Here is a 144,179-nt window from a genome sequence, read left to right as displayed (position 1 = left end):
CGTGAAATTGCATCGATCATGTTATGAAGTTTTTGTTGGAAAAAAAAAAAAGAAGTTTCCAACTATCACAGGAATTCTGGGTCCTAATTAAGCAATCAGATTCGACAAAGTGTGTATTAGCGTAAGATCACATACCTCAGGGGCACTGAAAAGCTGAAATCTGTTCTCTGAAAGTCAATTACAATTTGTAGTGTCACCATGTCACTGTAAAATGTCCTAAATTATAACTGAAATTATCTCCAGAGGTAAGTACAGAAAGTTTAATCCTTTCACTGTAGGTCACTCAGTATGAAGACATTTACTTTTTGGTCCATATATAATTTCATTGTAGAATAGTTCTGTCTGTTTTTACCTAACAATAAAGTGTTTCATTGTTTTCTGATGTCCCTCCGTATTATAATAGGTCATGTCACTTGTCAGTTATGTTGATGAAATACAAAAAATTATGATATTTAGAAAAGAACATCACATTTATTAAAGGAACGTGTGTCTCAACAGGAGCAATAATGTTCTTTGAGGGTCTTTGGAAATTTGTGGGGGCATGTTTGGTTGTCTCAATTATTTGAAGGCATTATGGCACTTAGTGGGCAGTGTCCAGGGATGCTAGATGTCCTGCGATGTGCAGAACGGTTCCATGCAATGAAGAATGGTCCAGCAGTTCAGAAATCTTATGTCCCTCTAGGCATTCTTGAAGACGAAATACCTTCATTACCTAAGCCCAGAAGCTAGCTCTGTTTTACATATTAACACAAGTATATTTTGCATATAATTTTTTAGATTCATGGATCTTTCCAGAAATATAACTATCATGTAAATTGATGGAAGATTTTTTTTGTTTGTTTTGCTTTGTTCAGAACTTTACAACGAGTTGTTCAACATTTCAAAAAATTATGTTCCTAACTGCAATGCTGGTTGTGCATTTGAATCGCCATTACCAGACAGTCAGCATTGTAGCCTCCCATTTGCATGGGTTCTAATTTTAAGTAAACCTATTAACTACTTTTTTATGTTTTCTTATACAGTCTATGCCAAAATTTCATAATTCTTTCCTTATATACTACTTTCTTTTTATCTGTCATTTATTTGTAGTTAGGTTTTTTGGAATTTTTGTCACCTATGAATGTCAAGAGGCTTACAAAATCTTTGTAGTATTAAGTCTGAGAAGATTGAGAACCCCTGTCAGGGCAGTGTAGGTTTTTATGATTGCAATGAGATCATAATTATAACAATATCTACAATTTATTAGTTGCTTATCATGTGCCAATAAGTGTGCTAATCACTTTACAAATATCTTCTCCTTTGATTCTCATAACAAACCTATCAGATAAGTACTATTGTCATCTCTATTTTACAAGTGAGGCAGACAAAGTTTAAGTGATTTACCGGATACAGAGTTAGTAAATAATACAGCAGACTTTGAATCCAAGTCTACCTGACCTCAAAGCCAGGGTGCTTGACTACCAGCTTAAACCACCACTCTGGAAAAGATTGATGATTAGCAAAAGAACGACCAAAAGCAGGTAATAAATGTATGGATGAATCAACATTGCTTCCAACACAGCAAAAGCAGTCTCCTAATTTCAGGAGATGGGAGATACTACCTAAAAAGTGCTTCTCAAACTTTAGTGTACATACTCACCTAGGGATCTTATTAAAATGCAGATTCTGGTTCAGTAGGTTGCTGCTGGTCTACAAACCACTCTTTAATAAGCATATACCTAAAGATAAGTTTCAAATATTAATGTATTCCAGATATAAAAAGTTGTTAATCTTCATATAATAGAAGGAATTTTAAAAATGCAAATAGAAAAGAGAGATATGCAACATTTTCAACTTTTCCATAAATAAAAATCTACATTACTGTGATTTAAAATACCAAAAGCAACATATGTAACCTAAACATTTGTACCCCTGTAATACACGGAAATTAAAAAAAAAATACTAAAACAAATAAGCTAGTGAACATAAAATTCATATATACAACTAGGAACCTCACCAAACCCCAAAACATAATAAGCCCCAGAAATTAGTATATATTTTATGGAAAAACATAAATAATCAAATATGAAACTGATATAGTCTATAATAACATAGAAAATGAGATTATAAAATTATCAATTATTTAAATATAAAGATATTAAACATTATAGTATATATTTTATGGAAAAATATAAATAATCAAATATGAAACTGATATAGTCTATAATAACATAGAAAATGAGATTATAAAATTATCAATTATTTAAATATAAAGATATTAAACATTATTTATTGAAAAAATCATACTAGAGTTAGATGCAATGGTGCATGCCTGCAGTCCCAGCTAATAAGGAGTCTGAAGCAGGAGGATCACTTGAGCCCAAGAGTTCCAGGCTGTAGTGCACTATCATCACACCTGTGAATAGCCACTGCACTCCAGCCTGGGCAACACAAAGAAACCTTGTCTCTAATTAAATATATATATATTATTCTGTGTTATTTCCTAAAAATTTCTGAAAAAAATCATGCTAAAACAAGTAATTAGTTATAATTTTGCTCCCAGTATGCTGGCCTATATGTGTGTGTATATATATGTGTGTATACATAACCTAAAGCTTGTTAGGCTGTGGAATATGTACATTGGTCCATTTCTGGTTGTAATACGAACAAATGTGATCAGTTTGTAGGATCATTTGGCAATTATTATTAAAAACCATGAAAAAGTTCCCTCTTACGGTATATGATCAAAATTCCCTCTTACGGTAAGCTATTTATATAGTACCCAAGAATTTACCCTAGGAAAACAATTCACAAAAGCAAAAATGTATAGAATCAATTATTAACAAATATTTATCCAATGCCTACTGTGGCATATACTTGGGGCAATATTGCCAGTACCTAGGGTACATTGGTGAATGAAAAAGGTAAAGGCTTCTGCCTAGCAAGAAGAAACAGGCAATAAATAATAAATATAACAAGGAAATTTTATAGTATGTTAGAATATGATAGGTGCTATAAAAAAAAAAGAAAGAAAAAACAGAGAAGGGTAAGGAGGATCGGAGATTAAGATGAGGGGTAGGAGGAGGTGGGCAGGGGTCATCTCAGGTTTTTGTTCTGCATGTAACAAGGAGCCATTACAGCATAGGAAGAGTAATTATAGTTATAATATTGAAAAAGTAAAAACAACTTACAATGTTCAATGAGAGAAGAGTTGAAGACTTTCAAGTTAATAAACTCCATGAAACAATACAAAGTATTTACAATAAAATATAAAATAAAAAGTAAAACATCATTTCTGTATTAAAATCATGGGACATGGAAAAGATAAAGCAAAATTAAATATTAACAATTTTTGATGATCACCATATAGGAAAAAGAAAACTTTTACATATATATAGTATATGTGTATTTACATATTTATAGTATATGTGTTTATACTTTCCCTTTGACCAAGTGGTAAAATAAAGAAAAAAAGAAAGAAAAAAAAGAAAATCTTTAGATCAATGAAGTAGTCCTTAAACTAGTACAGCACTATACACGTGAGAGCATGTATATCAAGGTTACCAGAGCATATGTTCCTGTCTTCTTTATAGAGACTAAAGGTAGATACATTCAAGTCAAATACACAACAGAAATTAAATCTTTCTTAAGGTCTTCAGAATTCCTTTCTCCTTGGACTCGTTTTTTTTTTTTTTCACCTTTATATTTTACAGTGGTAGGTAATTTAAGATTCCTTCTAACTAAAAATCTGTAATTCTTTGGTATTTTATAATTAATTTAGATGCAAACCTCTGACCTCTATTGCTGTGGCACCTACAGCAAGGCTCAAACACATCAGGAGAGGCAGGAAGAAGAGCTACAGGTATACAGAATTAACAAGAAACTTCAAATATAGCTGCTTTTCCTCTCATTTTAAAAGTAAAAATGTGACAGAAGTCTTCAAGGTCAAAGTCTCCTCTGTTCCTCTCTTCTCCATGAACAACTTCTTTATATACTTATGCAAAACCTCTGACCCCTAAGAAGACAACAGCCTTCATAATTATGTCTCAAAAACAACTCTTTATATGGTATCCACGCTATAATGGATTCAGAGACACGAATAAAACATCTTAATTTTCAAGTATTTCTTTTTAAATTAATTTTTGAAAGAAAAATGTCTTGTAAAGAAAGGTTTTTTTTTTTTAAGGCATGCAGCTCTTGCATAGAAGGATATAGTTTTCATGGCCTGTCTTGTTAAAAATGTTCTAGTACCCATCTGATGCACACTTATTTATGGATTTTAGACTAAAAGCTCTTTTTTGCTGGTTTCCTTCACAAGCACTTATCTTGACATCCTCATTAGGTGATTTTTTTCCTTTTCTTTTTTGTTGAGGCCTAGCCATGCCCTTGGTACTCTCTTTTGTTCCATGCTGCAAAAGGAATGGTTTTAAAGGCTCCCTCTCCACCAGTCCCACCTTTTTTTTCTTTGTAATTAGCCTTATTTGAGGACCAGAAAAGCAAAAGACTGGAAAAAAATACAAAAACTGTTGAACAAAAGATACGATGTTCTTTACCCCAACCATATGCTGTACAGCTCATGTACAACCTGGGTCAGATGACTTGCATATATGCCTTTAAAATGAAAAGAGAAAGAAAAAAGAAAGAAAAAGCACTGACTTACACCGCAGCTGCATTGATATAAACAGGCTTGGAGTAAATGTCACAGTGAAAGGAGAATAATACATTTTATCCTTATTGCAAAAGTAATTCACTTTAAAACCAAAGAATGTGATGAAACTAGGTACCTGATGACAATGCTTGCATAAAGCCATCTGAAATACCTTAATATTAATTTCCTTTAATTGGAATGAGAGAAACACTTTTCTTTTTTCAAACTCAAATATTTAATACGTTGTCATTAGAGCCACACACAACCGGAATTGTTCAGCTATTTCTTTTAAAATGGGTTTATTAGAATGGTTTTGATGCAGTGATGATTAATGAAATATTTTTTGTGCCTTCTCTTAGTTCATCAGTTAAAAGCCTATGTCAAAGAAAAGAGCTGAGGGATTCGTGCTATTCTTTTCTCTAGAAACAAAAGTCTGGCTTTCAAAATATTAAAATTCATAAATACCAACTGGACTATTGGGACTAGAATAGTGTTCCTTACTTCTCAAAAACAAAATCCCATTTTTTCTGTACCAATATAATTCCACGAAAATGATCATCAAAAGCAGCTTCAATGAGGCAAATGTTACAGAGTATGAAGACTGAGGATTCCAGAAATACGGCTGTCAAGAAGCCAACCTCAGTCTTCTTCCCTACTGTGACCCATGAAGTAAAACATTTTAAGTTTATCAGAATGTGAGTTTTGTTTGTTGTTGTTTGTTCGTGTGTTTTCCATGTTCTTTAGGCAACTATGAGTCAATGACCCAGCAGGAAACGTAGTGCATACTCTCTACCTGGGTAACTTAAGGAGAGTTCAATAGGCTATGAAAGTGGGTTAGAGAAACCAACAAGGGGCAGTGCTGGTAGCTATTACCAACCGTAGGCCCGAAGGAGCAAAAGGAAGAAACCATTATTGAATCAGGAGAGTTAGCTCTATGAAACATCTATGGCTTTTGGAAGAGACTTGTAGGCAACCCACACGACCTGGCAACGCAGAATGTGGAGGAACACATACCCCAACCCTTCTCTCTTCCGTGCCTGTGGTTTTCCACAGATGTTTCCCATCAGAGAAACCCAGGTGGAAACCAAAAAGCAAGGAAAGCTACTGGTACCCTCCACATAGATCAATCTCCTAGGCACAGAGCAGGGGGAGAGGGAATCAGGAGGAGGAAATGGAAGTTACCCATTTTCTTAAGTAGCAGATAAGTGCCTCTTTCTCTGTCTGCTTTTTATTATACATACAGCCATCTATTCCCCTTAAGCTTTCTTTTCCTTTTGTGTAAAGCCAGTTTAATAAAATTCTTTTAGGAAGCAATTTTGAACAGTGAGCTTGTGTCATCTTAACTATGTTACTAGATCAAAGAGCTCAAGATACCTAAGAAAACATTAATGCCCCCTTTGTACCCGCTATGGGTAGAAAGTGATTAATGGATATAGTTATTTCACTCAGCAATTATTTATTGATTACTTACCATGTGCAAGGCACCATCCAAGTACCATGGGGGTACTGAAAGGTAAAGCAAGTGAGGATATCGTCACCAGCGTGCATCTCTCCTTTTCCCTGTCCTGCCTCCCTTCTGCTTTTTTCTAGTGCCTGTGATCAGGCATGGGATTGGGCACATGACTCAGGCTGGCCAATCAGTATACTCCTTCCTCCTGGCCAAAGCCATAGGCTCAGGACGGACAAATTGACTGAGATAGACAAATAAGGGTTTTACTTGGAACTTTCCTACCATATTTATCAAGAAAGAGGAACTTTTTAAAAAGGAATCGTTCAGTGAGAAGGATGAAGCCAAGTCAAGATAAGCAGAACTGAGACGGAGACAGAGACTGAGGCTGTGGGCCATGCCTGAGGCCCATTAGACTTGTCAATATTCTGAGACAATAAATTATCTTGTCTTATATAAGTTATGATTTTATCCTTTGCAACCAGATGAGCCTTGACTAATATACTATCCTCAAGAAGTTTATATTTAATAGCGAAAATATGTGCATAAGCAAAACACAAAATATAAAGTTACAAATGGTTTTTTAAGAAGATAGTTATAGGCAGGGCAGAGTGGCTCGCACCTGTAATCCCCAACACTTTGGAAGGCTGAAGCAGGAGGACAGCTTAAGGCCAGGAGTATGAGACCAGCCTGGGCAATATAGTGAGACCCCCTCCATCTCTACAAAAAATAAGAACAAGGAGTTGTGGCACATGCCTGTAGTCCCAGCTACTGGGGAGGCTAACCTGGGAGGATCATTTGAGCCCTGGAGTTCAAGCCCAGTGAGCTGTGATCATGCCACTGCCTTTCAGCCTGGGCAACAGAGCAAGATCTTGTCCCTATGAAAAAAAGAAAATTTAAAAAATTAAAAGATAGAGTTCAGGGAGGCTAGGTTTACTTATAGAGGTAATTACCCAAACAATCAAGGCAATTAAGATGCCATTTGAACTAAGCCCTATATCACGGATAAAATTGTGGATATGTTGATCCCTGGGGAGGGGGAACATCAAGAAAGCAGATGTAGTATTTGTGTATTTGTATTTCAGAAAGAAAGAGAGGTGAATGATACAGTGGTGAACATATTACAATTTATTACTAGTGAGAACACAAACATTTAAACAACATATGTAACTACAAGCATATACAGAAAATTATTTAACAATCGTTGATTTCTGACATTAGGACTACAAATAATTTTTTTTCTTGGTGCTTTTCTATTTGTCAAACTGCATTTTGGTGTAAGGAGAAAACAGAATCTTTTAAAAAGTGAGAAAATGCCAAAATCTATCCAAAAAGGGAAAGGGGGAGTCAAAATTAATGTTGAGTTTTTAAGATTGTTCATACTTAAGTCCATTTAGTTTTGAATTGTTTGAAGACTGATGATGCATTTATTGGTCAACAACAGTATTTAATTACATGGCCATAAATCCAAGGCTAGAACTCACTCAGGCCATTGCAGCTCTAGGCTTCATGCCACTTACTCTTCTTAGAGGTTGCCTGAGATCAATGTATGTGTCAGAGAACTTCTTATAACACTTTTTTGTCACTCTAAGAAACTAGAATTTAGTACACGGTTTTATCAAAGAGAGCCCAAAATTCAAGCAACATAATGGCATGAACCTAACAAAACCATCAAAACCTGAAAAATTCAAGTAGGTTATATAAATGTCAGAGCTTCATCAAGAACTAGGAAGAGTTTGAAGCATTTCCTTTACGTGAGGGAGAAATTGCTTTTATTTGTGTAAAACTAAATGGGGCTAAATGTGAACATACCAGCCTCCATCCATTTGAACTAACAAAGTAAAAACAAAATGCTTTTAAAAATTAATTAAGGTATTTTAAAGACTATACCCAGTTTAGATTCAGGAGAAGTTGGCAATCGTGTCACTTCTGTCACTCCTAAAAAATACAGAAAAGGCCTCCAGTACATCTTAGGCTGTTATAGACACCATCATTTTACCAATTAACCTAAAAAGGTTTATAATCAGAATTTGGATGACACATTTTTAGCATCTTTCCTCCCTGCTTTTATCTTCTCAACACTCTTCCTTTTCCTCTAGTTCTATGTGGCATTCATTAGCTTTTAAGGGCTGGGAGTTTGGGAAAACAGGAAGAGAAGGATTTGGAAACCTCAGAATATGAAATTTCAGAATATTTTATGTTATATCACAAAAATACTTTCCTAGGTTAACCTTTAGATCTATTATTGGTTTCAGGTATTGCTTGTTTTGCTATTAGAGCTTCTCCTTATGTTTTCAAAATGAAATATAATTTGTATATTTTTCTTTTACAAAATTTCTAAGCATGTATTACTCAATTAGATAGGTATATATAAGTCTACTCTTTAACACATAGAATTTACTTGTTTCAAAGTTTGGAGTGCACTGAACAATTAACTTCACTATGCTAAAAAAAAAACTTGTGATAATTTTAAGAACCATGCTACTGTATGAGTCAAAAAAATTAATAGGAAAATAGTATCTAGAAACAAATCCAGGTACATTTAGGAAGTTAACAGCATTTTAAGTAAGCAATGGAAGGGCAAATTATTCAATAAATAGTTTAGGGACAACTGGTTATCCACTTGTAAAAAAATAATATTATGACTTTACTTCACACTATCTACAAAAACAAGTTCCAGGTAAATAAATATTTAAACCTATTTTTTTTGAACTGTAAATTTTGTAGAAGACACTATAGTAAAATACTTTTATAATCCTACTATGGGGAATATCACTAAAAAGTATACTATGAAACATAGAAACCATGAAGGAAAACTTTAAGCCCTGACTACATAAAATTTCATTACTTTGTAAATTGAAAGACACCATAAACAAATGTAGTTTATATCAATAAATTGGAATAAAATATTTTGAACACTTATCTCAAAAGACTAACATCCTTAATACATACATGGTTCTTACAAATCAACAATTAGAAAAGAAAACAACTCAATTAAAAATGGTCCCAGAAGAGACAAAAGTAGATGTTAAACTCACATAACGGTGCTTAATACCACTAATAAAGAAATGCTCAGTAAAATAACATTTAAAATGTAGCTTCTACAAATCTAATAGCTTAATAATAGAGTATTAGCTAGGTTGTAGAGAAACAGGAAATTTAATTAACTATTGGTAAAATTGTAAATTGATATGGCCTTTAGGAAAGGACACCATGACACTACCGATATGTTAAATCCATATACTCAATTACCCAGGAATATCACCAAAAGAAATCTATTTTACAGAAATACTGGTATAAGTGTACAAACATCTATGAAACAATGATTACTGAACTTTGTTTAAAATAGCAAAAAAGAAAAAGTACTAATCTATATTGTTCTTAATAGGACACTAAAAAAATTAATTATAGTGTATCTATGTGTTTCAGTCGTCTATTACTGTCTGATAAACCACCCCAAAACTTACAGCTTAACACAATATAATTTACTATTTCTCACAATTTTATGGGTTGGGAATATAGGCTGTTCTTCCTTTCTACACAGTATTGACTGTGACAGATCACATGCTCTAACAGGTGTCTGGCCCAGGGTGAAAATCCCAAAAGCCTTCACTTACGTCCAGTGCCTTTACACTCCTCCATACGACCTGTCTCTTTTCACATTGTTGGTTGGAACACCACACATCATCTCACGGTAGTCAGACTTCTTACATGGCAGATGGCTTTCAAGAGAGAGCATTCCAAGAGGACAAGCCCCAGTGTGGAAGTTCTTATCAAAGTTTTGCTGTCCCATAGATCAAAGCAAGTCACACAGCCAACCTCAGCATCAGTGTGGGAGAGGACTACACCAAGGCATGGATACCAGGAGATGTGGTTCTTTAGGGACCGCTAATGTAACAGTTTCCTAAACATGCAGTAGGAAATAACAGAGCCATTTAAAAAAAATGCATGAGTCATTTTTATATTTGTTGATACCTAAAAAATTTCCTAGGATGGATTTTTAAGTGAAAAAAGTAAGTTATAGAACAGTATTCATAGTCTGATCACATTTGGTTTTTAAAAGGCAAAAATATCCTGCATGTTATATCATACATATGATATATATGTGTATATATGTATGCATATGCATGTGTATACACACACAGATAGATATGGTAGATACGAGGAGAGAGAGAGAGATCTAAAAGAATATGCTCCAATATACTCCCAACTGTTATCAGTGGTGATTACTAAGGATTAGGATTGAAATGAACAAAGTTTTTTCTTAATTTTTGTTTGACTTGGATTATGATTTTCATTTTCTCTTTGATATTCTTTAAATTTGTTACAACTAGCATGCAATGTTTCTGTGGTTTTCTAAAAAAGAAAAGTATTCAGAAAACCTTCTTTAGTTAATTGTAAAGACCTATGAGCAGTTGCAATAAATTGTGTGTTGATTGTGGTCTGCCAGAGCAGTGTACTAAGGAAGGGCGACAGGTAAGCAAAATAATACAGGCTCACGAACTAGGGCAGGACAGTCTACTGTAAGGACTTTTTAAATAGCTTTAAAGCATGAAAAGTTACTTTAATAATTTCTCCCTTTTCTGAAAGTGATTTGTGCTAGACAAAATGCAAATGTGATTTTGGTAGCAATCAAAATTTGATTTGTTTTACCACATGCACAAAGAAATCTACCAGATGGAATTTTAATTTCTCTTCCTAAGTTAACTGGGTAAAAACCGGAATGAAATGGTGATAAGAAAGAGGTAGAGGAGGAGGATAATGATGATAACAGAAGCAGCGCTTAGTAGCTGTCAAGCTCTGTACTAAGTATGTCACTTGTGCAAAACCCCATAAGGTATCTGCTACTATATTATCTGCATTTTGCAACCAAGGAAACCGACACTTAACCTGCATCATACAACCAGCATTGTGGAAGCTGAAATTTGACCTCATGCAGTCCTGGTCCAGAGCTCTTTTTATAGTTTCGCCATGGGAATGATGATAGATGGTCTCTGTGTATGGATGTATTAATAAATATCCTTAAAGAATTAGAAGGCTTATCCTTAATACAAATCAAATAAAGGATGATAGTTAAAAGTTTTCACTATTTAAAACCCATTTCCCATTATGATTTGGGCTACAGCTAGCTGAAGTTAAGAGTTCACTTATGCCCATGCTCTTGGTTTTGGCATCACACTAATCAGAGGTAGTCAAGTTGTCCATGTTGCTTCTAGAACCATACATCGGTCTCTCCGTGCCATAAGAATTCTCTGTGCCAGGCAGAATTTGATCTACCACTATTCTAATGCTGAAATTAGAGAGCTCAAACAACAGCTGATTGCACACCATGAGATCCACTAAAATCTGACAGCAGGTGTATTCACCAATTTTGACCATAATGACAGCAATAAGGAGACTTTCTGTTAAAGGGACAAGAGAACAGATATCTGGCACCGGGCACTGGAAAAAGCAAGACAGTTTTAAACAAGTACCACATGTGGTGACTCATTAGATGTTGAGAGCTAATAAGAGGCTGAAGATTTTTAACTTAGCACTGATGCTGCGGACAGCAGGGTATCCTAACATCCAGAAATTGAGAATGAATCAGGAGGTGGTGATAAATCCTGTGCTGATGCCTGGTGTGTGGAACTGTTATATTTTTAGGAGAAAGGCAAAGATGTAAAAATCCAAAAGAGTGCCAGAGTGAAGCAAATATATTGAGAGATCTGCACGTCTGTGTATTCATTCATTCACCAAGTGAGTACTACATGGTGGGTAGCATCCTAGGTTTCAGAAGTGGAGAAAAGAGACATGGTAGTCTAAGCAAAAAGGAACAACTAGCTAGATAATGATTACAATGTGTAATGGGTGTTATGATACTAGAAATAAAAAGGCTATCGTGGGGGCCACTGTATAGAGAAGTGAAGAAATCCAAATGGAGGTGCAGGCCCAGGACCAGTACCAGGAATAACAAAGAGGGAGGAAAACCCCATAAGTAGGGACAGCAGCATACAAGGAGGTCAGAGAGGGCAGGAGATAGGGGTGATTCGTGGTGAGAAATGAGGATAGGGAGGTGGAAAACAGCCAGATACTAATGCTCTGTGCAAAAACATCTCTGTTTTTATAGACATGAAAGTTATTTTAATAGACACTGTCTTTAAAATCAGCCGGCAAACCAAAATTTGTATTTTGAGAAACTGCAATCTGCCACCCAGTGGACAAGATAAAGTCTCTGTCCTCAAGGAGCTTACCTATTGGTAGAGGGACCCAAATTTAAAAAAATAAAATAAAAAAATATCTACCAACTGGTAGGAAAAGATGAAATAGAGTGCTACGAAAGAGAACAAGTAAAGGGGCAGGGGTACTTTACCTCTGGTGGTCAAGAATGAACTCTCTTGTGGAGCGAATATACGAACCGAGGTCTGAACAAATAAAAAAGAAGAAGGAGGCATGTAAAGGTCTGGGGAGAACATTCCAGGCAGAAGGAACAGCAAGGACTAACATCTTGAGGCAGAGAAGGTAAGTATGTGTTCAAGGCCTAGAAATTAGGCCAGGGTGACCAAAGAGAGTGAATGAAGGGAGGTATAAGGGAGATGATGTCAGAAAGAGAAATAAAGGGTAGATCAGGTACATGACCCAACATCCAGCTTGGCCCAAGATAATGCCAGTTACCACTCTTTAGCCCAGGGTAATTATTAATAAAACCCTTCTTTATTTTCAGAAGCTTATAGGGTGTGGCAAGGAGCTTAGATGTGGCAATTCTGATGAAAGCCACTGGGGAGTTTTAAGGAAAGGAATGATATGATATGATTCACACCTTAGAAAAGTTGCTTTGGCTACAATTTGAAGATGTTCTATAAGGGGGCAAGAATAAGGCTGAGAGCTCACAGTCCTATTAATTCTGTTTAAGGCCTGAATACCAAAGAACTTTTTTGATTTCTCACAGTACTCCAGAATCTTGGAATTTGGAAATAATTTTAGAGTTTATTTTGTCTGTTTTCCTATATGATGTAAGAATGCCTCCTACAATAGTTGATGCCTATTACTGGCTTTAATGAAACTGAAATTCAAGTCAGATTTAAGAAAAGAAGGTTGTCATTGCATACAGAGTCAGGAGACTTAGAATAAAAAGTCACTTTACAATCTTTGGAGCAAAAGAGAACCAGATATGAGTACTGATTCTTTGTAAGCTCTGTGACATTAGGCAAATTATATAACCTTCCTGAGTCTCCAATTTGCCATTTGCAAAATCAGAGACACAAAAGGAAATTTTGTACAGTTTTATAATAAGGAAAAAAGAAAATTATTGAAGGTCTCCAGCAATCACTACAGCAATGTTTTTTAGTTCAAGTTATTTTTTGTCCAGAAAAATCTAGACGGGTCTAACTGGTCCTGAAATATACATTCATGTGGTCACCTTCACTTTTGCTACTAGGATAAGGTGACTTAAATCTATGTGATTTATCACTGGTGCTAAGAGACCAGGACCACAAACACTCATCAACAGCTAAAGGGGCCTCTTTTCTTAGAAAGCTCAACTAGTAATTATACTAGCTCTAGGAAGTTATTTGACAGACACTTGTATTAGTTTTGTAGAAGTGCAATAACAAAGTCTCACAAACTGAGTGGCTTAAACAACATAAATTTATTGTGTCATACTTCTGGAGTCTGGAAGTCTAAGATCAAGGTATTGGCGAGTTGCTTCCTTCTGAGGGCTGTGAGAAAGAATCCATCCCTTGCCTCTCTCCCAGCTCCTGGTGGTTTGCTGGCAATGTCTGGCATTCCTTGGCTTATAGATACATTACCCGACCTTTGTCTTCAGATTCACGTGGTATTCTCCCTGTGTGTGTGTCGGTCTCTTCACATGGCATTCTTTTCATAAGGACACCAGTCATATTGGATTAGGGGCCCACCCGACTCCCCATGACCTCAACTTACTTAAAAAATTACATCTACAATGACTCTATTTCCAAATAAGGTCACATGTTATTCTGAAATACTGGGGGTTTGGAATTCAATATATAGATTAGGGGGCAGCAAGAGACAATTTGATCCATAACAAAATTGAAACGAATTACCTGTATTTTACACTTATTTATGTCCTCTCCCCCCAAAAGAGATTTCATCTGGACTTTTCTAGTTAAAAATAAAACAGTGATTATTTTAATAGATCTTCAGAGTTACTTAGGATATTCTGTTTTAAAAAAGATATTTCTTTGGAAAATATTCTACCTTGTTAAAAAAAAGATACAGCATTATAAAAAGGAATTTAAAATAGAGACGCATTTGATGCAGACCTCCCCACAGGGCCACCGCTGCCACCACTTGTTCTCAAAGTTGACATCTGAGTCTCAAGGGTAATCATAAACATGGAATTCATTCTGAAAATCTCTACTGCCCGGCTGGAACAACTGTTAGTGTTTATAAGGCACATGGTATGATGAAGATTACATTTATTTTAGATTAGTCTGGGGGCCAGAATTGTTGTTCTAAAAGTCTGAAGATGAAATTACAAATTTAAACAGTTCCTGTTGGTAGCAAAGCCTGCTGTTCGCTATAGCAGATGCTGTCAGTGTTTTGCCCATGTCCTGTGGGCACCCATCCCTCCTGAAAGCACCTGCGACTCTCTGCCAGAGGGTTTTCTTTAGGCCTGCGTGTAGTACAGGCTGGAAGTGCTGGGAGGTTAAAACCACTGGGAGCTCCCCTCAGCCAATGGTAGATGGAATTTAGCAAAGGAATGCCCCACCTTCTTTGCAACTTGATTGGAAAGTATCTGCACTGATCCCAGCAACGCTAAGAAATGTCTACGCTGATCTGCATTGCTCCCAGATGCATTAAGCTTCAGTTGTCCATTCTTGCAACTTGATTTATAATGTCCTCCTTTTTAGTTGCCTTCCCTTCCTTCTCTCACTTCCTTATTTCTCCAGCATTTCTTGGTTTCATCTGCTAAATAAACTACTCATACATTTGACCCTTGAACAACAGAGGTTTGAACTACTTGAGTCCACTTATAGGCAGACTTTTTTCAATAAATATATTGAAAAATATTTTGAAGATTTGACACAACTTGAAAAGTTACAGATGAATTATGAATTTCATAGCCCAGAAATATCAAAAAATGAAGAAAAATTAGTTAGGTCATAAATGTATAAAATATATGAAAATGTTAGTTTATTTTATAAATTCCTACCATAAAATCAACATAAATTTATTATAAAAAGTTTTAAGTTACCAAAACTTAAGCACAAAAATACTTATAGACCATGCATGGTGCCAATCACAGTGGAGAGAAATGTAAACAAATGTAAAAATGCAGTATGAAATCAGAACTGCATGCAATTTTCTGTAGTACATAGTGTACTATTATAATAATTTTGTAACCACCTCCTGTTGCTATTGCAGTGAGTTCAAATGTTGGGAGGATCTGCTTAAGAGGCCATGTGACATGGTCGCTATACCTGCATGGTGGAGAACAAGTCCTGCAGCATCCAGCAGACACACACACTGGACCTGCTAGTTTACACTGATACACTTGATAATGAAAGCATTCTGAGCCAAGGCCCCACTGGCTGACCACTGCTGCACTGCCAGCTGGTGCACTGCCAACTGCAGGGACTCTGGTTTCTTGACAATGATTCTTTCATTTTGTAGACAGGTAGGCAGATTTATAGGAACATCATGACCTGAGCCCTCCAAAGTTAACTGATGAAGAACAAAGAAGTTTTACAACCTCCTCAGACCCTCACTGATGCCCAAATAAGACGTTAACGGTCCTTGGCTACCTCTTGCAACTCCCCCTTAACATAAAAAGGAACCTGAAGTTCATAATAACTTAAGATGCTTCTTTAGAACATTAGTCCACCATCTTTTCAGTTTACTGGCTCTCTGAATAACAGTCGCTTTCCTTGCCCTCCCCCCCAAAATAAATAAATAAAATGCCATGTGACACTAATCATCTCAGAGTGAGCAGCTCCTTTCTCCAGTAAATTGCACATCACCGCAAAAAGTTATCTCTCATGGTTCTTGTGTATCTTTCATCTTATTTAGTGCAATACCCTAAACCTTGGATAACACCAGGGGACCCATACAAAGTACCACTAGTGATGCTGGAAGTGCTCCCAGGAAGCAGAGAAAAGTCATGACATTACAAGACAAAGTTGAATTGCTTGATATGTACTGTAGATTAAGGTCTGTAGATGTAATTGCTTGCCATTTCAAGATAAATTAATACAGTGTAAGAACCATTGTAAGAAAAGAAAAAAAAAAGAAAATTCATGAAGCTGTCACTGCAGCTATGCCAGAAGGCATGAAAACCTTGCTCTTTTTGTGAAATATCCTTTTATCTCATATTGAAAATGCAACTTTTATGTGGGTGCAGGATAGCTGTAAGAAAGATATACCTACAAACTTCACTATGATTCACACACACAAAAACGTCACTATATGACAACTTAAAGGAAAAGGAAGGTGAAGGATCAAAAGCTGGAGAATTTAATGCCAGCAAAGGATGGCTGGATAATTTTAGAAAGAGGTTTGGCTTAAAAACATCAAGTTATTAGGAGAAGCAGCTTCTTCTAACCAAGAGGCAGCAGATGAATTTCCATACTACACATCATTAAGCAAATCATTAAGGAAAAAGGATATCTCCCTGAATAGGCTTTTAGTACATATGAAAGTGCCCTATTCTTCAAAAGAATGCCACAAAGGACATTCATTAGTAAGGAAGAGAAGCAAGCACCAGGATTTAAGGCAGGAAGGGATAGGCTAATTCTACTGTTTTGTGCAAATGCAGTTGGGTTTATGATCAGTATTTCCGTTATCTAAAGCTGTTAACCCCAGAGCCTTGAAGGGAAAAGATAAACACCAGTTGCCAGTCTTTGGGTTGTACAAAAATAAGGCCTGAACAATGAGAACCCTTTTTCTGGATTGGTTCCATTGATGCTTTGTTCCTGAAGTTAGAAAGTGCCTTGCCAGTAAGAGATTGTCTTTTAAAGTTCTTTTGATATTAGACAATGCCCCAGGCCATCCAGAACCCCATGAATTCAATACTGAAGGCATCAAAGTGTTCTACTTGCACCCAAACACAGCATCTCTAATTCAGCCTTTACATCAGGAGGTCATAAGGACCTTTAGGGCTTATCATACACAGTACTCTATGAAAGGGATTGTCAACACTATGGAAGAGAACCCCAATAGGGAGAATATTATGAAAATTTGTAAGAATTATACCATTGTAGATGCCATCATTATCATAGAAAAAGCTGTGAAAGCCATCAAGCCTGAAACAATAGATTCCTGCTGGAGAAAACTGTGTCCAGATGGTGTGCATGACTTCACAGGATTTATAACAGAACCAGTCAAGGAAATCATGAAAAAGCTTGTGGATATAGCAAAAAAGGTGGGAGAGGTGAAGGGTATCAAGATTCAGATCTTAGAGATATTCAAGAGCTAATAGACACTGCACCAGAAGAATTAAGAAAAGATGACCTGATGAATATGAGTGCTTTCAAACCAGTGCCAGATGCTAAGGAAGAAGACACAGAAGCAGCAATGCCAGGAAACAAATTGACATTAGACAATCTGGTAGAGGGTTCTGATGATTTGAGACTGCTTTTGACTTATTTTACGACATGGGTTCTTCTGTGATACAGGCACGGAAACTAAAGCAAATGGTAGAAGAAAGATTGGGACCATATAGGAACATTTTTAGAGAAATGAAAAAGCAAAACTGTCAGATGGAAATTATGATGTATTTCCATAAAGTTACACCAACCATGCCTGCCTCTCCTGCCTCCCCTCTACCTTCTCCACCTCTTCCGCCTCTGCCACTCCTGAGAAAGCAAGAAAAACCCATCCTCTACCTCCTCCTCCTCAGCCTGCTCAGCATGAAGATGAGCAGGATGACGGTCTTTGTAGTGATCTACTTTCACTGAATGAACAGTAAATATATTTTCTCTTCTTTATGATTTTCTTAATAACATTTTCTTTTCTCTAGCTTACTTTATTGTAAGAATACAGTATATAGTACATATAACACACAAAATATGTGTTAATTGACTATGTTATCATTAAGGATTTCAGTCAACAGTAGGTTATTAGTATTTAAGTTTTGGGGGAATCAAAAGTTATATGTGGATTTTTGACTGGGTGGAGAGTCAGGACCCATAACCCCTGTGTTGTTCAAGGGTCATCAGACATTGTTTTAGGATCTGCTTCTGGGTAACCCAAACTAAGACCATCACTTTCCTCAAAGCAATTCTCTTCTTCCTTGTTTACATGACTTCAACTTTTCTGAAGTTCCCACCCTCCTCCCCAGTGCCACGGACTTCAAGTGAGGTTGGCCCATCCCTACCCTGAGAAGGGTCCTGATTGGTCTGGATCCATCATGATGTTCCAGTTCTTCTAGTCATGAGCAGGTGGCTCAGTTATGACTAACGAGACATGAAAGACATTCAGCTAGAGGACTTTGGAGACATAGGAAGATCCAGTTTATTTTCAGCCTCTGGATTTTGTTGTGTCTAGATGAGATGCCAGAACTGTTGCATCTCTCTTATAACAAAGAGTGGAGATTTGGGGAAGACAGCATCAACCCAGAGGAGGTTGAGCCATGAGAATCCCCAAGAAGGGCCAGAACTCTAATTACACCAAACCTGGAGCTGCTCTGCCTTTAGAATTCTTGTTACATGAAATAATTCTAATTGTGTAAAGCAGTTGAGCCAGGGTTTTTGTTACTGTGGGCAGAAAGCATCTAATTAGTACATCTTTTGACAAAAAATTTTTTAAAAGCCTTGCAATCCTTAGAATGTCAAGAAGCTGGATATGGCCACTGAAGCAAAAATCAAGAGCCAAAAGGGGTCAGACAGACATTACGACAAACAGGTCAGGGATGGGGGAAGGGATATAGAATTATGTTTATCAAGTAACCATGGCAAAAAAACCTAGAATATACAAATTCTAGAAAATAAGGCATCAAGAATGGAGAATCTGCCAGCCTATCTTCTTTCTTTCCTTCCTACCATCAACTATTATTCATATTACTGAGTACATACTCTAATTGAGAGCATTTCCAGGAGTTGAGTGTTCAATGGTAAACAGGAGCAACATTGGGAAGCTAGCATCCAAGAGAATCACTGGCAAGTGGGAGCCTAGAATTACACTGTAGAGCAAAAGAAAGGAAGGTGGACACGTGCATAGGCCCAGACGAAACTCTGGATGCAGATGAGGAGCTATTTCTGCTGCTCTTTCCTGCATGTGGATACCTCCACATAGGCTTCAAAGAAGCCAAGAATGACTTCTGAGCCCACACAAAAATATTGGTGACTAAGTTATGCCAAAGAAAGAAAACTCTTCAGAGGGCCAGAGTGGAAACCTGGTGAACTGGCTGATATTGGTAAAACAGCCCTCTGGAAAAGAAAAGTCACTTTTATAAAAATAAAATAAAATAAAATAAAATAAAATAAAATAAAATAAAATAAAAATGACATGACATAGATAGTGGTGTTTGGCAAATAAGTTTTCTCCTCAGCTAAGCAATGGCCTAAGTTGAGGGGGTCAAAGATCAACTGAAAAGCTGTGTGGAAATCTGTGTTGATAAATTCATTCTCAGCAGGAAAAAAAATATGCTGAATATGCTGTGATTCCTGCCATGGTTACAGAAATGATGACAGCCACTCAGACACCCATTTGCAATAGCCTAATTGCAGGAAAATGTGGAAGAAGAAAAGTCTTGACTCCTCTCTATCCCTATGGGAGAAATTATTTTGTAACTGAGAGGAAAACAGAGCCAAAATGGAAAACTATACTTATTTCCCTTTTTGTGATCAAACTTATGCCATAAAAACTGTGAATCTTGAAGATGACAGGTACTCATTCTTGAGTGTTGAGCAAGAAATCAAATCAGTTGACCCAAACATCTCTTAAATGTAAAGTGCAATATTACTCATACAATTTAAATTTAGATTATGCTTTATTATTTATGAGCCTGTGAGATTTACTTAAAATGTTTCAGTGAATGTTTATCATTTGTACATAAATCTGATAACACCTTTTTTTGCATTGACTTGCAGATGGCTGTGTTACCTACTGTTGTTCTGCTTTGCATATGCTCAGCTTTATTTTCAGACATATCAAAAATATCCTCTCATACACATTTATGCTCTCTTTTCAAGGCAACATGGCTAATAATGATGTTATTAAAATGTATGATTATTGCTTAAAATATGTTTTTGTGCAAGTTATGGAAACATAAAGACTAATTTTATGTTTTATGTTTATTTTTATTCATTTATTTATTCATCCATTCAGCAAACATTTGTGGAACATCTGTTAATTGCTAGATACTAGAACACTGGGCTAGAAGCTAGATTAAGCACTGGAAGTTTATAGAACCTAGTTTTCTACTATATTCTTATGAGGGAGCTAGCTAACCATAAATTATTTGTACCAAGGTCTAAATAATGAATCAATACAAGATGACAAAGAGAGTCAAAAAATAAAAGCTTTGGTATGACATGAGAATTAAGTTTATTGGATAAAAGCAGAGTTGGGACAAGGCCATATTCAGATACTGAGAGCCTTAGAATGAAAAATGAAGATAGAAATGACCAAGAGAAATTATGAAGACCATGGGAAAATCTGAAGCCAATGACCACAGAAGCTTACGATAGCAAGGAAAGCAACTGTTACTCTGTGCTTGGCTGGTGTGGGCAAATTCTCATGGACAGAGAATTACGTTGAAAACTCTGAGCCGTATCCTTTGATCCCAACTGGAGTCTGAGAGGTGCATCTCGTAGCACCCACAAAGTACTATTTTCAACTATCTGAGACGTTACTACTTCATCACAGACGGGCAGTCCCTCTACATTCTCTGTTTTATGTTTTTTCCTATAAAGTTCCAGTTGCTTTCCAATTCTAATGCAGAATTCCAACACTATTTTAAGAGGTATGATTTGGATTTCTTCTGCCACATCAATCTATAGTGTATCTTCTTTAGTTTATGATCTAGCAGCCACATATGTTACCTAATTTAGTCCTATTTTCTAGGATGCAAAGAATAGAATATCATAGCAAGTGACCATGATGGAGAAGTGACCATGTGACTAAGTTGCTTCAGGCAGCCTCTAGCCAACAGGCAACAAGACACTGACCCCATAGCCACAAGAAAATGAAAGGTGCCAACAATGTGAATGAACTTGAAAGCAATTCTTTCCAGTTGAGCCTCCATTTATGAGCACAGCCTACTCAACACCTGGATTGGACCCTAAGCAGAGGATCTACCTAAGCTGTGCCCAGATTCTCTAATCCACAGAAACTGTGATACTAATGAATGTTGTTTTAAAGTGCTAAGTTTGTGGCAAATTTTTTACACAGAAATAGATAACTGACTGACACAGTAACATTTTCTCCCCCAGACACTGACTCAGTACACACCAATTATAAAAAAATATTTTTACCACTGCCTTCCAATTTTTACTAGCCTTTCTCATGTTCATTTCCATGTCACATGATGGCCTCAAAGTCAGTAACAATTAATACTGTGAAGAAGTATGTAGTGATGTTGGAGTTAAGCATTTTAATTGTTTAAACCTTGCTCTAGTTGACTTTTTTCCTGGGTTAGAAAGATTTAGCATATAATGGTCATATATGCATGGCCATTTTGTTTTTAACTTCTTAACAATTAATGCCAGTAAAATACACACAGAATATTTGCATGTGGCTCAATATAAAGTATGTGTATAGTTTTAAAAATTGTAGTATCATGATCACCTGTATACCTATTACTCAGCTTAAAAAACTGAATATTACAAAAATATTTGATACTAACACCCTGGGTATGCATCTAAAAGCCTATTTCCTTACTGGTTTTTTAATAAAAAGTATCCCGCATTTAGTGTTTATCACTCCCTTGCCTTTTGTTATAGGTTACCATATATATGGATGTCTAACATTATATTGTTTAGTTTTGTGTGTTTTTGACCTATGTATATATATTCTTCTGCCGTCTGATTTTGTTTCTCAACATTTTTGTGAGATTCATCCATGTTGCTGTATGTATCTATAATTCACTCATGTTTTGTTGTACCTGAACTTAGTTATCTACTCTCCTGTCTATGTATATTTAGATTATATCCAGTTTTTATAATTATGAACAATTTTGCTTTACATAGAAGTAGGAATTTCTCAACTCTAGGGTATATATTTAGGAGTAGAATTGCTGAATTGTATGACAGATTCATCTTCAACTTTACTAGATAATGCCTAGGTTTGTTTTCCCAAAGTTTTTCTGTCAAATTATACTCTTACAAATAGTACATAAGAATTCTTGTTGTTCCATGTCTTGCCAACAAGCCTAATTTAACTTTAATTATCATATTTACATTGTTCTTTATTTTCCCTGCCATGACTAAGAATTGGGGACAAAAGAGTAAAATTATGTCAGTTATAGAAAATTTAAAAACTTGCATTTTCCTCACTTATTAATTCATTTATTCAACATATATTTATTGAAAGCTTACTTCAGATCAGGCATTGTTACAGGAACTGTGGATACAGCAATCAACAAAACACACCACCTGACCTCATAGAACTGACATTCTACTAGAAGCAGACAGACAGTGAATGAGAAAAATGAGTAAACTATATAACATATTGGAAACTGATCAGTGGAGTGAAGAAAAAAGAATCACACAGGAAGGAGCATAGCATGTGTTGGAGTGAGGAAACGGGTATAATTTTAAATTGATTGGCCAGGGAAGCCTGCCCTGAGAAGAGGACATCTGAGTAAAGCACTTCAAGGAGGTAATAGAGGAGCCATGAGAAATATTAGGAAGAACATTCCAGGCAGAGAAGTGGAGCAGCCCAGAAATGGGAGTATGTCTGCTGTGTTCAAAGAAAAGCAAAGGAGGCCAGTGTGGCTGAGTAACGGCAAGAGTAAGGGGGTTAAGATAAGCAAAAGGAAGATGCAGACCAAATAAGGCACTTAGGTCATTGAAAGGACATTGACTTTTACTCTAAGTGACACAGGAAGTCATTGGGAGGTTTTGAGCAGAAATGTGACATGACTTAACACGTATTTTAAATGGATCACTGGCTGTTGGGTTGAGGAGAGACTATGGGGGACCAAAGACGGATCAGGGGAACACTTAGAAGATAAAGCAGTAATTCAGGCAATAGATGATGCTGGGTGAACCTGAATGATATTAATAGCAGTAAAGGTGATGAGATTTCAAGACTGAGCAGCATGGTTGCTGATGGACTGGCTGTTGGGTGGTAAGAAGAAAGTTGCCAAGGATGACTCCAACTTTTTGGGCTTGAGCAACTGGAAGAGTAGAGGTGCCATTAATTGAGCTAGGAAAGGATGTGGAAAGGGGAGGTGTAGAGGATGGTCAGAGATAAGTTTGGGACATGTTAAGTTTGAAATATCCATTAGACATCAAGGTGGAGATGTTAAATGCCCACTTGTGTATATGAGAATGGAGCAGAGTTTCTCAACTTCAGCACTATTGACAAAGAGCCAGATAATTTTTTGTTGTGGAGAGTTGTTCTGTTCCTTGTTAGATGTTTACTAGCATCCCTGGCCTATACTCACTAAATGCAGGTAGCACCCTTTACCCCAGATGTGACAACCAACAAAGTCCCCAGGCATTGTTAAATATTCGCCAGGGCGGGGGTTGGAGGGCATAATTGTCCTGGAGCAAGAGCCCCTGGAACAAAATGGAGTTATAAAGAGAAGTCTGGCTGAAGATATAAATTTGGGAGTCATTAGCATAAAGATGATATTTGAAGTCAGGAGACCAGTTGATACTACCAAAGGGTAGTCAGAAAATAGAAGAGGTCCACAGAATCCAATATTTGGAAGTCGGAGAATGAGGAGTGACCAGCAAAGCTTCAGCAGAAGAAACACATAAGGAGTAGTGAGTCAGATGGGAGGAAAACCAAGAGAGTATAAGGTCTCTCTGGGGGAGAATAGTGTGTATGAAGAAGGAGAGAGTATACCATTGTGTTAAATACTGTTGATAAATCGAGTAAAATAAGGAATGAGAATTGATTGTTGGGCTTACTGACATGGAGGTTATTGATAACCTTGACATTACCTATTTGTGGAATGACTGGAGCAAAAAATATGTTTCTAATTGATTCCAGAAAGAACAGAAGGAAAATAATTATAGACATGGAATATAAAAAAATGTTTCCAATGAGCTTTCTGTAAAGAGAAAGAGAGAAATCAGTCATCAACTATTGGGAGAAGTGAAATCGTGATGGAGAAAATGGCAGAGGCTGTTTTTATACTGACGCAAAAACAAATTCAGTTCGGAGGAAAATTGCGATGATGCAGAAGAAAGAGGAGAAAATTGTTAAGAGTGGTATCCTTGGATATGCAAAGAAAGAATTGATCATGACATTTAAGTCATAATATGTACATTTCAATATATATAGTAGATGCCAAGGATGTTAAGTTTGAGACGAATATGGCAGATGCCCATATTCTCTTGGCAATCTCCATCCTGTATGTGCCCACAGCTCCTACCTCACTCACAGCATGAGGGCTTTCTCTGACTGGAAGAGCAGGTCTGGCCTACAGTTGTTGACCTCCTTTGCCCAGAACCCCTTAGCCAGCGGCAGATGGGTGATGGAGTATCAGGACTCTAAGGAGATTCTTTGCCACCTCCTGGAGGTCTCCAGTAGAATTGGACTCCAGTTGCTCATAGCAGTAATCCGCTCATTAGCACACCCTCTCCTGGCTGTCTTCCCTTTGCTGTCTCCCTTTTCCACCACCCTACGGTGCTAGTGCTTCCTGGGATTGCCTTTCAAATAAGCTATTTACACTCACTCAGATCCTTGCCTCATTGCCTGCATCTGCGGAAACCCAACCCAAGATGGTGTAAATTCAAATGATTTTGAACCAGGCCCTACCTACGAGTTAGTTGTGCAGTAACTCTTATAAGTCACAAAGAAAAACTTGTCATTCCAGACTAATTTCAAACAATGCTTGCATGCCTTAACAAATTTCTACCCAGACTGTAACACAATGGAGTATTTATCTTGACTAAAATGGCCCCATATTTGTGCTTGAGTGTCATTCTCTGTCACATCAGTGTGACAGCACTAAGTGTGTAGCTTGAATAACTGATTCTCTGTCCTTTGATAATATACCATGGGTCCAGAGTTCTCTTCACTACAATTTACAGCTCCATCAAAGGTAGCCTTAGACACCTCAGAATTCCCAGAGATTTTCAAACTGTGCTTGGTTTGTTCTATTATGCACTCATTCTGTCTTATCCATTTGAGCTGGATTCACTGGGGAATACAATTAGACAATTTTTTTCTTTTTGCACTCTCTCCCTGCCATTTTGTTTTTAGTCTAAATTGTTGTGCTGCTTCCTTATCCCCTACCCACCCCACCTCACTCATCCTTCATTTAAAATCCCACAGAATTGGGCAGCTATAATGTAGTTCCTTCTCTTTTCTTAACACCAGAAGATTTCAGCTTGCATATTTAGGTAATAATAGCTAATACTTATATAGTGCTTCACATGTGCTAGACACTGTTGTTAAGTGCCTTACATGAATCAAACTTTTTTTTTCACATCAACTCTAAGTAGCAGGCACTATTATTATATCCATTTTACAAGATTGAATTATTATGATTTTAATTGGGATTTTTTAATTCCATCGCACCTCAGGGCTAGAAACAACCTTGAATGTTCATTTAGGTAATCTTTTCTCGGTAAGCAGAGATGTGTCCAAGTGCTTCTAGAATAATTATAGACCCGAATCTTAGAAATAGCCTATAGGTTTCTGAAAGACCCAGCCTGGCCTTTCTCTCCAGCCAATCTCCCATAATTGCCCCCTTTGCTCTGACACTCTGTTTGCAGTGGCTTCATTTTGTTTCTCCATTTCAGGGATTTGATCAACGCTGTTCCCTCTGCCTTACACTATGTGGTAGTTAAAATAATAGCCCTCAAAGACATCTATGTCCTGATCTCCAAAACCTGTGGATATGTTACTTGATGTGACAAACGGACTTTAAAATGTGATTAAGAATCCAGAGATGTGAAGATTATCTGGATTACCAGGGTGGGCCCAATGTAATCACCAAGGTCCTTATAAGAAGGAGGCAGGAGGATCAGAATCAGAGGGAAAGAGATATAATGATGGACACAGAGTCAGAGTGTTGCCATTGCTGGAAGAGGGCCTTGAGCCAAGGAATGTGAACAGGCTCTAGAAACTGAAAAAAAAAAAAAAAAAAAACAGGAAAACAGCTTCTCTCCTAGAGCCTTCAGAAAGAATGCAGCCCTACTGACGCATTTTAGACTTCTGAACTCCAGAATTGTAAGAAAATAAATTTGTGTTCATTTATGTCACTAAATTTGTGGTAATTTGTTACAGCAGCAATGAGGAACTAATACACCCTTTATTTCTACCCACTCCCCTCTTCATTTTCAGTTGTATTGGTCCTTTAGATTTTGATTCAAATATCCCTTCCTCAGGGGTACTTCCCTTACCACTGTGAACACAAACTCACCAAAGAAGTGCCCCTCTTACATTTTCACAGCATCTTATACTTTCCCTTCATGGCACTTAGCACTGTTTGATTATTTGATTAATAGCTGTGTAACCTACCAGACCACAATTTCCATGAGGGCAGAGTCTATGCTGTTTTTTCTCACCATTGTATTCCCAGCATCTCACACAGTAATATCACAACCACTCAAAAATTTGTTGTTTAATGAATAAGTAAGTAAATAAAGTAATTAATATAGGATATGAAAATGATTTGATGGCTCTAAGGAGACATATAAATATTATTGTTATAATTTTAACTGGTTAGGCCTCCAAACAAAAATCAGTGCTATATATAAAAGGCACCCTATATTCTTATGAAGGGTTATTCCTATAGCTAAAAGGCACCAGAACTTTTTGGTCAGAAAAGTTGCTGGCTAATAAGAAATTGAAGGCTCTCTCTTTATTTCCTTCTATTTTTATGTTTCTGTTTCTAAATCATGTCTTTTTCTTGTTCCTACCAGTTCAAATATATGAAAACTACCTTGAAAAGAACATCTCACTGAAACTGCTTTTATAACTGTTAGTCAAGATAATCCCTGTTGTGTAATAATGACAAATCCCAAAATCTCAGAGGTTTTACACAAAGATAAAATTACTTCTTGCTCTTACAAAGTCTGAAGAGGTCATCAGAGTTGTCTTCTGTTTAGTGATTCAAGAATTCAGGCTCCTTTCATCCTGTGATGCCACCATTTCAACCTATGGCTTCCAAGGCTGCGGTGTCAGAACAAAGCACACAGAACACGTAGCCCTTAGCTATCTTGGTCCTCAAGTGACACATATCATTCCACTCGCAAGACATTGGCCTGAACTTGTCACCTGGGCCCAACCTAACTACTAGGCCATCTGGGAAAGGTAAGGGGGCACAGGAATCATTTGGTGAGCACCACTGTCTTGTCCACGATAGTTATAAACATTGTTTTTGGCAATGATTCGTTACTTATAACCTATAAGTAAACCAAAATGTTGTTTCCCAAATTATATTTTAATGCACTTAGGGAGTTCCAGCTCTTCCAAGAAGTACAGTGACTCATTTTATAAGTAGTCTTTTGTGAATAATCATTCCAAATATCTCTCTTTTAAGAAGAGACATGTGTTTATATTGGCTTTTCTTAAAGCGCCAGCTTGCACTAGCTCTGAAGCTGATTTTTCACATCTATTCCTGACTCCCAGCTTTGGGTTAGGTGACATCACAATGGTAGCTTGAATGCGGTCACAGTGGGAGTACTTGCACCATGGAAATCAGCAAATGATACAAATTAGGACGTTCTTTGTTTTTCAAAGAGCTAGTTGTTAAACATTTACTAGCACACCACTGTATACATTGATAGTTAAAATGGTTTTTTGCTCCTAGAAATCAGATTGTAACTGTATTAAAATGACTGAGTTCTGAAACGTTAAAACCAAATTATTTCTTTTGTGCTTGTGTGTCTGTACACATGGCTGGCAATACAGTATAGTAAAAGGTTCTAGAAGAAGGAAGGATCAGGAAACCAAAGTTCTATTCTAGATTATGCCACTAATCATTCATGAGTCTTTAACCAAATGAATCAATCTCTTTCAGATGCAGTTTTTCAAATGTAGAAAGAGCTTGTACCAGCTAAATTCCCAGGTCTTCTCCTGTTCTAATATTAAGGATGCAAGTCCCAGAGTCAAGATATGGCCTCATACTCTGTGTTAAGATTGAGACCATCTAAAAACAATTATTTCAGGGGAAAATTGTTGCAATTTATTTCCAAAGGATTCTGTTAGGATTTGTTTTTTGCTCTGAAAGTAGTATGAAGTTATAGTACAAAGAGATAAATGAAAGAACAGTGCCATGTTTTTGGAAACTAAATAAAAGATTTATGTTGCAAGGAATTCACATTGTAAACTCTGTTGTCTTGAAAATTAATCTACTACGCCACAATATCTTTTTCCTTTTAGATTATGTTCTTATATTGGCTTTTGTTCTAATTTTCTATTGTTGCGTAACGAATCATCCCCAAACTTAGGGACTTAAAACATAAACTAGTTTATGACATATCACAATTTTCTGAGTCAATAATTTAGGCATCAAACAGGATTACTAGGTAGTATTCATGTGGAAGCTAGGTTGGTCTGGAATATCCAAGATAGCTTTACTGACATGCCTGGTACGTTGTCAGGGACTGCTAGAGGGCTGGGCTCGCCTTGGCCTCTCTCTCATTCTCCAGCAAGGTAATGAGACTGCAATATGTCACCTCAGGGTTTCTAGAGACTGAATTTGAAGATTCCAGCCCTCAAAAAGGCTAGGTCTGAAATTGACATAACGTCATTTCTCCCATACTCTATTTCTTAAAACAGTCACATGCTAGCCCAGATTCAATGGGAGCAGTGTCAGGTAATTTGTACCACTTTTAATCTTCTATAAAATCAAGACATCTTAAATGCCACCAGAGTTTCATGAAGATCCTCTGTAATCCTACATTCTTTTAAATATACCACTGCACCACCAATAGCAGAGAGAATAAATCTCTCTCTTAAAGGCCCACTACATCATAGCAATTCCTGGTTTAAGGCATGTGTTATGAATTATAGCTACTTTACATCCCTGCCTTATTGCCATCATTCATTCCCAGGGCTAATCCTATGCCTGGCCCCTCTATATAAACCTTGCAGCATTTAGCACAGTATCAGTCTATAGTAATTACACAAAAACATGTTAATTGTATCAATATATTTAAAAATGTCATTTGTCAACAAAATTATATACATTATGGCTAGAAACTCCGGTGCTTTATTTAACTTCTAGTAAAGAAAATATAGAATATGGCAATTATCTTGCCAAAAATTTTGACAATATCAAAATTTAAATAAATCTGTATTACAAAATACTATAAATGAAGTTCAAAGAGAATTGACAAATTTGGGAAAAAAATATTTGCAACATACATAATTAGAACACAAACTAGTATCCAAATTTTACAAAGAAATCTTACAAATCAATAGAAAAAGATAAACCACAGAAGAGAAAATTGTACAAAGATTATAAATAAGCTATTCATAGAAATAAAAAAAAATGACCAAGAAAAGGTGCTAAATCTCCCTAATAATCAGGAACTTGCAAATTATAATGAATGTAATAGCATTCTGCACCTATCAGATTGATAAAAGCTTTAAAATTTGTCAATATCAAGTGTTGACAATAATCTGAAGAAATGGGAACTGCTGATGGAAGTGAAATTGGTACAGATACTTTGGAGGCCAATTCAGCAGTATTTTCTGAAACAAACAAACAAACAAAAAATCCCCTCTGTGACCCAGTAATTCTGCTTCTCACAAACTTCCCTTGTTCCTATGCAAAGGAAGCAATTTGATATTGTCAAAATTATTGACAAAGTAACATATTTTACTATTTTTTTAGTAGCAGTGTAATAAAATGCCTGGTTTACTAACTATAACCTACAAATTTTTTTGTAGACTGGTATTATCTTGAATGTATTAATACAATTGACATGTTTTGTACAATTATTATGTATAAGGAGCTATGTTAAATATTAGTAGAGTTATATGGCAGAAAAAAACCAGAAACAACCTAAATTATCATCAAATAAGGGAGGTGCTAAATGAAAAGGTACTATAATCTCAGTTAAAAATGAGGGTATATTTTTATGTGTTAACATGTACAGGTCGCCAGGACAAGTTGTCAAGAAAAAAGAACATGGTAGAACATCATATATATAGTGGAATTCTATTAATGTTAAACAAGTACACACAAAAACAGCATTATAACTTTTTGTGATTTTATAATAATGACACGTAAATGCAAAGAATAAGGTTGGGAAGGACATTTACAGAGCTGCTAATGGCAGTGAACTGGAGAGAGATTGACGATAGGGGTTGAAACTCAAAGCAGAGATTAAAAAGGACTTTAGCCCCACCTGTAATATTTTAATTTCTACCAAGATAATGTATTTATTTCTGAAAAGTAAAAATAATTTAAAAAATTAATTACAAATGTTTTTATTTCAAATGTTTAAAGAGATAGATTACTATGTATTAGTAACAAAATGAGATGCCCACATTACATTTGTAAGTGAACAAAGTAAATTTTAGGACAGTATGTATGGTATAACTTCATGTAGGTAAAAAGAAAAAGAAAATCTGTTACGTAGGTACATGTTGTATTTAAGTGGGAAATACATGGAAATGGAAAGATTCCCACTAACTGTTAACGGTGGTTACTTTATGGGAGAAGAGAGTTAAGGTGAGAGGTAGAGAGGATGGGGGAGAATTTTTTAAAAAATATGCTTCTGTACTGTTTCAATTTTTATAATGAGTATGTCCTACTCTTACAATAAAAAATTCTAATTATAAAAGTTAGTTCAGGGTGGCCTACATGGCTAGTTACAAAACATCCTGAATTTCACACCTAAATCATGGACTATTTCTGGGCCTCACTTTTGCTTAAAGGTTGGAAGCATTTGTATCTAAGGGACTGACTTGAAGTCCATGTATGAAGTCATGAAGCCTTCTCAGTTCACATGCGCACTGATGCCTCTAAGGGTGAGGAAAAATGCCCTAAAGGGGACACATCGCATTTCATTATCATTATTGGTTTGTAAATCTACAGGCAAAGGGTGTAAGAGCTAAATAATCTGAACCAAATCTGAGTCAATGATTTGATCCAGGCCAAATTATAGAGCAAATATGGAGGAGACTATATTAAGAGCTAAATAATCTGAACCAAATCTGAGTCAATGATTTGATCCAGGCCAAATTATAGAGCAAATATGGAGGAGACTATATTAATAGTACAATCCCTTTTTTTTATTTAACATAATTACAAAGGGATAATACATTGTCACTGTCCTACCCCTTTTTGTCCCTCCCAAAAAGAAAAAGTGTTATACAAAATGTGTCTGTTTTGATGGTATCAAACATGGTAGGAAGAGCCTCTTCCTTGAGTAGTTTCCTGTTTGTCAGTTTTCTGTCTACGTGTCAGGTTTACATTTGGAACATGCAATATGCAGTGAATTTATCTCAAGCAAAGTAAGAAAAAGAAAAAGGAAGAAACAAAACCTCAGATTACCCGTTTGAAAATAAAATATAATTTAATAGATAAAGTAATGTTACTTTTTCTAGTTATAAAAGCTGTTGGGCTACAAATGGAGTTAATTTGCGTAATGCCAATGAGTGCCATGAATAAATACAGCTCTAATTGTTTATGAATTGTTAGACTGTGATTTGAAGCTTAATTTGGGAAATGCTGACATTAAAAGATAAATAAGGTAAAAGTGATAATTTCAAAATGGAGGAAAGTCAGAAGTGAAATACCAAGAGCAACTATAATGCAAGAAACTCCAAAGAGAATAAGAAGTGAGAGACCATTCTAACAGAAAATAAGAAATACAATAGCACTGATTAAATCACATGACTGGTATGAGGATTTACTGATGCAAAAATGCTGTTCCCTCTCTGCTGATACACAAGAGAAAAAGGAGAGAAGCTCTAGTAGACTCTCCTAATGTCTGACTCTAAGAACCAATGAAACACTAAGCAAATGCAAATTTTCTCTATGCCTATGTGTGCCTACCTAAATAGTAGACAGTATAGCCACACCTGGATTTTCCAGTGCAATGCCAATTTATTTATTTTTCATTGTGATATAATTGACACAGTCAAATGCTCAAACATTTTACAGCACATTCATTTTTACATTTGTATTTACTAAGATCAAGATGTAAAACATTCCATCACCTTAGAAGACTTTTTTATTCTATGACCCTTTCCAGTCATTTCCTCTTCCTCCAAACATAGTCACCCACTACTGAAACGCCTATTATCATGGCTTAATTTGCATGTGAAATTAATAAAAATGGAATCACAAAATATGTAGTCTTTTGTGTCTGGTTTCTTTCATTGTTGAATGACATTTACATTGTTTCCATTTTGGTGATCATTGTGAATGAAGCTACCAAGAGCATTCTGTAAGTCTTTTGGTGGACATTTGTCTTCATTTGGTATTCACTGGGTATATACCTAGGATTGGAATTGCTGATTCATAGGTTGGATAATGCTTAACTTTATCAGAAACTGACAAAATGTTTTCCAAATTTAGGCCTTTGTGGTATGCAGTTTGTATTAGCCTCATTCCTGACTTATTTTCTGCCCATGTCCTTGATTTTTCACATTTAGTTCTCATCTTTTGCATAATTATTTACCTTACTCTTTATCATGACTGGTTAGGTATTTAATTTTCAGAGGTGAAAAAGATGACCAACAACTCAGTAGTAGATCACTAATCCATATATCATAAGGTTCTGGTTATCTATTACTATGTAACAAACTCTTCCAAAGTTTACTAGCTTGAAACAACAAAAATCATTTGTTTTGCTCATAAATCTGCAATTTTAGCAGGACCCACTAGAGAACAGCTTATGTCTTTGTCTATGCAGCATCAATTAGGGTTACTCAATTGGAACTGGAGGGTCCACTTCCAAGACGGCTCTCTCACCTGGTTGACAGGTTGGTGAGTATTGTCAGATGGATGCTCGGTGGAAGCTGTCAACCAGGGGTCTTCATTGCTTTCCATGTGGGCTTTTCCATAGGGTTTCTTGGGCTTTCTCACACCATGGCAACTGGTTTTTAAGAATAAGTGTTTTGAGAGAGAATTGGAAATTCCAGTTTCTTAAGGCCTGGGCTCAAAACTGATAAAGCATCACTTCCTCTGTATTCTGTTGGTTAAAGTAGTCATAGAGCTTTCCCAGATTTAGAGAGGAAGAAGGGATATGAATGCCTATCCCTCAATGAAGGAGTATCAAAGTATGTGTAGTCACCTTTAATCCACACAGTATACTCTCTGGCAAAAAAAAAAAAAATGTATGTTGCTCCCACCTGCAAAACATACCAACTCTCTGCCAAGAATGTCTTATCCCATTGCAGCATTTGGCTCAAGCTCAAGGTATTAAATATTGCTACCTAAATCAGAGTTTATCAGCTAGATCAGGCTGCCATAACAAAATACCCTAGACTGGGTGGCTTAAACAACAGAAATTTATTTTCTCACAATTCCGGAGGCTGGAAAGTACAAGATCAAAATTCAACAAGATTTTGTTTCTGGTGTGGGCTTTCTTCCTGGCCTACAGTGACTGCCATCTTACTATGTGCTCACATGGCAGAGAGAGAAAGATGTCCTGTAGGATTGTGGATCTCACTCTCTTCCTCTTCTCATAAGGCCACAGCCCTATTGAATTACAGCCTCACCCTTATGACTTCATTTAAACTTAATTACCTCCTAAAGACCCTATCACCAGATACAGTCACATTGAGAGTTAGGGCTCCAGCACATTAATTTTGGGGGACACAGTTCAGTCCATAGCACAGATCTAGCTGCTAATCCTCAGGTAAGGTTCCTTGAGTATAGGTCACCAAGTACAGTTCCTGTTGATCATACAACATGTGAATTAAAGAGAAAAGTTTTCTCAGTCTATAAATGGTGAGATAAAGATTGGATGATCATAATAGACAGTCCCATCCAAAAAGGGAGGGAACAGAAGGTGCATAGCAATCACAGATCCATAGCAATTCTGAAGTCCACTCAGACACGTGGCACCAATCCCTTGATAAGGGCCCAGTTGTGCTCCCTGTGAATGATTATCTTTGACTCTTGGCCTTGACTTCTGGGCTCTAGGCTCTTCCTTCTGAATTATTATTTCACTTGCATAAAAAAAAAAAAAACAAACTCTGTGTTTGCAGCAGCAAGGTAGCTTTATTAGCCTACTTCCTGACCATAGAAATTAATTTTATACTATCTCTGTCTCTTTCTTTCCAAGCTGTTTTGATTCTTTTAACAAATTTGTGGGTTTGTTATATTAATTTATAATAAACTTCAATAAACAAAATCACACTCATATTTCTTTCTGAGACAAGTCTTTCTACATCTGGGCCACGTGTAAGACTGCTCTGAGACAGTAAGTTTGAAATTGCTAAAAGCCTTATTGTTTAACTGAAGGATCTATAAAAGCCTGCCCTTAAATCTTTCTGAGATCTTAACAAAGGGTCTTATAGCTACATACTCGATGTATGTACCCCGAGGTCATGTTCTGTTGATAGCTCTGAATTTCATCTTTCTAGTTATTACTTTGAAATATTTTACCAGGAGACACTGAGGATGGAAGTTTTATCTTTAAGCCCAGGAAGTCTATAATGTTTTCTAGTTCCTCTAAATTTAATCAAAAATTTATTGCTTTATTTCATCTCTTTCTTCTTATAAACAGTTGAGAAGTTAACTTTTAAGTTATCATAATCAGTAGAAGAAGCCAGTTGGCAATTTGTACATTCTGCCAGGAAATCTCCACAACCAAGTCCATGAGTACTTTTTGTTTTCTTTCTATTTTCCAAGTTACCACAGGCAACAATGTTGACAAACTGAGTGCCATGACATAACAAGAATCCCCTTTTCCTCATCCTCAAATAGTGCTTTCCTCACCATCATAGAAGCCCTCAACAATGGTCTCTTGAGGATGTTTGAGTTTCATTTACAATCTACTTGAGGCTTTACCAACATCCACCCACTGCCCAGTTCCAAAGCCAATATCACATGTTTAAGGCTTTTTTAATGGAGCATCCACTTACCAGGTACCATTGCTGTACAAGAACTTTCACCAAAACGTAATGGCTTCAAACAGTAGTCAATAAATTATACCTCATTATTTTGTGGGTCAGGAATTTGGGCAGGGCTCGGAAAAGTGATTCTACTGCTCCACGTTACATTGACTGAGGTAATTCAGTGATACTCAGCTGTGGCAAATAGATAGGTTTGGAGAGTCCAAGATAGCCTCCGCACATGTTTAAAGCACTTTGGTGGAGGTGGCTGGAAGTCTAGGCTTAACTGGAGTGCCTACATTGTGCCCTCTCTACTGTGATGGTCTCAGAGCATTGGAATTCATACAAAACACATCAAGACTTCCAGAGAGTGTGTTCCAAGGGACCGAAGCAGAAACCACTAAGCATCTTCTGACCTAGCTTTAGAAGACATACAATGTGTCACTTCTGCCACATTCTACTAGCTATGAGTGAGTCACAGTACCTGGGGGCTGGGGAGATGGGTGAAGTAACAAGGAGCTATGGTTCATTAGGAGACAGTCTTTGGAGACTTGATACCATATATGTTACAAAATTATTATGTCACTACTATTATGTCACTATGACGACGACTAAGAAGCAAGGTCACCATTCTCTATCCAACTACTGAACAAGGATGGTCTACTTTTTTTTAGCTATTGTAAGTATTCTTTGTGTTGTGTAATCGCAGGCAAACTATTTCAACTTTCTGTACTTCATTTTCCTCATCTGTTAAGTGGAGATGATAATGCCTATGTCATAAGTTTGTTGGGATGATTGCATTAAAATTATAAAGTGTTTAGTTGAGTGTCTAGCATGCAGTAAATATGAGGCATAATGATATAAATATGTAAAATTATTAGTCCTTATTTCTACAGGAATCCTATTGCAAAGGTATTATTTGTGACATGTAATAAATAAAAGAACAGACACAGAGAAAGTACTGAGATCTATTAACTGAAATGATTTTGTTTTCTTTTGAACCTCAAATATTTATAAATGGGCTGGGTACCATGGCTCACGCCTGTAAGCCCAGCACTTTGGGAAGCTGAGATGGAAAAATCTCTTGAGGCCAAGAGTTTAAGACCATCCTGGGCAAGAGCAAGACCCTGTCTCTACAAAAAATAAAAACCAAAAAATTATCTGAGTGTGGTGGCATGCATCTGTAGTCCCAGTTACTTGGGAGACTGAGGAAGGAGGATCCCTTGAGCGCAGGATTTGGAGGCTGCAGTGAGCTATGGTGATGCCACTACACAGTAGCCCAGGCAATAGAGCACAACACTGTTTCAAAAAAACCCCAAAATTTATACATACACACACACACACACACACACACACACACACACACATATATGTGTGTGTATATATATATATGTATATATATATATGCAAATGGTATTTGTAAATGGTGAGCAGAAAGTTGAAAGGGCATTCACTGATGCATGTGAGCTCTCAGAGATTCATGTCATCCACAGGCCTTCTCTGGTTTAGACTACTCCAAAGAATGGGAAAAGTCATCTGCTTTATGCCCAAGGGAATCATTCTGTTTCAATTCTGAATTTAAGAGAACTGCAGAGTTATTATATGTTGGCCACAAATTAAAAGGCCTATAAACAATGAGGCCAGCCAATGTGTGGTCCAGATGAGCACATGCTCTACTTTTGGAGCTGTTCAAAACATTCAAAATCTGAAACCTCAAAATCTGCTCCAGGAATAGACTACTTAGTTTCCCAGACCCCACACCCACTTCTCTTTCAACCCATTTGTGCACATTCTCTCTTAGGTCTGCAGAGAGGTAAGTAGAAGGGTTAAAATAAGTCCATGAGGGCATGGCACACCCCTTCCTCATGAGGCATGTTCAATGAAGATGAAGGTTACTTTTCTGGAATCGCTATGATAGGGACAAGTCTCTGGCCTTGGTCACATTTCAATCTCTTCTTGTCAACCAATTTTCTCCCAAACCTTGCTGTCATAAGGTTGCAGACATGTCAGTGATGCTGGTAGGGCTAAGCATTTTAAAAACGTGTGTGGTTAACTCAGATCTTCCAAGTCAAAATAAGCCTGAGAATTAGAGTGCCCTACTCTAAGTGGGGCCATGGTGATAAATGATGGTCATTTTTATTCATTGACTGGAGAGTGCACTAGCATGGAGTTGGGAATTTAGATTAGAGAAGAGAAACTGAATATAAATTGACCAGCCCATTTGCAATGATGCAAAATAGTATGCTTCCACCAGACTAGTTAGAAATATTAAAATGTCATACTTCTTCATCCAACTGTTTGGTTTTTATCTCATTTCTCTGCTACCAAAAACCTAATGACTTGGTGTTTGCTTGCCTAGTGTCATAGTCAAACAGAGAAAGAAGAAGTATTATAATTTGGGGCTATGTATTATAATGGGAGGCACTTAAAAAACAAGGTTGTTGCTCAGAGATCTGTAAGCTTGTCTGAGTGTCCATATAGAACCATGCCTGGGAGAAGGCTTGCACCTACGTGTCAGAAAAAAGAAGAAAGCACATGAGATCAAAAGAAACATTTTCTGAATAAGAGAAATAAATTTTATTTCATTTTCAGTATTTGGTTTACATTTTAAAGAAGACTAATGATGTTAATGATCAAGTGTAGGACCAAAGCTGATACTGATCTAGGAGTTATTATCTTTCATGATGGGTTAAAATTTGAGCTTATTTTTACATTACAAGTGAATATGGTTAAAGACAACTTCTATTCCTTAGTCCTTCTTTTCAGTCTACACGTCAAAGTTAACTGATACTCTACACGTCAAAGTTAACTCACTGAGATAGAAAAATCAGATCTGCAAAGAGGTGGGGAGCCAGATACTAAATTAACAGACCTCAGCCTTAGGGTAAAGGAGCAACAGCAAATCAAAAGTCAATTGGAGAGCTTATTATTATAGTTACAATGTAATATATTGTTTAATTATTGTTATTATATTATTATTTTCAGGTACGTGACTGCTCAGAAGTCGCACTGTATTTAATTAACTTTTCAGAGGACAAGCCTATGATTTCTGGCTTTGCCCTATTGAAGTTACAGAGATTGTTAAAATCTGATAAAGAGTTTCTGTCCCACTTTCTAATTTCACCAGTCTGACTCATTCGTAAAATGCCTCCACTTCATTCACTCATTTACAACTGAAGGCATGTACCAATCTACTCAGGAAATAAATCTTGTTATACATGGGAAATCAATTGTTTTATGAAATAAAATTAAAAGTGTAAATGTGGTTAACGTTCTAAAGATATGTCAATTGAAAGTACTCCTTAAACTCATTTGACCAAGTATTTTTTTTCCGATTTTTTGAAATCACACCTGTGTTAAGACATGCACTCTTTTCCTCTATCTGGTAAGCACAAGGTGTGGGAACTTGTGCAATAGATAATTAATCTCTATTGCTATCTATAGTTTCATAGTTAACACTGTCTTAGCAGAAGTGTGAAAACACATTCACACCTTTGAAAATGGATGATTAACTAATCAAATGACAATATGAATGTTAGACAAAATTACAGAAATGACTGCAAGGCAGAGCTATTTATGATTATAACATTCTATTTAATTTTTAAGGGTGGATTGTTCAGTGTAATCTGTGCTCCTCAAACATCTAAGCAGATTGTCAACTTTTTAATTGCATGACTCTTCGGAAAAAAATGAAGAAAATTTCAGATTCTCCCCCTAATTAAGAATTTTTAAATACATAGGTTAAAAAGGAAAAGAGAAGTATAGTTCAAGACCACAGACAAAGAGGAGTCATGAAAGGACTGAATAGTCAGTTATTTTTTTCCCCTGCACTTTGTAATTTCCATTTCAAATACAGACTAATCTGAATGGATAACTGAATATTCAGTCTATCACAGCAAGTTCTCCTTTGATAGTCTGATATATAAAAATCCAAGTTGGGAGATAGGCCCCTATATTCATTATTTTGTTAATTTTCTAAATTTATCTGTGTGTAAAGTTTAAAAAATAATCATTGGGAAAAGGCAGTGACACTCTTGGAGTAATACTGATCTAATAACAGCAGCTTTAAAACGAATATTCCATGCACATTGTATTAAAAGCCTTTAGAATAAGTCTGGGTGTGGTGGCTCACACCTGTAATCCTAGCGCTTTGGGAGGCTAAGGCAGGAGGACTGCTTGACATCAGGAGTTTGAGAATAAAGGTATTTATCCATACTTATATTGTAAAACCAAAGTGTATATTTGTGGTGCATAACAGTTATTGCCTTATAGTGTGGTATTTTAACTCCCCTACAATGCCTTGATATCTGGTTATGTATCTGATTCCTTATCCTGCTCCTAAATAGCCCAGTGCTTTATACTAAGTAGTTATCTATTGAATAAATGCTAAATAGTAAATGATGAGACAAAATTACTACAAAGTTTCATTTTTCATGGAAAACTTGATTATGAAAAGCATTAAAAAGCTGGATTTTCAATTCATAAATTAGTCACACATTTCTTTGTTATGTAGAAAATAAAAATTATATTAATCGGCAACAATTTATCAGCACCAAGTGAATCTGCTGTGAACTGTTTGATCTTGTAGTTATTATTGCCCACCTTGAATGTGTGTGGGGGTATAAGTATATACTTACCGCTATTTTCTTCCCTCCAACCTGGCCTTTGAATCCATTTCTTTACTGAAACCCAGTCAAGGTCTTTTCCATTTTTCTTTACTTTGACATCTCAATAACATTTGTCACCACTCAATACCCCTTCCTTTTTAAGACATTTGCTTCTCTTGGTTTCCATCACATCATATGCTCCTGATTTTCCTCTCCATCTCTTCTTGGAAGATCTCCTTCACTTCTGTGGACTCAGTGACTATGTATATATTCATATGCCTCCCAAGTTCAAAACCCTAGGTCAAATCTCTCGTGTCATCTTCAGTCCCATACACATATATAAATGTATGTACACATGCACACACACACAAGCACACATACGTGGGCACCACACTCTGTCCCCCAAGCCTGCTCCTTCACTGTGTTTTCCTCTTTCAGTGACTGAGCAGCTATTCACTCAGTTACCCAGGTAAAAACCTGGGTGTGACCCTTCACTCTTCTCTCTCATATCTCCCACAACTCATTTAACTCACTTTATTTTATTCATTCTATCTCCCAAATATTTCTCCAGTTTGTCCCCTTCCATTCACCCCCACCTCCACCCCAGTCTGGTAAACTATCTTGTCTCACGTATGGCAACATCCTACTAGCTTGTCTTCTTGCCTCCAGTCTTGCCCCATTCTGTTCATTCCCATACTGTATTCAAAGTGATTTTTCCAGCAGTGGCCTTTAAGATTTTTTGCTGTCAAACCCTCTATAGAAATTTTGAAAAATATATGTACTCTCTTACCCACTTTTAAAAAGTTGGCCCCAATTATTTTACTGTTAAGTTTAAATAATTAAAAAGATGGGATCTCTGACATAATAGAAACACCAATCCAGAAAAAAGAAAGGATATTCATTTGGATATATCCAAAAGAGGACACAGCTATTTCCTAAATCATGATTAGATACCTGCCATTGACCTCTTCAAAAATACATGAATAAGTTCTTCTCTAACAGTTGGTAATTTTATGTTCTTTTCCTTGAACACATATTTCTATTTTGATTCCACCATGGATTTTATCCTAATAGAATAATTTTTAGTCTTTTATTGATTATCTTATCACTCTATAACAAAAATATACGTAAGCTGAAGTTTTGTTTATTTTGTATAACCATAAGGCTCTAAGTATTAAATAATTTCCCATGCATTGATTTATTGTTACATGTATCATTGCAATATAATTGATGAAAACAACACAAATATATTACACATTTAGAAAAATACTTATTAAGTGGGAGAGGGGCAAGAGGCCAACTAGAGACATCACTTGCCAGACTGTCCCAGAGGGCAGTTAGGGTTTCAGATAAAGGAGAGAGGAGAGGAGATGCAGCTCAGGTGTTGATCAGAGAGAGAAGCGCCAGAGCCTGCTGGGGACCTCACAGAGGAAAACTGTGAAGGAGAGAAGGAAGAAGATAAAGGAAAAAAGGAATTGGCAAGAATTGAACCCAGAGAGTCTCGAAGCCCAGTGAAGCAGTAAGCAGGGATCCCTCTCTTCCTTCCACCGCTCTTTGCTGACCAGCAGGCTACAAAGTTTCTTGGAGGCTTTTCCACCCTACAAGCCCAAGCACTGTGGCTTGTGGCATAGTGGGGAGAACTTATGAGATCCCAGAGCGTGAACATTCCGTGCGGGGTTCCCCTCCCAGGAGAGTGACCCAAGAGACCGGAGAGCTGGCTTTCTTCCATTGAGAGCTTTTCCTTCCCCACCCTCCCCCATCCACTGCAACTGAGATAGCAGTTTGAGCTGAGAATTTGGGGAGCTGCTGCCTCTCCCCGGTGGACCCGTGCTACAGGCTAAAGTTTCCACAGAGAGTGGGGCCCCGGGGTGCCCTATCTGGGAGCTCCCTGCCCACTGACGTTTCACAGAGGTGCACACCAGTGGGTCAGACAAGCACTCCAGACCCCGTGCCCCACCCCGGACTCAAGTGGGTTGCTGGGGGACACAGGGTGGAGGTCTGAAAGCTGGACTCAGGTGGCAAGGGAGCCCACGTGGACAGAACTGATGGGAGAATACTGTGGGGTTCTGAGACATGGCCATCTGGGAGAGGGCCCATGACCCTTGCAGGGAAGCCACACTGTTGGATTAGGGCGGGTACTTTGGCGAGGAAGATCCCAGCCCCGGGAGCCAGAGCACCCAAGCACGGTGCATTCAGGTCTCCAGAATAACCAAGAACTGTGGCCCCTCCCCCACCCACTGCAACCGGGAGAGCAGTTTGAGCTAAGAATTTGGCAAGCAGCCACCTCCCTCCAGCAGGCATGTACTCCAGGTTGAGGTCTCCACAGAGAGTGGGGCCCATGCCTCTTCCCTTTAGGACCTGCAGTGGACCCAGGGTGCCCGATCTGGGAGCATTTCATGGAGACACACACCAGTGGGTCAAACATACAGGCTGGACCACCTGTCCCACAAACTCAAGTGGGTTGCTGGAGGACATAGGGGAGAGGTTTGAGAGTGGGACTTCGGTGGCAAAGAAGCCCATGTGGACAGAGCTGATGGGAGAATACTATGAGGGTCTGAGATGCGGAGATCTGGAAGAGCACCCACCCACCCACCACAGGAAAACCCCATTGTGGAATTAGGACAGGTCCTCTAGCAGGGAAGATCCCAGCCCAATGCCATAGCAGCCACATATTTTGGTTCCTCCTCGATGAACAGCCCTCTTGGCCTGGAGAGCCTGCCCTGACTTTCCTCCCAGCAGCTACCCCTAGTGGTTGGGAAAGCAACTCTGAGCCCTGCCAAGGCTCTGGAAAGCCTTCCAGGCTCATGCAACCTAACCATGCTCTGCCTTGCTCTTCCACCCACCTCTGCAGTGGTGGAGATCAAGCAACCATTTGGGAGTTACAGGGCCCCTCCCAAAGCCTGGGGCATTCAAGTGCTCCACCAGAGTGACTAGAGCTTACCGCAGACATAAAAGAATATCTCAGCAGTTGGCTCTTTCATACCATCACAGCATCTACCAATTCAGTCAAACAGGATGTGGCTGATTATTACTAACAAATACCACCCACCATCTCAGAGATTAAGCTGGGGGACCCAAGATACTTCACATTGCTGGGAAGAGGTGAAGACAGCAGGTTAGAGGCAACCTGAGGGGACACTGTTTATTAGGTAGGAGAGAAACAAAAGTTATAGGCAGCTCAATCTATGAGGGGTCTTCGTCTTCCACTGGAGACTTCTGGGCTGATCAGGGTGCTGCTCAGAGTTTGTGCAGAGACATTCCACTGGATAGCAGGTGCAGCAGAGATCTGGTGCCTGCCAATACCAGGCTTCTGCAACTGTTGACATCCTGATCACTCTGGTGCATAGAGCCAGGTCCACTCAGGATGCAGCCATCCAGTAGTAATCTTAGCATCACCCCCACTGGGCCAGGGAGGGAACAGACATTCCCCCGGGTCAAGCCCTGTGACTGGGGTTTGAGCACAGCTGCTCCCTGGCATGGAAGCCAAACAGAGGGGGAGCCTCATATGCCACAGGGACCACTTGGGAAGCCTCAGGTGACTGCCTCAGTGGGTCCTGGGTATGGGGGGAGAAACTTAGCTGACTAGCAGCCCAAGCCCATCTACATGGAAACTGGTCCACTGAGAGAAACCCCTGCCTGCATGACTGGGCATCAGCAGGCCCCACACTGGTGGAACAGCCCCCTATACAGGCAGCTCTGTTTCTAAAATTCCCAGAGCCTGCTCTGAAGCTCTCGTTGTGCCCAAATCCAAGTTTCTGCTTCTGTAGCTCCAGGGCCCATGCCAAGCCCTCAACAACACCCCTGGGACTCCAGAGTTGTGCCTGGACCCCAAGACACCACTACTGAGTCCCCACCACTACCACTGGGCTGGTAGAACCTCCCTGAGGTGCAACTTCACTCAGGACCCCTCAACCTGAATAGCTATCACTCCTGGACTTGGTTCGAGAAAGTCCCCAGCAAAGGAGAACAGGTGCCCTGCATACCTATTAGCCCAGAGCCAAGAGAAGAGAAGCCAGATAAGAAGAAACCAACAAAAGAACCTTGGCAATATGAAAAAAACTAAATAATTCAACACCCCTAAGAGAACACAATGGAGCTATAGTAGCAGATTCCACCCGCAAGGAAATTCCCAAAATGACAGAAATGGAATTCTGAATATGGATGGCAAATAAGATGATTGGATTTGAAGAGAAAGTTGAAAACCAATAAAAAGAAGCCAAAAAAATATATATATTTCAGGAAAACAATGAAAAAAATGAAAAAGTCACTAGCGAGCAAGACAACATAAGGAGGGATATACTAGAACTTAAAGAAATGAAAGAGTCATAAAGCAAATTTCAAAATGCAGTTGAAAGATTTAACAACAGGCTAAACTAAGGAGGAGAAAGAATTTCAGAGCTTAAAGACAAGGCTCTCGAGATAATCTAGTCATTCAAAGAGGCAGAAAAGAGTATTAAAAAGTCTGAGCAATCACTGAGGGAGATATGGGACTATGTGAATTAACATTCAAATTATAGGTATCCATGAGGGTCAAGAAGAAAGAGCTAAAAGCAGGGAAAACCTATTTGAGGAAATTATTGAGGAAAACTTCCCAGGCATCACCAAAAATTCAGACATACAGATACAAGAGGGATATTGAGCAACAGGAAGATTCATAGCAAATAGGTCATCTCCAAGACACATAGCAATCAACCTGGCCAAAGTCAAAATGAAGGAGAAAATTCTGCAAGCAGTAAGATAAAAGCATCATATAACCTACAAAGGAAAACCCATCAGGCTAACTGCAGATTATCAGCAGAAACTTTACAAGCCAGAAGGGGTTGGGACCCATCTTCAATCTACTTAGACTAAACAACTGCCAGTCTAGAATTTTGTATCTTGCAAAACTAAGTTTCTCAAGAGACGGAGAAATTAAATCCTTTCCAGACAAGCAAACACTGAGGGAATTTGTCATGATCAGATCTGTTCTCCATGAAATATTATCAGCACAACAGATACCCACCAGTGCACAATCATCTAAAACCCCACCAAAACTCACAACTCATAAAACAATAGAATGAGAGGTAAAATAAAGCAATAAGGAAATATCCAACAAGATGAACGGACCAACAACCCATATATGAATGCTGTCAATCAATGTGAACAGACTGAATGCTCCTCTCAAAAGACATAGGCTGGATGAATGGATGAAAAAACACAACCCAAATATCTACTGTCTCCAAGAAACACATCTAAACCACAAGGACATATACAATCTCATCAAGAAAGGATGGAAAAAAATATTCCATGCAAATGTAAATGAAAATAGAGGACATATAGCCATTCTTATATCAGATAAAATTGACTTTAAGCCAACAAAGATAAAGAAAGACAAAGAGGGTCATTATATAATGGTAAAGGAGAAAATCAACAAGAAGACATAATAATCTTAAATATATATATGCCCAACATAGGAGCTCCTAGATACATAAAGGAAAACGTACTAGAGCTAAGCAAAGAAATAAATAGTACCATCATAATTGCCAGGGACCTCAACATCCCACTTTCAGAGCTTGATAAATCATCTAACCAGACAATAAATAAATAAATAATGGGCTTGAACCAAACTCTAAACCGAACAGACCTAACAGACATTTATAGAACATTTTACCTAAAAACTACAGAATACACATTCTTCTCAACAGCAAATGGGACATGCTCCAAGACTGTTCATATCTTAGTCCACAAAACAGGTCTCAACAAATTCAAAAAAATCAAAATCATACCATGTATATTCTCAGATAACAGTGGAATAAAGATAGAAATGAATCACAAGAGAAACACTCAAACCTAAACAACAACCTGCTGCTGAAAGATTATTGGGTCAAGAATGAAATTAATATAGAAGCCAAAAAATTATTTGAGCTGAATAACAAAGGGGACACAAGCTGACACAAGCTATCACAAGCAAGAACAGGAGAAAAAGGACCCAAATAAGCTCAATCAGAAATGAAAAAGGTGACATTACTATTGATACCGCAGAAAATACAAAACAACATCCATGAATACTACATAAATCTCTATGCACATTAACGAGAGAACATATAGGAAATGGACAAGTACCTGAAAACACACAACCAAACTCAAACAGGAAGGTAGAAGTCCTGAACAGAACAATAATGATCAGTGAGATCTAATCAGTATAAAAAAACCTCCCAACAAAAAAAAAGCACTGGACCAGATGGATTCACAACTGAATTCTATCAGGCCTACAAAGAAGACCTGGTACCCACAATACAGAAATTATTCCATAATATTGAGAAAGACCCAGTACCCATAATACAGAAGTTATTCCATAATATCATCCCCAATTCATTCTATGAAGCCAGTATAACATTGATGCCAAAGCCAGGAAAGAACACACACAAAAAAGAAAACTACAGACCAATATCCCTTATGAATGTGGATGCAAAAGGAATATATCTTGAAGGCATCACTTTACCAGACTTTAAGCTATACAACAAGTCTATAATAATCAAAACAGCATGGTACTGGCACAAATATAGAGACATAGACCAATGTAACAGACCAGAGAACCCAAATAAACCATACACATATTGCCATCTGATTTTTGGCAAAGCAGACAACAACATATACTGGGGAAAAGAATCCCTATTAAATAAATGGTGCTGGGAAAATTGGTTAGCCACATGTAGAAGAAAATGAAACAGGATCCGTATCTCTCACCACTCACTAAAATTAACTCAAGATGGATAAATGACTTAAATGCAAGGCATGAAACCATAAGAATTCTAACAGAAAATGTTGGAATAACTCTTCTAGATATAGGCTTAAATAAAGAATTTATGAAGAATATTCCAATGGCAATCATAGCAACAAGAAAAAATAAATAAATGGAACTTGATTTAGTTAAAAAGCTTCTTCACAGCCAAGGAAACAATCAAAAGAGCAAGCAGACAACCTACAGAATGGGAGAAAATATTTGCATGTTATACATCTGCTAAAGGGCTAATAACCAGACTCTATAAAGAACTCAAGCAACTCAGCAAGAAAAATCAAACAACCTCATTAAAAAGTGGGCAAAAGACATGAACAGAAGATTTTCAAAAGAAGATAGACAAATGACCAATAAACATATGAAAAAATGTTCAATGTAACTAATCATTAGGGAAATGCAAATAAAAACCACAATAAGATATCACCTAAGTCCTGTCAGAATAGCTTGTATCAAAGAGTCCCAAAACAATAGATGCTGGCATGATGCAGAGAGAAAGGAACACTTGTATGCTTTTGGTGGGACAGCAAACTAGTGTAACCTGTATGGAAAATAGTATGGAGATTCCTCAAAGAACTAAAAGTAGACCTATCATTTGATCCTGCAATCCCACTGCTAGATATTTACCCAAAGGAAAAAAGTCATTTTATCATAAAGACACTTGTACTTGAATGTCTATTGCAGCATAATTCACAATTGCAAAGATGTGGAATAAACCCAAGTGCCCATCAATTCATGAATGAATTAATATAATGTGTTATATGTATACCATGTAGTACTACTCAGCTGTAAAAAATGAATTAATACCTTTTGTAACAATCTGAATGGAACTGGAGACCATTCTCCTAAGTGAAGTGTTGCAAGAATGGAAAAATAAACACCACATGTACTCACTATTAAATTGAAACTAACCAAATAACACCTATATGCACAGTAGGAAGTAAAACTCAACAAAAATCAAGCAAGTGGGAGAGGGGAGAGAGGATGGGTGAAATCATACCTAACGGGTACAATGTACACTGTCTGGGTGATGGACACACTTACAACTTTGTCTCAAGTAGTGCAAAAGAAATCCATGGAACCAAAACATTTGTACCTCTCTAATATTCTGAAATAAAAACAAACAAATAAATAAATAAGAAACACATACACATCCAAATTGTAAATTTATTGGTTTTGGAGTTATGTGTGACTGTTAAAGGTCACCACAGTTTATGTTCCATTGTGTTTTCCCAGCAATTAATGGATTCTGAGAATAAAGTCTTGTTAATATGTTTAAAAAATAATTATATGGGCCAGGAAAAAATTTTATTATAGCAATGACAATAATTTGTTTAAACTTTTTCCAAGTAACATACCAAAAATGACATAATATATTATTAAAAATTATTTTACCATGATCTATCAATTGGCAACTTGATTAGATCCTCCTTCAATCGTATCAAAAGCAAATACTTGGACAGCCTCTACCCTGTGTAATGAGAAGGTATTACCGTATATTAATGATTGCTGTTTCTTGTACCACTTAGAGTAGAGGTGACGATATCTTTCTTTCAAGTTATTCTCTTTGTAATAAATACTTGAGAGGAATGAATAGATAACTAAAGATGTTGATGAGTGACAGAGAACAGGAAACTTCATTCAAGTAAAAAGTTAATATATATACAGTGTCCAATAATTTCTTAGGAAAAGCAGTGAAATTTTTTCTCCACAACCTGAATAAAAATATAAAACTGGGTGATAGAATGAGATACTGTCTCAAAAAATATATATATATGTATATATACACATACATACAAAACACAAACTTATCTTTCTTATATGTTACTTTCACTGAAGCTGTAAAAATCTCTTTTAAAAAATTAATTATTTTCCACTCTTTTCTCCTTGAAATCAGGAAAATTATGCAGCTGAGATACAGGTGAATGAGAATTCTCTCATTGGTACTGGAAAAGCTTTTTCTCCTTCCCCAGGAGGATGGAAATGACCAGAGGGCACACTTTGTTGCAGATTCTTAGTTCCTGACATGCTTTTCACAATTTGTAATGTTCCCATTCTAAAATAGATAAAACAGGGAACTTTGCCTTGAGTTGTTGCCTGGATAAAGAAAGATGCCACCCTCATTGATGTTTTTGACCAAAATTCTCTTTCTTTTCAGGTTTACATTCTTTGATGATAGTTCAGGAATGAAAGGCACACAATTGTTACGTACAAATTATTACTCCATAACCTTTGCTCTGCAATATATCTGATTCTAAAACATTCTAATGCCTCATTTCTGATACCATGTTTTGTCCTTAATAAAAATATTTTTTAAATAGGAGAAAACTCTCAAGTCCTACAAGGAGATTTATTGTGTCTTTATAAGAGGAGTCTTCACCAATATCAATATTTTGAATTGTCCATTTGTTTGATGCCCCTGGATAACCCACCACAGCAAGATTCAGAATGGATGAGGGATGTGTCTCTTTTTCTGTAAAGATGGAGAAGGATAATTATGATAAGGTAAGAGGAAAAGGAAAATGGCGTGATGGCCTCACTACTAGTGTGTGTGTGTTTTCAAATAGAGTACAAAAGGAAGTTGAAAACCCTAAAATTGATATTGAAAACTGTTTATGCCTGTGACACTTTGAACCTCAGTGAATGAGCCTACCCCAGTTTGAAGTCTTTTGCTCTAAACATAATCTCATATCACTTCACTGCTTAACTTTCAAGTGGCCTCTCTGTGCTCTTAGGATCAAGGCCAACCCTGTTAATGTTGTCTACAAGGTAAACAGATCCACATCAACCTCTGCCTGTGTCTGCAACCTCACCTACCCTTGCACTTAAGTATCAGCCGGATTGAGTTGCATCAGGATTTTAAAACCTACCAGGAATTATTTCCTTTAGAATCCTTTACACACATTTCCCTCAGTCTGGAACATTCTCCCCTCCTATTCTTTTCAGCCTGACTTACTCCTATTGATCTCACATTTTTAACATCAGTTTCTTTCAAAAGCCTTTCTGTACTGCCCACCTCTAGCCCCTCTAGCCTCACCCCCAACCACAGAATGGTATTAGGCACCCCTTCTATGCATCATGGGCTGTTATTTCTACCTATCCCCATGAGGCCCCACTCACCTATCAACTTTATTATAATAAAGAAAATCTTACTTGTAGACACAGCATCTTGAGGGCCATGAGCACTGTTTTATTCACCACTGTATCATCAACTCCCATGTCAATGCCTACTATATCAGAGATATTCAATAGTGGGCATAGTTTTTCAACAGACACAGAGAATTTATACATTCAAATAATCCCTGATTTTAAAGTGGTTACTTTAGCAAACTATCACCTTATTCCATTGCTTAAAAATAGTTATGAATTCCTCAACGTAAAACATACACAAACCAGTTATAATGATCCCAAGAATATGTGTCAGGAATTCTGGGTTCTAGGCTTGACTTTGCCATGGACTCATTTTCCACTAGGATCTACCTACTACCCTATTTTAAAGTTCCATAGTTTCTTCCCACTGTTTTACTTTAATAAATACAGTCACCAAACTCATGTACCATGAACACAGACTGAGATGCCTCATTTGTACAATGAGATATTTAATGGGCAACATAGTGCTAATTTGTATTTGTGGAAATCTGGGTCTTTAAAGAAGGAGTGTATAATCATGATGAAGTGTCCTGGGCAGAAAATGAAGTATATCAAAAATATTTTAGGGCTCTGTTTCATCCTTCCTTTTAAGTGCCACTGCTTTTCTGAAATGGAATGAATTGGGGCCTCAGAAGGGTAGTGATAAGTGAGAAGGGGTGAGGTTATAGAATCAGGTTAAGCTAGATATAAGACTTGTAGACGTGGAAGTTTGCAAAATCTGGAATCATTGAAGGGTTTTCAGCAAGCAAGGACATCACAAGATAGAAAAGGGGTTGAAAGGTATAATCTGGCTGTGCATAGAATGAATTGGAGAAAGAAAGCCCAGAGGTCTGAAGTAGTTGGGAGTCTATAAAAATAGTCCAAGTAGGAAGGTCTGCACAAAAACATTGACTGTGAGAAAAGAAAGCTATATGGTATTACAGAAGGTTATGCAACATGATTTGGATTTAGGAAGTGAAATGCAGAACTTAGATTCAAAGATGATTCAGGTTTAAAATATGAATTGAGTTCTGAGAATATTGAGAGAAATAGGGATGACAGAGTATAAGTCTTTTTCCAGTGTGCTTAGCTTGAGGTAACAATACAACATCAAAATTATTTAGTAAAGAGCTGGAGATGCAAACTTAAAATGTTAGAGAAATTAGAACTCCAGTAATATTTGGGAATCTTCCATATAAAATGCAACAGTTCCACCCCCCAAAATGAATCAATTCTCTAGGAGAAAGAGCATAAAGAAGGCCAGAGTTCTCAAGATAGAACCTAGTGAAATAGTCAAGAATTTAAAAATGGAAGAGGGTGAGTCAGAGAGCAGAAAAAGAACGGAATTCATGGAAGAAGTAGGTGAGTATAGTTTCAATCTGGTTCAGAGAAAAAAAGACTGTCAAAAAGGAAAGATGGTGCAGGGGGAGTGAGCATGCCACACAGAGGCTGAACATGAGGCCTGAGAAAAGGCCCTCAGCTTCCAAATGCAATTCATTGCAGTAGCAATTTCAGTGATTTCCTACTTGTCCCATCTTTTGACAATAAACTCTCCTCTAGTGAATATGACTCGGTTTTGCATAGTGGAAAATACACCTTTCCCAAGGTACTGAACTTCCTCAGCTCCCCTCCAACACCAGATAGTATGTGATTGGGCACTTAACATGTTCCAACATTCTTTTCAAGGCCACTCCAAGGAGAAATTTATTTTACTTACCATTTATGGCCATTTCTGTCTTCTGACAGCAAAGCCATGGATCCCTAAGGTACTTCTGGGATTCACAGATTACAAAAGTACTGTTATAAAATGTCTCACATTTATTGACCACCAATTATGTATGCCATGCACTGGTTAGTATTTCCATAAGTATTCTCTTATTCAATATTGAGAAGAATACTGCAAGTTGAACATTATTGGATATTATTATTCTCATTTTTTGGAGTAGTATCCCCAAATTGTCTTATTCCCCTTGTAGAGGAAGACAATACCTCTATACTTTTAAAAACTGAGACAATGGTCCACTCTTGGACCAACAGATCAAAGAATCAAAATCAGAAAAGCATTTCACCGCTAAAGAATAGGGCTTGTCAGGCCATAGATCGCCTATTCCCCTGGTTTGTTACCAGTAATTATTGGAAATTACAAATTATGAGGAATTTCATCTAGTTGAAATAACATCAAACTCCTAAGTCAGTTTATTTGGTCCAAGTACAGTTAAAACTTTTAATTTGAAACATGACATAATGGCTTAGCTATCATCACTTGCATCTAGTTCATTAGAAGTTGATTGTGTTTCTTTGTTGTTTTTAACTTATTTAGCTTACAGGGGAAATATACTATCATTTGTATTTGAACCCAACCTACAAAGTAAAAATAATCTATAAATTCAAGAAGGTGTATTTCACCCTGAAAGTAAACACAGTGTGCAATCTTTCATGGCTAATAATTTCCATAATTGGAATACTTCCAGTATAATTAGTGAAGAGTCGGGTTATTCACATTTTCTGAAACCCAGCTTATGCTGCCCTCTTAATGGTAAGCTGGAGAGGCTGTCATTAGAAATATTTCACAGGTGGGTTGTGATTGAAAAATTGTGTTAATTTCTTTCTTTTTCTGCCTAGACTTTTTTCCCTTTTGTGATTCCAGAGTAAAATAATAAATATCTTGAAGCAGAAATATAATAGATGATGTCATCCCCTTTGTCTCCTGCATGCCCTGAATTGAAGAATGAATGAAAGAATTAATTGAGGAATGGTTCAATAATAAATCAAGGCCACTGAAAATGTGTTGACCATGGCATTCGGGAAAGGGGAAGGGAGAGAGGGAGTCTCAACCAGGGGCTTCCTCCAGATTATAGTAACTGCAGCTGGATGGGCTGTTAGTTTAGTGGTCATAGCCAATTTCAAATTTTTCTATGTGACAAATCAGATCAAGCAAAGTGGCTGTGCTATGCTGGTAGGAATCAAAGGCCAGGGGACAAGTGAACAGAGAGCTAAAGAACGTAGTCTGAATCTCAAGAAGCAGAGGTGTAAGCCAGAAAGAAGACTGGAGGGTGCAGATAAGAGCAAGGCTGGTAAATCCTGGGACAGAAGTCAGCTATGTAGATAAATTGAGTGTAAGAGCTAATGAATCAAGCAGTACCTGAAAGGAGTTGAAATGCTCCTTTGTAGGGTTTTTGGTCAGATCCTAATAGGGTAAAAGGAACTTTGTACAAGTCAGGGTGATCATATATCCCGTACATAATTTAACTCTTCTACAGAATATTAAATTAACCTTAAATACAAAATTAACTTATACCAAGCAGCTTTTCTTGCCAGACAATGTATGAATCATGAGAAATATAAAAGTGAGACATGGCCCCTGTATGGCTAAATCCCATATTCTAGTTAAGGAGAAAGGCTTGAAAACAATCAAAACAAATCAATAGTACTAAACACAGATTGACGTGGATGAGGAGATACAGGAACACTCATACACTGCTGATGGGACTGCAAACTAGTGCAACCTCTATGGAAAACAATATGGAGACACCTTAAACAGATTCAAGTAGACCTACCATGTGATTCAGCAATCCCATTATTGGGCATCTACCCAAAAGAACAAAAGACATTCTATAGCAAATACATCTGCACCCGAATGTTTATAGCAGCACAATTCACAATTGCAAAGATGTGGAAACAACCCAAATGCCCATCAATCCACGAATGGATTAGTAAACTGTGGTATATGTATACCAAAGAGTACTACTCAGCTATAAGAAACAATGGCGATATAGCACCTCTTGTATTTTCCTGGATAGAGCTGGAACCCATTCTACTAAGTGAAGTATCCCAAGAATGGAAAAATAAGCACCACGTGTACTCACCATCAAAGTGGTTTCACTGATCATCACCTAAGAGCACATTTAGGAATAACATTAATTGGGTGTCGGGTAGATGTGGGTGGGGGGAGGGGATGGATGTATACATACATAATGAATGTGATTCGTACCATCTAGGAGATGGGCATGCTTCAAATTCTGATGGGGGGGAGGGCAATATACGTAACCTAAACTTTTGTACCCGCATAATATGCTGAAATTAAAAAAAAATACTAAACACAGATATGAACACAGTATGTGGAATCATCATTAAAATACCCTAAAAGAGTAAGGCAAGGCTAGAGAGAGGAGGAACATGTGAGCTGGGTAGGAAATAGGCTTTGCCAGGTATGAAGGCATTCAGTATGATAGTGCCTAAAGTGTTCTGGGCATGGTGAAAATACAAGAGTGGGGTGTCAGATACATGTAGGTGCCGATTGATGATTGGGAGAAGCAAGCTGGAGCCAGAGAGAGACAAGAGCTATGTTAGCCTTAGTCATAGAGCAGGATCTGTAGCAGCAGCATCACCTGGGAACTGCAAATTCTCAGGCCTCACACCAGCCCTACAGAATTAGAAACTCTGGAAGAGAAGATAGAGCCCAGTAATCTGTGTTTTAATGAGCCCTCCAGGTGATTCTGATGCAAAATGAAGTTTGAGAGCCACTGATAGGGAATCATTGAACAAGAGAGTGACAAGGCCTTATTTTTTTCTTAGGATGAAAACTAGCCAAGTATGGAGAATGGACTAGACTAATGGCTGAAGGCTATGGCTATTGCAAAATACAAGAAATAGGGGCTGAAAGTCAAATATTTTGAATGGGAAAATATGGGCCAGACTTTGGTGGTTAAGAAGGTGCTTCATGGCCTGGCAGCAATTTAGAATCTTTTAATTAGGAGAACACCAAATAACCCTCTTCTTTCAACATGTTTTCAATTGTTGAAGTACTGTCTATTTTTAAGTAGAAAGTTTCTCATACCTTTCATTTCAACATTTTTCTATTTTTTTCTTATTTCTCACATGATTGAAGACAAATGGCAACCTAACTTCAACAACAGGAGTTCAGGAGGCCCACAGTTCTGCCTAGGGTAGACTCAAATCTTGTGTCTTTATAATAAGCCTTGGAAATTTATCTGTTATAGACTAACTTATGTCCTCCCCAAAATTCATATGTTGAAGCTCTAACCTTCTATGCAACTATAATTTAAAGATAGAGCCTATAAAGAGGTAACTAAGGTTAAATGAAATAATAAGGTGAGAGCCTTGCTCCAATAGGACTGGTGTCCTTATGTGAAGAGGAAGAGTCACCAAAGATCTCTCTTTCTATCTCTGTGTGCACACAGAGAATAGACCATATGAGTACACTGCGAGAAGGTGGCTCTATAAATCAGGAAGAGAGACCTCACCAGAAACTAACCCTGACAGCATCTTGACCTTGGACTTCTAGCCTCCAGAAATGTGAGAAAATAAATGTCTGTTGTTTAAGCCATCCACTTTGTGGTATTTTGATATGACAGCCTGCGATGATTAATGCATTATTACAGATTACAGTGGAAACGATATGGTTCAAACAGATGTGGATTTAAACCCCAGTTCTATTATTCATTAGCTGTATCTTTGTGCCTCAGTTTCCTCATTGTAAAATATAGACAATGGGATAACATTGCCTCCTATGGTCATTTATTTATTCAATAGTTATTTATACAATGCTTTGTATATACCAGGTACTCAACAAATAATTGCTATGCTCTGAGGCTACAATGGAGTTTAAAAACAGACGTGATCTTTTCCTTCCTGGAGTTTATAATGTGCAAAGAAACAGATAAGAATGAATGAATCTCACAAATTTATGTTAATTTATAATTACAATCAGTGCTACAGCTTTTGTTGAAAAGGCATGTCTCCTCCAAGGCCACACCACCTTCTGAGGGCAGGCTTCTACCAATGAATGGTCAATGCAGGAGTATAAGATCCAGCTTGCTCATTCCAATTTAGGACAATTCTGAAGGGCCATCCCAGCTTCGGAGATTTTCGTGGGGTTAGTTAAATCCTTCTTATGACTACATCGCTGCTCCACTTCTCCCTCCCTAATGCTGTTTCTTTCCTTTCCCTTCCAAAAGTATTGACCACCAGGATGCTCCCTAACAAACTTCCATGTGCTAATCTCCACCTCAGTCTGCTTCCCAGGGGCCGAACATGCAAGAGCAAGTTTGTATGGAATAAATATAAACATGTTCTGCAATCAAGGATGGGAAGCCAAGATTCTTTAGTTGAACCTGGGGAGTGTGATATGGGCTCACACAACTCACTCCACTTCTGCTGCTAAAATGGAAGCCAGCAAGCACAGAAGAACCAGGATGGATAGGTAGGTGAGGCTGTTCATTGTCTTGATACCAACCAGTCACAGATCTTGTTTTGAGCTTTCAGGAAGTCCAAAGGTCAGATATGCTGGGTCAAGGCCTGAAATTGGAAAATAAAAACATCACGTGTACCTTAACCCTACCTATCTAGAGTTTAAGAATCAGTTGAAAAGACTATGACACACTCACAGAAATAGGTAAGGAGATGGACAGAATAAATAGCCTAGAAACAGGCCCAGGATAAAAAAACAACTGAAAAAGAAAAGGTAGGTTATTCAGCACTTTTGGAAAAATGATGTTAGAAAAAAATGGTTAGTTATTTGAAAAAAAAATAAAGTTCAATTTTCAATTCCCACCCCACCATAATAAATGAAATGAATTAAAGGTGAAAAAAAGAAGGTGGATGTAAAACAGAAATTGATTTTTTAAAAAAATAGAAAAACTAAAGAAAATATAAAGAGTAGGATGGATTATCTCTCTTTATGAATTAAACAATTGGAAGGAATAACAAAAAAAATACCCCATACTTGTGTAAGTCTGTCAAATCAGTATAAATCAAAATGAAAGTAAAACAACAATTACAACAAATAAACGCTACAAATAGGATAGAAAAAGGCTTAATATAGAAAAATACCCTTAATATAGAAAAATAATGTATAAATCAGTAAGAAAAGTAGTAATAGTATGATTTAAAATAGGAAAGAATATTGATAGGCAATTCACAAAAGGACAATAAAAGGGGTATTAAACATACATAAATGTTTATCATTACTAATAAAAAATAAGTCATAATAATATGACTGTATCAAATTGGCAAATATCTTTAAAATGATTTTACCTATTGTTAACCATTTATCAACAGTAATCGGCACAACAATTCCACTTCTAAGAATTATCCTTCAGAAATAAACAGAGATAGAGATAAAAGCTTTGTTTTTAGAAAACTTATCTGAGTGTTAATTAGAAAAAGAAATTAGAAACAACCTAACACTTCAACAATAGGTAAAGAGTGAAATAAATAAACATCACAGCTTTGATGTTTTCTAAGCTTCTAATAAATAATACAAATGAATAAAATGATGTATTTATAGATATATTCAGTATATGCATCTTATATGATTGATAGTAATTCAAGCAAAATCAAGTGAATGGTTATTTCTCTTCCAAGGCTTTTAAGTACACAGAAATCAATGTCTTTACAAATTTATTTAACGTACTTTTGGTGAGTACCTTCCATGTCTCAGGTACTGGCAGAGATACTGTGTAAGCTGCTTTGGACTGTGTGGGTCCTTTGGATCTATAGCTTACTTGCAACCATATGATATGGAGCTAAACTGTGAGTGTAGAACCAGACCCAGAGAAAATGTGACTGTCACACTTGGAGTAGTCCTGAGATGAGTATTGGGAGCTAAAGTTTCAAGCTAAGGGATCTACAGCCAGATAGAATGAAAGCAAAGAACAGTAGACCACAGCAGGCAAAGAACCAGACAAATAGTGGTTTGGGGTATTTTTGGAAACCGTGTGGTATTTCCTGTGCCCGGATTTTTATGTATTCCCATCTAGTTCTGTTGCTTGTACAATCTTATTCTATGTGCAATGAGGGAACCATGGCAGGTCTTTGCATTAATTAGGACAATGTCTTTGAGTAGCAAGGGGCAGGAACCAATTTGAACCGGCTTAAACAAAAAGTCGAACACAATGAGCAAGTGCTGTTTTAGCCTCGATGGCGTGTGGGTGGATTGTCTGGGAATATCATTCCAGGAAACAGAAGTGAGGAAAAGGGAAGAGTGAAACAAAAGTAGGGAAAGATAATATGTAGACGTATTATTAAGTTTCCCACTTTACAGGTGACTGGTGCTGGGTACCATGAGACTTTTGGAGGCATCTTTAAAAATGTGTTTCAGAACTGTCAGCCCAGGGAATAAAAAAATGGGACGCACTTATCCATTGGATTCCATTCAATATTAATTATGGTGCCCCATAAGCATTAACTTCCTCTGCACTTCTGGACTGTATATGCATGGCTACTGAGGGGGCCCACAGGTGTTCCATACACTAGGGTTAGAGAAGCAAATGAAAGATGTAGGCTGAGGCAAGGTGCTATCAGTTTGCACCTACATGAAGATGGTTGAAGCCTGAAAAGAACTAGCTCCATATATAAGAGGCAGGGCTTTGAGTATTTGGAATGTTGTACAAGAGATGTCCTATATATAAGTCTGTGTGACTCAAAGAAGAGCAGAGACACACAAAGGCAGAAATAGAGCTAAACCTCAAAGCAACTGCAACCAGATTTTCAAATTCCATCTGGACTTTCTCAGTCTCAAATCTCTGTATCTCTTTGGTTGGGCTTCACCCTTTTTGTCTCCCTATAAGTAACTTTCTCTACAGGGCAAAATCTTAACTCTTAATGGCTTCTACACATTTTGCATTTTACAATTTCAGCCTCAGTAAACAAACTGACATGCTTAGATCCACATCTAAAATTCCTAAGGCACAGCTTCATTGGCCTATTTTAGTCCATTCTTGGACTAATGAATATGGTTAAAGAGAGATGTCATGTAAAGACATGAGGACACTGGTGGAAACATATAATACAGTAGGAGAGGAACAGTTTCCAAAAGAAGAGCAAGATACCAAGCAGACAATACCAGAAATGTGTATCTCATGTTATAAGTGAGGAGGTGCAGTGAAGAGAAAACATTTGATAAAGGATATAAAGTCTAGAAGTACCTATAGCAAAAGATCAAAACAAAACAAAACAAAACAAACAAACAAACAAAAAAAATCCCAAAGTCTGAATCAAGGCAGGAGTTAATGACACGGAAAAGGATAGAAATGATATTAATGAGTAATAATTAATAGGCCTTGTGACCCATGTTAGTTTCACATGGCACCCTTAAAGTCTCCATTAACAGGAACTTATGCAACAAACGTATTTATTTATGTATTTTTTTACAGATGAAGTCTCCTGTCTCTCAGGCTCCAGTACAGTGGCTATTCACAGATGCTATCATAGTTCACTGCAGCCTCAAACTCCTGAGCTCAAGTGATCCTCCCACCTCAGTAGGCATGTGCCACCATACCTGGCTGCAACAAACATTTACGGTACCAGGAGCCAAGTTCTGTAAGAAGTGTTGCGGCTGCCATGGTGCATAAGACACAGTCTCTCCACTCAAAAAGCAGACATTCATGTGACTTAGCAACAGCAATACCTCATTTTTAAGGAAATCTTTCATTAATGCCTTGAGATCCCTGGCTTCATGACATGGAATCTAGTTAACAGAATATTAGCGCACACACTTTTCTTTACAGAAGGTCAAGGCCTGAGTTTGGGGAACTCTTCATTTGGATTTAATGCTTCATGTCTGATGATAAAAATACCAGACTCAGGAACATGGAATTGTTCTGTTTGGGCATAGCATAGTAAGAAAGCATTGAAACTTGATAGCAATTCTCACTATTTGATTTTTTTTTTCTCTTGGATCTTGTCTAGCTTCAAATAATAATGAACAATCTAGTTATTATATTTCAACCATATTCATGGGTCATGACAGTTATCCCACACCTATTCTATACAGTAAAGTGCTGTCAACTAGGACTCCATTTGTCTTTCTCTTGTTGAATACCTAATCATTTTTTAAGATCTACTTCAAATATAAGCATTTAGATAAAGCCTTCTGGAAGTCGAATTAATTTCTCCCTCCTCTAGGATCCCATGTCATCTTCTGTCAGTTGGATAGTAATTATTTGTTTGTAAGATTTGTCTCTATCCCTCTAGACACTGAGTTTCTTAAAGGCAGGAACCTCATCTGATTAATCTTTACTTCCCCAGGACTCAGCAGAGTACATGTCCTATAGAAAGTTCTCTGATCTTGGGGGAGGAGTGGATGCTGAATTCAGGACATTTTCCCTCTTTCAGATTAACAGTGCAAAGATGCTCAGTCTAAGTCACCAAAGTTTTCATGACTTTATTTCCTCTAAATGAACAAAAGATCCTTGCGATGTTTTCAGTACAGTTGGCCAACTAACTAGAATGTCACTGATATTTCAGACTCAGTGTACGACAAAAGCACTATTGTGTTTTTTTTTTTAGTTAAGTGTGACAGCTCCTGTGAGAAATTCTATAAAGAATCATAGCATTTGCACAAGACCAAGATAAGGGAAATCTAATATAAACCATGTTATAATATTCCCATTATTTTTATTATTATTTTATTTTTAGGAATTAGAGCTCCAACCTCAGAGAAAATTGTGGTCTATCTCAAAGGAGGCCATCAGGAAAACAATACACAGTAAAAACAAAACATAAAATATAGAAAGCCTTCTGTAGGGGTGAGAGGCAATTTTTTTTCACACTTTTTCCCTCAACTGATAAGTGATAGGGCACGCTGCTAAATCTCCTTCGTTCATTTGAAGGGTATTTGACATAATACTGATTTAAACCTATTGTTACTTTGATTTCAGTCCTGAAGGCAGAGTAGCTCTAAACTACTAAGTTAAAAAAAAAAAAAAGCTATATATAGTGTAATAATAGTTGAAAAGAACAGTTTTCCAAAAGTGAAAATAGAAAATCTAAAGGATAATCATCACAGTAACAACAGCTACAATTTGTGAGTGGCCTATTGTGTGCTCGACACCACTATCGGTGTTTGTAGTAGGGCGTCATTGAGGCTTAAACTGATCATGGAGAAATGGGTTATATTTTTACAGATGGGAAAACCAAAGCTCAGGAGGATAAATGATTTAGCAAATTTCACATCAGAAGTAGAAGAGCAGATATATAGACACATACAACATGAATGAATCTCATAGCTATGGAGTTGAGAAAAAAGAAGCCAGACGTGAAGGATGACACAATGAGTACATTTACATAAAGTTCAAAAACAGGCAAAACTAATCAATGCTCAAAAAAGTGTAGCGATTAGTTACTTTCGTAGGGTGGAGTTTTACTCAGAGGGAGTGTCAGGGAGCCTTCTGGATTACTGGAAATGTTCTGTATCTTGACATGGGTGGTAGTTCAAAAGTGTATACGTATGTGAACACTCATTCAGCCCACAAAGATTTGTACCCTTTACTGTATATAGGTTATATCGCAATTAAAAAGGTAAAAGTAAAAGTAAGGGAGGAAAAAATGAGTTTAGCTCTTCGACTTCTCATTCCATTAGACACTCTTTCTGCAGTCAGTTTCAAGTTTTTAAGTTAAACACAGGCTCTCACTCATTTTTATAGTATAGTGCACAAAGAAGTCTCCACAGATAATTTAATAAACTATTGTATGTAAGTTAATGTAGCAGAATTGTACATTACAAGGAGGTTGGTTATGAAAAGATGATATAGTAAGCTGGGAGTTTTGTAAACCTTGTTAAAGGAAAGGGTTGGATTTTATTTATAATGGGAACCACTGAGGATCTATTTGTTTATTTATTTCAATTGACAAATAAAAGTTGTATAAATTTATAGTGTACAATATGATGTTTTGATATATGCATACATTGTGGAATGACTAACTCACGTTATTTAACATATGCATTACCTCACATACTCATTTTTTTGTGTGATGGAAACACTTATAATCTATTCTCTTAGCAATTTTCAAATATGCAATATATTGTTACTCACTGAAGTCACTATGGTATACAATAGATCTCTTAAACTTATTCCTCCTGTATAAATGAAATTTTGTGTTTTTTAACTAACATCTCCCCAATGACCCCAACCCCTGCCTCATGTAACCACTAATTTACTCTATTTCTATGATTTTGGCTTTTTTATGCTGCATCTGTAAGTGAGATCATGTGGTATTTGTCTTTCTGTGCCTGGCATATTTTATGTAGCATAGTGTCCTTCAGGTTCCTCAATGTTGTCACAAATGACAGAATTCCACTTTTTAAGGCTGAACAGTATTCCTTTATACATATACCACATTTTCTTTACCCATTCATATGTTGATAGACACTTAGGTTGATTTCATACCTTGGCTATTGTGAGTTATGCCGCAATGAACATGGGAGTGCAGATATCTCTTCAACATACTGATTTCATATTCTTTGAGTACATACTCAGCAGTGAGATTGCTGGATCATATAGTAGTTCTATTTTTAATATTTCAGGGAACCTCCTTACTGTTTTTCATAGCAGTTGTACTAATTTACATTCCCACCAACAGCGTACAGGGTTCCCTTTTCTCCACATTCTAACACTTATTATCTTTTATCTTTCTGATAATAGCCATTCTAACAGATGTGAAGTAATATCTCGTAGTGATTTTAATTTGAATTTCCCTGATGATTAGTGACATTGAAGATTTTTTATATACCTGTTGGCCATTTTTGTGTCTTCTTTTCAGAAATGTCTGTTCAGGTCCTTTGCCCATCTAAAAACTTCAGTTAATTGTTTTCTTGCTATTGACTTGAGTTCCTTATACATTTTGTATTATCCCTTATCAGATGTATGCTTTGCAGATATAGTCTCCCATTCCACAGGTTGCCTTTTACTGAGGTATTTTATATAAGAAATTTTATGATCATATTTGCTGTTATGGGTGAAATGGATTAGAGAGAATGGGTGGGGCAAGGAAATGCCTAGGAGCAGAGAGCCAGTTAGAAGGCTGTTATAATAATCTCTACAAAAGTGGGGAGATCTTGAACTAAGAGTTATGACAGTGTGGTTGGTAGATGAAATAAACATATGTTAAGAAAGGAGAACTGAGTAGATGTTCAGATCAATCAGATGTGGGTAATGAGGAACAGATTGAAGGGAGCTGATTCAAATGGTTAGGTGGGCTGATTCAGACTGAAGCAGGCTCTATTCTACCACCAGTGAAACAGGGCCAAAGTATATTGCTAAAGCTAGGCAGGTTGTCAGGGCTCTAGCCAAGTGATTTGGGATTCAGGGAAGGGTTTTAATACTTGTAAAAAAAAAAAAACAACTTGATTATTGTTATGGGTTGAATTGTGCCTCCCCAAATTCCTACATTGAAGTCCTAACCTCCAGTGCATCAGAACGTGACTGTATTTGGAGACAGGGTCTTTAAAGAGATAGTTGAGTCAAAATGATGTCATTAAGGTGTTCATTTGGGTGGATCTAATCCAGTATGGCTGGTGTCCTTACAGGAAGACATTAGGACACACAGACACACGGAGGGAAGACCATATGAAGACACAGGGAGAAGAGGGCCATCTGCAAGCCACGAACAGATGCCTCAGATGAAAATAACCTTGTCAACACCTTGATCTCAGACTTCTAGGCTTCAACTGTGAAAAAATAAATTTCTCTTGTTTAAGCTTCCTGGGCTATGATGCTTTGTTGTGGCAGCCATAGCAAATAATACAAGCGTCACTAATACAAATGTCATCCTGGACCTAAGTCCATTCAAATCAGAGAGGGCACAGGCCACGAGGACTGGGTGCTAAGTCATGCAACTCAGAAAGCAGGCAGGGCCACCAAGCACCCTTGATTAGTGCTCTTATAGCCAAGAACTAGTTCTAAACTCCATCCACTGGTAATGAAGGGGCTTCAAATGTTATTTCAGATTTGATTCTCACTTACTCAAAGACAGAGCAGAGCAGAGCTATAGGTAGAAAGTCTAATTCTGATGCTGGGCAGAGTCAGAAGCAAGCACGACCTGACTGACCATCTCAATTTCAAAAATAACTAACTGTATAGCAACATACAGCAAAAAGGAATGCTAGATCTAGTCAGAATTGACTTGATAAACAATTAAGATATTTGTTCCTACTTGCACATTCCTTGGATATTAGCTTAAGAAAAAAATATATAGACACACATCTGTTCCTGTGTGTGTGTGTGTGTGTGTGTGTGTGTGTGTGTATTTTTAATGTCCAGTCTACATACTAAATACTTTACCTTCACATGCTCTACCATGGTTCAACCGCTGTTATTGCTCCCCTGGGTTGCTGCAACTTCCTCCTAATTGGTCTTCGTGTGTCAGTAAGAGCCCCCCACCCCACGTTTCCATTCCCCAATGAGGATCATTTTAGGCATGAATAGGCACATTGCCACGATTTTCTCATTTGTCTGTATACACTTGTCAAGGAAAGGGATCATCTAGAGATCTTCTTGATACCTTGTCCTAGTCTCCTAAGTCCAATTATGAAGTATAGATTTTTCCTTTGCAATCATTCTCACATCCTTTCTTTCCTTTTACATTTCTACATATCCTAATTCAGGCTCTTGTCAGATCATGCCTGAACTACTGCAATATCCTCCTCACTTGTCTGCTTACCTCTTAGCTCTTTCTTTTCTACCTAAATTCATTCATTCATTCAACCTAAATTATAAACAATTTATAAAACACCCTTAGAAAATTTTGGCTACAAGCTATTTTTCTATGTTACCCTTCAATAGCTCCTGACTGCTTATAGTAACAAACTCAAACACCCCTCAGCCTAACGGTTAAGGCTGTGCAGATCTGGCCTCTCTCAGCACAACCTCACTTATAACTGCCCTAACTTCCCAAATCCTCAAACACATTGCCTCCTACCCGTCCCCCCACATGCCTGCCACACGGCCCTGTGCTTCCCACCCCTGTGCTTTTGCTCATCTGGTTCCAGTCCTTAGCCTCCACCTCTTCCATGTTGCACCTGTTCTTCAAGAACAGCTCAAATCCTAGATGCTTTTGTTATCATTTTTTCTCCCAGCATGACATGCTTTCTTCTCTGCCTACCCATGCTCCCCATTTCTCAAGGCCAAGCATAATTTCTAACTTGTCTTTTAAGTATTCCTAACCACCATGGCATTCAATCCTTTGAGAAAGACTACTGTGGGGCCATTAGGTGCCAGATGCTGTCTGAGCCCTAGGGATCATGGTTGGATAATACACAGTTCTTCATTTCCAGGATGAAGTGCTCTCCCTTCTCGTTAAGCTTCTATTGCAGTTACTACTCAAAGAATTGTATATTAATAATGTGATACTTCAGGAAATTTTTTATTTTTCAATTGCTAATTAAATTTCTATGATTTAACTTTTGAAAAAATGACTTATCTTCTCTAGTTAGGTTGTAATGACTCTGTTTCCCCCAAAAGTATCTAGTTTGATATGAGAGTGGAGAGAGATACGCTATTATGTATTATTCTCTTCTTGCTAGTTTTTCTCATGGTTCTTCTAAAATGGTCTAGCAGTCCATTTTATGGGCCACAGAAAACCCATGATTTTACAGATATTATTGCTTAGCACAATACCAAAATAGTGCCTATTTAAGTTTTTTTTTAAGTGAGTTGACTTAAATACAAAACATTAAATAGTAATATTTCAAGTGATAGTTACGGGAAAAACTGTAGAAGTGGTCCTTCAAATGTGTTATATGATAATACATTTATTCCCTAGAACAACCTTGCAAATTAGAAACTAAAGTTCAGTAACACGTTGGAACTTATTCAAGTCACAAAGCTAATAGGTTGTACTACAGGATTCAAGTGAAGGTCTCTCTGATTGCAGCTCTCCACACTTTCCACCTTTATCATGATACTCTCTTGTGTATAGACAGATTTAGTTTAATTACTTGAATATGGGTGTCTGACCTGTGTTTTTACACTGCACCTCATCTTCTCAAAAGATTTGCTTCAGTTTTCTAAATTAAATCTTTCACCTCCAGAAAAATAAAAGGTGCACCAGTGAATTTGGTGTGTTTCTAAGCACATTTATAAAACATACAGGGAAAAGGAGTCGATTTACTGGCTGGCTGAGTGAAACGTTAATTCTGCACCTTGGCACCTCAACCTACAGCTGTAATAAGGGCCGTTATGCCCAAATAGGCCCTTAAACGGAAGACCTGCTGAGCAGAGACCCACTTTCCCAGCCCTGCTCAACTGCCTCAGCTTTTCTGCCAACTGACCAGGCGGAAGCAGCAGCAGGGGAGGAGGGCCCGCAGGTAGGTGGGGAGGGGATCATTTTGAAAGCCTTAAATCCCTTGCAGGGAAGAAGCAGCTGCTCCTTGTTTTTCTAAACATCTGTCCCAGGCCGCACCTCACCCTTTGGAGGCTGGAGCCAGTTAAAGGTGGATTTGACAAAGAAGCACTTCTGAAGACTGGTTTGTGAGTTGAAATGACCCCAAGTGCCACCCTGAAAGTTTCTTTCATTGACAAGAGGGCAGTTAGGGGTCTTAAGCCGTATGGCTATTATCTTCCTCCATTTTTCTCACAAAACATACAGCTTTAATTGACAGAGGCAGGATTTGTAACATCACCCAACTCGGACTGCACGTCCAGGGATATTATTTTACAAAAGTGAAGTACAGCTAGCGCCCACATTTTAATTTTTACCCCTAGGAGAGCCATAGGCCTCAGATTTGGAAGAGAAATTAAACTGCACACACTATACCATATTTATGGTAGTACTAGCTGTGCACATTTAGCGCGTGTTGCTTTTATCCTACTTCCCTGTCAACACTGCTCCTTGAGAATGGGGACCTTATTTTTATTGCTATTCTTTTCCCCTAGTATTCAGAATCGTAGCTGGAACCTGGCAGGCGTGAAATAGACTTTTGTAAATGAATGAACATTAGTGAAAAACAAACTAACGAGGTGATTCACTTGGTTTGGTATGGGGGGCGGGGCTCGGACCGTGATCCGGCCGCCAAGGGAGGCGCAGTCCCAAAGTAGCTGCGGGTCCGGCTCCGGTCCACACACAGCTGCAGCGGCTCCGCAACCCGGGACTCCCGCTTCCCGGAGCCAGGGGGCGCGCGTCCGGAGACGGTCCCGCCCCAAGACGCGGGCAGCCACGCCCCATTCCCCGGGGTCATTTGCTCGGCGAAGTCCGTTCCACCGCGGAGTTATGGGATGCGGGCGGGGCCAGGAGGGCGCAGGCGCAATGGGAGGCGGAAGTAGGAAGTACGGAGGGAGAGGGACAGGGGCCTGGCCGGGCTGCGCGGAGGGTACCGCGCTCCTCCTCCTGTCGCGGGAGGCTTCCAGAGGCCGTACCTTCCAGAGGCTCCTCCCCTCCCCGCCCCCTATCCCAGAGCCGACCCCGGCTGCCTTGTTCTCCGCCTGCCGAGATGGCACTCGACCCCGCAGGTATGGGGGCGGGAAGCGGGGTTCTGTTGAGGGGTCTCCACCTGGGTCTCGCTCCGCGTGCTGTGCGGGCTGGAGGCCGACCTGGGACAGGTGCCGAGCTCTTGAGGTTCACCGCTTCCACAAATGGCTTGCGCCTGGAGGGCTTCTTTCCGTCCTAGGTCATCACCTGCTCATTTTTAGGGAGTTAGGGTTAGGTGAGGTTGGATTTGTTGTCTAAACTGCCGTCCATTTGTGACTTAAAAATATTTTCGTCTTTAACGCGATTAGTCTCTTCGTTATCTTCTTGCCTCTTTGGGGCAGACTCCTTTAACAGTGTCTCTTGTGGACACTCTTGCCCCAGAAGCATTTGCCTATGCGTGCTAGTCACCATTTTACATTTGTTTTTGGAAGTTCAAAGACCCCAAATTCATCCTGAAGCCCAACTTAAAAACGGCAGTTCAAAAGATCCATCACTGTGGCAAGAATGAGTTTGTTTGGAAAGGATCTCCAAAGTCTTGAAAGTAATTTTAACTTTCATGCTTCCCTCATTTCCTTTTGAAGCAATGTTAGTTCCTTCGAATCCCTGCCCTTACAGAAGCTCACCTGTTTTATCTTTACTTTAGGCTGTTTATGTGAAGGTATAGATAGAGAAATTCATGTTTGGATGGAATGGTAATTAATCCAAAACATTTGTTTTATTTTATGGATATGAAAATTAAAGACATTGGGGAGGTGAAATGGTTTCAAACCTTTGGAGATTCAGAATTGAAAAAGACATTTTCGAGGCCCTCAAGGAACATGAAAAATATGTGTAACACACAAATAATATATTAGTTGAATGCTTTATCAAGCTGAATATTCTCAGTTATCCAACAGTAGTATGTGGTATGGTAGGTTCTTTTATCTCCATTTTACAGATTAGGAAACTGAGGCTCATAGAGGCTAAGTTACTAGTCCAAGCAGGTAGTAGTAAAATCAGGGAGTACTCTAGCTTGAAGCATAAAGGAATTCTTGAACTCATAATGATCATATCAGTTTTGGGCTAGATAATTGGATTAGACTTTATGAAGCAGTTAGCAATTGATCTGGACTTTAAAGGATAGAATTTACAGGTGTTGGAGTTGGAGAAGAGGCAGTAGCCATAAGCAGAGGTGTAGGTAGTAAAGTGCACTGTGTGATTTTTAGTTTCAGGGTGAATACCCTGATTTGGTTCATGGTGCTAGAAGGAATGGAAATGGAGGGGTGGATAAGTTAAGGTTCAGTTTGAGGCCCATATAATTCTGGTATTTCTGAACTGAAAGTGACCTTCAAAGTAACTCATACAAATGAGGAAACTGAGTAAAGACTTCCATATGTCTGTATTCGTGTTAGACAAGGAAATTTAGTAAAAAAAAATTCATACTTGCTGTCTTCACTTTCTTACCTTCCAGTTACTCTTAAGCCATTCTAATCTTGTGGTGTACCCAAGAACACACAGCTAATTGATGGTAGAGGCAAGTCTGGATAGAACCCAGGTAATTTAATTTCCAGTCGAGCACTGTAGACCATGCCACCATTTGAGTATTTATTGACTAAACAAATACTTGATGTGTCCAGTATATGCCATGTGTTGTTCTAGGACTTAGGCCCTAGTATATAGGACAAACAAGATTCTTGCTCCCAGTAGAGGTTATATTCTAGCAGTAGAAGAAAGAAAATGAACACCCCTCCCCCCACCATATACACACTTTTACAGACTGTAATAAACATTATGAAGAAAATAGGCAGTATCATGTAGATAGTAAAGAGAGGATTACTCTAGGTAGAGTGCTCAGTGAAGAGCTCTATGAGGACATGTCATTTGAGTTGGAATCTGAGGGATGAAAGGGAGCAGCCCTGTGAGGAGCTAGGGAAAGAGTATGCTAGGCAGTCAAGTGGCAAATACTTAAAGTATTTGACTGGAATGTGGAAAGCAGGGGTGGAAGCAATGGAAAATAAGAATGTGAAGTCAACAAGTGAGATGTTTTCTAAATTGACTTGTCTGTCTAAATTTTAGAATAAAGTGCATTGAAGTCAGCTTTTTTAAAATTTCATTTTTGTGTGGTTTGTAAGTTGACACTTAGACTCTTGTTTTGATATGTTACTTGTTTTTTACAGTCCACAATGATATGTGCCCATAGCAAGTAGATGAGTGGACAGTTATGCCAAATGAGTTTATATAGCAAAATCTGTTTTACCATTGTTTTATGTTGCATTTTTTGAGATCTTTATACAAGTTTGATTTTCATTTGACAGCAACTTTTGTGTAACTTCATAGGGTCTATTTTCCTCAAGAAACTCTGAACGCAACAATGAAATGCAGGCTACATACTTATATGTAGTTTTATTTAAACTATTTTCCTTTTTTTTTAAATTCAGGATATTATGGGGTTATAAACATTTTGGTTACATGAAATGTATTTGCCTCGCTCAAGCCAGGGCTACAAGCATGTCTTTCCCCCATACAGTGTGCCCTGTTTCCATTAGCTGCAGAAATCTCCCACCCCACTACGCCCACTACCTGACCAGCACCCAGTGGGAATTACCACTATGTGAGCACCTTAGTGTTGATCAGTTAGTACCAGTTTGATGGTGAGTACCTATGGTGCATATTTTCCCATCCATGTGATACCTCACTTCGAAGGTTGGGCTCAATCTCTATCCAGTATAATATAAGAGGTGCTAGATCACCATTGTTTTTTGTAGTTGAGTAGTATTCTATGGTATACATATACTACAATTTATTAATCCACTCATGTATTGATGGGCATTTGGGGTATTTCCACATCTTTGTGATTGTAAATTGTGCTACTGTAAACATTCTAGTGCAGATGTCTTTATCATAGAATGTCTTTTTTTCCTTTGGATAGATGCCTAGTAGTGGGATTGCTGGATCAAATGGTATTTCTATTTTTAGCTCTTTGAGGTATCTTCAAATTACTTTTCACAGGGTTTGTACTAATTTGCAGTCCCACCAGCAGTGTAAGAGTGTTCCAGTCTCTCCACATCCATGCCAGCATTTGTTATTTTGGGACTTTTTGATAGAGGCCGTTCTCACTGGAGTTAGATGATATCTCATTGTAGTTTTGATTTGCATTTCCTTAATGGTTAGAGATGTTGAGCCTGAAAAAAATCATTCTACGCTTCGTCTGGAACCAGAGAAGACCTCATATAGCCAAAGCAATCTTAAGCAAAAAAACAAATTGGGAAGTATCAGTCTGCCAGACTTCAATCTTTATTACAAGGTTATAGTAACCAAAACAGCGTGCTACTGGCACAAGAACAGAGATATAGACCTTTGGAATAAGATGGAGGTCCCAGATATAAAACCATCTTCACATTGTCATCTAATCTTTGACAAAGCAAACAAAAGTATACATTGGGGAAAAGAATCTCTATTCAATAAGTGGTGCTGGGAAAACTGGATATCCACATGCAGAAGATTGAAACTGAATCCCCACCTCCACCTCTCACAAAAATCAACACACACTGGATAACAGACTTAAACCTAAGGCATGAAACCTTAAGAATTCTGGAAGAAAATGTAGGGAAGACTCTTTTAGATATCGGTCTAGGTAAGGAATTTATGAAGAAGACCCCCAAAGCAATCATAGTAGCAACAAAAGTAAACAAATGGGACCTGATCAAATTAAAAAGCTTCTGTACAGCCAAGGAAACTGTCCTTAGCGTGAATAGACAACCTACAGAATGGGAGAAAATATTTGCTTTCTACACATCTGATAAAAGACTGATAACAAGAATCTATATAGAACTTAAGAAAATCAACAAGAAAAAATCAAACAACCCCATCAATAAATAGGCAAAGGATATGAACAGAAACTTTTCAAAAGAAGACAGACTAATGGCCAGCAAACATATTAAAAAGTGCTATTTTCCTTTTTTTAATGTAGGGGTAATAACTCTGTAGGTTTATTAGCTGTAATTATGTTAATTATTTTCTCTTACAATTTGAATGCAGAGAGAAAAGGCTGAACAGAATCCAAAACACCCCGGAAAAGTGGCTGTGAGGAGAGATTAAACTATTAAAAAGTACTGGTACCTGGGTTACACTCCCAGATATTCAGATTTAATTTGTCTGGGATAGAGCCTAAGTCAACAACATTTAAAAATATTCCAGAGGTAGTCTAATGTGCACACAGAATAGAGGAGAACCACTGTTCTAAACTCTCCTAGTTTTATTGACTTGTCCTTTAGTTTTGTTTTTCTGTCAGTCTAATCTCCCTATTCCTAGAGGAAATTCTCCTTACATCTTTTAGTTATAAATGGGACCTTTGATCTCAATAGTAATGATTCAGAAATACACAGTATAACTTCCACAATCTTATTCCAAGTTATAGCTTCTTTACCAGTTAATAACCCTTTCTACAAAGATTGTATGTTTTAAAAATCCAGTCAAATTTAGGCGATTAAAAATTTAAAAGATTGTTTATTTCTAATGTAGAGTCCATGATTACCTATAGAAACAATGTTAAAAGTGATGCTTATGAAAGTATAATTTTCAAAAAGGTAAAATTATCACTCATACAAATACAAAATGAGTATATGTTGAAGATTTTCCTCAACTTATTAGTGAGAGAACCAGTAAGATGTAAAAATAAGTACAAAAAGCATTTGAGAAGCTAGATACATTGTCAGTTTCATAGATTGCTGCCTTAGATAAAAACTGGTTAATTTACAACAAGGCCATAAGATGTAATCTTTGCAGTTATATTTCCAATAGTCTGAAATCATTTCTAACTCTACTTGACAAAATTCTAGAAGTTAACCTCTGTCCCTAACAAGTTGTAAAATAGCCCAATAATCAAAAATACTGAAAGAACACTCAGTTATGCCTTTACCTATTGCCATGTTCCAGAGAAGTTTTGGGACGTGATTATATTGACAGCCCTCAGGAACCTGGTCTGGATAATTTTGATTTTTTATTTTCTCTACTAACTAGAAGTGATTCCTTTCTCCCTCCTTTTTCTTCTACCTTTCCTCCATTTTAGCAGGATAGGAGGTTTTTCTTCCATCTGTCAATTAGCATGGGTTCATTCTCTACTTTTGCACAGTGGGGCAGTGGTAACCTAAAGGAAGTTTCTGTAATCAAGTTTGTGTGTGTGTATGTATCTGGGTGTCCCTCCTTTGTAATTTTTTTCTAGGAATCTGATAAGGGATGGAAAATGCAGCAGGGATAGGGCTCGGGGTGGAAAGTGGGATGAGAATGTCATGATATTTCATGAGAGGGTGCTTAAGGTGTATGTGTCTTGGGAGGATGTCATTATGGCTACTCTTGGAGTATTCGGGATGCAGGGGTTCTTTTAGTGGTTCCTATGTGGATGTAGGTAGATTAGCTTTAGGGGTACTAGCATTTATATTTACTGGAAAATTTTACTTTTTAAGTTAAACATATAAACAGATTTGCAGGATCTTTTTTTTTCTGAGTGTTATGTGATTAATATGTAAAAAGTTATGGAGCTGATTCGAAAAATTTTGATTTTATTATTGCCTCTATCTCTCAGAGTATCTTCTTAGACATAAATTATTTTGGTAGTTCGGAACTTAAAAAAATGTTTAACATCCATATTTTCTATGTTTCTAAATTAAAAGTGTATTTGCCATAGAAAGTGCATTGGTTTTGTCTTACTAGATTAGTTTAACAACCTTCTGATGGGTTGCTCTGTGAAATATGAAAAACACTGGCTTAAGCAAAGAACCTAAGAAAGGAGAATTAGATCAAAGAGGAGTGTGTGCCATGCATGGCAGCAGAGGGATTTCAGTTTTGAATCATGAAATGTCCTATAAACCACTTCAAGGAATTTGAATTTTGTACTAAGAACAGTGGAAAGACACCACAAGTTTTTAGGTAAGGGAGTGACAAATAGAACTTTCCTCATTCTTTGTTGATTTGATTTTTGTTTAGATTGATTGAGGGTAACCTCAAGCCCAGCTGAATATTGCACATGTGGTGACGTGCCTTTTTCAGGGTATCACATTTGGAGGCACATGATCTCTGTCTGTCTCTCACAGGCGATGTTAATTTTGATCACCAACTCAATATTTTTCCCCATTTGTTTGCTGTTTTTTTCTTTTGCAGTTAATAAGTAATCTGTTAGAAGGTCATTTAAGACCATGTAAATATCTGGTTATCAAATACTCCCCTTTGATTTAGCATCCACTGATGATTTTTGTCTAATTCAGTCTTTCCCATGATGGTTGCAAAATGATGATTTTTCTACCTCCAGCAATCCTTCCTCATTTACTAGATTGTTCTTGACATTTTGTGGTAAGCAAGAGATCGCTTTGTTTCCTATTCATTTATTTATGGATTTATTATTGGTATTATTGGTAAGGACTCATGAATTCCTGTTTTTTCAATGGTTTATACTTTGTTAATGTACATAATTAATTTTTGTGCTCCAGTTTTCCCAGATTTGGCCAGTGAGAGTTTCTCCAAGCTAGCTTCTGGGTCCTTGTGATATGCTCTCATCCTTTTTTTTTTTAGCATCTCCTTTTTTTCATCACACAAGATAGCACCAGCTCATCTTGTACCTACTGTGGCTGATGCACAGAATTAGTTATTTCTCTGATAAGCCCTGTTTCCTTTTATTTGGGCATAATATTAGAGAATAAGATCTGGTCACTCGGTCTGGGTACCACTTGGGTGTTTTATATGCAAGTGATTTATTAATAGACTACCCTTAGGAAAAAACATGTAAGAGAATAAGGGAAACAGGGGAGGGAAAGGGAAGAAGCTGAGCAAGGATGTGGTTTTAGGGAAGGGTAGTCTTAGCCTAATCAGCCCTGGTGCACCACAAAGTACAGTTTATTCTCCCTTGGAGGCAAGGGAGTTGGCCTTTTGTGCCATCTGTCAGTCATTGGTTACTGCAGGAGTTGGGAGTGTGGATCAGCTTGGAAAACTGCAAAGGACTACCATGCCCAAGGGCAATCCTGAGAAGGTTGTGAGTGTGAATGCTCTAATGCTCTCTGGTACGGGAGGGATACCAGCTCTGTCCTAAAAATAATTTGTCTGATTCTATTAGGGGTCTTAGTTTGGATAGTGAGAGTTTGGGTAGTGATAGATCAGATAGGGTGGGGTACTTACACACTTGTACAGTGGTCCCCAACCTTTTTGGTACGAGGGACTGGTTTCATGGAAGACAAATTTTTCCACAGACCGCAGGGAGGGGATGGTTTGGGGATGATTTGAGCACATTACATTTATTGTGCAGCCAAACCTCTCTGCTAATGGTAATCTATTTGCAGCTGCTCCCCACTGCTAGCATCACTGCCTCAGCTCCACCTGAAATCATCAGGCATTAGATTCTCATGCAACTCATAAGGAGCATGCAACCTAGATCCCTCACACGTGCAGTTTACACTAGAGTTTATACTCCTATAAGAATCTAATACTGCTGCTCATCTGTCAGGAGGCGGAGCTTAGGCACTGAGGTGAGCCATGGGGAGTGGTTATAAATACAGGTGAAGCTTTGCTCACTTGCTTGCTGCTTCCTTCCTGCTATGTGGCCCAATTCCTAATAGGCCGCAGACCAGTTCCTAGTAGGCCACAGACCAGTTCCTAACAGGCCACAGACCAGTGCCCCAACAGGGGTTGGGGACTGCAGCACTTGCATATATACATGCTGATATGTATCCTGCATCCAATAAAGCATCATGGGGTCATGGTCAAAAAGTTTGAATAAAATTGGCCTAAGATATACCTAAGATAGGCCACGCTGTGTTTTTTTTTTCATCTTCTAGACCATTGTACATGCTGTTCTCTCTAGAATTTTCCCTTTCTTCCCTATCCCCACATCTGTTTGATCCTTGTTCATTTTTCACACTTCTCTTTAAAGTCAGTTTCATAGGGTGTCTTCCCTGATTGTCACCACCTCCTAGTCTTTCAAATTTTTTTTTTAATATTTAGAATTTTTAAAAAAACCTACCAAAATATCCTAACCTGTGTATAGAGTTTTTTCTATTCTAGATCTGAAATCTTTTTCTTAACAAATAAAAGGAAACCTGCAGATGTGATATTTCTGTATACAATAAACAATTTGAGAGAGAAAGAAAAACATGACTTGGAGACTGGGAATATTTTACCTGTGTAATAAACAGTAAATATTTTTCATATGCTTTTACCTCTTTAACTAAATGTATCAGAGATCAGATGACTAGAAAGGATAGGCCAGCTAAATTCACCAAAAGTCTAGAAAATTGCTCACTATCCCCCAGGGAGGCAGTGCACTGTTGTGGCATCAACACTAAATTTGGTAGTTAGTAGAACTGACTTCTTATTTCAGACTTCATTAACCTATTCTAAAGGACATAATGTGAGGGTTGAGGTTGAGAGGTAGGGAGTGAGATATGTCAGATAACTGCTAAGGTTGCTTCAAGTCTTAAACTTTTATGATTCTAAATTCTTGTCATTGGTCTTAAGGGGTTCTTGACTCAACACAGAAAAAAATAACTTCAAGTTTATGTTTCACTGACTGGATTAGTATCATTATTTTTGTTTAGGGGTATTAATAGCATATGTGTAAAAATCTGTTTTTAGATGTCAAAAATATGAGAAGTTTTACCTTGTACTTTATACAAGTGGACCAAAATTGTACCCCAATGAGAACACTGTTAACCAAATTAACCTCCCCACAAACCCCTATTAGATTTTTAGATTTTTAAGTAAGAAGATTGAGGGAAAAATTTTTTCAGAACCTGGTGTTTAGTGTCCTTCATTGTGTTTTGCTAAAGAACTGTTACTGGGAGATTTTTACAGATCTAAAGGTATGTTAATTTTCTAAACATGATTAATTGGAATGTAGAGTGTCAAATGTTTGTGCTGCAGAATAAGAAACCTTGCTTGTCTTATTCATTATTGTATTCACAATCTCTACCATGATGATTGGTATATAATAGGTACATAATAAATATTTAACAATATCTGTAACTATCAAATACTAAAACTCTTTTAAATATATATCACTTGTTAAACAGTTTCATTGCATATTTGCCATATGCTAGGAATTAAAAGGAGTTACAAAGATGAGTTAGACATGGTCTCTGACCTCATTAAACTTAACTTTTTCATGCAGTAGTTCTTAATGTAGCTACATATTAGAATTACCTGGGGAGCTTTTAAAAATACATTGGTATTAGCCCAATGTTTCTGGTTTGGGGTGGGGCCCAAGCATCAAAATTTTTAAAGCCCTCTCAGGTGGTTCTCCCATATAGCCAAGGTTGAGAACGTCTGGTGCCAAAATCTGTCTTAGTCAGCTTGAGCTGGCACAACCAAATGCTATAGACTGGGTGACCCACATGATATAGATTGGGTGGCTTAAAAAACAGATATTTATTTTCATACTGTAGTGGAGGCTAGGAAGTCTAAGATCAAGGTGCCAGCTGATTTGGTTGCTGGGGAGGACTCTTTTCCTGACTTGCATATGGCAGTCTTCTCTCTGTGTCCTCACATGGTAGAGAGAGAGCGCGCGAGTGAGCTCTTTACTTCCTAGAAGGCCACAAATCCTATTGGATTAGGGCCCCAGCCTTAAGACCTCATTTAACCTTAATTACCTCTCTAAAAGCACTATTTCCAAAGACAGTCACATTGGGGATTGGGCTTCAACATGTGAATTTGGGGGAAGGTGGACACAACTCAGCTCATACCAACCATTGATCTAGCAGGAGGAGAAGATTGCATATGTAGTGTGTGTGTGTAATTCTGATGGTGCAGGCAAAATCTTGGGGTTAGAGAAAGGAGAAATCACATTCAGGTGCCAGGGGTCAGGGAGAATTTTGCGATAGAGAATTGAGTTGGATTTTAAATAAATAAACTTTGATTTAAAAAAATAAGAGGTAGAAGATGAAAAATAAAGATGAAGATTGAACTAGAGTTTGGCTTTACCAGTTATTTGCTGGATAATGCTGCAAGATTGCTTTGAGCTCTCTGCATCTTAGTTTCTCCATACCTGCTTCTAAATGACATGATGTTTGTAAAACAGTTCCTTCCACCATTCTTTCCTTCCTTCTGCACGTATCTATTGTGCTCTTTCTGTGTACTCTATAAATATCAGCTGATTTTTTTAGGTAAGGAGGATAACATAAACACCAGGATGGCAAAATGAAGGTATAAGTTGTAGAAAATTGATGTTGGAATTGAGATGTTGGTGGGACTTGAAAATTACCAGTAGATAGTTGCTAATGTGGACAAAGTAAATTTGGAGATCAAGATGAGCACTGAGAACTCAGCATCGTAAATACCATCTTTAAAGATAGAACCTTGTGGGATTGCCACAAGAGGAGTAAGAGCAGATACTACCTTGTTTATACTTTTTCTAGTATTGTTACCTTTGTTCAAGGTAGTTTTGAGACTTTTAAAAAATTTTCCTTCAGACTCTACAGTACGTTAATCTTAATGTCCTCATTTTGGCAAATCTTTGTTCTGAAAGTGAATTTGAATTTCAGCCACAGGTTAGCCAGAGACAATCTGGTAAAGGTGGTAGGTAGATGATCATCCTGGGAAATGGTACCTCTGCCATGTTGGTCCATTTTGTGTTGCTGTAAACGAATACTAGAAGCTTAGTAATTTATAAAGAGGTTTATTTAAGAGATGTGTTTAGCTCATGGTTCTATACAAGAAGCATGATGCTATTTCTGTTCAGCTGTTGATGAGGGCTTTTGTGCTGTGTCAAAACATGGTGGAGAAGGTCAGAGGGGAAGTGGGCCCGTGCTAAGAGGGACCAAACCCAGAGGCGTTCTGGTTTTATAACAACCTATCCTCTCGGGCACTAATCCATTCCACTGAGAAGCAATCCAGTCTTGCAAGAGCAAGGACTGGCTCTCTATCCCTAGAAGGGCACAAAGCCATTCATGAGGGATCGGGTCATCCCCATGACCCAAACACCTCCCTTCTAGGACCCATCTCCCAACATCACTACACTGGGGATCAAATTTCAAAATGAAATTTGGTGGGGACAAACATCACATCCAAACCACAGCCCCTGCTCCCTCCCTCCCCCCAGTAAAGTTATATTATGGAACTGGTTTTCATGTTTACTTAGACTGGCTCTGAAGACCATACCAACAAAGATGATATGATTTAAGCACAGGCTGAATCTTTGAAATAAGTAAATAACCTCTCAATATAAAAATAATTTCCTTACCCCATTATCAAAGTAGTACATTTTCTTTATAGAAATCTTATGAAATATCATAAGATAAAGAAGAACCAGTGGAGATAGAGTAGACAAAGGTATTGAGGAACATTTATAGTGTTGAAAATATTCTACCATTGTCTAGACGTATATGAGAGAAAAAATAGTTAGGCAGTGTATTGCTAAGACCGGCCACAGGCATCCTGTCATTTATTCTTTTCTCAGCTATATGCTTCTGTTCCCATAACACTGCTGATCTTCTACCAGATATCAATGGGAAATTGTGGTTGTATGAAAAGGTAATCTCAGAGTTTTACCAAGTAAAGTAAATGTGAAACTTGTTCATTTAAGAAATTATGGCCACAATGGAGGTTGCAGCACATTTCTAAAATTGGCAGGTCTTATTGCATAAGTTGATTTCCTGCTTTGGTATACTTTTAGATTTGTTGTCCTTTTCTAGGTTCATCTTGGGTAAAGCAATGTGGGTGGAGGAGGAAATTTTCACACCTAGCAATCTGCAGAATCTGAGGTCCAAGAAATAGGTGCTGTTGGGAAATGGGCACAGCTAGTGTGAACAAGGTGGTTATTAACAGAGAAAGCTGATAGGACGAAGACAGTCGGATGAAGCATACTGTTGTGGGATATGGGTGGCATTTGACCCAGAAGCTAAGCAGAAATAGGCACATCTACCTCAGTGATGTACTTTCTGTATTTGTAAGAGTTTGAGCTTATATCAAATTAGATTGCTACTGACTGACCTAATATTTGATGTTTACTCTTTTTGAATGTGTTTTTCAGTGAACTGACAAATTGCTCCTTTTGCTCTTTTTTAAATAATTTTTCCATGGTGGGAAGCAGAATCAGAATCCCCTTTGACTTTACTTTCTGATTTAAAAAAAATGAGAACTATGAAGTTTTGAATTTTGCTTCTTCAAAGTAATGCTTCTGAAACATAGTCTTAACTGTCTAAGCATTGTTTCCATGTTTCAGGATAACCGCAGAAGCTCACTTAACTTTATTTGCTGAAGTTCCCTTAAATAGGCCACCACCTTATATGCATGCATGTAACCTGGAAGGTTTGGGAACCAGGTTACATGATCTTGGCATTGCCACTATAGCACTTTATCTGAGGTTGGGGCCATTTCACCTCTGTGAGCTTCCACTTCTTTATCTGCAAAATGGAATCAAAATACTCACCTGAGAAGGCTGTCATGACGACTGTGCATTCATTGCCCTTATCTTCTTGGTTCACAGCCAAAGGCAGGCCAGAGCACTGGGTGTGTGTGTGGGGGGGGTTCTCCTATTGATTTCCTTCTTGTTTTTGTGTTGTCAATTCAAGTATGGCTTGAAGGGAAGAAGGTGAAAGGAATGCTGATCCTCACTGCATTAATTTTCTCATTCTGAGACCTTTATCCCCCACCCCCTTCCTCATTTTACGCTATCATTATAGCAAGAAGGTATGAACAAATTGGCAAGAACATGAAAATCTGGTCATGAACATCCATATCTTTGTGCTGTTGAGAACTGGAGTCTGCCTGGCTTCCTGATGTGAGATGCTTAGTGAGAACTAACAATCAAGAACTCTGGTCTTGCTGTATTGTACAGGCCATCTGCGTGCGGTTCTTGGTGGCTAGTAGAGAGGGACTTAAAGACAGAAACTGTTGCTAATGAGAACGCTGTTGCAGTTTTATTACAAGCATTTTTTCTTGTTTTTCGTTTGGAGTAAACAGTAGCACCAAAATATCTTCAGCAACAAATAAGTGTAAGTAGGAAATAAAAAAAAAAGTGGCATTACATAAATAAAACTCAAATTAGTTAAACTAGAACATTTTCATTATTGCAAAGGCATACCTTGCCCTTCATGTGTTACATTCTTTCCTCTGAAAGATTCTGTAATATTCTGATTTGCTTCACTGTTGTCTTTGTAGATTCATAGCAAATGCTGTTGTCAGTAGCCTTATAATCTAGTGCTGCCATATTGCAAGAACACATGAGCCCCAAAGCAAAATCTGAGCTAACAAATTCAGCCAGTGAAAAAGGTGAAAATTGACTTTCAGGTGATGATAGAATGTTGAGAAGTTAGAGCTTTGGAAATTTTCCCTGGTGTTGTTATCCTGATTCTTTATCTTGGTATAAATTTATGTGACTTTATAGCATCAAACTTTCAAAATTTGTTTTATATTTTTGCAAGCTTTTGTATATATATATTTAACATAACATATATGTACCAGATTGGCATTAAGGGAATCGCTTTGTAATTTAATGAATAAAAAGTGACATATCTATAATATTTGTAGTATTGAAGATAGCTTTGAAATATTTATATTATATATAATTATATAATTATAATTAACTAATATTAATAATTGATATTTAGTGATATGCTATCAAATGGGAAAATATTTAGCAGAATTGTATTTTTTAAAGTCATTATCTGATTCAACACCAAGAGCTTGAGAAATCAAAATCAATATTTATTTAATTCTAGAATTATTTCTTTGCCTAGGAGATTTTACAAGAATGAACATAAGAAGTCTTTCAAGCCATTTTAAATATGTGTTCGATAGGAGTATTAGAACTTTGAAGTCATAATGTAGGTAAACTTCTATTACAATTTATGGAAAAATGAATCAGTATTACAAAGCTATGCCTGTATTTAAGGAATTGATTCAAAATAATGTTGTCTAAGACCTTTGCAAGATTTGTAGAGCAAAGAGTAGATTCATCAGGATGAATGATAAATCATAAGTTATATAGATTAAATAGATCATAAATAAGTTATATAGATTAAAACTATATAAATAAAAGAAAAAGGTAACATTTTGAAATTGGCTTTATAAAATAGATCAGTATACCACAATGTCTTCTAATTTGTTCAGTAATTACACTGTTAATTATTTATGCCTAATTATGATTTATGCTGTAGGCAAGGAGAAAAGGAATTTGTGGAGATAGTGCCAATTTTATGATGTTCTCTTCAAGTAGACATGACTTTTTCACTCTATGAGATGTCTCATAGTCACTTTAAATTTAACATTTCCGCAACTGAATTCCTGTCTTACCTGGTCTTTCTTTTGTATTCCCTGTCTCAATGAGTGGTCACATTTTAGTTGAAGACAGAAAATTGGGAGCCCTCCTTGAATCATCCCTTTCCCTCAGGTCCTTTAGGTCACACCAATCCTGTAGGGCCTCCATCTGAATCTGTCCTTTTCTCTCTATCCATACTTCTAGTTTCCTCTATAAGTTCAGTGTTGGTTCCCCCTGCCCCCATTTTTTGACAGTTTCTGGCAAAACAGAGTAAAAAGAAAACATAAATAAATAGTATAGCAAAGAAGTCAGCAAACTATGGCCTGTGGGCCAAATCTGGTAAGGCCTTCAAGGTAGGAATGGTTAGTAACATTTTTAAAGTGTTTTTTTGTTTGTTTGTTTTTTTAATAAAGAATATACATGACAGATACGGTATGTAGCCTGCAAAGTTTAAAATAGTTACACTGTGGTCCTTAACAGAAAAAGCTTGTCTACCCCTGACATAGGCAGTGAAAATTGGGGTAGAATTACAGGTGTGGTAAAGAGAAAAAAAATCATGTGAATACCTTCATATCATTATTTGGAAAATTTAGATGAAATAGATAGTGTCCTTGAGAAATATAAACTTGCTAAAACTGCACCAGACTCCATAATAAACTCAATAATAAATAACAAGCCCTTAAAAAATTTGAAGTACTGGTTGAAACTCTCCTTGTATCTTTGTATCTCATACATGCTTACACATACACACCCCAGAAACCAAGCCTTGGTAGGTGGTGTATCGGTCAGGGTTCCACCAGAGAAACAATCAGTGGGAGGAAAAAAAAAAGATACGTGTGTGTGTGTGTGTGTGTGTGTGTATCTGTATGTGTGTATAATATATATTGAGAGAGTTATTGTAAGAAATTGGCTTAAGTGATTGTGGGGGCCAGCTGGGCAAGTCCAAAATGTGCAGGGCGGGGCAGACTACCGGGAAGAGCAGGCTTGGAACTCTTAGTCATAAGCTAAAGTTGTAGTCAGCAGGGGGAATTCTCCAAGAAAACTTCACTTCTGCTTTTATGGCTTTTCAGTTGATTGAATCAGACCTACCCAAATTATCTTGGATAATCTTCTTTACATAAATCTGCAAAATACCTTCACAGCAACATCTGGATTATTGTTTGATTGAGTAACCGGAGACTGTAACCTAGTCAAGTTGACCCATAAAACTGACCCTCACAGGTGGTTTCTACCAAACTTTCAAGGTACTGATGATAATCTTTACTTTTTATACACAGTGTTCTGGAGAATATAAAGGGAGAGAATGGTCCCTAATTTATTGTTTAAGTAGTGAAACTTTGACACCAAAACAATCAAAGATAAGACCAGAAAGTCATAGGCAAATCTCAACATGAAGATAACTGACAAAAATTCTAAGCAAAATTTGAGCATCCAAGACAGGGGTCCTATGAGTTGTTAATTAACTACTTTTCTAAAGGACATAGCTAGTAAGAATTAAAAAAGAAGATGCAAAACTGTCCCTATAATTGCCTACGTAGAAATTGGAAGAGAATCTACTGTTAAATTACAAAAATTAATGAGAGAGATAAGTAAGCTTGTGTTGGTTATAAGGGCAATATAAAAAATCAGTTGAACCTGTAAACTGGCAGTAAATAATTATAACATGTTATTTATAAAAAAATACCTTTACCAGTAGAGACAAATTTAATAAAAGATGAATAGTATCTTTAAGGAGAAAATTATAAATCTTATTATCTATTTATCTGCTTTCTAACAGTTATGTGTTAAAATCTCCCATCATGAGTGTAGATTTATTTCATTTTTTAAGTTAAGCTATTTAAATTGAGGTAAAATGTACAGTAAAATATACAGATCTTAAGTGAGTTTTCATAAGTATATGCATCCCAATCAAAACATTATCAGAAAGTACTCTTCTCAAACTTCCAGAGACAACCGCTGTTTTAATTTTTATCACCATAGATTACTTTTGCATGTTCTTGAATCGTGTATGTGTCTTGTGTCTGATTTCTTTTGCTTAACGAATGTTTTTGAGATTCACCCATTTTGAGTGTTTCAGTAATGTCCTACTGTAGTTGTAGTTTATCAATAGTATTATTATTTATTATTGCTAAGTAATTTTAGGCTATTGTGAATAATGCTTCCATAAGCAGACTTGTACAAATTGTCTTCTGGTCGTGTGTTTTCATTGACCCATAAAACTGACCCTGACAGGTGGTTTCTACCAAACTTTTGAGCATCTGATGATAATCTTTACTTTTTATACACAATGTTCTGGAGAATATAAAAGGAGAGAATGGTCCCTAATTTATTGTTTAAATAGTGTAACTTTGACACACCAAATCAATGCAAAGATAAGACAGGAAAGTCATAGGCAAATCTCAACATGAAGATAACTGACAAAAATTCATTCTTTCTAGATGTATGTTTTTCTTGCATAAATGAACACCTAGGAATAGAACATATTTAACTTTATAACTCAACAGTTTTCCAAAGTAGTTTATCATTTCACAGTCTCACCAGTAATATATGAAAGTTTCAGATTTTCTACATTCTTTCCACCATTTGTTGTTGTCTATGTTTTTAATTTTAGTCATTCTGGTAGGTGTGAAATGATATAAGGGGTTTCATTTGCATCTTATTAATGATCAATAATTTTGAGCACCTTTTCACATATGTATTTATAATCTGTGTATCTTCTGTAAAGTGTCATTCAAGTCTTTTGCCCATTTTTTATTGAGTTGTTTGTGTTTTTGTTATTGATATGTAGGAATACTTCATATATTCTGGACTCAAGTCTTTTGTCACATATATATATATACAAAAATATTTTTTTTTTTTTTTTTTTTTTGAGACAGAGTCTCACTTTGTTACCCGGGCTAGAGTGAGTGCCGTGGCGTCAGCCTAGCTCACAGCAACCTCAAACTCCTGGGCTTAAGCGATCCTACTGCCTCAGCCTCCCGAGTAGCTGGGACTACAGGCATGAGCCACCATGCCCGGCTAATTTTTTTTGTATATATATTTTTAGTTGGCCAGATAATTTCTTTCTATTTTTTTTTTTTAGTAGAGACGGGGTCTCACTCTTGCTCAGGCTGGTCTCGAACTCCTGACCTCGAGCGATCCACCCGCCTCGGCCTCCCAGAGCTAGGATTACAGGCGTGAGCCACCGCGCCCGGCCTATACAAAAATATTGAACTTTATCTCGTCTGTGGCTTGCCTTTTAGTTTTCTAAATGGTTGTCTTTGATGAACAGATAATTTTATACTTGGTGAAGTAAAATTTATAATTTTTAAAATTTCTGTTTGGTGCCTTATGTCTGTTTTTAGAGACCTTTGTCCACTCCAAGGAATTGAAGTTTTTTCTTGTTGTTGTTGTTTAATAGTTTTAGTTTCTACATTTAGGTTCCATGGCAAGTCAATTTTTGTGGTTACTGTTAAGTAGGGGTTGAAAGGTTCAGGCTGAACTTTTTTATGTTTATACAGTTGTTCTGCCACCATTTGTCGAAAATACTTTTATGTCTTCACTGACTACCCTTGGCATATTTGTTAATAAATTAATTGTATATATGTGGAAGTATTTCTGGACACTTGTTACATTACTCTATTTGATTATCCTAATTATGCCAATACTACACCACTTTGGTTGCTGTAACTTTGTAGTAAGGCTTTAAATCAGGTAATTGTTGCAAATCAATCAAATTTGTTCTTGTGTAGTAATATGGTTTTGGCTATTCTAGGTCTTTTGCTCTTCTTTATATATTTTTTTGATATTTTTGTTAGAACTTTATTTTGTAATGCTTTAATACTTATAAGAAACTGCAAAAATAGTACAGTTTCCATGCACCCTTTTCCCAGCTTTTTCTAATGATGCTATCTTACTTAGCCATAGTACATGTATTCTCAATGAGTGTGATATTTCACTCAAAAAGACAAAAATTTATATTGGAGTGGCCAAAGACTTTACTCTGTTTAATATATAAAGCACTGTTATACATGCACTACATAAACATATATAGTATACCTGTGATATTTCCTAAGGGAACATTAGGAAAAAATGTCAAAAAAGGCTCCTTTTAGGGCAAAAATGAAAAAAAAGGCTGGGACACACTCCTATAATTAATTGTAAAGAAGGAAGCCAGGAATTGGCATTGAATAATACTGTTGAATCAGGTACTTGTCTCAGTCAAATTTCACCACTCTTTACACGTACTTTTTTTTTGTTTGTTCAATAGTAATATGACATTTTATCATATGTGAAGATGTGAGAAACTATGACCACAATCACCATGCAGAGCTCTTCCGTCACCACAAAGAAAATCCCTTCTGTTACCCCTTAATAGCTACACCTTTTCCCCAACTCTGACTACTGGCAACCAATGATCTGCTTTCATCACTGTAATTTTGTTACTTCAAGAATGTTATGTAAGTGAATCATATGATATGTACCCTTTGAGATTATCTTTTTTTAATTCAGCCTGTTCCCCTTGAGATCCATCCAAGTTGTTGTGTATCAGAAGTTCATTCTGTTTTATTGCTGAGTAACATTTAAGTGTTTAGATGAACCATTGTTTATTTATTCAACTGTTGAAGGAGTTTTGCGTTAGTTCTGGGTTTGGGCTATTACAAAGAAAACTGCAGTGAACATCTATGTACAGGTTTCTTTTTTTTTTTTTTTTTTAGACAGAGTCTTGCTGTGTTGCCTGGGCTAGAGTGAGTGCCGTGGCATCAGCCTAGCTCACAGCAACCTCAAACTCCTGGGCTTAAGCAATCCTTCTGCCTCAGCCTCCCGAGTAGCTGGGACTCCAGGCATGCGCCACCATGCCCGGCTAATTTTCTCTATATATATTTTTTCATTGACCAGATAATTCTTTCTACTTTTAGTAGAGACGGGGTCTCACTCTTGCTGAGGCTGGTCTTGAACTCCTGACCTCGAGCAATCCACCAGCCTCGGCCTCCCAGAGTGCTAGGATTACAGGCGTGAGCCACCGCGCCCGGCCTATGTACAGGTTTCTATGTGAACCCAAGTTTTCATTTCTCTAGGATAAATACCGAAGAGTGTATTTACTGGGTCATATGGTAAGTCTGTGTTTAACTTTATAAGAAATTATCTTCCAGAGTGGCTATACGATTTTATGTTCCCACCAGAAATGTATGAGAGATCCAGTTGCTCTGCATTCTTGTTAGCATTTGATATTATCATATTTTTAAATTTTATCCATTTTAATAGGTCTTTAGTGGTATTCCTTAGTAACTTTAATTTGAATTTCCCTAATTGCTAATGATATTGTACATCTCTTCATATGTTTAATTTGCTATCTGTGTATCCTTTTTGGTGTAGTATTTCTTCAAGTTTTGCCCATTTCTAATTGGATTGTTGTTTTCTTACTGTTGAGTAAGAAGTCTTTATATATTCTGTATACAAGTCTTTTGTCACATATGAGATTTTTTTCTTCGTCTGTGGCTCATCTTTTTATCTTCTTAATAGGGACTTTCATGGGGCAAGAGTTTGTAATTTTGATGAAGTCTAATTCATTGATATGTTTATATTTTTTAAGGATCATGTGTTTGGTATCATATATAAGAACTCTTTGCCTAACTCTGGGTCAGGAAGATTTTCTCCTATGATTTTTTCTAGAACTGTTTTCTTTAACTTTTTATTTTGAAATAATTATATACTCACATGAAGTTGCAAAAAATACTCTATAGAGTCTTGTGTATCTTTTGCACAGCTTTGCCCATTTATGACACCTTATATAAGTGTAGTATTATATCAAAACCAGGAAATTGAAGGTGGAACTACAATACTGTTAACTAGATTATAGACTTTTTCAGTTTTCACCAGGTTTTACATGAACTTATGTGTGTGTGTATATATAGTTCCATGCAATTTTATTCCATATTACTGTTCTTATAGGGAAAGCATTCAGTGTTTTACCATTAAGTACGATGTTAGCTATAGGATTTTCGCAGATGCTCTTCATTAGGTTAAAGAAGTTCCCTTCTATTTCAAGTTTATTGAGAATTTTTTTAAAATGAATGTGTATTGAATTTTGTCCCATGCTTTCTCTGCATCAATTGATAATGATTGTATCATTTTCCTCTTTTAGACTGTTAATATGATGGATTACATTGATTGAACTTCAAATAGTGAACCAGCCTTGCATTCCTGGAATAAATTCAGTTTAGTTGTGATGCATTTTCCTTTTTATATGTTGCTGTGTTTGATTTGTTAATATTTTGTTGAGGATTTTTGCATCTGTGTTCAGGGGGCATATTGGTCTATGGGTTTTTGTGTGCATGTGTTTTTTTTTTTTTTTTTTGTAAATACTTATTTTGCTTTTGGTTTAAGGGTAATACTGGCCTCATAAAATGTGTTGGCATAAGACTGTAGAATTAGTATTATTTGTTCCTTGAATATTTTGTAGAATTTGCTAATGAAGCTATCTGGGTCATTTTTACTGATCTTTCTGAAAACAAGTTCCAATTTAATTGATCATCTGTTTTGTGTTGTCAATTTTATTGATTTCTGGTCTTCATTATTTTCTTGTTCTTACTTTAGGTTCGTTTTGTCCTTTTTCTAGTTTTGTCAGTTGGAAGCTTAGATTATTGGTTTGAGACTTCTTCTACTATGAACATTTATTGCTATAAATTTTTCTATAAGCACTGCTTTACCTTTCTTTGTATTACAAATTTTGATATGTTGTATTTTCATTTTCATTCAGGTCAATATGAGGTATTCCTTTATTTCTTTTGACACTTCCTCTCTGACCTGTGGATTATTTAAAAATGTGCTATTTAATTTCCAAGTGTTGGGAGATTTTCCTGTTATCTTTCTGTTACTGATTTCTGGTTGATACCATTTTGGTCAGAGAAAATACTTTGATTTCAATTTTTAGTATTCCCTTTGTTTTATATAGTATTTTTGACTTTATCTCTTAATTTTTTTTAGCAATTGTGATAGAAATTACAATATACATGTATGGTTTATCACAGCCTCGCAGCTTCAATATTTTATCATTCAAGTGAAATATAGATATCTTACCACCACCAAAATTGCTTTGCCTCTCACCTTTATGATCTAGTTATCTTTACTAGTACCCCAAATACAACAAGAATGCTATAATTTTTGCTTCTGTCAAAATAATTTTAAAAACTCAAGAAAAGAATAGTTTACTGCATTTACCCTTTCTGTTGTTCCTTCTTCATTCCTATTGTCCTAAATTTCCTTTCAGTATCATTTCCTATCTCTCTGATTAACTTTTCAAATTGGATCTATTGAATTATCTTCTGGTTCTCTGATTTTTTCCCATGTTTTCTCCATTTGGTTTTTATATATTGATCATCTATCTGGCAGCCTTGCTAAACTCACTTATTCTGGTGACTTTTTGTAGATGCTATTCATTTTTATGTAGACAATCGTGTTATCTGTGAATAATAAGGGATTTATTTCTTCCTTTCCAATCTGGATTCTTTTTATTTATTTTTCTTGCCTTATTGCACTGACTAGAACATCTAGTACAATGTTGAATAGAAGTGGTGAGAACAGACTTTATCTTGTTCACTGTCTTAGCAAAAAAATACTGTTGCACCATTAAGTATGATTTTAGCTGTGGGCTTTTGTTTTTTTCTCCTGTGGATGTCACAGATGTTGAAGAAGTTTCCTTCTATTACTTTACTGAGGGTTTTTATTAGGAATAGATATTGGATTTTTGTTAAATGTATTTTCTGTGTCTAATGTGATAACCATGTGTTTTTCCTTTTTTAGTTTCTTAATATGGTGAATTACACTTACTGATTTTTGAATGTTAAGTGAACCTTGCAGTCCTGGAATAAACCCCCCTTGGTCATGAGGTATTAATATTATCTTTGTATATATTGTTTATTACTGGATTCAATTAATCTTTTTTTAAGATTTTTACATATATATTCATGAGGGATACAGGGCTTAGTGTTTCTTATAATGTCTTTGGTTTTGGTGTCAGGGTAATGCTGGTCTCAAGAGTGCTTTTCTGGAAGAGTTTGTGTAGAGTTGATTTTTTTTAATTAAATATTTGATCAGTTCATCAGAGAGGTTATCTGGGCCTGGAATTTTCTTTGTGGGCAGGCTTTTAACTATAAATTCAATTGCAATACTGGTTATCTCTGTCTTCCTGAGTGAGTTTTGGTTGTGTTTTTTTAGGGAATTTGTTCATTTTAATTGTCAAGTTTGTTCATAATATTCCCTTATTATCATTTTAAAATGTTTTATCATTTCTGATGTTTGAAATTTGTGGCCTTTTTGTCCGATCAGTCTGGCTAGTGGTTTATAAATTTTAATGATCTTCTCAAAGAATCAGTTTTTTTCCCTATATTGGTTTGTCTTCTATTTCATTGACTTATGCTTTGATCTTCATCATTTCCTTTCTTTTGCTTGCTTTGTATTTTATTTATTATTTTTTTGTTTCTCAAGGTAGATGCTTAAGTTGATTTAAGACCTTTCTTCTTTTTCTACATAGGCTTTTCGTGCTACAGATTTTTCTCTAAGTACTGTTTTAGCTGCATCACACACATTTTGATATGTTGCGTTTTCATTTTTGTTTATATCAAAATATTTTCTGTTTTCCCTTTTGATATCTTCTCAGATCCATGGATTATTTAAAAATGTGTTATTTAGCTTACCAATATTTGGAGATTATCCAGAGATCTTTCTGTTATTTTTACATTGGCATCAGGGAACATACTTTGTGTGGCTTGAATTCTTTCAAATTTATTGAGATTTGTTTCATAGCCAGGGTATGGTTTATCTTTGTAGATGGTCTGCTATTATGGGGTAGAATATTCTATAAATGTTAGTTAGGTCAAGTTAGTTGATAATGTTCAAGTACTTTGCAGTTTTAACAAGTTAATTTAAATGTATGTTTTTCTAATATGCTTTATATATTTCGCATTTATACATCATGGGTTCAATTTTATTCTATCACAATATAGAATTACTTCTTGTGATAGATTTTATTTTATAAAGACGTTCACAATATTTTGTGACAGATTTTATTTTATAAAGAAGGTCACAACATTATCTCTTGTCCCTCATGCTCTTTAGAATGTGGCCTTGCCACAAAGAATAAAGTCTAATTCCCCTGCACTTGAGTATCCTTAGTGACTTGAATCAGTATAATGTAGTAGGAACAGTGTTTCTTGGCTGCACATAGAGAGGCCATGGGTAGGTGCTCAGGACTGTAAACCTGAGCCATTCCAGGTCAGGTATCAAATATGTAGGTGAAGAAAAGTAATTTTGGAAGAAAATCCATTTGCTTCAGCTTTTGCAGCTGTTGAAATCAACACTAGTCGTTTGAGTCTTCCCTGATGAGTCCCCTATGACCCATAGAATCCCTAAGCATAGTAAAATGTTTATGTTCTACATCACTTAAATTTCATTAGTGGTTGTTGCATGACAATAGTACAGTCCCCCCTCAGTATACTCAGTGGACTGGTTCCAGGACCAACTACCCCGTCCATATACCAAAATCTGTGTATACCCAAGTCCTGTAGTCTGACCTGGAAAACCTGTGTATATGGAAAGGCAGCCCTCTGTATATGCAGGTTTGCCTCCCCAAAATACCGTATGTTTAATCGTGTTTGGTTGAACAAAATCAGTGTATAAGTGGACCTGCACTTGTTGTTCAAGAGTCAACTGTAGTGAAGAGATTTCTTTTTTTTTCTGTAGGGTTTGAAGGTGGTAAACATTTTAGTTTTCTACGTATCCGAAAATTTCCTTAACCTCGCTCTTAATTGGTGGTTTAATTGACTTTAGAATTCTTGGATATAAAGTGATTCTCAGAACTTTGAAGTTATTTCTCCATTGTCCTGTTGCATCATGTTTTGCCAATGAAACATGATCTAAATCTGATTCTCATTACTTTATGTGGGCAATGTTTTTCCCTTTTGAAGCTTTTATGATTTTGGGGGTTTCAGACATTTTATCAAAGTGCATTTAGGTAATCGATGGACCATTTTGTCTGAGGACTCATGTCTTTTTATTTGTCTCAATAAACTTATTATAGTAGTCTAAAATCTTTAACCCTTTACTCTTTTAACCCTCTTTGGAGTTGTTTACTTTTTGATTAATTTCAATTGGTTTCTCCCTTTCACTGTGTTGTCCTTCATCAAATTTGTGTGCTTCTTGGCTGTTTTGTTGATGATTTTGTTGGTTTTTGAGATACCCTGTTAGCTTCCCTGCAAACATACGTCACTGCATTGCTGCCTGCATCCTGAGATCGTTGAGGACAGCATAGTACTAGAACGAGTTTGGGTGTTCATGGTTTTCCTAGGTGTCACTAGATTCTGGGAAACTTCCTGGTCTTTTGGGAATTTAATACCTATAATTACTTTTCTCACCCACGGGCTGAAGGCAGAAGAGAAGCCAACCATTTGTGTTTTACAGAGGTACTTCAATAACTCTTTAGTTTCCTTCAGGGAAGTTTATTGCTACTTCAGAACAGGAGCAATACCCACTTTTGGCATCAGTTTTTTCCTGGGTACTCTATAGGAATATGATTACCTCCCTTAACCTTATCTCTTCTGCCTTTTGTTTTTCAGTAATGAGATTACTCATCATTTTTTGTTCACTGAAGACCCTTACTTCTTGTTTGTTTTACAGGACTCTCTTAGAAATTAAGGAGCAGTTGGGACTGTGGATCAGGTGCTCAGTCTGTCATTTTAGTCCAGTTGTAGAGGCTGTGTTTAAAATGCAGAGAAATCTTATGTGCTTTGTATGTGGACCCATAGTTCCACTTTTTCTTCTGCCACTTTTCTTAGGTCTACTTTCATTACCAGGTAGAAAAACTACTCATGTGTTTCTTAATCTTGTATTTCTTCATCTATCCTTGGATGTTAGTATCAACGAAAAATCTCTTTTTGTGGATTATATTAATAAGAAGATGATGATTTAGATTCTAATTTTGACAAGACTGCGTGGAATATGTTATCAAGTAAAAATGCCATACTTTGCATAAATTTTTGGAAAAATGTTGCCTCTGTCCCTTGCATTTATTTTTTTGTATATCAAAAAATATTTAGGATGATTCTCAATGACTAAAATAATCACAGTTTTATCAGCCTCTAAAAGAGTCAGTTTTGAATATATTTACATAGGCTTTTAAGTAAATGAGAATGTTTCTTTTTCCCCTAATCTGTTGATTTACTTGAGACTTTATTAAAGAAAGATCTTTTTTTCTTCCAGAGCAGCATCTTAGACATGTCGAAAAAGATGTTTTGATCCCTAAAATAATGAGAGAAAAGGCCAGAGAGAGGTGTTCTGAACAAGTTCAAGGTAAGATTCAAATATTCATATAAAGATCAAATTTATTTTTAATAATATGATCTGAATTTAATCCTTAGCCTCAGAGTCAAGTAGTCAGTGAATTAATATGTATGAATTGCTTCTCACCCTTTCACTGAAATACCAGTATTTCAGCTTTCAGAACTTCCAGCAATGTTCAATTCATTTACAATTTAAAAATATTCCCCCAAATTACTAGTAAAACATTTTTTCCCCAGAAGTACAGTTATATATTGAGAAAAATTTGTTATGAGTATTTTGGAGAACTGAGTTATTCTGGCGATTTTGATAGGGAAAGAAGAAAGATCAAATCTAACATGTACCTGTTTTTCATCTATCAACATATTCATATATATATGTGCGTGTATGTGTATATATATTCTAAGATTATTTTCTTTGGTGTCATTGTCTATTACAGAATTGTTAATGGAATCCCAAAAGGACCTACAATGAGTCTGAGTTTTTTGTTTTATGTTTCTAAGTGGAAGATATTTATGTAAATGCATGCACTAGGCACCCACACATATATGTTTTTCTTTGGAAAATGTTTTTTAATATGAAATATTTCTATATTCTATAAATCTAGAGACATATTATTGATTAATATGTAACACTCTAGTGAAAAATGTAAACAAAGCAGTGGAAGGTAAAAAATGAGGCAATAATACATTTGTAAGTGATGAGTAACTAGAAAAACAGATGGCAATATTACTGTAGAAATATCTTTAAAAAATAAACTACCTCTTGGAGTGGCTGTAAAAAAGAAGAAGTAGAATTTTACTGACATAGGCTATTTTTCTGGCTCCCCTTCTTCACTTTTCCCTGTGGGGAGGGACCACAATAATTTTTAGAGAGGATGATGGGCTGTACTTCCACTGCAAGTTTCTGTACAGGGGAGCAGGGCTGTGTCAACTCCAAAACTATGTCATTTCTTTCCCCATCCCTGCCCTCAGCCCTTAGAAAGGACTTTTGCAGTTGATGGATGGAGACACTAAGTGTAGTTCCTTAGACTCAACAATTGTGATGGTCATTTCTGTTTCTTAAGTTAAATGAATTACGATCTATTCCGTTTTTAAATCTATCCGTAAGTTAGTAATTTAAAATAAGTAATCATTCTATAGTTTTGCTTTCACTGTGAATTAGTTGTTTAATCAGAGCACCTTCCTTCAATACCCACCCCCGAGTGTCAGGAGAAACTAACCTATTGGCACCTGCAAACAGGGTTCGGTGCACATCTGTCATTGGCAGGTGTCATGCTGATAGTCACAAGAGGTATCTTCTCCACTTGCATCATAGAACTTTAAAATATACATCCTGATTCAGGTGAGGGAGGATAAAACTTAAAAATGGATAATAAAATTATAGGGTTAACTTTTCACTACTAGGAAAATTTACTTATTACTTATATCAGTCTAAAGTTATACAAATAAGTTGTATTTATGCTGTTTTGTAACATGTTGTCCTGATACCTAGAATGAAAGAAAGCCAGCTAACTCAATTATAGGTTTAATTTTTATGACACGATTCAGATGAAAATGCAGAATGATTTCATGGCTTTGATTTTCAGAAATGCCTTTGTTTACTGTTAGTGAAACTTTTAGTTTTCAAAATGAAAGAATAGAGTATAACTTTAAAATATTTGTGTTGCACAACTACTACTTTGTAATGTTACAGAAGAGAAACTGTTTAATTTTTACTTCTTTATCAAAAGTTGTTGTTTAGGATGTTGATGGTTAAGTTTTGTTTATTTAATATCTTTACAGTCTTCTGAAGACTTAGCATCTTTAAATCTGAGATTCATTTGGATTATTTCAATTCATTTCCTCTTATTAGAATGTATGTTATAATTGATTTTTGAACATTTAAATTTCTTATAGGTAATCATAGATTGATTTTTTTTAGACCATATGGTCCAAAATAGTGTTTTAGAGTCTAAAATTGATTATTTTATAAGATCAATCTTTAGTATTTTCCCTGTTTAACCATGTAAATTAGGAAAGAATGAACATTAGTATTGCTCAAGCAGCAGAAGAAAGCTGCATTTACATTGAACAATAAGACATAATTTAGAATCAGGACACTTGCATTGTAGTTTATTTACTGTTTATAGCCTTTGCTTTATTAATTATAGGATTTTATATAAAAGCATTGTGCATGCTAATTGTTTGATTCTTGGATAAAGATATAGGAATTTTAATAAGTGATCTGACTTTCTGCTAAATGCCTGAAACATGATTATGTAGGAAAGCTTTTCTGTTTGATTTTTTTTTTTTATGTCATTTCAACCCAGCTGATCATAAGAATTGGGTCAGACTGCCAGCAACTTAGGTTTGTGAAGGGAATGGAACAGCTTTTCCAGAGACAAAGAGAAATGAAATCACTTTCAATGAAGGAAAGATGCCTCATTATAGTCACCAACAGCAGTTATTGACAGCTACACTTCCTATTAACAAGGAGCATTTAACTAAGAGTTTGGCTGTTGGATCTTTGGACTTGATCTAATTTGCTAGCATTAATTAGTTTCTTTTGAGCACAGACACTTGGTGCTCACAGCTATAGATTTGGAGGGCTAATTAGGATAGAAAATTGAACAGAATTGGGTAAGGCATTAACCTTCAACCATTACCAGCTGGGACACTGATAAAGACCACAGAGTCCAAATGCTCCCTATTGATGTGAGGAGTACCCTAATGAATATCAATTTCAGCCAGGTTGCTATATTCTTACTAGTTCTGTCTTCATTATAATTTTTTAACCAGCTTACATGATACCTTCATTATACACTATTGGTTTTTACTATACATTGATTTAGTCTAAGTTGCATATTTCACCTAATGTTTAAATACAATTAAAATGTCTTAAGCAGCAGATAACATTTAGAATATTTCATCATTATATATTCTAGTACTTCTAAAATTGACTTTAGTCAATAATTACATGATTCTGATTCTACAGTGAATTTATATAAGTTCCAGTAACTGCACCATTTCAATATAATGAAAACTGTGACCTAATACAAAAAAATCTTAGCTTTTGCGTGACAATTAACCAGTGTTTATATTATTAAAATGGTGTCAACTTTAGAATCTTTGTATGAAATATGTTTTTAAGAATGTAAAGTAAGAAACATAAAAGTATATATTTCTTTTTTGAAGAGAAAAAATAGTGATCACCTCTTCTTTTGGAACTTTTGATTTGATTAGTAAAGGTGACTTGACTTAGAGATTCGATACTTACAGAATTGAGAATACTGATCTTACTATTGTGGAAATTTAGACAAGCTTATAAGCTCTGTTAGTATCAAAAGATGAGTTACTGATTTAAATATAAATTTCAACTTTATAATATTCTTCTTTTGCCAGTGACATTATGGGCAGTGAATAGGACCACTAAAATAAATGACTAAAGTATACTGGTAATTGTATGGTTCTTAGATAAATATATAGGAATTTTAATAAGTGATCTGACTTCTTGCTAAATGTCAAAACATGATTATGTAGGAAAGCTTTTCCATTTGATTTTCTTGGTCAACATTAAAACAGTGAACACTGAGTACATGGGAAATGGAACTGAAGGAAAACTTTACAATGGCTAAATCTCTTTCTTTCTTCCTCCTACTTTCCTTACCTCCAAAAAGCCAAAATAAATCCCCTTATAGCAACTGTAATGATGGAATCATTGCTCTTTCTTGGATCTAGGAGTTACCAACTTGTACTTAGGGAGATGGTTGGACAAACTCTGTAGGATACTTTCAGCTTTGGGCCTTTTTCCAGCTGTTTGAATTCACTAATTTAATGATTTACATTTTTATGTTAGTAATGTTTTTTAAAAATATTGTTTGTCTCATATATTGATAGAGTAAGCATTCTAGTATTATCAGTTTTTCTTCTGGAAATAGAACTTCTGTAAGATGAAGAGTCACTGAATTGCTATGTTTTGTAAAAATTCCTTGTTACATTTCTTTGCTTTTTTGAAGTGCATAGTTGACATTTGATATAAAGTCTCTGTTAGATAATGATGTTTGCTTTAAAAATAATAAGAGCTTTTTTTCTTTTTGCTATGAGAAATCCAGACCAAAAAATTCTTTGTCATCAGGGATGGCTTAGAACTTTCTTTAACCTAGCTATGTTCTCCTTCTCACTAACTCTTTTCATCCCTTGGGCCTTATTTTGCCTTATTTTAATGTTTCTTTGCTATCTGTGTTGCAGTCTTTTTAATCCAGTAAGTGGGGTATAGTCCTGAAGGAATTATATAAAGTACAAGGAAGCATGGATTGTTTATTTCTCGGAAACATCACAGAGCTATAGTTAAATAATACAGAAGCTTGATAAAATGCCTGCCCTCTTCTATCAGTTACACACAACTAAAGTATGTTAAATTTTGCTAAATTCCAAAGATATGTGAATAGATAAAAAAGAGAAATTAAAAATGCTTAGGATAGTCTTTAGGAAGTTTGCATGCAGAGAATTATCAAAACAGCTTTGAAACAAGGTACAGGACTATATAGACTTTTGAACCTGCCAAGAACTTTTCATTTGTTCTTTGAACTGTACCATTATTTTCACATATATTTTTGTCATTTAACCAGTTCATCAGTATTAAGTAACACAGAACTGGAGATGCAGCACATCTTTACACTGGGTCTGGATATATTAAGAGGATAATAATCAGCAAATATGATGAATATGTGTTATATATAAGATTATGTTATGTACTCTAAGAAATACAAATAGATGTAAGGCACAGTTTCTGCTCTTTGGACTTACACTGGACAGTGTTATGGGTCCCCAAGGCCACTCCTGGGTTTGGTGATTTGCTAGGAAGACTCACAGGACTCAGCATATAGTTGTATTCATGGCTAAGGTTTATAACATCAAAAAGATACAAAACAAAATCAACAAAGGGAAAAGGCATGTGAGACAAGTTCAGAGGAAACCAGACACGAGCTTTAAGAGTCCTCTCCTGGTAGTGTCACTCAGATGTGCTTAATTCCCCCAGCACTGAATTGTGACAACACATGTGAAATGTTGTTCACCAAGAGGGTTCATTAAGGACTCAGTCCCCAATTTTTGTTTGGAGTTGGTCATATGGGCACCCTCTGCCTAATATGTACCAAAATTTCAAATTCCCAGAATGAAAGCAGGTGTTCAGGATAAACCATACTGTTTGCACAAACAGTTTGGGCACAGTGAGCCACTCTTATCAATTAGGGAACACTCCCAAAACCCAAGTTCTCAGATGCTAGCTAAGGGCCAGCCTTTTAAGCAGCCCTTTCTAAGGATAGTAGTGTCATGTCTGCTGTGTTAACTCTTTTCTGTGCATGGATACAATAAAAGTTAATTAGCAGTAAGTATTTATGTATGCCTGTCAGGCCTGATGTTATGCCAATGGAATCATGAGTAATAGACTTATATCAATGACAAATATAGCTGAATTATTTTAAAAATAACTGAAGAGGCTGGGCGCGGTGGCTCACGCCTGTAATCCTAGCACTCTGGGAGGCCGAGACCGGTGGATCGCTCAAGGTCAGGAGTTCGAGACCAGACTGAGCAAGAGTGAGACCCCCATCTCTACTAAAAATAGAAATAAATTATCTGTCCAACTAAAAATACATATGGAAAAAATTAGCCAGGCATAGTGGCGCATGCCTGTAGTCCCAGCTACTCAGGAGGCTGAGGCAGTAGGATTGCTTAAGCCCAGGAGTTTGAGGTTGCTGTGAGCTAGGCTGATGCCATGGCACTCACTGTAGCCCAGGCAACAAAGCGAGACTCTGTCTCAAAATAAATAAATTAAATAAATAAATAAATAAATAAATAAAAAGAACTGAAGAAAGTATACAGTAGTCCCCCCCACCCCTTATCCATGGTTTCAGTTACCCACAGTCAACCATGGTCTGAATTTTATCATCTCATATCATCACAAGAAGGGCAAGTATAGTACAATAAGATATTTTGAGAGAGTGACCACGTTCAACTTTTATTACAGTATATTACTATCATAATATACTGTAATTTTTCTATTTTATTATTGTTAATCTCTTACTTTACGTAATTTATAATTTAAACTGTGTAATGTCTGTGTGTATTGGGAGAAAACATAGTATGTATGGGGTTTGGTGCTATCTGTGGTTTTAGGCGTCCGCTGGGGGTCTTAGAATGTATCTTTCATGGATAAGGGGAGTACGACTGTATAATGGTCATTGCTCATTGATCCAGTGTTTCTCAGTGACATTTGTTAACTCATACCCCTATTATAGGAATCAGTGGCTTATGATCATCTTCTTTCCAAAGACAGGGCAGTTTCACAATAACATTATATATAATTGGACACAAATACTCTTGAATAAAATGGCTAGTTTTCTTCTCACAGAGAAAGGGACAGTATGTTTTAGTTTCAGATGTAAATGAAATCTTCAAATGCGAAATTTTTAAATGACTAAGTTGGCAGGAAATTTTGTCAGGATAGATTAATATAATATTTTAAACAATTTATGCAATGATTTTGAAGGTATATTTGTGAAAAGTCTACATTAGAACACAAATACAAAGAATTACATGTCTTGGAATGAAAATATTGTTAAAATGAATAAATATTATAAAATGTCTTAGCTTTTCTACCTGTACTTCCTTAATAAGTTTTTATTATTCTAGTCTTCCTAGACATTAACTTTCAGTTATTTTGCTATAATAAACTTAAATGCTTTCTTCTTATGAAAAATTAATCTAAAATTAAGTATGGTCTTTTAACAGTACCATGCCCTTATATATAAACTCTGAGTACAAGATCACACTTCACTTAAGCTACCTGATGATCCTCCAGTTGTAATTGGCATTCTTTCCAGATGATCAGAGCCTGCCACTGATAAACTTGTTGCAGATACCCACAAATAATTAGATTTTGACTGAAATATTTTTATAGGAACCTTGTATGTCTGTTGGAAAAATAATAAAGGAGGCAGTTTGGTGTATGTGATACTCTGGAATGTATTAGACTGGTAGATTTAGAAACAGGTAAAAAAATAATCTGTCCTTTATTGGCTGGATAGGGCTGGAATTTGCTTTGAACTGTAATGTATAAAACAGATAAAAATAGTGTTTTATTATATTATGCTTCATTTTGTTACATTTACCAGAGCCAATAAATGACAACAATGTTGTATTATTTTATGAAGCAAATTTTAAATCAGATGTTACAGATTATAGTTGTGCCTAATATGTATCTCTTTCAAATTTATTTTTGTGTTTTTCTCTTTTGAGGGATGTAAAATATAGAATAAATCCTAAATCACATAAAAGAAGCAGTTCTAAAGGGTAATGATTTTTTAGTATTTACTCAAATTTTCAGAATATTATTAGTTAAACAGATGATAGAGATTGTATTCTGAGGCCCATAAACAAGTTTATCTGGCATCGTATTTTAATGCATTGGTTGTCTCTATTGTGTTAGCGTTTGGTAATACTATTTGCATATATTTTAGTGTTAGTCAGTTATTACATCACTAAAAATATATTTTTTAGAAAGCAAATATAGAATTTTGAGATTCCTTTGAGCACTTGAGTAGAACCTTAGTGTTATATGGAATATAGTCATTTGAAAATATTATTTTATGTATGTCACTCACCATTGTATGAACAGTGAATAAAACAGACAAAAATCATTATAATTATGGATCTTACATTTCAGTGGGGAAGGAGGACAAATAATAAACATTATAAATAAATGTAAGTGTCCTGGAGAAAAATAAAATTGAGTAAAGGTAGTGGGAAGTGCTGGTGTTGGAATGGGACTGGAGTTTTTAATAGGCAGTCAATGTAAGTCTCACTGAGAAAGTGACATTTGGACAGAATTCTTGAGGAGGTGAAGGAGTGAAATATGCAGATATCTCTGAGAAGAATGATCTGAGCAGAAGAAAATAGCATGTGCAAAGACTCTGAGACAGTAATGAAGCTGGCATCTTTGAAGGACACCAAAAAATTCACTGTGGTTATATTGGAATGAATGAGGAGTAGAGTGAAAAGAGAGGAGTTCAGCAAAGTGATTGGAGATAGAATCATTTAAGATCTTGTAGGTACAAGGACTTCTAGCTACCTAAGAAGAGAAATGGAAAGACAAAGATGGCTTTGAGTGGTAAAGAGAGACAGGGTCTGTTTTATAATCAGAACTCACTGCTGTGCGTTCTGGAATAGATGGAATAGGGGCAAGGGCAGAATCAGGGACACCAATAATTATGTGACTGATGTGATTGAAATAATCCAGGTGACAGATGATGGTGGGTTGAAAGGGTGGTAGAAATGGTGGTTAGAATGAGCACATCGGGATGTATTTGGAAAGTAGAGGCAACAGAGAAAGGGATGACTTACTATTATCTGTCCTGAACAAGCGAAAGGGTGGAATTAGTTAGCAGAGATGAGGAAGACTGTGTGGAGAAATTTTATTATTTTATTTTATTTTTGGTGATCGATGAATTGCTACAGTTTTGGACATGTTAACTTTGAAGTGTCTATTAGACATCTCAGTTTAAAACTATTTTATTAGACTGTAGTAAAAATTAATCACTATTTTAAAGGGAAGCAAAGGAGTAGAATGTACAATTGCGATGGTTCCAATATTTTTCTAGTATTTTTGTGTCAATTATTCAAGTTCTCTCAGTGCACAGTCAGTACACATGTTCAACTTGGGCAGTGATAGATTTAAAACTGACCTTTTTATTCCCTTGGGTTTCCTTTTAAGATTCCTCATAGACCACTTTCCTTCCAGAATAAAGCATAACTACATTGATTTGTTAACTAAACAAACTATCCTTAAGTAGTATTACTATGTACAATATTTGGTCCTTGGTACAGTGGGGAATAGAAAGACATGATCTCATACCTCAATAAAGAGAGTAAATTACCTATTCAGTATCATCTGACTTGCTAATATAGCAGTCATTATTAGGATTTAGGTATCTTTATGCCCAGCCTAGTGCTTTTTCCATTATAGCATACCATTTGCGTCAAAGACAGCAAAAACACGTCATCTGTGTCAATTTTAATCAGTTGGTAATTGCCTAATTTGCTGTGAATGGGATCAATCAGAAAGAATGTCATTAGATCAATTAGTTGTGTCTTTTATGAGGGGTGGATTTGGCAAGTGATAATATGCTTTGCCTGGTATTTGTCATTTGTGGCCTATGTGTTAGTTTATTACTTTTTAGTTACTGGATTGTGTAGTGCTATGTGTTATTTATGTCAGACTTCATCAAGATAGAAAAATTTTCTTCCTATAACTTAAGCAATTTTTAGTTTTTATTTCATTTTCTGGGAACATATGTAATATTGTTTCAGATGACACTATTTTTGGAGCTGTAGCCCAGCATATACAAACTACAGACCATTTACTTATTAAAACATGCATTCATAGCCACTATATTAGTCCATTTTGTTTTGCTATAAAGGAACTACCTGGCTGGCCAGTATATAAAGAAAAGAGGTTTATTTGGCTCACAACAGTTCTGCAGACTCTGAAGAAACATGGCATCAGCATCTGCTTCCGGTGAGGGCTTCAGGGAGCTTTCAGTCAAGGCAGAAGGTGAAGGGGGAGCAGGCGTGTTATATGGCAGGAGAAGGAGCAAAAAGTGACAGGAGGTGGTGCCAGGCTTTTTTAAACAGTCAGTAATCCCATGAACTAATAAAGTGAGAATTCACTCATTATCATGGGAGAGCACCAAAGCCATTCATAAGTGATCCGCCCCCATGACCCAAATACCTCCCAGTGGGCCCCACATTCAACACTGGGGATCCAATTTCAGCATGAGATTTCGAGGGGCCAAACATCTAAGCATATCACCCATATAACATAATAATAGGAATTACATGTTAAACTTTAAAAAATATTTATAGTTTATAATTAATAATACCTTTTTTTTTTGATGATTGGTTTTTACTGAAATTGAAACTTTTTTTTTAGTGACAGGGTCTCGCTCTGTCTCCCAGCCTGGAGTGCAGTGACCTAATTGTAGCTCATTGTAGCCTTGGACTCCTAGGCCCAAGTCATCCTCCCATCTCAGCGTCCCTGGTAGCTAGGACTATGGATAGGCACATGCCACCATGCCTGGCTAATTTTTAAATTTTTTTGTAGAGAGAGGGTTTCACTATGTTGCCTAGGCTGGTCTTGAACTCCTTGGCTCAAGCAATCCTCCCACCTCAGCCTCCCAAAATCCTGGAATTATAGGCATGAGCCACTGCACCAGGCCTCTTTTCTTGATTTTTATTACCATATATCTTCTTATAAAAAATATCCTTAAATAAAGTATTATATGATAATTAATAGTTAATTTTTAAATATTTTAAAGCTCATTAATAGTTAATATTTAATTCTTTTAAGGGTCATTAACAAAAAGTGAACATGCCATATGCTAAGTAAAAAAAGATATAAAATCATATACATGGTATAATCCTATTTATAACAAAATGATACACATTTATATAGGAGAAAAGAAACATCTAAAATTTAATAATACATTGTCTGGAAATATTGGAGAAAAAGGGTGGATTATAGATTATGTGTAATTTTTTCATATTCTCCTTAGTTTTCCAAATGACTTGAAAGTATACCCAATTTTTTAAAAAGAAAGCCTATGCAATAATACTTATTAGTAGCTTCATTAATAGCCAAAAATTGTAAATAGGCTAGGTTTCTGTGGAATCTCTAAAGAAGAAGGGACAGACTAATTGTGGTGTACTCATGCAGTGGATTACTCATAGAGGGATATGGGAGGAAGAAGGTGGATTATGGGTAATTTTTATTTTCATGGATTGTTTTTTAAAATTTTCTGCAGTGAACATATTCAGATGCTCCTTGACTTACAGTGGGGTTATGTTCTGATAAACCCATCATAAGTTGAAAATATTGTAAGTTGGTAATACATTTAATACACGTAACCTACTGAATGTTATAGCTTAGCCTAGCCTGCCTTAAATGTGCTCAGAACACTTACATTAGCCTATAGTTGGGCAAAATCATCTAACACAAAGTGTACTTTATAATAAAGTGTTGAATATATCATGCAATTTATTGCATACTGTACTGAAAGTGAAAAACAGAATGGTTGTATAGGCACTTGAAGTTTGGTTTCTATTAAATGTGTATCACTTTGGCACCATCATAAAGTCAAAATATGATAAATCGAACCATTATATGTTGGGGACCTTCTGTATTTCTTAAAAAAAACTATGAAGAATCAAATGTTATATTAACTTTATAGTAGAAAGACCTATAAACATAGAGGAAGTAGAATTTTCTATGTGTCATATACTATAAACATAATAGAAAGATCACAAAATAGGAAAATGTATTTGTAACATAAAAAAAAATATTTGATACCCTTACTGTGTAAAGACTTGTTTATTATCAAGGAAATGATGAACATCTAATTTAAAAAATGAGCAAAGGACACAAAGTTTCTTTCTGATAAGTTACATATTATTCAACATGAAAAATGTTTGCCTTTTCAGTGAGTTAATTGCAAATCACACCCTATATTATTGTATATTTCCTATAAACTTGATGTGGTTTAAAAATATATAATGGAGAAGTTCTCCTTCTGGCGTGGCCTAATAGCTCTATCACACAAGTCCTGCAGAAAACAACTATAACCTATGAACAAAATATGAAGAACAACCACCTGAAGGCATTGGAGAGTAGACAAAAGTAGACAGAAAGTAGAGAGGAGTCAAACATTGAAGGAAGGAAATAACACTGGGTGAGTTTCTTTCAGGTAGGGTGGCTGAAATTGACAAATCAAAACCAAACCCTTCAGTCTTGCTAGTTTGAAGAATATAATGCAGGCCCTGGAAAGTATGTGTGTGCATGCACAAAGTAAATTAAATTGCCTGCTTAAATGAAAAAGGGAAAAATATTCTTCAGAGAAACAAAACAGAACCAAAACTTTCTGCATCATATCATGTACAATATTCACAGTACAACACAAAATTATTTAGTTTACTCAGAAGCAGAAAGATAACCCATTCTCAAAAGAAATCAACAGAGACTAACTTCAAGATAACTCAAATGCTGGAATTAGCAAACAAGAATTTTAAAGCAGATGTTGTAATTGCTTAAGAATGTAAAGGAAAATATGCTTGCAATGAATAAAAACAGGAAATTTTAGCAAAATGTGAAGCAATAAAAAAGAGCCAAATGGACATTCTAGAACTGAAAAAGACAATACCTGACTTAAAACTTATAGAATGGAAATGACAGGAGTCATGAACCTAAAGATAGATCAATGGAAATAATCTAATCTGAAGAACAGAGTAGAAGAACAGTTTTAAAAAATGAGCAGCACCTCAGGGACTTGTAGGACAATAACATAAGGACAACCTTCATGTAATTTGAATGGCATGCCTGCAATGGTTACAATTAAGAACACTGACAACATTCATGAAACACACATCTGTCCAGTGACCTAGCATCTCTACCCAGGAGAAATGAAACTTTTGTACACAAGAAAAGGTCAGTACAACAATACTTATAGTAGCTTATTCGTTAATAGCCAAAAATTTTAAATAGCTCAGGTTTCTCTCAAAAGAAGGGATAGACTAATTACACTCACACAATTTATTACTCTTCAGCAGTAAAATGGAACAAACAACCGTTCATCTCCTCAACAGTAGAGATGAATTTCAAAACTATTATGCTGAATGAAATATAAATATAAGAGAAATATAAAAGAGTATATGCTTTTTTAAAATATTATGTTCTACAACAGGCAACATTTTATACAGTATTCTAGAATAGGCCAAACTAATCCAAACAATGATTATATTGTTGGAGTGGGAGTGGGACAAGTATTGATTGGAAAAGGACATTAAAGGAACTTTCTGGAGTGATTTTAATATTTTGTATTTTCTTTTTGGTGGTTTGTATTGCACAGGGGTATACTTTGCTTCACTGAGTGGTATATATTACTTAATATTAATGGCATTTTACATCAATGTTATCTAATTAGAAAAATATAGGCAAATATTAAACTCCAATCATGCATAATGAAGTATTTATGGGTAAGAAAACATATGTATAGTACTGACAATATTTTGGGAAAGTGTTTGTTTACATTGCTGGCTAGAAATATAGATCAGTACAGTATCATGAAAGGATTTTGTATTTTAAAAATTAACAAAAGTTAATAAATGTGGCTACTCCTTGACCTAGGAATTCTACCGTAGGATTTTATCTTGAGGAAATGATCAGAGATGTGCAATAAAATATGTGTAAGAATGTGCAACATAGTATCATCTATAATATAGAATATTGCCAAAAACTTAGATGTCAGCAGAGTCTGATTGCTTATATAAATTATGGTATAGCCATGGGATATTATAAGATGTATATAGTTGCAGTGTTAGTGAGTGTATAGATTGATAATGAGAAGCTAATCACAATGTATTGTTTTCATTCAGGAGTTGGCAAACTATAGCCTAATGGTCGAATCTGGTCCACCACCTATCTCTGTAAACCAAGAGTCACTGGAACACAGCCACGCTCATTTACTTATGTGTTGCCTATGGCTGCTTTCACACTATGGTGGTAGAGTTGAGTTGTTGCAACAGAGACCATATGGCCCACAAAGCCTAAAATATTTACTGTATGGCTCTTTACTGAAAACATTTTCTGACCTCTGTCTTAATTAAATTAAATTTTAAAAATATAGGAAGAGCTTACCAAAATTAACTAATTCCATGAACTTATGTACAATTACCATGTATTCAGCACTGCACCTAAGCTGTCTACATAAATGTGACTAAAACAGATTCAGTCCTTATTCATATTAAAAGTTTTAAGTATGGGAAGGGAGGTAGTTATCAAATAAATATCTAAATTAAAATTATGATTAATATTATGAAGAAAGAATGCTACGAGGAAATGTTAACAGGAGTTACTTCTATGTGTTGATAATAATGGTGACTTAATTGATTCTTTTATAAGTTTTCTAAGTTTTTCTTTTACATTTGTCAGTTATTCATTGGAAAGATAATGAAGATTGAGTAGATAAGTAGACATTTGCTTCAGAAATTTTTAAAACTTTTTTTCTAATATTGCTCTTAATTCACAGAATTAAGTTAGACTTAGAGAATTAAGTTTAATTTCTGTTATTAATAAGTATTACTGAATGTCTGTCACATATTCAATATTGTGAGAAGTGTTATAGAGTAGAAGTCTGAGACTTGCTTTTAAGTATCTTATTGTCTGATTAATGAGAAAGTAGGCATATAAAATAAAATTATAGCATATAAAATAATTTATAATAAAATACTTATATATGTTTATTTAGGTAAAATAAAAGCCAGTGAATTCTGATTTGGACAGGTGAGACTAAATGCAGTATGTGAGGGAGGTATCAGCTGGACCTCCATGTCTGACTAATGATTTGGATAAGTATAGGGAAGCTGGAGAAAACATTTCAGACATAAACTCAAATTGAAGACACAGAGGTAAGAATGGGCATAGTTTGTCTATGCAGCAGCAAGGTAGTTGACCTTAGGAGATTGGTGGTGTGTTCTGTGGGTTAATGATAAATAAAAACTGGGAGTCAAGGCTGATTTGGAGTGTCTTAAAAACCTGAAATAGAAGTTTAGATTTGATTTCTAGTAAAAAATCAGAAGCATCTGGAATCTGTTGTTTCTACCTCCATTCCTTCCTTTTTTAACTCCTTCTCTGCTATCTTTTTCTCTCCCTTCCCAGGAAAAGACTTTATATAAATAGAATTGAAAGAAGATCAGGTTTACAACCAAATATAAGACAATTTGACATCTTTGCTTTTCTAAGTTTTGGCTTTCTTTATTCTTTTATTAATAAAACTAGAAGCTGTTGTTCATTAACAGTAACAATGATGTGTGTTTGCCAGAGCTAAAGGGATACCCCTTGTCTCAGATTGCTGTAGCGTAACCCTTGACATTTATTAAAAGTTTCAGGCATGCTGTATGAGGATGACCATTAACTGCAATGTAGTCCTTTTACAGAGTTAACTGTGACATAATCTTTTTTTGTTGTTCTTACAGGTGTCATTAGGCACGTATTATTCCTTACCTTCTCTAGAGAAGTCGATTGGTCAGATTTGTCAGATTTTAAAATATAACATTTTGTCTTATTTGAAGTCTCCAAAACAAAAGAAAAGCCTTCTTTGGTCTAAGAATGGCTGAATAGCTAAACAGCAGTTTATTCTCTTAATTTAATGGTGATTTTTTGCTTACATAATGTGAAAATTCACATTGACAGGCTGCTTTTTTCTTCCTAATAAATGCCAGTAGTTTGACTCTGCATTCTAAAGTAATACCGTGTCTTTACCTTTATAATGCATGAATGAATCATCTGTTTGCATTGAATTTTTTAATCTTTTTGATTCTTCATCATAACTGCAAAACTCTGGTTTTAATGACAACTGAACTCAAAAACAGAACAAATTTAACTCTGAGTTCATATTATTAGGTGTCTTCCTTGTTTTAGCTATCTCTACTAGCAAAGCTTAAGAAAACCTGATTTGACTTGACTAAAGGAGACTTATTAGAACATATCCTTTTATAAGATTTCCAACTCATCACATGCAAATTCAGCTTCTTGAGTTTCTGAACTTTGCCATGGGATTACTGCAAAATATTTCCATAGTTCAACATTGTACTCACATCTCCCTAGTCAGTAACATTGCGAAAGAACTAAGCCTTGCATAGAATTTAAAGCAATGGGCAGAATCTTTAAACATTGTATTTTCCAGTGTATTTTATATAAAAGATTAGATAAAATTGACTAGTCTTAGGTCAAACCATGGGCTAATACTGAGCACATGGTTAGAACCCAGTTCTCTTCCATAACAAATTGTCTTGCTCTTTTAGTTGTCTTTCTAAGCCTACTGAATCCTGAGCTCTTTAGGTCATGATTTCATTTCCATTCTGGCTGACTTTTATAGGCAGAAAAATGATAACACTTTACAGTGGTGGAAGACCATACCTTTATTGAATCAGTAGGAACAGTTGTATTCTAACTCTTAGATTAATGTGGTTACAGTTCTTGCTTATTTCTCGTCACTCACCTACACAAACTAAACTAAACCATCCTAGAAGAGGAGTCAAGGCTATATTTGGAAATTTGAAACCTGCTTTAAAAGGAGCTAGACATTCATTGAATCCCAGATTGTGTCAGTACAGGGTACAAACTTAAATTTAGGATATCTTGCATCTTATTATTTACGCAGCATATCTCCCACAGATGTATTTTATGTCTACTTCATAAAATTTAAACTTTTGAAAATTAGAATATCTCATCTTCTTGAAGATTTGACTAACCATATTTTTTGATGTACAGTGTGAAAAATATTAATGTTCCTTTTCCTCTTATTTTGACTTCAGAATACCATATATGGTGACATATATAGTTGAGCTTATTAAGGAACTCTTTAAAAGGAGCTCTTTAATTGCCTTAGTACCCTGTGATTTTCAGAGTGGACTATTTACTCAGTACCTCAGTGATTAGGGCTTTATGCAATTTCTTTTGTGTTATGTTTTTCTTTAATCTCTTCTGTGGTCAGATCTGTTCAGATGATGAGATTCAAATTGTCATATTCTTATGGTAGCACCTTTACTCTGCTGTTATAATTGAAGTGTATTTGATCTTCATCTCTTACGCATAGTCTACATCAGTGGTCCTCATCCCTCACTGTACACCAGAATTATCTAGGAATTTTTTAAAAAAATACCAATGCACAGGCTTCTCTCTACAGTGAGAGGTATTGGTAATTTTTTCAAAGCTCCCAAGATGATTTGAATGTGCAGCCAAGGTTGAGAAATAATAGTCAAAGGAACAGGATTTCTCCTTAAAGCAGCACATAACAACAGGCCATATGGATTTTACTCACTTCGTGCATCTTAATGTTACATAATTCACTACTGAGAGCACTCTTTTCTGTACAGACTGTAAGTTTTTGGTTGTTTTGTTGTTGTTGTTGCTGTTGTCAGGGTTTTTGTATATGTTTGCTGTTTCTTGACCTTTACTTCCCTTCCTTCCATCTTGGAGGTTCAGCCCCAGATTATCTAGGCCAGCCTTCAAGTTCTTTTCCAATGGGCCAAGGATTTTCAGCAAACTCTTAGGACATAATAAAGCCAAATATGCTCTGGCAACCTTAAGCTTTGACCTCTTTTTTGTCATGTAAATTACATGGCTACCTCCTTTACTAACCTCATGGCACACAAACTTCACCCTCTTCAAGCAGCTTCTCCCAACTCTGTATTCCATCAGGACGTTCTATGATTTGTCAGATTTCATATATGGACACTAATAAAAATATTAGTTTGCAAATTTAGTGAAGAAAATTATTGTGACATGGAGAAAGAGTCTTTAACCAGCCTGTGTGTATGTTCTCTGTCCTCACCAGGATGGTGGTTCTGTTACTGAGCACAGTAGATAAGGAGGTACTGGTGCCCTGCCCTGCTGGAAAGGAAGGACTTGGGTGGTGACACATAATACACATTTACATTCAAAAATTGTTCATGGATTGAATTATAATTTTGTTCCAGTTAGCAAGTACATATTGTAGAATATGTATATGAACAGGAGAGTTGATCATTTACAAATCTTACTGGAATTTTTTTAAAAAATGTGACTTTCTGATCAAGTTATCAAGTTATCATTATAATTCTGTATATTGTCCAGGTAAATTTTCAGCTTATTCTTTTATGCTATCCTGTTGGTATCCATATACATTTTAGACTTGTATATGGCCAGTTTTTGAATTTCACTATAAAAGGCTGAATTTAAGATACTACTGTTGAGTTTATAGGGTGGTGGCCTTGCTAGCTAGTACACTTTGACAGTGATACAATAATTCTTTCTTTACTACATCAGTATTTTATATGGGCCTATTTCAATAGCAATCCTTCTACCTTATGAAGTAGAATTAGCTTAGTTGGGCAGTCAGGAAGTCTCTTGACATTTTAACCTTGAAGGAACATTAGTTTTCCTGTAGTAGGTTATATTGGGTAGTTTATATAGGGTTAATTGTTATTGAAATTGGACTCTTCACCTTTTTTTTCCTATACATTTTAACATGTCATTTAATGAATGTAAAGTTATGCAAAGCATTTATATTAAATACACTTGTTAAGTATGTCTTTCCTATCTGCTACCCAGTTCCTACTGAGAGTGTTAATATTCAGATATTCGTTTCTGATGTGTGTTATTCAGGAATATGCCTATTTGTACCATAGTCTTCATCTTTGAATTATCACTGTTAAAGAATGCATTCCATAATGATATTTTTCATTAGTGAATGAAATATATCAGTTTTCTTCTTTTCATTTCCTTTTTATTTTAAAGGAAAAGTTCCAAGGTATAAGGAAGTAGGTCACGGTATCTGTGAACTGGTGACAAACTGAAGTATATTATGAAGTTAAAATTGAAACTCAGTTGCCCTCTAGGGGTTCAGTTTTAACACAGCACATGTAGAAATAATTTAGTGAGATCTTGGGGGAAGGGTAGATCTACTGAACAGAGGAATTCTATGTTTCATTTTCTGTTAAGAGTCTTGTCAACAAATGCTGGTTTAGATTATTTGTTGTAAATGAGAATATATACCAATTTTTTAACCTATACACAGTTTAAACATTCTGTTTGTTTTTAAAATCAGGGTACCTGTGGTAGAACAATCCAATCATCAACACTTTTTCAAGTATTATTTGGTGATCAATTTACAGATTTATTTTCCAGTACTCTTTTGTCTCCTCATTGTAACCTCTGTAATCACCTTTCTCCCCTACTCTGCCCAAACCCAAGAATAGACCCCACTGAAGTGGCTTCATTGTGAATCCTCTTTTATGCTTTTATGATATGATCATCGTGAAACTTTTTTCCTTTTGGTTTCAGCACCTTTGATTGGCATCTTTGTCAGGATTGGTGAGAATACTTCTCCCAGTTTGAAATAGAATTGGCTCTCTAGTCTAAATGGCACCCAACTTTGCATTGCTTGAGGTTCACTTAATTCATGTTGGAATCTGTCTGTCATGCAAGATGCTCTACTTTGTAATTGCAGAGTTAGACTCTTGCTGTTTTGGTAAGAGGGAGCAAATTTTTTTTTTCCATTATTGAAAATGTTAACCAAACTTTGACTTGCATAAATGATAAATATGGAGTTTATTATGTGTGCAGATATTTAAATGTTTTAAATATTTAAGTACATTTCTGTATCAAATATGAAAATTCATGCGGTTTGATATGCCTTAAAAAGATTTGTGTGTATATGTGAGTGTGTAACAGATGCTCTTTTATTCCATTTGAAGGATGATATCAACTTTAACTCTTTTAATGTACAGTTTTTTTTTTGTTTCACCTCTGTAGTTATATTGAACAATTCTATTTTTTCTCATGATTATGGAAAAACTTCCATTATTAATGGTTAGAATCTTTATTTGTATCATTAATTTATAATAATTTTATTTTTAAAGTTCCGGTTTTATCTATTAAGTATTTTACTCTCTGAAAACCCCCATTAGGTTTTGATATATATAAAATATTAAATTGGCTGTTATATAGATTGATGCTGGTCATTATGGTAGCCAGTAATCAACATTGGCTATTTAATTTTAAATTTAAATTAATTAAAATTATATACAATTTAAAATTTAGTCTTTTAGTCATGCTAGCCACATTTCAAATGCACAAGAGCTGTATGTGGCTTGTGACCACCACATTGGAGAACGCAGACACTGATCATTTCCATCACTGCAGAAAAATCTGTTAGACAGCTCTGATATTAAGATATGAATCTTCTTCAGTATGTTTTAAAAAATATTTTAATATTGGTAGTTCCCATGTAAAATGAATTGAAACATGAAAACATTGTATGTTTTTATATTTCCTTTTATCAAAAGAATATTTTGGAAATAATTTTAACTAAAGCTAATCACATATGAAATGATTTTACCTTTGTTCATCCTGAAGATTAGCATGTATTTCTGATTATGAGCCAACTGATGGCAAATAATGTAATAAAAATTGTATATTTTTGAAATATATAAATACATCTACTTTATCTCCATCTTGTGGTAGAAATATATGGAAATCCTGTTCTTAAGAATATAGTTAAAGCTTATTTATCTTTATATTGACTTACCCCTGCTATTTCCCATAGCTGTAAATGTAATTATGTGTTAAGTGTTTAATTTACAAAGTTGCCGGTCTTACTGAAGGAGCCAGTTAAAAAAATTTTTAGCTTTTTCAGTGACTATTAAAGGTAAATCTAGAAATGCTACTGCTACATTTTGGATGTGTTGGAGTATTAAAATAAGGAATATAAATATTTTAATCATACTTGAGAGAAAAGAAAGCTGTAGCTGCTTACTTGAAAATGTAGCTTTGTGCTGTTAAAGAGGATTATGATGAATATGTTTATGTGATAAATATATAAAGTTTGATAAATTGTTTCTTAGTTTTTTATAGTCTGTTTTTAAAAATATATTCACAGTTCTTTTGTGGATAATTATAGTTGTAAGATTATTTTTGGAAGTACATGAAAAAATGAATATTAAAACTGCAGCATTCTACACTGATACAAAATTTACATCTTAAAAATATGTAATATGAAATATTTGGTTGGGAAGTCCATATCAAAGGTTTAAGAACCTATTTCAAATCAGATTTATTTGAGTCACTTTTTAATTTTCTTTTTAATTTTTTGATGATTTTTTTTCAAGTAAATATATTTATCCAGTTTTTTGGGAAAATAACATCATTCTTTTATTAAAAATGATAAATGCTCAATTTATAATGTAAATAATATAGAAAAGGTGTAACTCCCTCTAAAAAATTATCCTAAATTCTACCATTCACAAATACAGATAATTTCTCTGTGAATATATGTAGAAAGTATTATATACACTATTTTTTGACCAATTTAACAAAAAACAATAAACTAAAAGATTTGCTGAAGTTCATGTAAATGTTTATTGATAAAGGGTATGTTACCTGTCTCCATCATAAGAAAAAAATATTATGAAAGCCATTAATAAGTTTGAGTCACTGTGGTTTTTTAAACTCCATATTCTGATTTTGAACAGAGTTGATTGATTCCCTGCTATGAAAGTACAATTATACTTCTCCCACCTCCCCTCTTTCCCAGTTTTTGTAAGTTGTATTTTTACATTATCAAAATTGATAATATTTATATTCTTTTCTGTAACCATAAATCCAGTGCTCACCACATTGTCTCCTTTAAACAAATATTTTTTATCCAGTGTTTGATTTCATTGCCAAGTTTATTTAAAAATGATCTTTGAGTTCTAGAATCCTTGATATCTTTCAATGTTGGGAATGACTGCTTGTTGCCTTGTAACATTTATGTCATAAAGAGTGGATATAATACTGTCAGGTCATATTTCCTGTACCTCAGAACTTTGTACATGTTGCATTAGTATTTTATGACATTCAGTGTTGCTCTGGAAAGTCTGAAGCAAGTCTGATTTTTCATCCTCACACTACCTTGCACCTACCATAGATGACTTGATTTTTCTGCTTGGACATTAGAAGAATTCTTTATCCTTGAGTTTGGTAACTTAACTAGGCAAAATTCTTTCTGGAATTTTAAGGATTTTAAAATTAAAATCCTTTTAATTTGTAGATTCAGGATTTTTTTTTTGCATCAGAAAACTTTTCTTAAATCATGATTTTAAATGTTTTTTGTTTTCCTTTTTTTGGACATCTCTTCCTCAAAGATACCAATCATCCTTGGTACTTTGAAACAAGGATTAACACTTGATGTTATTTGCTACATAACTAATTACTCCAAAACATAGTGGCTTAAAACAGCACACATTTATTAATCTCACAGTTTCTGTGGGTCAAAAAATCTAGGCAGGACTTAACTGGGTCCTCTTCAGTCTTTCACAAGGCTGCTATTAACATGTTGACTGATGGTCTGCAGTCTCATCTGAAGCTTTGACTGGGGAAGGCTCTGCTTCCAAGTTCACTCAGTGGTTGTTAGCAGCATTCAGTCCCCCATGGGATGTCGGGCTGACAGACTCAGTTCCTTGCCATCTGAGCTTTTGCCACATGGCAGTTTACTTTATCAAAGCATGCAAGCCAAAAAGACAAGAGAGAACATCTGCTAACAAGACAAGTCATAATCTTTTGTAGCCTAATCATTGAAGTGACACCCCATCCACATTACCATATCCTGGGTTTGAAGCAAGTCACTAGGTTTAGCCTACCCTCAGTCAGAGGGGTTTACACAAGGGCATGGATGCCAGGAACTGGGACCGTTGGAGGCCATCTTAGAAAGCTGTCTACCACAGTAGTTGCCTACCACATCTTGGTTTTCTCTGTGTTTGCATTAACCTTCCCCACCCCCCGTATTTACTATGATTATGTTGAGTCATTTTTGTAGGATCTTTCACTTGGATTTTATTTGTGTCTATCTGTACTATTCATTTTTTATTTCTAATGTGTTTATTAGCACTGTTATGGATTTCTTTTGGTCTTCGATTTATTTTATCTTTGTCATTTCACTCTGTTTTATTGGCTATTCCTTGAAGTCTGCTTTTCTTGAATTTACATTTTTACTAAGTTCGTATATAGTGTGACATTTGAGATGAATCTTCTTTACCTCAGGCATATTTGCAGAGTTGCCCTGCTGTTTTTCTGAAAAATTGTGGGTGAATGCTCTTTAACATTTCTGCCACCTTTTTCTGATGTCTGTCTTCCCCTGTGGGCTATATTGTGAGGGCCGAGGTGTTCTGTGTGCTTTCTTGAAGCCTGGAGGGAGTGGGCAGAGGGAGCACACCAGCCAATGCAGTGTTTTTGTTAAATAGCCTTCAGGAATATTTCTTCATTTCCTGTGGGGTTACCTTTGGGTTATCTTTCCTATTAAGTGTGGATCCCTGAAAAATGGCATACCCTGGTGGTTTTTCTAACCTCTGCTGAAATCCTTTGAAGGTGGGTAGAGGCTTTTATACTAAGTGTTTTTGTTTTGTTTTGTTACTTTTCTTTAGGCTTCCTATTTATGCCCTCACTATGCTTCTCTCAAAAATGAAGAGTGCTGTTAGTGGGAATTCACAGGGTATTTTACCTCATTTTTTTCCCCCAGTGCATTGTAGGGGGTGGAATTGGGGCTAGGATCTATGCCGTGCTGAGCTTTGCCAGCATCTTTCTTTTCTTTCCTCCCTACTGCTTTTTGAGGTTTATGGTATGAAATTATTCCTCTTTCATAGCATCGTGGCAGCTAGCTAATTTTTGCCTTTTTAAGATTCTATTTGTTTATCAGTATTGAGGAAAGGTTTATGAGCTTGCAATATACTGCACTTTTTACCCAGAACTGTCTTCACTATCTTTTGCTGAATTGTTTTATTAGCTTATAGAACAGCTTTCTCTATCTAGAAAATTTCTTTTCCTTCCTCTTTTCCTGCTTTTGCCCTAACCGTTGTTGCTAGGTAAGGCTTTTTGAACAGTTTAGTTCATGTCATTCCCCACTGCCTATAGGATCAAGCCTAAACTCTTATATTTAAAGTTTTCCTGGATTTTACTTTAGCTTACTTTTCTGAATCATAGTCTCATTCCCTTTCTTGAGCCTTCTTTTCTGGCTGAATTTAAATATTTTCTACTTTCCCATAGGTGCCCTGGGTAGATTTCCAAGACGTGATTCATACATGATATGGTATTTAGTATACATTATGGTTTTTAGTCCTTTCAATCTCTGATTGCCTTTCTGTAGGAATGTGCTTATTTGTCAAGATCCATCTAAAAATGTGGTCTCCAGAAATTGACACAGATTGGCTGTGAGCTCCTTGCACTTGTTATTGGGACACTGATACTAAGATTAGTGTAGATGTTCTCTCATGTTTTATCATATCGTTGAATCACACTGAGTTTATCAAATGTCATTGTATTCTAAAATTTGAAAGTTTTTTTAACTTAGGATTTATTCTGACAAATTTTACCTTTAAAAAAATTTTTACCCTGATTGTGCATACTACTGAGATTATTTTGAATCTCCAGTCGGTTCTTTTATTAATGTATCATATCCATATAGGCTAATCATGTCATTAGTGATTTCCTACAAGTTTCTAATAGAAAGAGTAATTTTGTAGGAAAGTAAATGCAGTAGTTCCATTCTTTTTGCATCCTTTAATTCCGTATGATTCCATTTTCTGTCCTCTTGTTTCAGTGACATAAGAGGTAAAAACTGTGGTTATTCTGTATATGGGCTCAAGCTGGATGGAGGAGTCTATATTAGAGAAAAGGGAAGCTTTTCCTTTGACTAAGCTACAAGTAGAGGGCCTGTGTTTTGGAAGGTGACAGTGAGAATGAGAAGCATCAGAGGGAGCATTAGCAGGACTTTGTTCCTGAAAAGGAGGCCACTGAAGAGAAGCATGATGATGCCAAGAGTTTGATTTCAAATGATTTGCAAGACACAGTGAATCTGCACATGCTAAGTTTGAGGTAAATGGTTGTGAGATATCCAAGAAGATTTTTGTCTTTTAACAAAAATTTGCTTTGAGTCGTAGGTTCTGGGTTTTAAAGCAAAACATAAAAGCTTTTAAAAGTATTTTTTTTTTTAACTCAAAAACCTTTTTAGTCCTATAAAATCTATGTTAATTTTCTTCCTAAGACCTTTTAGATTTTGGATATAAGATTAAATTTGAACTATAGGGATTTCACATAAAAGATAATAATTATTATATTTTGAATAGCTAATTTTATTGGTTAAAATAAATGTGCAGTTGGTGATTTTTTTAAAAAGTCTTTTAAAATATTACTATGTATTTATGCTTTAATTGTGAGTTCAAAAGCTAATGGAAACAATATAGACAGGTTAAAGAGAACATAAAGTAATAATACCAGAAATCCTAAATTTGTTCTAGTTATTTTAGTCATTTTTTATGAATTAAAAAAATCATTTTAAGCTGGGTTTTTTAAATCTTATTTTTCCCATCTTCTCTTTAGGAAATATATTTGTGTTCATTGACTTGGGCAAAGTAGAGGACTGACTTTCTCAGTGAATGCTGATGTGATTACTTCTATATTTGTCATTCCAAAACATCAGCCAATACTCCTATTTGCTGTTACTTAGAGAACTAGTTATATTAGAACTCAGGCTTAGGTTATTAACTGAACTCTTCATTCCTTTATTACCTATATAGAAGTTGCAGAGGTGCTTAGTTTATGTTACTGATTTTTTAGAAAAACAAAACAAAAGAATGTGTAGGTTCTGGAAGGAGAAAAGAATGCAGTTTTCATATTGTGCTACCGTAGAAGCACCCTTAGTGATTAATGTTTTTCTAGTAGATTCATTTCAACATAAAGCCCATTTTTGCTCTAAGATTTTAAATCATTTTTCATATATATCTTTTGTCTTTAGCCTTTACTTTCATTTTAGTGACATTGTAAAATTAAGCCCTGTCTGATTCTTACAAAGGGTAACTTAGATACTTTTACATGGGCATTAGCAGCTGAGCATTCTCTTTAGTGGTTGGTGCGATGGCTACCCATATTGTGTTTGGGAATCCATTTGTGGGAATTTAGTCTTGTCTACAGTTATTCTTTCTTCATGCCCATTTTCCTTGTAAATATTTTTCGATGTCATGTATAGAATTAGAAACTTCAGTATTTGTGTTATATCATTGGATATAAAATTATTTATTGATTTCTTCAAGTTTTTCCCCAAAAGTCTCCTCAGACGGGCCTACTTTGATGACCCTGTTTAAAATGCAAACCCTGTATGACCTGTGTCTCATAACCCGCCTTACCTCTCTCTTTTTCCGTGACTCTTACCACATTCTAACGTACTGCACAATACTGTATTATGTTTCTTATCTGTTTCTTTCTTTTAGAATAAGCTTCACAAGGGCTTGTGTTTTACATACATATTCCAAGCACTTAGATCAGGCTTGGTATATGGAAATGCTCAGAAAATATTTGATAAAAGAATGAATTAAGACTATAGAGCTCCTTGGTATCTGTGGGGGATTGGGTCCAGGACACCTATCACTCCCCAGGAAACCAAAACCGGTGCAACCTGAAGTTTCACAGTTGGCTCCCTATATCTGCAGATTTTGCATCCTGCATGTACTATATTTTCAGTTTACATTTGGTTGTGGATATGGAACCCCGAGATATGGAGTGCCAGTGGTATTTACTGAAAAAAAAAAAAAAAAAAATCTGCCTGTGAGTGGACTTGTGCAGTTCAAACCTGTGTTGTTTAAGGATCCAACTGTATTGTTTGAATTATTTTTTCTACTATTGTAGAGGTTAAGAATTAGCATGTTCTAGACCAGTGGCTTTCAAACTCTTTAACTGACCACAGTAAGAAATAGAGTTTAAAATACAAACCAGAGTACATATACATATGTGTTTGTACATGTATGCATTTGTATAGATGGAATATGCAATGTACTCTAATATTTCTTATTCTATTTCATTTTTAAAAACAAATGCTGTTTGAAATCTACTACATTTTCATGATCCACTAAAGAGTTGTAGGCTTTAGTTTGCATTAGGCAATAGATAAACCTAAAAGCAATTTTATGCAAATATAGAATCTGGTTTCGCTTTGACTTATGTGACTGGAAATGCTTTATTTTAATTTCGGATTGATCTTTGAGGCTACTTGTAACATTTTATTTTCAGGTTTCTATATCTGTTAGCTGCTGTTATGTGAAACTTTGTTACAGGAACTATGGATAAGTTATTTGGTAAAAATAAACTTAATTTGTAATATGTGCAGTTTCTCTTGTGTGTTTATTTTTTAACTTTGAGTTCATTTCCTAATATATGAGAACAAATGGGAGACAAAATGGAACTGCAAGGCAGCCATAGGATTCATTTTGAGACTTGAATAAAATCCAGAACCAAGTGGGTTGGGAACAGATTGTTAGAAATCTGAATTACTCTCTTCCCCCCAGCTGTTATAAGACTTAATAGGCCAGAAATTATGCATATATTCAGCAAACTAGAATGTGATAGATACCTTCCAGGAAAAATGTAATGCAGAGACTCCTTAAATGGTTGGCTGATTACTATTGTAGCTATGTAATATTTTACACTAAAACCAGAAGACTTAGGCAGTGATTTCTTCCTCATTATGATGATTCTTAATTTTAGAGTTTGTACATTTTGAGGAAGCTCTTTTTAGCTTAATGTCAGCAAAGCAGCTGCTGCTTGAATTTACTTTGTAAAACACTGAATTATTCATTTCTATAAACAAAACTTCCTTAGTAATTATTTAGCATTAATTTATTTCTCTTTATTTCAATCAACCCTGTTGACATTCTGTTTTAAAATTAAAAATATTCTTTGTGGACGCTAACAAGACTCAGTGACAGCCACTTTCTCTGGTTTCTTCTGTTTCTATAACAGAAGATTTACATATCCTGCTATGAGCTTTATTTTTATTATTCTAATAAAAGTTACTAACAAAATAAAGAACAAAACTAGAATTCTTATTTAGAAATGTCTTCTAAGTATCTTCTTAAGACCAAGCACTGTGATTTTGACTTGTTAGATTTTACCATAATGCTTTATGCATGAGTATATTTAACAGCTATTATCTTGAATTTTAACAATGTAAACTTATTAGAAATACTTTAATTATTCACTTCATCATTTGTACTCACAATTGATGATTCTTTAATAGAGTAGTAGGAAAAAACGGTAAAGATTGTTGTTTTACATTTCTTGGAACTTGTCCATCTTTCTTTGTAAATGTGGGAATAGGCCCTTGAATTTTGTGCTCCCTTTCTAGTAGCCTATGGTGAGCCCTTCTACCTTTAAATTCTTACTGTTAGTCATTGCATGTGGCCTCCTTGGGCTCTCAGTCTTTTACTGCTACGTGATATTTCTTGTGATCTTTCCACAATTGCTGTTTTTATCTTTATATTTTTAATTTTGAGTGTCATTCCTTTGCTGCTCCATTGGAGACTTTTTGAGGTCAGCAAACAGACTATTTGTTAGCTTAATAAATACCTGGTAATTTAATAGAGGAGAGGGGAAACCCCTTTATAAGGTAGCATCCATTCAAACGAAACATTCTTACCTCAAGTGCTTCTTGGAGCATGTATTTAGAGAGGTTTAGCCGCTGATACAGAATACAGTCAGCATAGGCTTGAAGGAAATGTAAACTTTTAGTTAAAGGCCCATTTTGAATCCCTGTTTTTGGTTCCTGAGAGGAAGTAAATGTACTATATCCACTGTGATTTGAGGCAGCCTCACAGGACCGTGGAAGATGATGAGGCCTGTGGAATTAAAGACGGGGAAAGTCTCCATTTAATTCCTCTGCCCCTAGGCTCTACAGCGCTGTTTGGAGTAATTATGGAAACCTTTGCTGTAGTAGTTTCTGAGTGTGTGATAGTAGTTTTTGAAGGAATAACCACACATGCGTAATTATTTCAGAGCTGAAATGTTCAGGAAAGCCTTTCAAGCAGATGACACAGGCCATCAGTCTTCAACCAGGAGCCACCATACAGACGCTTGTTCTTCTGGGCGGTGTTTTAGAAAAGAAGGCTAGCTGTTTAAAATTGTGAGATTTTTACATAAAACAGAAATTCCAGCTTTAAAAAAATAGAAATTCTGTTTCCATTCTTGCCAGGCAAACAATGGTTGGGAATAAAGTAACAGCTGGACCTTTAAATATTGGGAATGTGTTGTATTGGTTCATTACAGTTTTTGTGCTTGCACTGTTAGTTCATGTATTTATTTATATCACACATATATAATGTATGTATTTATATATATAAAGTTACGTATATTAGAGAAATAGTTCTCTGAAATTATGCCTTTAGTCAAAAGTAAGAAAACTAAACAGGGATGTCTCTCTGGTTCCAGAAAAATAGGATGGGGTCTTTTGTGAAAGTAAAAAATACCCTTTTGTGTTTTACATGCAAATGAGCCAACTTCCAAGTCGCATGGGTAGCCCAGCCTCAGAGTCTGTAAGTCTTAGAGGAGAGTATCATATCTTATCAAATTTTGATTTTCATGCCATCAGTTATAGTCTATAAGTAACTTCTGTGGATGTGTATCATAGGATATGAATTTTGGAAATTTGTGATTCCAGATTAATTTGCATAGTTCTTAATTCTTCATATTCTTTTATGTGAAGGGATAGATATCTAAGACATTAGACAAAGCACATCTAAGGTAAGTAACACCTATGGACATTTAATACATGGTCAGTAACCTAGTTTGTGAGGTTTAGAAATAGTAACTATACATTTTATATAATATATTTTTATATATAAAATATTTTTATATTACATATACATTATATATAATAAAGATTATATACAAACACTATGCAATTTAGGTGCACACTAAGTATTTTACAGTATTTTGTTATTTTCAATTCTAATAAAGTATATATTTAACTGATTTTGCTTTCTTAACATTGTTTAAAATTTGAAAATTTTCTGTCATTTTCATCTGAATTTTAAGTTTGCTAACAAGCAAACCATCATTTCTGTTCAACTAATCCAACAAATAATTTGATTTTACTCTTCTTCTCCATCTTAAATTAGAAAGGAATTAAGGAATAAAAGAGGAGGAAAACCTATTTCATGTTCTCTTCCGTAGTAGCAGTTACCAAATATATAAGCATTTTGCTATTTTTGGATTCATTTTCCTGCTGCACAAGGATGGGTCAGTATGTCTGCTTTTACTAGAAAGTCATATAGAAATAATTTGGTTGTTTCTAGGTATGTGCATACATTTCAGAGGCAGTGGTGGTGCAAATAGTATTATACAAAAAGAACTGTTTCTTTGCTCATCTTATCTGTGCCTGAAAACAAACGTCTTCTCTGAGAGTAATCAATCTTTAATAAGACTGTATTCCTAACTACTTGAGCCGATAAATAGTGAGGTTTGTTTTAAAGAAGTCAAGTTTATTTTATGTCAATTTTCTATTTGCCCTGTATAAGATATATTTAATTACTTTACTTCATCTCTGTGTTCAAATTAATCAGATTCTGCTACATATTGGTGCTCAAATTAGAATAATTCTTTAATCAACTGTGTTATCCATGCCATGGTAGACTAGAATAGAAAAGCTACTCTTGGCATATTGAAGATGCATGCATTTTATTTTCTATTGTAATTTAAAAGTAAAATCAGAAATATTGATTTCTACTTGACTGGAGAGATGATTTAGTTTGAATATCAGTCTGATCTTAATCAGGTGAGAATTAATTGAGTTGGAGGTATTAGATATTCAGTGATGTTAACTGAACCATGATCAATCTAGAGAGAAGCTTTCTTTTGTACTATGTTAGAATTATCAAATAGCTCATGCACTACAATGTAAAATAATCTTTTCATGTTTATCCTTCTACTTTCTTGTCTCATTAAATGCACCACTAAATTCACTCTATGCACAGACTAATCTTTAAAGTAGCAAGCTAATAAATCACAATTTAATAGAAAATTAAAAGCATAATAATTTTGTCATAAAATGCTATTGTTGTCAGAATTTTATCATGATATATTTTCTGATGCCTAATTTTAAAAAGAAGTGGTTAAACCTCTGCTTTTCAAGTATACCTGGGACTTAAAAAAAAATCTTAGTTTTCCTTTTTTATGTTCAACATTGCAAGAATAAAATGAGCAATAGAGAATTATTTTAATGTTTATCTCCAGAAATAAAAATAGAGTCGGTAGCATTATATTGGTCTGAAATGTGGCATGGGCTTTTCATTTATTTTAAGAGTGTGATAGCAATATCATAAGTGTTGTGAAAATATAAATGGTGAGATAACACCTCCATAGGACTTGCTCTTAAGTAGTAAAATTGTAAAGTCTTTAAATAAACTGCAGCCAGAACTGAAAAGATCGATTTGCCTTGTTAACTGGGGATACTACACTTATTAAATGTCTAATTAAATTTAGCATAACATGTCTTTATTCCCCTTTTTTTCTCTTTAAAACTGAGAATTTGGAACTTTTTATTAGCAAGGTGGCACATGTTATCATTGTCAGATTTCTTCGATTTTGGCAGTTGGTGTGACCGTGTTAAATTAAAAGAAAGCCAATAGTGTGACTTTTGATAGTGTCATTTTACCTTGGAATAGTGCTTTTCACCTGATACTGGTACAATGAGAATAACAGGATCTGTGTAGCTGTATATTTTGTGAAAAGGAATATCCAAATTTATGTTTGAGAACAATTAGCATTTAATGAAATGAAGCCATACATGCGGAAACATCCCTAGAATGTGATGAGCAGAGAGAGACTTCTTAGTGAAATATAGTGGGGGTTCCCCACCTAGTTGTTGCTAAACAGCGATTCAGGGAAAAGGGCCACTTAGGAAAAAAAATTAAAGAGAGCGAGCTGGCTTTTTTACTCTGCTCGTCAAAGCCATAGCTCCTTAGCTGGATTCTACTCTCCTTTCTCCTGCATCCAAAGCTTGCTGGCTCTTTCCCTCCCTCCCTTCCCTTCCTTCCTTCCTTCCTGCCTGCCTTCCTTTCCTCTCTGTCCTCTCCTTTCTCTTTCTCTTTCTTTGTCTCTTCTTTTTTCTTTCTTTCTTTTCTTTCACATTACATTTTGTAAGGCGTATAGAGTACCAAAACACAATAGAAATGTGTTTCTTCCATTCTTGTCCCTAGACTGCTAGTTTTTCTCCTGTGAGATAATCGTAGTTACCTGTTTCTTCAGTATTCTTCCACAGCCATTTCGTCCTTGCAGACACACACACACACACACACACACACACACACGCACACGCACGTATACATGTGTGTGTTCTAAACGAATGATGATATTCTATAATTTACTCTTCTGCATTTTACTATTTTTACTGTAGGTCTTGGAGATCATTTCTTATCGGTGTGCTTTTTTTAATGGCTGCATAGTATTTTGTGGTATAGGTATTGATCAAAGCAACTGACAAAAAAAACTGAACACATTTCTGAACAGGGAGACTTCTGAGATTTCTTGCCACCTCTCAGTACCTGCTGCTCTGCCTTCTCCCATACCCTACACAAAAGGGGAAACAAAAGTAGAATCAATGTTTTTAGTAATGCAAGTAATGAAGTAACCTGCTGAACTTTTCATACTTCCAAGTGGTTTTGCAACCTATTCTGGGAATAAGTATGAGCCAACAGTGAGCATTAAATACCACTCATCAAGGGTCCTGGATAGGACCAGCTGCCTTGTTCTAGACTTCTAGAATAGAAAAGGTAAGTAGGGACCTTAGAGTTCACTTAATCTAAATTCTTAATTCAGAAAGTCCTTCCTACTCCATCTTATTGTTTAAACACTTGTGGTAACAGAAAACAACTCATCTCCCAAGGTAGCCAGTTGGTTGATGAGGGTGTTGGGAGGAAGAGTTATAGCTTGAAAAAGCTAAAGTCTAATGGTGCCTCTTCTATAGGAAATAGCATTCGTATTTTCTCTCTTCTTCTGGCTCAAAGCCAGTTTGAACGTTGCTGCCTCTGTCTTGAGGGGTGTGGTTTTCAGACAAATCCTGGTCACCCTCCTTGTAATTGCTGATTTGTCAAATTTATTTAACAATTTGCTTTGAAACAGCGTACCATCTCCCTTTAAAAAAACACCCTAAAGATAATAACTTCTTCAAATTCTATCATAGTAGAAATTTTCACCCACTTCAAATATAAAAATAACATATATATGTCATTCTTAACAAAAATAAATGAATAGGTTCTCATTTGTGGGGAATCATTAAAAGAAAAACATTATCACTAGCCATTCCTCATCCTATCTTTTCTCATCTAAAGCAAAAGATAATTTTACGTAAGTGTGGCTTTTGGAGATGCCATCAAACCTAACACAGTCACACCAACTGTTGAAGTGTTAATACCATACCACAAAATACTATGCAGCCATTAAAAAAAGCACACTGATAAGAAATGATCTCCAAGACCTACAGTAAAAATGGTAAAATGCAGAAGAGTAAATTATAGAATATCATCATTCGTTTAGAACACACACATGTATACGTGTGTGCATGTGTGTGTATGTGTGTGTGTCTGCAAGGACGAAATGGCTGTGGAAGAATACTGAAGAAACAGGTAACTACGATTATCTCACATGAGAAAAACTAGCAGTCTAGGGACAAGAATGGAAGAAACACATTTCTATTGTGTTTTGGTACTCTATATGCCTTACAAAATGTAATGTGAAAGAAAAGAAAGAAAGAAAAAAGAGACAAAGAAAGAGAAAGAGAGAAAGGAGAAGACACGAAAGGAAGGTAGGCAGGAAGGGAGGAAGGAAGGAAGGAAGGGAAGGGAAGGGAGGGAGGGAAAGAGCCAGCAAGCTTTGGATGCAGGAGAAAGGAGAGTAGAATCCAGCTAAGAGGAGCTATGGCTTTGACGAGCAGAGTAAAAAAGCCAGCTCGCTCTCTTTAATTTTTTTTCCTAAGTGGCCCTTTTCCCTGAATCGCTGTTTAGCAACAACTAGGTGGGGAACCCCCACTATTTCTCACTAAGAAGTCTCTCTCTGCTCATCACACTCTTTAAACATTGGAGATTGCGTGGGGAGCAAAGAGGGAACGTAAGAAAAATATGCGGTATAAACCAGACTCATTCACTTATCTCTCTCTTGCCTTGTCACTTTCTATTTAGTAAATCCCCACCGCTGGCATTATAATAATAATGCTCATGGATTCTGCTATTTGGGGAGACTTAAGGTGTCTCTGCCATGTAGTGTTTTTAAAAAGACTGGGTGATTTGGTGCTTGGCCATACCAGGCTGTGCTAATGTCCACCTTTCAAATTCTGATAGCATTTAAAATATGAAACACAGAATTTGCTCTTCATTATATACAGTTTGGACAAGCTACTCTTTAATGAGTATAATCCTTATTTTAAATATTTAAATATATTGTATAGGGATTGTGGAAAACAAGGTATGGAATCAGAGAATTGAACTATCAGATGCAATTTTATTTTATATGGTTGCTAAGCTGTCACTTAGCAAAAAATCAGTAATAAGATCTACCTTACTTTTCCTGTGGCAGTGATAGAATGTGCCGAGCCAGTGCCACTTGCTTCCCAGGTCTCATTTGTGACCTCATATGAGGTAACTGGTTTGGGTTAAGTCTCTATTCTGTGGACATGGAAATTTCTACTAGGCATAGGGAGTTTTCCTGTGTTCTGGAATAGAGTATGGGGGATCTAATAGTTACAGATATTTTTTAGAAATTAAAAAGATCTGGTTCTAAGCTAGTCTCTCATACTATGTGATCTTAGAAATATGATGTGACCTATTTAAAGCTCAGTTAACTCATCTGGCAAATGAAGACATTACGTGAGAAAATGGCAAACCAAGAAAAAGGCCTCCCCAAATAAGACAGTTTCTTCTAATGGAGAAATGAATTAAGAATGATTTTAGACCCTATTCAATATTATTAATATATTCTTGCCCTTTGGTTTTTCCATAAACAGAAATCATCTATGTTCCCAGTACTACATGCTAAGTGCTCCTTGTAGGAATCACATTTTAATTTCATTAAATTTATATTTTAATACACTGAAATAATGAATCTGAGTATCTCCCTCAAACTTTTTAATTTCTATTTAAACCCCAAAGTTTTATGTTATCTTTTTTTAAACTTTGTTTTTGGATAAATTCTGAATATAACCCTAACTAAACTGAAGACATAATGATCATAAAGTACAGTGTCAAAAAATTTAGATCCGTGTCAAAGAAACTAGGTAACAGTAATGGGAGAGATTAACAACACCATATTTTAAAATATAAGGGTGAGTTAAATCAGCTTAAGCCTAGTAGAAAATAAGGACTATAACTCTTAACAATCATTCATTTAATTCACTTATTTATTCAGCTGTTTGTTGAATACCTGCTAAGCAGGTAAAGTTTACCAAGTGATTACTTATAACTTAGCTTTTATTTTCTTAAATATTTTCTTTTGATTAGATATTTTAATAGGCTTAAAAATGATCGATGGAAAGAAAAATATGCTATAAAATATGGGTGATAAGCCTAAAATGATCATAAGTTTAAAATCATGAAGCAATAGCCTGATCATCACCAGCTATCTGCATCTCACCTGAAACATAGGGAACTAAAAATGTCTAAAGCTGTGTTGTCTGACATGGTAACCACTAGGTACATGTGTCTATTTTAATTTAATTAAAATTATTTAAAATGAAAAATTAGTTATACAGTCTCATTAGGCACATTTCAGGTGCTCAGCAATCACATGTGACTAGTGGCCATGCTATTGGAAAGTGGAGAGAACATTTCCATAATCACAGAAAGTTTTATGGGACAATATAAATCTAATGCAGGCCATATATATAATTTTAAATTTATAATAGTCACATTTTTAAAGTGTAAAATTAATTTTGAAGGTAAAATCAATTTCATTATATTCTGTTAAACTTAATATATCCAAAATAATATCTTTTCAACATGTAATTAAAAATTATTGAGATATTTTACATCATTTTTCACCCTAAGCTTCCAAAATCCAGTGTAAATTTTATATTTACAGTACACTGTAATACAGAGTGGCCACACTTCAAGTGTACAGTGGCCACAGGTGACTAGTGGCTACCATATTGCACAATGCAGGTCTAGAGGTTACAAACCCAAGTTGACCTAATTTTGATACAACTACCTGGTAGTATTAAGTTCTGTCATGTGTCGGCCACTATATTATAATCACACTGAAGTTAGGAACCATACTTTACATCTAATGAACACTTAGAGAATAGAAAATAAAAGCTGTGTTTAATGCTTTGGAGATAAGCAAGGATTTTTTTCTGTTCTAATCCCATCTCTGGCACATTATGTGAATCAGACATATTTCTGGACAGCAGTATAACTTAAAATTTTAACATAAAAACTTTTCACTCTTCCTCTTAGTAGACGTCTCAGCAGCATTTGACAATATTGACTATTCCTTCCTTAATCCAAACTATCAGAAAAGACAGTCATCCAGTGGACATCTATTATTTATTTAGATTTTGTATTTTAAAATCATATTCAAATAATTTATAGAAGAATAAAGGGATAGTGACTTTAGAAATTATAATAAGAATAAGAATTTAAACATAGCAAGCCCAAATTTTATTCCATCTTTTTCTTATTTTAACAGTTTTATACTTGAAATAGTATCTTTTTTTTTTTTTTTTTTTTTTGTGAGACAGAGTCTCACTCTGTTGCCCAGGCTAGAGTGCCATGGTGTCAGCCTAGCTCACAGCAACCTCAAACTCCTGGGCTGAAGCAATCGTGCCTCAGCCTCCCAAGTACCTGGGACTGCAGGTATGCACCACCATGCCTGGCTAATTTTTTCTATATGTTTTTTTAGCTGTCCAGCTAATTGCTTTCTATTTTTAGTAGAGACGGGGTCTCACTCTTGCTCAGGCTGGTCTCAAACTCCTGAGCTCAAACGATCCTCCCACCCCGGCCTCCCAGAGTGCTAGGATTACAGGCGTGAGCCCATCCTTTGAATGCAACTAACTATTCATCGTGAACCTGGGCCATAACTATCTTGTAGATTCTGACTCCAGATTTCAACTGTATCACTAAATAGGTTCTGGTTTACCATGAATCTGAGTTCTTCTTGAACTTGCCTCTTTAAAGTGCAGTATTTTGGAAAACGTTAATGACTCAATTTTGTTGAAGTAAAGATGGCCATTCTTTTTTGCTCCATAATTTTATTTTATTTTTTTTTCAGGGACATACTCTCATTGCATTTGCTCCATAATTTTAAAGGATTTTCATTTTTAGACTTATGAATACTATTTCCATCTCATTACCTTTGTTTATACACATGTCTTTGGCATTTGGATCAAGTACATTTCACCACACAGATATCATAAAAATTGAAAGAATACTGCCACGTTGTCCTTGTAGCACAATGGGTTTTGTTACATAATACTGCATAAAAAGTCCCTCCTATTGAATGACTAATGGAATGAGATTACCATTTTTCTTTTTTGTCCTTAAAAATATATTATTCACTTATCAGTTCCTGATCTTGAGAAAAGACATCTAGGATATTGTCATCTGAAGACTCATAGTCTATGATTATGTGGTTATGTGATCAAATTCATCATCATCATTAAAGTTGATAATGCTGCTGTAGGTTTCTTCGCATTCTTCTAATTCATCTAATAATTGTGTAACATCTTTTGGTCAGTCTCCCCCACCCCCCTGCTACGGCCGCTGTGGCAGTGTGTTAGTTTTGTGTTGCTACTATAACAAGTTGTACAAACTTAGTAGCTTAAAACAACACAAAGTTACTGTATTGCAGTTCTATAGTTCCAAAGTGAGACATGGGTCTCACTGGGCTAAAATCAATGTGTTGGCAGATGTATTCATTTTTGGAGACTCTGGGGGAAAGTCTGTTTCTTTGCCTTTTTCAGCAAAGGTGAAGGTGTTTCCTTTCCTCCATATTTAAAAGCATCTTTCTGATCCAGCTTCCATTGTAACATCTTTACTCTTTTCTGCCTCTTTTGGTTTTGGGTGACTTCTGTATTTTAAGGTCAGCTAATTAGCAAACTTAATTCCATCTGCAACCTTAATTCCTCTTTGCCATGTAACCTAACATATTCATAGGTTTCAGAGATTATGACTTAGACATCTTTGGTGGCTATTATTCTACCAACTGTGTAGAGTTAAAGCTGAAAAAAAAAGAGAAAAGTTATAAACCTACATTTTTGTAATATTTTCATGAATGGTACAATATTTGGGTAATATATAAGAAAAGTGATATAATAATGAAGGTTTCTTTCACTGTTGCATCATCTCTCTGTGGGATTTCATCATTCTGTTTTCTTATTATTTTAGTCATTTTTGGCATAGTTGGAAATAATGGACAAGTCATGATAAAATAACTTCTAGTATGATGAAATAAAATGTTTCAAAATGCAGGAAAAATTAAGATGAATAAGTTACATATTATATCTTAGCTTTATACCAAGAGTCAATGAGCCTATTTGATGGAATGAGTTTTATTGTATTAAAAATATATTAGTTTTCTTTAGCCTTTTTTTAGAGGCCTTCAGAACCCTTTGGAAAGAATATTACCCTTGTAATAGTTACAAAACTACTCTTAAACTAAAAAGCTAAAATTCGGTCTAGTGGACCCTGATTATACTAGGATCAAACACTTGGTTTCCTTGATTTCCGTGATGCTGCATAGTTGTCTGTATCTTTCCAGTCTCTTCTTTCCTAGACCCATAAATATTGGTATTTCTCAGTGGTCGTCCAGGGCTTCTTTTCTTTTCATTATTTTTCATGAGTTACTACTACTATCAAAACAGTATCTTTGGGCCGGGCGTGGTGGCTCAGGACTGTAATCCTAGCACTTTGGGAGGCCTAGGCCAGAGGATTGCTTGAGGCAAGGAGTTCGAAACCAGCCTGAGCAAGAGCAAGACCCCCATCTCTAAAAAAAATAGAAAAATTATCTGGGCATGGTGGTATGCACTTGTATTCCCAGTTTCTCAGGAGGCTGAGAGAGGAGGGTCCCTGGAGTCCAGGAGTCTGACATTGCAGTGAGCTGTGATGATGCCACTGCACCCTAGCGCGTAGCCCAGAGATAGAGGTACAGGCTCGTATAGTTAACTGTCTTCTGGGCAAGTTTTCTTAGATGTTTCACAGGCCCACTAGCTGAACATGTGCTAAACTTACTGTAATCTGTATTCCATCTTTCTCCACTGGCCACTACCAAAACAGAACAAAATCGTATGCTATTCATTTTCTGGTGTGTGTGTGTGTGTGTGTATGTGTGGATCAGATGTATGGCTTGCACTGGTTTCTACCAATCCATAAGTTGTCTTTGCAGATTGTTGTTTCCTTTGCTATGAAGAAGGTTTTCAGTTTGATGTAATTCCTTTTTGTTTTTGTGATTTGCATTTTTGGAATCAATTCAAAAATCATTACCCAGACTGATGTCATGTAGTTTTTCCCCTATATTTTCTTTTGGTAATTTTATAGTTTCTGGTCTTACATTTAAGTCTTTAATCCATTTTGAGTTGATTTTTGTATATGGTGTGAGATAAGGACCCGGTTTTATTCTTCTGCAAGTGAATGCCCAGTTTTCCCAACATCATTTATTGAAGAGACTATCCTTTTCACATTTCATATTCTGGCACCTTTGTTAAAAATCAGTTGACCATACATGCGTGGTTCATTTCTGGACTCTCTGTTCTGTTTCATTGGTTGATGTGTCAATTTTTTTGCTGCCCTTTATCATGCTGTTTTAATTACTATAACTTTGCAATATAATTTGAAATATGACAGTGTAATACCTCTTGCTTTGCTTTTTTTGTTCACAGTTGCATTGGTTATTTAGGTTTTTTTGTGATTTTATATGAATTATAGGATTGCTTTTCCTCTTTCTATGAAAAATGACATTGGAATTTTGATACGGATTGCATTGAATCTATAGTTTGCCTTGGGTAGTATGGATATTTTGGCAATATTAATTCTTGCAATTCATTGTGAAAATTATCAGAATCAAAATAGGGCCAGGGAATGCCATAAAAGGAGGGCTTTTGCACACCTATGCCTGATAACAACAACTATCACCTCATACACTGTTGATGGGACTTCAAATTAGTACAACCTCTATGGAAAGGAGTATGGAGATGCCTTGAAGAATTAAAAGTAGAACTATCATTTTATCCACCAACCCCACTACTGGGTATTTACCCAAAGGAAAAAAAAAGACATTCTATAAAAAAGCCACCTGTATAGCAGCACAATTCCCAATTGCAAAGATGTGGAAACAACCCCAGTGCCCATCAATACATGAGTGGATTAATAAAATATGGTATATTTATACCATGGAGTACTACTCAGCCATAAAAAATGGTGAACTAATGCCTCTTGTATTGACCTGGATGGAATTGGAGACCATGCTTCTAAGTATCACAAGAATGAAAAAACAAACAACACATATACTCACCATTAAATTGGGACTAATCAATCAACACTTACAAGCACATATGGAAATAACGTGCATCAGAAATCAAGCAGGAGGGAGGGAGGGAGGAGGGGATAGGTAAATTCACACATAACGGGCACAATGCACACTATCTGGGTGATGAGCACACTTATAACTTTGACTCCAACAGTACAAAAACAATTTATCTAACCAAAACATTTATATCCCCATAATATTCTTAAATTTAAAAAGGCGGGGCACTATCACAAATACTCTGCAAAAAACCTCAGTCTTACACAAAGGCCACCACAACCTTACAAAAAAATTACTTCTGCTAGGACATCTGCCCAGCAACTGCCTGTCTGTCCTTGGACTGATGCCATCCTTATTATTGATCCTTGTAGCCAAGGATAATTGTCTCAGAACAACTTATCTACCCTCCTCATTTTTCCTTTAAAAACTCTTGTCTTATTTTGCCTCCCTGAATGTTTCCACATGTTCCCACTGTAGTGCCCATTCATGAATAAATTTCATTTTCCTTTACCATCTCCCTCTCTGTCATTTAGGTTTGACATCATGAACATGGGATATCTTTCCATTTATTTGTATTAAATATCTTCTCTCATTTCTTTCTTTCATTAATGTTTTATAGTTTTCAGTGTACAGGTCTTTCATCTTTTTGGTTAAATTTACCTCTAAGTATTTTACTATTTTTTTAAGCTAGTCTAAATGGGACTGTTCTCTTTATTTATTTTTGGATAGTTCGTTGTTAGTGTATAGAAACTCTACTGTATTTTGAGTGTTGATTTTGTGTCCTGCAATTTTATTATATTCACTTATTAGTTCTAAGAGTTTTTTTGGTGGCGTATGTAGGGTTTTTTATTCATAAGATCATGTAATCAGCAAATAGTGACAGTGTTATTTTTCCTTTCATATTTGTATGCCTTTTATTTTTTTCTTTTGCTTAATTGCTCTGGGAAGGACTTCTAATATGCTGAAAAGAAATAGCAAAAGTGGACATCTTTGCCTTGTCCCAAATCTAAGAGGAAAGTCTTTAAATTTTTCACTATCAAGTATAATATTAGCTGTGCGCTTCTCAAATATGGCCTTTATTGGGTTGAGGTACATTCTTTCTATACTTAATTTGGTAGAGTTTTTTTAATCATGAAAGAATATTGAATTTTTCTAATGGTTTTTTGGGGGGCATCCACCGGAATGTCCTTTATTCTGTTAATGTCATGTATCACCTTTGTTGATTTGTATATGTTGATCCATTCTTTCATCCCAAGGATAAATCCCCCTTGATCATGGTGGATGATCCTTTTAATATGTTGTTGAATTGGGTTTGCTAGTGTTTTGTTTAGGATTTTTGCACCTATGTTCGTTAAGGATATTGGACTGGTAATTTTCTTTTCTTATAATGTCCTTATCTGGCTTTGGTATAAGGGTCATGCTGGCCTTGTAAAAAAGTAGAAGAATTCCATCCTTTTAAGTCTCTTGGAAGAGTTTGGGAAGGATTGCCATTAGTGTTTCTTTAAATGTATGGTGGAATTTGGCAATGAAGCCATCATGTCCTGAGCTTTTCCTTATGGGAAACTTTTTGTTACTGATTCAACTTCTTTATTCATTATTGGTCTGTTCAGATTTTCTATTTTTTCATGATTCATTCTTGGTAGGTTGTATGTGTCTAGGAATTTATCCATTTTTTTGTAGGCTACCCAACGTGTTGGCATATATTATAGTTCTAGTAGTCTCTTATATGCTTTGTATTTCTGTGGTATGTTGTAATGTCTCCTCTTTCATTTTTGATTTTCTTTATTTGAGTCTTTCTTTTATTCTTAGTCTAGCTTAAAGGACTGTCAATTTTGTTTATCTTTTCAAAAACTCAATTGTTAGTTTCCTTGATCTTTTGTATTATTTTTCCTGCTCCCACAGAGCAGGAACCCTCTCTTTTTTATTCAACATGGAAACCCCAGCATTGCTAAGCACACAGGAAGTACTTTGAAAATGTTTGTTGAATGAATGAATGATATTTTATGAACCTCTGAATAAGTACTAAAAAGCCAAATGAAAACAATTAAATATTTTAATTTATTGATGAGCTAATACATGTGAAACATTAATTACCTCTTTGGACAGTACTTAGTTATAGTAAACACAATAGATATTAGCTATTACTGTTGCTATTGTGAAGACAAGAATGTAAGTGATTTTTTTGGTTTTACTTTGTAAGTAAAGAAAAAACTAATGCAAAATTTACAGATGAATCATTTCTTTAATATTAAAGTAACAGCATGATTTGATAATTTCCCATTTTTAGTATTATAGATTTGCCTTTGGAAATTAAAATATTTTTAAAGGTGTGAGTACAGTGAACAAGCCATTATTTCAATGTATGTCTCTTAGAAAATATGCTTATCATTTCTGCATATTATATTTTTCCATTTGAACTATTAGATTTATGGATCTTTGGAAAATTATTCATGGAACTCTTTTTTTTCTTTTTTTGGCTAGAATGTTTACTGGAAAAGACTCACTAATAATACACTTTTTTCAACTCACTTCAACTTGTCCTAATTTACTTCCCACCCAGTCTAGAATTTATTTATAATATTTGGCTTTGTCTATAGGTTGGATTGGATTCTTTCCAAACCTTGATTTCATTTAGCTGAACAGTCATTAGAAAGAAAAGGACAAAATACTGTCTTCATTGTCTATGCTTTGGTTCAGGCCTTCATCATTGCATTTGAAACTGGTGAGCCAAAAACTGAGGGTGACCTCCTGTTGTCTTCAGGCACTTTTTACTTCACAGCTTCCAGAAGGGATGATGATTACTGAGAGCGGCACAGCACTTAGGCATTGTCTACAGGGACCTGACATTAAACTGTTCACTATGGAAATCTTCACATAGAAGATAGCTTTTCTTGAGAAAATTTAGTTTTAGATTTCAATTTACATCACAAATTTAAAAGCATAGATAACTTTATCTAAAGGGAAATATAACTAAAAGTCGGCATCTAGACCCTCCCCAAATTTTATCATTTTTAGTCTTATATTTTTAAAACTTCTTATGATTGACTAATTGGTCAAAAGATCTTGTCCACATTGTCTTTACATTATATTTCTATTTTTATTCCATTTTGTATGAGGAAATAGTTTTGTGCTTAAGATTTCTATTTGTAGAGTTGTTATATTAACATAATATATTTAGGGTGATTTTTAAGTCTTCTCTACTATGTTCTTTAATAAACAGGGCCTCCTAAATGTTTTTTATTTAGATTAATTTGAAGTTCCACATTTAAAGTTGAAACTCATTAAGATGATGGTGTACTCACAGAAATATTGCTTGTTGTTTATATGGTTAAAACTCTGAATTATATATTAGTATCCAAATATATCTTTGCTTTTTGTAATGCTTGAAAAAACTAGTCATTTTATAAATACTTGTTAAGAAAATTAAGGTATGGGGAAGTTAGATATAGCTGCTATGTCTAAAGATAGTTGTGAAAAAATTTATTTTTAAAATCAAAATAATGGAGATATAAACAGAGTGGTCATAGTTACAGAAATGAAATAATAGGGATTATTTCTTTTGATTTTGTATGTTTTTAAATTATCATCTCTCAGTAAGTGCTTTAGTTCTCATTAGATAACTACATTTGCAAAATATGTTGTTTGAAACTGCCTATATGCAGAGAAAAGTGTAAAAGATCAAATGTCTGATTTTTCTAGTTCCATGCATAGCTGTTGTTCCATAAGTATTTATTTTGGTTCAATTAAGGGACCTTATTATTGACATTATTTAAATATTAAAACATTTCCATACATTAAATGAGTTGAAAATCATTTCAGGTCATTATTTCTGTTACTGCTTTTATATGGAGGCTCTCAAAAAGTGTCTTCATATCACAGTAAACTGGAAATTCTATAGACTACTTGTATTTAATTATAATATGAATAATTATTTTGTCTATTATCTTAATTAGACTAAAGTTAGGAGACGACTTTATCTCTTTCTGTTCTGCCCTAGATGTTGTTGATCCAAATTTTATTATATCCAAAGAATGTTTTTTTTATCAACAGTGTATTATATGAAGTGTTTTTTTTGAGAAATGAAGAGTTTACAAAAGAAAGAAATGAAAGGTCATACTTTTAGTATTTTAAAGAAAAGAGGTCTCACATTTCTTTAAGCTTTGGAATAACTTTTAACAGTCTTTCCACATTCCTATTCTCACTGTTTATTGACACTTATTGGTGTTATCTTAAGATGGACTTAATTGAATGAAATTTTATTTTTATAGTCTTTAATGGTAATTTAAATTACTGATAGATATACAAGCTCTTTAACATTTAACATAAAACTGAAAGATGGAAGCAATTTAAATGGATTTGTTTCAGAAATCATTTGACAATCTTAGCAACATCACTATTATATGACTACTAATGTAGAATGAGATAAAAATCCTCATTAAAATCTTGTTGCTAAACAAGTGACAAAAACTTTACAAACAGCTTGAGGCTTCAGGTCAGTCATAGTTACTCCACAAGAGATTTAGACAAGTGTGAAAATATTTAGACTGTGTCTTTGTTGTGATCAGAATACATAAATGCTATGGTGCATCAGTTCCCTACCGAGAAAATTTTTATTCATATTAGAGAAAACATATATTAAAACAATGCAATGCCTAAGCATTCTGTTGGGAATTTCTTAAGTCAGTAAAAGTATGGGGTTTGTTAAATTCGGAAAGTAGACTTTTGATAATACCCATTGTATTTGTGTTTTCCAGAAAAGGACTGGGGTTTGGTCAACTAGCACAGCAGTCTCCAACCTTTTTGGCACCAGGGACTGGTTTCATAGAAGACAATTTTTGCAGGGACAGGGGTGGAGGGGATGGTTTCTGGATGATTCAAGCACATAACATTTATTGTGCACTTGATTTCTATTATTATTACATTGTCAGTTGATTTCTATTATTATTACATTGTCAGTTGCCACTCACTGATAGGGTTTTGATATGAGTCTGCAAACAATTGATTTATTATGGTCTCAGTGCAGTCAAACCTCTCTGCTAATGATAATCTGTAGAGCTAGCATCACCGCCTCAGCTCCACCTCAGATCATCAGGCATTAGGTTCTCACAAGGAGTGCACAACCTAGATCCCTCACATGCGCAGTTTACAGTAGGGTTCACGCTTCTATGAGAATCTAATGCTGCTGCTGATATGACAGGAAGTGGAGCTCAGGTGCTCAGGAGCTCAGCAACTGATAGGGAGCAGCTGTAAATACAGATGAAGCTCTGCTTGCTCACCCACCACCCACCTCCTTCTGTGCGCCCCAGTTCCTAACAGGCCACAGACTGGTACTGGTCTGCAGCCTCGGGGTTGGGGACTGCAGATAGGCAAAATTCATGATCTAATGATCTTTCTTCTAGACATTGTCTAGGTGAACTAGTCTGGTGTAGGTATAGTGAGGTGACAGTAAGGGCAAGGTGGTACAGGGGAATTTATCACCACTATTGAACATGCCAATTCTCTAAGGAAGTCTTTTGCCAGATTTAGTCAATTTTGGATTAACTTTATGTACATATTCCCTTTCAGGATTGCCCACATCTTAATTTTTATTTGAGATCATAATCTTTGCTCGTATAAAGCCAGATCTTAGCATCATGCTATAAGTAGAAAAATTAGCATGTAGGACTAGATAGGCTTTCCAGAGTGAAAGTTAATGGACATTCCGACAGCCACACAGCCTCCCTTCAGTGTCTCCACTTGATAATGAGTGGGCTGTAAGTCTGTTTTGCCTTTTGAGTTGTAGGGATCCTTAGTCAAAGGGCACAAAGGAATTTCTCTTGGTTTGATTTGACCTATGTGCCCAGCTCATTGGAACAAGAACATTTGTAGTTGGAATAAAGAAGATACCTGATTACATTCAGAGTCTAACAGGCCAAGGTAGGAACACGAGAGCAAATGGGAGTACCAAGACTAGTGAACAAGAAGCTAAAGGAAGCTAATCCTGTGTGTCTTTGAAGGGGAATATTACATATCACTCAGTTTCATGTGATCATGTACATTACATTATTTAAATTAAAGTTACTTCTTGCATCCTTTGTTCTTGTTCCTGTTCTACCAATTTTTTTTTAAAGTATGTCTATGATGCAGTGGGTGGATAAAAATATCTATGCTTGTCTCAGCAAAGCCCCCCAATGAGTTTTTTACGCATTTAACAAATCTCAATCATATTTGCTTGCTGTGGTTTAAAAATATTTTTCTTACATATTATAGGTATGTATCTTCATGAAGACTTCTGAAATTACCTACTTGCTTTAAGATAATTATAAATAATTTATATTCCTCAGTAACTGGAAGGATAACACATAGCTTGAGAGAGGGTGGAATCTTGATAATTTTGTATTTAAAAAGTTATAAAAGATATTAAGAAAACATAATTTTTTGCCTACAGGTTCTTTGTGAGGATGATGTCATATTTTAAGCTCTGACATGGAAATGGTTGGTTACTTACAGCAGATTAGAGGTGGCAGAGCCTGGAACTAGAGCAGCCAGTGGTCAGAAGGAAGGACCAGAATAGCTCAGGAGAGTAGCTGCACAAGGTGGGGAACAAAGCATATTGTCTTGTGGAAGGGACAGGTAGGACTGAGTCTGACCCAAAGCAGACACAAAACGGAGTAACAAGTGGCCCAGCTGTGGGTGGAGTGTGGCACTAGGCTTTTCTGGGTTGGAGGCGCTGAGAAGGCAGAATACCAAAGGGGCCAGTACAATTTAAAATGGAAATTTAATAGAAAGCCATCTAAAGTTTTTGGGGCATCTAGAGCTGATGGTAATGAAATGGGGGTCCTGTTATTAGAAGTTCATGCACCGCGGCAGGATTGTATAAAAGAAAGAGGGGCTGGGCATGGTGGCTTATGCCTGTAATCCCAGCATTTTGGGAGGCTGACGCTGGACGATTGCTTGAGCCCAAGAGGTCAAGACCAGCCTGGACAAAATAGTGAGACGCCGTCTCTACAAAAAGTAGAAAAATTAGTTGGGTGTGTGGTGATGCATATGTGTAGTCCCAGCTACTTGGGAGGCTGAGGCAGGAGGATCACTTGAGCCCAGGAGTTTGAGGCTGCAGTGAGTCACACCACTGTACTCAAGTCTGGGTGACAGAGTGAGACCCTGTCTCTAAGGGGAAGAAAAAAGGGATAGGGATGCCTTGATGCCATCAGGTGTGGACCCACTAGCTTTGCATGTACTGGGGGGAAACACAGAGACTGGACACCAGATACTGATGTCTGGAAACAATTCCCCTTTGACTCTTATTTATTGCTCCTAGAATATATAGTCATGCACTGTATAATGACCTTTAGGTAAATGACAGACTGCATATATGACAGTGGTCTCATCAGATTACAACATCGTATTTTTACCGTACCTTTTCTGTGTTTAAATATGGTTAGATACACAAATATCATTGTGTTACAATTGCCTGCAGTATTCAGTACAGTAACATGCTGTACAGGTTTGGAGCCCCAGAACAATAGACTATACCATACAGCCTATGTGTGTAGTAGTCTATACCATAGAGTTTTGTGTAAGTACACTCTATAATGTTTGCACAGTGACAAGATCGCCTAATGATGCATTCCTCAGAAGGTCTCACTGTCATTAAGCAGAGCGTGACTATACTGTCTTTCTCTACCAGAAACCCTACTTGGTCTCTACATCTTGTTTTATCTCTATGAAGCCTCCTCACCCTTTATCTAAGAAGTCCTCTGTCCCTCCTCAGATCTCATTTATTTCTGCACAATGAACAACATTGATCTCTTTCTGCTTTTTGCTAGTGTACATGTCTTTTGTTGAGCATTACTGTGTGCCAAGCACAATCTAGTTAATAGATGATAAATGAACAAATATTTTAGAGCTGTTAAAATTATATTCATGTAATTCCAAGTCATTTTTTTCCTTCCAAATATTTTATTTCAGATTTTACCAAATGTTGCAAGAACTCTGGACTCCTTATGGTAGTAAAATGCCGAAAAGAAAATTCTGCATTGAAAGAATGTCTAACTGCTTAGTAAGTAGTAACCTCAGTGTTTGTACTTGTGTGTGTGTGTGTGTGTGTGTGTGTTTGTGTAGTAGTAGTAGTAGTAGTAGTAGTAGTAGGTAAGAGAATGTTATTTAACTCATTATATGCAATGTATTCTGTACCTCCCCTGCCAGATTTGTCATATAGTTGGCTGAGTCTAAAGTTCAATATGTTGGAGATTATTCTTTAAAAAGCAACATAACTATGAAAGTCTTTCCAAGTTATGTTTGTCAGCATTGTATTTGATTAAAAAGATGAAGTCAGAGAAGAAAAATATATGATTTTTTTCCACATGATTTAACAAATCCCTTTTGATAAACAGGTTGATCTATGTATAGAATATAGTATAGGCTGATTTTTGTTTATTCTAATGGAAAGATAACCAAATTAAAGATCTATAAGACCTTTTCCAGCCTTGTGATTTGTTAGATTAATATAACTCCTAGGAAATTTATAATAAATCATATGAATGATACAAAAGTAAATTTAGAGTTTGAAGTTAATCAAATTAATTTGAAAAAAGTCTTAAATATCATGTTTACTAATATTTTGTTGTAGTTCCTTAAATCTTTAATTAAAACTATGTGAAGTTCTTTGAATTCGTGTGCTTTCTATCTTATCTGTCCATGTTTTATTACCCACATTATTGACAGACAATATTGCAGAATACTTTAGTGAATATTGCTAATGGGTAGTTGGAGGCCTTAGTTTTGGTAAGCCCTTATTTCCTTTAATACTGTACACCTCCAGCCTGTGAAGCATGTATGTCAGCGTGGTATGACATTTCTTTGGGTATTAAATAAAAATGCAAGTAATGATTACCTGAATCCTATGTGGTTTTTTTCCTTAAATAACATTATTTGCACATAAATTTATAGACTTTTTTTAGAATGCTGGAGTTGGAAGAGACTTTAGAGATTATCTGAACTCATCTCTACATTTATAGATGAGGAAACACACTCGAGGTTCACGTTTTTCCTCAAGTTAATAATATCAACAGCAGCCCTTATTTATGGTCCAGGAACTGGACTCAGCGCTTTACCACAGAGGAGTGAAAGTTTATTCTGTGACTTACTCTTCTTCCACTTTGTTCTCTGGAGCTCACAAGAGATACTTAATGAGTAAATGAATCTTCTAAAGTTTTGTGTGACTGAGTTGTTAAACTCTGTTTTATATATTGATTAAAGAATTTTTATAACTCAGATTCAAGTCATCATAATTAATTGTAATCCTTATTTTGATCCTTCCCCCCCCCCCCCTCCCCGGAGGAGGCAGCTCCAGAGCAGTGTAGACAGGAGCACAGACTGCAGAGAGGGCAGCCTGGGCTCACTGGATCGGAGAGAGCTTAGCTAGGCACGTGGCCTTAGGCAGGTCCTCACTGTGAGAAAGGATGATATACCTCATGGAGTGATTGTGAGGCACTGTATGTAAACACATATACCCCGGTGCCTGGCACACAGGAAGTATTCAGTAAATGTTAGCTTTTTTGATTTGTGTTTGTTATTATTTGTTATCTGAATATTAATCATTTGAAGATCCTTCTATCTCCCACCCTTTAGAAATACAAAGAGAAAATAACAGGTTCTAGTCCATCCTGGGGAAAGGGCTGGGAAGGGTGGGAGGAGGCTGCTTCTGTTTGTTGAGAGGAGAGATAAGCAGTGAAGGAAACAAAGAGGGATGTGACATTTGCTGAAAGTAAATGGAAAGTTATTAAGGAAAATTTTGCTTGACCTTAAGTTCCAAAATATACTAAGAAATAGTATTTTTTTATCTTTAAATAAGAAAATGCTCTGCTTTGTTAGTTATTATTGACATTCCATGAAATGAATGTAACCACTATCCTCTCTCATCTTGAAATATGGTTTGTGCTCCTTTATTTTTATCTCCCACCTTCGTTCATTCCTCAGTACACTATGACCAGATTTCTGCCCTGACTCTACTGAAACTGCTCTTCCTAAAGGTTCTGATGGGCTCATGGTAGCCAAGTCCAACAAGTAGGTCTTCGTCTTTTAGTTGGCCCCTCTCTGACAATCCCTTATTAAAAATCTCCCCTGATAACGCTCTTTCCCATTTCCCCAACATCTCTCTGTACTTTTTTTTTTTTTAAAAAATAATCCTTTTGCACGCCAACCTCTGTACTTCTTTTCAACCTTTTCTTCCTTAATCTACTCCTTAAAGTTGGTGTTTCCCTGGGTTCTCTTCTCATTCTTAAATCTGAGAAAGTTCAGTCTGCACCTATGGATTCAATTACCTTCTATAAAAAATGACATTTCTGTTTCTATCTTCAAGTCCAAAACTGAACTCGGCTCCTTTTGGTCTTCCTGCATCATGTGTCTGTGAATTATGCAGTTGTCTAGAATCTGGAGTCTTGTCTCCTAACTCTAATTGGTTATTTCCCATTGATTGCCTAAATCTCCCCCATACCCATTTCTTCCTTTTCATTCCTATGGCTCCTTCTTTGGCCTAGGCCCTCATCATTTTTTGCCTGCATTATTTTAATAGTTGGACATCTTGCCTCTAACCTTGCCTGCCCTCTTTCATCCTATCTGCCACATGCTGTCAGATTCATTCAAGACGCAAAACTGATTTTACAGTTGCTCTATTAATTGTGCCCCAGTGCTTTCAGGATAGATTTTAATTTCTTGGTATGGCATAAAGGCCATCATGATTTGGCTTTTGCCCATTCCATCTTCATCTTAGGCTGTCTCCTCTGTGTGTCATCTGCAATAGTGGTACTAAAGTACTTGCAGTTCTTCCTGCATCACAGTTTTTCCTCATCTATGTGCCTGTCCACATGTGCCTTCTGTGTGGACTTCTGTTGGTTCAAAATGCAACTCAGACATTTCCCCTTGATATCTCTGCCTTCCCTCCACATTTCCATGGTTTATTGGGCAATACATCGATCGTAGCACTTTGTATACTTAATTGTAATCCAATCTTTACTGGTCTGCCCCATGACACCATAGGTTCCTTGAGGACAAGAGCTGTCTTGTTGCTCTATCCTGTGACAGTGCTATGTAAAAATGGATCACAGTGTCTTCAATTTAGTAGCATGTTTACAGTCAATGTGACCATTGAGCCTGATGAACTAGATGCCTGAATATTATTAAAGTAAGCTTATATTGAATGCTTACAAAGTTATTAATTTTAAAATATTTTCATTTCCTTCTTGTAGCTATAATGATCCAGCCTTTTATGAAGAATGCAAAATGGAATACTTGAAGGAAAGGGAAGAATTCAGAAAAACTGGAATTCCTACCAAGAAAAGGCTACAGAAGCTTCCCACGAGCATGTAAGCAAAAATTCCAGTGATACTCAGGAACTCTAATATTTATAGAAGTCATTCATAGTATAAATCAACGGAAATAAATAAAACCACTTAAATAAATAAATCAATCAGCACTCAAGAATGTGTGTTCACTTCATCCTAATTATGGAATATTAATTTTACCTGAAATAAACATTTTTTTATTTCAAAGATCTTGTTTATTGAATGGAATAAATACTGAAATGGGATATGGTTTCCCTGGTCATTCTGGATTTTTTGTTTCTCTAGAACTATAGTTCTATAGTAGTGATACTGATTTCTAGAGTTTCATATGGATCTTATATTACCTTCATCCAATGTATAATATGCTAATGGATAATCATGGGGGCCAAAAGTAATTAAAGAAATGTAGGAATAGACAACCTTCAAAGGTGTTAATAATCAGGCAGTATAACTGAATGGCTGTGAACCAGAATCCTTCATGGGCTATCACTT

General features: G+C 35.9%; 1 protein-coding gene across 1 annotated transcript; it reads left to right on the top strand.

Moving 5' to 3' along the window:
* The first annotated feature begins 66,751 nt into the window (after nucleotides 1-66,751).
* CMC1 (C-X9-C motif containing 1) lies at nucleotides 66,752-143,894 on the top strand. The gene is made up of 4 exons (XM_045537700.1): nucleotides 66,752-66,946; nucleotides 92,356-92,445; nucleotides 140,314-140,404; nucleotides 143,592-143,894. Exons 1-4 carry the CDS (start codon nucleotides 66,928-66,930, stop codon nucleotides 143,710-143,712), a joined length of 321 nt encoding a protein of 106 aa, XP_045393656.1. The 5' UTR covers nucleotides 66,752-66,927; the 3' UTR covers nucleotides 143,713-143,894.
* Nucleotides 143,895-144,179: the final 285 nt, after the last annotated feature.

Source organism: Lemur catta, chromosome 1 (genome assembly GCF_020740605.2).
Source record: "Lemur catta isolate mLemCat1 chromosome 1, mLemCat1.pri, whole genome shotgun sequence".
In the NCBI taxonomy this organism is placed as follows: domain Eukaryota; kingdom Metazoa; phylum Chordata; class Mammalia; order Primates; family Lemuridae; genus Lemur; species Lemur catta.
The sequence above is the reverse complement of the archived record's forward strand: the minus strand, read 5'-3'. Positions and strand labels throughout refer to the sequence as shown.

Excerpts from the sequence above, each read along its gene's own strand:
- CMC1 (XM_045537700.1), top strand. Across the intron at positions 92,446-140,313 it reads GTGTTCTGAACAAGTTCAAG|ATTTTACCAAATGTTGCAAG; the intron begins GTAAGATTCAAA and ends ATTTTATTTCAG. Across the intron at positions 140,405-143,591 it reads AAAGAATGTCTAACTGCTTA|CTATAATGATCCAGCCTTTT; the intron begins GTAAGTAGTAAC and ends TCCTTCTTGTAG.